We start from the raw sequence: 108,428 nt of genomic DNA on the forward strand, positions 1-108,428 counted from the left end.
ATTTCAAATTCAAAATTTTCGCAATCTCGCTTCAAAATAATCTGGACGATTCCCATACATCTCAAAATCTAGAAAAAAAGCTCTGGAGCTCCAAATCCATTTCTCAATGAGAAAGAATGAAAACCCATAACTCTTCCAGTCACCCTATATTTCTTAGAAAGGAAATGACTATATTGGCCACACAAAAAAATGAGGGAAAATGGGGAGAGAAGAAGAAAAATTGGACGGAAGAATAGAAAAAGAGGGATGAATGAAGATGTGATCGGTGGATAATATGTCCCCCGGGGACAGAGGACACCATCAGATGACAATTTTTGGAATGGAAGAAGTAGAAAAAGAAGATAAGAAGGTGTCCGAAAGAAGGGGGAGGGGGAATAGGAGTTATTCAAATACTTCTAAAGAAATAGAAAACTGATGTGTCGGTTCTGCACTCTATTGGGAAATATGAAAAATAAATAAAAAATGTTTGGTTTCAACTTGTTCAGGTGTTTAAAACGAGTATAATTATGCCTAGATTTGAAATTTTTGAGATTTTTTTTGTCGGATGGCTTCGATAGCTAGAATGACCTCAAAATGCTTGAGATCTGATTTTCACAGTTACAGTATCTGCCAAAAAGGTGTCACATTTTGCCTTTTTCAGTTGAAAATGCCCAACTTTGAGAGTGTGTCATGGTAAAACTATCTGTCCCACATAATATATTTTTATGGGATCGAACAGTCCAAGAGTAGAACTTCATTTCTTTTTCTGTTGACAGCTTTTCGACACTCCCTAAAGAGGTATAGTAATTTTGTGAGAACAGCTCGAAAATCGCACTAATTTGCACTGAAATAGGTCGATTTGTGGGAGAAATTACTTTGTCGATATGTAACTTGCTAGGGAGTGTCCGTACAAAAAAGTTGTCAACTACAGAAACGGAGCTCTACCTTTGATCTGTTGGATCCCATAAAAAGTTATTTTGTGGGACAGTTAGTTTTACCATGACACACTCTCAAAGTGGGGCGTTTTTCAATGAAAAAGACAAATTTTGTCACATTTTTGGCCAGTACTGTAATTTTCATATTTGGTACACAGGTAACTTTGTAATGTGTATGGCTACGCTCTAATAGTTTTAAGACCTCAGAAAATTGAGAACATATCTTTGATATCACGGAGCCCAAAGCTCAAATTATTTTGATCCTGACCGTGGCGTCTCGGACAAGATTTTTTATGTTTTTCCTATTTTTCGTGATATAAAGTTACAAAAAAGGAGGAAACAAGAAATTGAGCAGAAATCTTGTCCGAGAGGACTGCACGGAAAAACTCTTTCACCTTAAAAAAGCAATTTTCAGTATCAATTATTGAAATTTCTCAGAATTGTCTGAAGTATCGGAATCTGTAATTAAAAATTACTTCAGATCTTCTTTGAAACCGAAAATCTACCGTAACCGAGATCTCGTTCATTTTTTTAAACAAAGATTATTATTCCGCCAAGAAGCTCAGGTTCATTGGACACATAATTATAAAGAAATGAAAAAAAAGTTGGGATCGATTATTTTGACAATTTTTTTAACATACTTCTACATCTTTGTAGAATTCTGGCTACTGCTTGTCCCGTTTTGGAAACAATCCTAATTTAAAAAGATAAGCTATGGAATAATCAGTTGACAAAGTTGTAAAGTTACTAAAAGTAAGACAACTGTTGCAACTTTCCTGAGGACCCTCCCTCCTCCATGGTTATTTCCACAACTAAAACAATTTCAAACTCTACTAACTTATTTAACATAATAACAGTTTTGATTGGATTTTAAACTGAAGTCCTACTGTTCTGACATGTTGGTAATCCAGGTCTAGTTCAAATTCACATCTTGAACGACCCAACATCTTAAATTTAAAAAATGAGTACTGTAGATAGATCACTGAAAATCAAAACCCACAGATCAAAAAGTCAAGTCTTATTTAAAACTAAAACATCAGTTCCTTCTAGAAATGAAAAAAAACGAATCGAATCATCAATTTCTTTTTTCTTGCTCCGTTCCGAGCTCCAAAAGAAATGACGAACTATTTCACTAGACAAATCGAATCATCGAATTAGTATACGTTTCTCCAAAACTGACTAACCATCTCAAAAGAAAAAGGGGAAGGGGGGACAATCTCAAAAAATGACATAAAATTTTAGTGTCTCCTTTTTACCCCGCCTCCGACAAGAAGCTTCACCAAAAAGATACATAAAGCAAGGTCGTAAATCTGAAGATAAATGTATGGACAGACAGAAAAGGAAATCTCGTAAATTCTAAACCAAAAATTTATCGAAAAAAGAAAATGCGCAGGGCCCGTTTTACATGAAAAGTAGCACAAAAAAATTTAGAGAAGTTTCAGAAAAAGTAAATGAGTACGGTAACTAGATAAACTACAAAATACAGTAATCCATTGGCCACTGACACCGGGGATCCAGGGAATTGCTCGGGGAAGTGCTCGACGCGCATTTGACCGACACGATTGCGGGCGTAGTCGGCGGAGAAACCGGTTACTCTCTGGAAATAATGGAAGATGAAGTTTAAGAAATATCCATGTTTCTACCACAGCAAGTGTGCTCTATTGGAATTTATTTTACTTGAAAATTGTATCATTAGAAAGCAGAAATGATCAGGATTCTGAATCTGTATTCAAATTCCGTCTAGCTTCTAAATAAATCAAGTTACAAGAATATGTTGTCAGAAAAAGTGTCCGGCTTTTTCTCATGCTGAAAATATATTTATGTAGTCCATTATATCATGTAGAAATTGTGTAATATCCAGTTCCATGATAGTTGGCAGCATTCCGATTTGATTGTTTTGGGACATGATGAACGGAGAGAAGTTGTATTTGTTTTTACTTTTATTCCGAAATTGAATTACTGAAGGTCACGCAATGCCTTTTCAGATTATCCACCCCGTGACCTCTCATTTTAATCATCGTGTCATTCAATCATTTCCTCTGAAAAGTTTTCAGTTCCAACTTTTCAAATGGCATTCAGTGGTTCTGGGAGGCCTCCTCAATCAAAAGACCAGGTTCACAATGAACTTATAAAAATTTTAAAGAGTGGAAGTGAAGAACAAAAGAAGGCCATTAAAGAAGAAGTGGATTATATCTGCAAATATTGTAAGTTGTTGTTTGCAGCTAACATTCTGTGTTTTATCAGTTCAGTATTATTTTGTTTCAGTCCCCCATTCAGAGGATTACAAAAGTGGAGACAAAAACAAGAGCTCATATAAACTGTGTTGTGAAACTGTCGACTATTGTTCGTTTTACCATCAGGTACGTAACACGATGAGGCCAGGGCTACCGAAGCATCCGCGCTCTATTGACAAGAATGATATATTTTTTGCGTCACCGTAAACATTCGAATTTATATAGACGGTATAGTAAGCTCACAAGTTCGAATATTCAGCGTAACGCAAAAAATGTACCCCTCTTGTGAATAGAGCGCGGCTGCATTGGTAGTCCTGGCCTTATCGCAAAAAAGCGTATTCCAATTTTTTCTAACTAAATGTTTTTTCAGAGCTGGTTCTTCATGCTTTGCACCGTAGTCGCATGTTTGATTACCATTACCGTTATGATCGCGACGGTCATTTGTCTCATCAGAAGAAGGAATAAAGATATAGGAATAGGAGGTTATAAAGAAAGAGAGGAGCAGTATGTGGTGGCTGCGCTAGAGGAGTTGGAGAAGGTGGATGGTGGTGCGAAACCAATGAAAACTGGAAAGACTTCTACCGGAGAGGAAGGAAAGAGAACAACTGGAGGACTGTTATCAAGTGGAAATTCATATTTGTGATGGAAATGAGAATTGCTGAATGAAGTGTACTGTACTGATGAATTGAATGAAGCGTTCATTTTTGAAATTAATGGACACAGTGACATTTTACTGAGCATAGTTGCAAGGAGAAAAAATTAAATTCTGAATTTGTCTCCAAGTCTAGTGGAGCGCTTTTAATTTAAGAGCTCAAAAGTTAGAACTGCTACGAAATATAACTGTTACAAAATGGAACAGTGAAAGTTAGAACTGCTACGAAATAGAACTCCACCACTGGTTTTGAGAATGCTTATTAGGCTGATCGAATGTTATTTTATTCGGTTTTTTGTTGACTATTAAATAGACAGAGACTTTATCTCTATGAAACATGTGTTTTAGTCGCCTTTTCTCCTTGAACATCGGTTCTAATTGTTCTGAAAAGTCAAGAAAGCAAACGCGCTCCAATCGAGCTTTGTAGCAATTCTATTTTGTTGCAGTTCCATTTCGTCGCAGTACCATTTTAGTCAGTTCTATATTGTTTTGTCGCAGTTCTATCTTTCCGAGTTTCTCAAATCGAGGCAATTTTTAAATTTAGTCTAAAATAACTAACAACTGAGATACAAGCTAACTTTTGGTGCTCCGTGAGCCCGAAAAATGCTCTAAAATTAAAAATTTCAAATTACAGACATGTTTATAATTTCTGAATCCTAACGACAAACTTTGAGAGCTAAACTGGTCGTGTTAGCTTCAAATTTTTTAAAAACTTTTTTTGAAAATCTATAACTTTCTTTATCAGCCAAAAACGGTGAAAAATTAAACATAAATATTAAACACTTTTGTCTAAAAACGCGTCAAAGGCATACCAGATCGAGTACAACTGGTGAAAAATCGAAAAATCGGAATATTTTTGCTCAAAACGCGGCAAAGGTGCGCCAGTTTGGCGGAAAGCGGTAAAAATAGGTTGAAACAGATGAAAATTGAGAAATGTTTAGCTCAAAACGCGTCAAAGACACACCAGACGCTCTTTGACAAGATAGACAAAGAAATGTTGCCAGATCGGCAGAAAATCGTTAAATTTGGCCCCAAACATAAAATTATCTTGTTTAAAAAAAAATTTCAAATCCGTACTTTTTCATTTTCATAGAATACTCTTCCTCCCCCAACCCCTACTAAAACTTACATGAGAAATCGCATTAATCTGATTGACATCCGTATCGACCCATCTGATATGAGTGGTCATATTCCGCGGTCCACCCGTCGTCGAATTCCTCGATGTCGGCCACAAATCGTGACAACTTGGCTGCGCACTCGAACAGACACACAGACCGACGGCTCCACGCGTATGACACATTAGGTGGTCGTCGTAGGCGCTGGAATTTCTTGCGTGGGTTAGGTTACTGTATACGTACCGTACCGTATACTGTAGTCAGATACATCTTCTGCACATCCGGAAAGGAACATTGAGCGACCATCGGAGAGGAGGTCTGGAGAAAACGAGAGATGAGATTTTGTGATTTTTGGAGTGACGTTACGGGGAAGTAGGATGTCCCCGTGTCCCAAAATTTGATATGTATACCAAATAGGTTACGTGCTACATTTTTGTAGTTGTCAATTTTTTGGTAAGTGCATTCTCTGAAGACTTATGAATGATTAAAATTGTTGTCAGTGTACGTAGCTACACTGACCAAGGTTGGTCATTGTACTTATACTGACAAAAATGTAGCACAAAAACTATTTGTTATACCTAATGACCTAATTTACCAAGTGTGTCGGGTTCTAGGTCTCACACTGTATGATAGTAATTAAATCGACTAAATTTAGAGACAGTTTTTTTCAACAGAAAAATTTCAAAAGTTTGAAGTTTTTGTCAGTGTACAGAGCTACACTGCTTATAGTTTGTCATTGTAATTACACTGACAAAAAGATTTTAATTCCCAAAATTTTGAGACCTGATTTTTTCAGCTTAATTTTTATTTATGAAACGCCAGAAACTTTCAAATGAGTATAGCCACGCCCACCTTCTGAATATGTGATGGTGTGCTCACGGAGCCCAAAACTCAAAAATCTGGTCAATTTTGATATCAAAATGAAGCTCAAGACCCCTCCACTCCCCTAAATCTCCCAAAAAACTCACAAGAATAGCAAAAATCTGAGAAGCAAAACGATGGATTCGCACAGACGAGTTTAGAGTTGATGAATGTGAACACGGAGCAAGAGAAGCATTTCCTGAAATGAAAAACTTTTTGGTAGATCAAAAAAACACGTTTTATTTACCTTAACTCTTCCTTGGGGTGAATTTCGAAAGCCATAGTGAACAGAGGGAGGAGTGATGTGTAGAAAAACGGAGGAAGCCGCATTTTTTGGCTGCAATTTAAAATTTTATTCTTAAAATTTTGTTTTTTAAATTCTCCAAAGAAAACAAATGCACAAACAAAGAAAAGCACATAATAATCCGAAAAACTTCATATCTCAAATTTCCAAAAAAGAAGAATACGCCTTCTCCTCCCCCATTTTCATTTCCTCCTCCTTCTTTTTTCTCAAAAAAAAACCAAAAAGAAATGACTACTAAAAAAAGCAGAAAAACCAACTAAAAAGTTTGTTTTTCAGCAGCAGATGCTCCGTTTTCTGCCAAAAAATAAAAACGGGCGGAGGAGGAGAAGAAAATAAGGAGCAGAAGCAAAAAGGAGCAGAAGTAAAGTGTCAGTGCCAAAGAAAATGGAAGAATATAAATAACCAAATAAACATTTTAGGACCACCCGAATTTGAAAAAAAAAAACATACTTTAAAAAAAAGATTTTAGTAAAAATACAAATTTTGCGAATATGTCACGGTGTCATAATCCGTTTGACGGAAGTTGCAGGCAGGTTAATATTCTGAGAGCCCAAGGCTGAAGTATTGTAATAATTGGTTTCAGACGAAAACGATAACTATTAAAATAAAAAAAAGATTTCCTCAAATTTTGGTCAGTGTAATTACAATGACCAACCCTGGTCAGTGTAGCTCTGTACACTGACAAAAACTGAAAATATACAAAATTTTTAAAGTTTGACCGCCCATATCTCCTCAGAATGCATTTCTATCAAAATGTAAGCTAATTATGAAATTAGAACCTATTTGAATACTCAACAAAGCTAAAAATACTGGAATGGATTTTAAGATATTAGGTTGTCCCAAAAGTTTTCGAACATAGTTTTGTTATTCTGCTTTAGGACAGAGAGCAAGAATCAAACCAAATAGTGCATGTTTTCCATTATATAAGACGTCGGGTGTATTGACAATATCATTCATTTCTTCTGGCTGCCTTCTCTCAATGAACGCGGCACCAATCTTTGTCCCCGACTGACTTCATATTCGTCATGTCATTTTATTTTTGTTTCTATCTAACTCCAAAATCACTGAGATTGAAGAACGTATGGTTGAAGTTTAAAAGGATAATGCCCCCAACGGCAAACAATTAGCCATTGGGTTCATTGTTTCAAAAATAATGATTTTTCTTTGGCCGAAGAAGCACGTTCTGGAAGACCAGTGGAGTTGGACATTGACAAGCTACGGGAGGAAGTGGAAAGTGACCAATTTCAATTCATTCGTGAACTGGCAACAATAATGGGCTCTACTCACTCTGCGGTAGAAAGAGGACTGAGAGCTCTTGGCAAGTTAAAAAAAAGGGAAGATGGATACCACACAAATTGTCTAACTTTGACCTTGAGCGCCAAGTAGACATGTCACTGAAACTTCTAACCCTCCATCCTAATTTCAACTGGCTGGATCATTTGGTTACGTCGGACGAGAAGTGGGTCTTATACGAAAACCACCACAGGAGAGCACAGTGGGTTGATGCTGATAAACAGCCAGAGGATGTCATCAAACAGGAATTTAACCTTAAGAAAATATTGCTCTCCGTCTGGTGGTCTGTTCATGGACTGCTTTATTGGGAACTGCTTCCCGAGGGAAAAACTATCACCGCCGACTACTATTCTTCTCAATTACAGAAAATGAAGTCCAAACTGAAAACCTCCCCTCTACACGGTCACAGAGTCCACTACCTCCATGACAACGCAAAACCACACACCGCAAAGACGATCAAGTCTCTCCTGGCTACATTGCACTGGACAGTCCTTACTCATCCTCCGTACAGCCCTGACCTCGCTCCTTCGGATTACCATCTGTTCAGCGACATGCATCGATCCCTTGTAGGCTAGGACTTCAAAACAAAGTCAGAGGTCGAAAAATGGGTGAAAAAGTATTTTGACTCGAAGCAGCCTGAGTTTTGGCGGAAAGGTATTGAATATCTACCTACTAAATGGCAAACAGTCGTGGATAAAGGTGGTCACTATGTTTGATTTTTGTAATATTCTGGCTTTGAATAATTTTGATTTCAATAATGTTCGAAAACTTATGGGACAGCCTAATAACTTGAATCTTTGTCAGTGTAGCTCTTTACTCTGACAAAAACTTCAATCATCCATAAGTCTTCAGAGAGTCCACCTACCAAAAAGTCGTCAACTACAAAAATGTAGCACGTAGCCTATTTGGTATACCTACCAAATTTTGGGACATCCCACTTCCCCGTAATGAATCAATCTCCCTAGGTTAGCTACTTTCAAGTCGGTGGCCTAGGATTCGACGAGTCTTAAAATCTAGGCCAGGGGAATCTAGGCCAGGATTAAAGCCTCCTAAGGTTTTCTACAGACAAAAACTCATAAGATGACGAATTTTGCATTTTCTCGAGAAAATAAGTTCTTCTTCCGGAAGTGCAAAGAAATGGGTTAAATGTCTGGAGGGGGCGGAGCCTAAATATGAAAAATAACTAACTTTCCAGCAACGTCTCGTAGAAGAAATAGTCAACCGCAAAATTGAAACTTGACTCCTAAGGCTGTCATGAAAACAACCTGTCCCAAAAATCCCAAAATTTACGTCAAGAACAATATCTGTGCTACTGACATTCCAACGAGCATCACCGACACAGGATCAACTTACGATACTATATCGCCCTCGCCGCCCGACCCCCGATAACCAGACTGTTCGTCTGGCGCTCTACCAGTTGAGCTACGTGGTCGGCTGGAATTCATATAGAGAAGGGGACAGCATAAGCAGAAAAGCTAGACACTTAGAAGGGGGACGGCAGGAAGAGGCAGTGGGCAGGAGAGGGAGCGTGTAATATGCATTTTTGCATAATGATAAAAGTTTGCATATCAGTATCAGTGGCTGAGGGAAAGATTGTGACTTTGACAGTGTATTTTGGTGCCACCTGATTGTCGGATATACTCAATTTTATATGGGCTGTACAGAGCAGAAATAGCACATCATTTTTGTAGTTGATCTTTTTTTTGTAGCGACACTATCTTGAAAGTTACAGGTTGTCAAAGCCGACTAATTTCAGTTTATTAAAGTTGAAATTTCAAAAAAATAGGTTTCCGTACTAGCTAATTACAAACCGGAAAAGGCAACAGACAATAGAGGGATTATGCATATGGGTATCACTGAGAGGTGAAAGAGTTTACAGGGATTATGTAACGTTCTAGAGAAATGAAGAACTTTTACAAATAACAGCTTGAGAACATTAGGATCACTGTGACACAATTTGAAAGTTTGAGAAAAAATCCGAAAATGGCAAATTTTTCCAATTTTTTGGCCATTTTTCTGATGGTTTTCAGAATTCCTTCTATTTCTGAATTGTAGTAAAAAAAAAGTTTGACTTTTTCGCGGAAAAATTTGAATTCTGAATTTTGGCGGCAAATATCCGGGATCACCATCGGTCCTGCTTCAAAAAGAAAGTTTCTATTTTTCAACCAAACTTTTCAATTTAAAAAAAATTTGACACCAAAAAATCCAATTTCTTGATGGGTAACTAGCGTTTTGAGTTCTGAAGAATAGTCAAAAATTCAACATTTTCGGAAAAAATTCAAAAAAATTATCTTAAAAATGCCAAAATTACGTTCAAAATTTCTCTCTTTAGGGATCTGGAAACTACAACATTAGTCTACAAAAAAATAATATCATTTTAAAATTACAGTCACATTTTTGATAGTTTCACAGATATATACCTGTGTCAAGGGACCGAATTCATCTCAATTTTCAGCCTACTAAACTATTCTCTTTCTTCCCTTTAAAACCACAAAAACGTAGTAAACCAACAAGAACCAAAACCAAAAACAAAACAAGAAATATGAAGAATGGAAGGGGGGGGGGGGGAGAAATTTTCACACTTTTTATCTTCATCTATCTCTTCAGTGGTCCTTTGGGGGGATGGAGGGGGTCGAGGAGGGGGGGGGACTGCTTACGAGTTTTTCCATAAGTTTCTTTTTTTTTCGAGGGAGGCAGAGATAGAGAGACCGCTGAGAAAAAGCACGGAAATTTTATCTTTTTTCGGATGCTTTATTGCTTTTACGAAAAAAGAAACGAAGAAAACAAAAAACGATGTGTGTGTCTGATGTCTGGGGGATATGGTTCGGCTAGAAAAATCTGGAACTTTAAAGACAAAAAACTTTTTTAAATTTCAAATTTTGACAGTTTCAATATCCAAAAGTTAGTAGAGTAGAGCTTGACCGCCCATACCTTGGTGAGTGTACAGAGCTACACTGACAAAGGTTGGTCATTGTGATTACACTGTCCAAAATACTAGAGTTCTGCTCCTCAGAATGCAGTTTTATCAAAATGTAAGCTAATTACTCACCAAAACTAAAAATACTGGGAATGATTTTAAGAAAACTTTTGCGAAACAAAATTTTACTTAAATTTTGGTCAGTGTAATTACAATGACAAATCTTTGTCAGTGTACCTAATTACACTGACAAAATCTTCAACCATTCATAAGTCTTCAGAGAGTGCACTTACCAAAAAGTTGTCAACTACAAAAATGTAGCACGTAACCTATTGGGTATACATACCAAATTTTGGGACACCTAGGTCAGTTAATTCCAAGTCGGTGGCCTAGTATCCGGCTAGTCTCAAAACCTAGGCCACGGTTTGCTACTAAGCTTTATCTGCAGAAAAAAAACTCATAAGATGACGAATTTTTCATTTTCTCTTGAAAATATGTTCTTCTACCGAAAGTGCGAAAAAATAGGTAAGTGTCTAGAGAGGGTGGAGCCTAAATATGAAAGATTTTTTTGTTCCGGATTAGGAAATAAGAACTTTAAGGGGATGGGAAAATTTTGGGGTTCTGGGGTTTCAAAGGTTAGGATTACGGGTGATCGGCGTGACCTAGTATCCGTCAATTGGGGAAAGTTAGGTCATCAGGGACGGTGGCCAAGGATTCTAGGAATGACAGCTTATTCCGTAAAGATGGTGGCCTAAGATCCGACATCCTATGAAAACTAGGCCACCAGATATTTTAAAACCGATCGTTACTAAAAACCTAGTCTCCAAATGTCGCAAATGTCATCCTGGTTCCCAACATTTCATAAAAAGTGCCAAAAAAGAGTGGAAAAGTGGCAAAACTCCTCGTCGAAAATAAAATTCGCATCAAAAATGAGATGCGAATTGAATTTGGGCCTCCCACCCCCCTTCCCATCCCCTTTTTCACAGAAAGATGAAATTCAGGAATTGTGAGAAAAAGTTTCGTTTTTGGAGGGAAGGGCGGGGAAGGTCTTCAGAAATGGATGGAGGACACCTTTTTCAAAAGAATTCATTGTTTTTTCTATAGAAATGTGGTTTTTGAAGTTTAGAACTTGGGAGTATAAGATCTTAGACGCTTACTGGTGGCCAAATTTCTTTTTCCAGAATCCGGAACAAAAAAAATTAGACAAATCTTTCATATTTAGGCTCCGCCCTCTCCAGACACTTACCCATTTTTTGCACTTTTGGAAGAAGAACTTACCGTAAATACTGTATTATAACGGCATGCCGTTATATTTTTCAACTGCCTCCGAGAGAAATTTTTTGGTTTCAGAAACTCATTAAAATTTAACGAAAAAACTTTTTTGGATGTTCTATTTGCTGATCTAGAAGTGACCAGACACGTTGCTTCTAATCAGAACCGAGAAAAAACCCCCTGATAAACATTTTTATGGATTCTGAGTAGAGGTGGGGTGCCGTTATAATACAGGTGCCGTTCTATTACAGGTGCCGTTATAATACAGTATTTACGGTATTTTCAATAAAAAATGAAAAATTCGTCATCTTATGAGTTTTTGCCTGTAGAAAAGCTTGGATCCCGCCTAGATTTCCCTGGCCTAGATTTGAAGGCTCGTCAAATCCTAGGCCACCGACTTGGAAGTAACTGACCTAGGGAGATTGATTCATTACGGAGGAGTGGGATGTCCCAAAATTTGGTATGTATACCAAATAGGTTACGTGACACATTTTTGTAGTTTACAACTTTTTGGTAAGTGCATTCTCTGAAGACTTATGAATGATGGAAGCTTTTGTTAGTGTACGGAGTTACACTGACAAAGGTTGGTCATTGTAATTACACTGACCAAAATTTAAGCATGTCTCAAAATGGATCTCAGTATTTTTAATTTAGGTAAGTAATTAACATGTTTTAATTCTGTAATTAAGATAGAAATACATCCGGAGGACTCTAAGCCAACTTTTGGATACGGAAACTGTCAAAATTTTGAAAATTCTCAGATTTTTGAGTTCAAAAACCTAAGCCACTGATATTTCTGTCCTATAAAAACGAAACTAGATTAGAAGCACTGCGGAAACTCGATAAAAATTTTGTGGTGCCCCTCGAATGATGACGACAGATGTATGAGAAGATAGAGGAAGACATTTTGTGAGTGTAAAGTTGGGAGGGGGGCTCTGCGGAGCCCGTGTTCCGGAAGAGGGGGAAAGGTAAACAAACATCTCTTTTTTCTTTTTTGAAATGGAACCTTTCTTCTTGAAGAAATGGGACTTTGAAATGAGAGGTTTTTAAAAACAATGGGAAAATGGAAAATGAGGTGGAAATTGCAGGGGCAGGTAAGGGTTTTGAGGGCCCAAGTATTTATTTTGTATTTATTTTTCAGAAGAAAAAGGGAAATTTTACTAAAATGTTGGTCAGTGAAATCACAATGACAAACTTTGGTCAGTGTAACTTTGTACACTGACAAAAACTGAAAATTTTCAAAATTTTCAAAAGTTTGATCGCCTATATGTCCTCAGAATGCATTTCTATCAAGAAGAAAAAGGGAGCTTTAATTCAAATTTTGGTCAGTGTAATAACAACGACCACCCTTGGTCAGTATACCCCTGTACACTGACAAAAACTTCAATCACTCATAAGTCTTCAGAGAGTGAACTTACCAAAAAGTTGTCAACTACAAAAATGTAGCACGTAACCTTTTTGGTATACATACCAAATTTTGGGGCACGGGGGCATCCCACCATTTCTCAATCTCCCTAGGTTAGTAACTTCCAAGTCGGTGACCTAGAATTCGACGAGTATTAAAATCTAGGCCATGTTTCGCGCATACTTGCAAATTTCCGAAAAATAGAAAAAATAAGGATCAAAATGCGTCAAAAGTGCGCCAGAGTCAGATGAGAATGGTGAAAATTTGATTGAAAAAGACGAAAATTTATATAATTCAGGCTGAAACGCGTCATAGGTGCGCCAGATTGGGTTAAAATGTCGAAAAATCGGCAGAAAATCGGAATACTTTAGCTCAAAACGCGAAAAAGGTGCGCCAGGCACTCAAGCCGCATTTTAAGTGGGAAAACGATATGGCCTAGAACCCGACAAAATCCTGTTCTAGGTCATCTACTATTTTTTTTGAAAAACTTTTCCGCGCATATTTTGAACACCCTTGAAACTCGACAAGCAGGAAAAAAAGAAAAGTGAAAAATAGTCGATTAGTCATTAGGACACTCCTCTTCTATTTTTTCCCGTCCTGTCCGTCCGAGTTCCCCTAATCCCCCTCGTTTTTCCCAGTCTTAACCACTTCTTGGTCCCCCTTCTCAAGGAAGACAAGAAAAGAGACCAGGAAACATTCGAGAGGTGGGAAGTAAGACCATGACTAGAAAAAAAATAGTAATAAAAAATTGGAAATGAGAAATGGAGGGAAGGAGAAAAAGGTAACACAAAAATATGCTATTCAATGATTCCTATGGGAGATTTTCAGATGGATAAGCATAATGAAAACAACTTTAAAATTGGGGCCTAGGAACCGACAAAACAAAAATATTATGCCATGATCAGCCATTTTTAATTAAAACTTTGAGTTTTGGTCAGTGTAATTACAGTGACCAACTTTGGTTTTTGTCAGTGTAACTCTGTACACTGACAAAAACTTCAAACATTCATAAGTCTTCAGGGAGTCCACCTACCAAAAAGTTAACAATTACAAAAATGTAGCACGTAACCTGTTTGGTATACATACCAAATTTTGGGACACAAGTTAAAAAAATTATTTTTAAAAATTTAGGCCATGATCAGCCATTTTTATTTAAAACTTTGACTAGTTTTGTCAAGAAAAAAGATGGCCTAGAAACCAATCGAAGTGGAAAACTAGGCCACCAGCTGGAGAATGTTAGTGGCTTTGGGACATTCTAAAATTCCTTCCAAAACCCTGACACTCGGAAACTGAACGAAGAAAATAATTGAAAAATTAGGCAACATTTGCATGGTTTTGAATTTGAATAATTTCTCTGAGTATTATAATTTCAGCGTGGCCTTAGAAACTTTCTTTTTACAAAACATTCTTGTGGCATTCATAAAAATATGCACCTTTAATCTACGTGGCATTCCATTTTTCTCATTCTGTTGATTTTTGATTTTATCAGTCGGAAAGAAAAAATCATTTTTGATTTATCAATCTCGAGCGATGCCGTTTTCTGGTGAGTTTTTTTTAGTGTTGAGAACAGCCCGAAGGTCAATTTGCTTTAAAATGACGATTCCTCATCTCTTACTTAAATTTTGGTCAGTGTACATAATTACAATGACCAACTTTGGTCAGTGTAGCTCTGTACACTGACAAAAACTTCACTTTCAAAATTCGAACCGGTCCTTATTCTCGCAGTTCTTATTAGGGATAGCACTGGGTTTTCAAAACTTTTTTGGGTGTCAAAATTTCCAAAATTTCCCTTTCAGATGAACACCACTCTTACGCTATGAAAGTGATGATGATAACGGGTGTCAGTGGAGTCTTGTCGACGATTGCAGTGGCGACTGCAATTGCTATCAGAATGATTTTTTTGTCGAAGGTACGGTGAGAATAACGAAAAAAGAATTTTGTGAAAAAAAAACTTGTTAGCGTGAAAATTGGCTGAAATTTTGTAATTTTGTGAATGAGCTCTTATTTTTACAACATCTATCTTACTGGTTATATTTTTTGAACAAAAAAAGATTCTGGGCGGCTAAGGAACTGGTCATTTCAAAACCAAAACGTTGCAAAACCAGATTTTTTCCAGAAAAATCCCAAAAAATGGTTTCGGTGGGCGTGGCTAAAAAATTTCAAAAAATCTCAAAAACGACCAATTTTTGACGCCGTTTTTCGGGGTCATCTGAATCTGATGCCCCAAAGATTTTAACAGTAACAGATTCATAATCTTCTCTAAAATTAGAATCCTGATGAAAACCCCCAAAAAACTTCTTTTGGTGGGCGTGGCTTAGCGGCAAAGTCGGAAACTCGATATTTTCAAAAATCTCAAAAATGACCAATTTTTGACGTCACTTTTCGGGGTCATCTGAATCCGATTCCTCAATAATTTTGGTACCACCAAACTTAGAATTTTCTTTAGATTCTGATTCCAAAATAAAAATCTCATAAAAAATCTTTAAGTGGGCGTGGCTAAGCTTCAAAGTCCAGTCTTGTCGAATTCCTATTTTTTCATTTTTTTCATTTTTTTCAGCTCAACAAGTCCCTCCTCTACGCCGTGGAAAACATGCAAAATGCCGGACAAATTCTGAAGAAACGAGTTCTCGAACCCTCTGTTCTCGCCGTGATTGCAAACGAACGGACTGGAATAACTGATAAGGAGGTGCGCACAATTTTTGGATCTTTTCAATCTAGAAATTTCCAATTTTCAGATCTGCGACGAGTACGAGAACTGCATGAAGAAGCCCATCAAGCTGTGTGCCGATCTCTTTGGAATCGATCAGGTCACCACGGATTTTGTGAAAAAATTCGACTCGAAATTATTGTCGGCTGATAAGAAGAGCAAGAAGAAACCGGGCAAACCAGGCAAAAAGTCGAAAAAGTGAAATTTCTTCATTCTCAATAAAATGAGCTACCCGTATTCAACAAATCAATCAATAATTTTCAAGAAATAATTTTTTCAATTTTCCGGAATTAGTGTGCTCTTCGAGACAATATTTGGCGGGAGGTTCGCGTCGGCACGGGTCTGACGACGGCGTCCACTTCGGATCCGTTTGGTTTCCCGGATGCAGCGGATGGTGACCTAGAAAGTGATGGCCTAACTTTCACCAGAATTTTTTTCTAGGCCACTTACCTCCAGGGCGATTGCCCCTGCTACAGTTTCAAACAGTCCATAAATACTAGCATAGAAATACGTTTTGATGAGTGTAGGCGAGAATAGAATGGCGAAGGATACTGTAAGAATGAATTTTGTCGGATCCTAGTCCACCATTTCGGATTCTAGGCTACCCAAACACTTACCAATCGCCAATGTGACTATTCTGAAAGCCTTAAAGACTGCATATGGCAAGAAGTATCCGGGTCGGACATGCCGGAGGGCTACGGTATGTGCCAGGTATAAAGAAATGGTGATGCCGGTACCAGTGATCAGGAAGAAGGCAAAAACAATGCCAGAATAGACTAGGGATTCTGAAAAAAACGGGGGAGTGATATTAGCACGACACGCATCTGACAACCGCGCTCTACCGAAACCGATGAAGCTAAATTGAGAGACGCAGAGAAAAAGAGTCATTTTTCAAGGGCATTTCGGTGGAGCGCAGTTGTAACACCTGTGCCGAGCGAGTAGGAATATAGGCTTACCAACAGAAAATTGGCGGATACAGGCGTGAAGGAAGACGTTGGCACTGATGAGAAGTGGTGCGGATATCCACGCCATTTCCTGAAATTTTTTTTTTCAAAATCTGGAATTTTCAAAATATATACATATTGCTGAAAAATGACTAACTTCTTCCCATTTTGTCAATTTTCGAGTAGAAAAATCGAATTCTGGGGCACCTTTGACTCGTTTCAAACTCAAAAAATGACAAAATTCTATGTCTGGTGTACTTTCTCTGGAGCATTTTCAACAGTCTGGGGCACCTTCGACGCGTTTTTCACACCGTTGATACAGAATTCAAAGTCAGGGTGCTGAATTCGGAGCAATTTCGAAAATCTGGGACACCTTTGGCGCGTTTTCATGACAAAATTGGCGAAATTGCATTTCTAAGGCTGGGGCACCTTCGGCGCGTTTTCATGACAAAATTGACAAAATCCTGTGTCTGACTGACTATTTTGAGCATCTCCAGCAGATTGGAGCACCTTTGACGCGTTTTTGACAGGGTACTGGACAGAGTACTGACAAAATCAGTGCCTGATGCACTAAATGACACATTTTTAACAGTCAGGGGCACCTTTCGCGCGTTTTTGACATGAATTAACAAAATTCGAGGTTTGAAGGCCCGGATAATTGGCTCCAAAACTCAGATTTTTCCGAATATTTTTGAAATTGTTTGAATTTTTTCGCGTAAAAGTCAAATTTTTGACTATCATTAATAATTAGAAGAAGTTCTGAAAAATCGAAAAAAAAGTTCACATTTTCGATGAAAAAGTGAAAAAAGTCAAAAATTTTAAAACTTTTTTTCCACAAACATTTTTATAATCTTAAATAAAACCACTAACCTGCAAATAAACAATAATAAAAAGTGTGTGAAGTGCAGAAATGGCATATTCTTGGTTATTGTCCCTCGAACTCATTTCTCACATTTTGCACTCGGACCAACAGAAAGAATTCTGCAAAAAAAAATATATAGATGAAATGAACACAAATGGAAATACATCACGGAAACAAATAAAAGAAATTGTGACAGGTGTCCGATTACGGGGCGGGAGAAGAATGGCGGCGCGGCGTGTTTTTTCTCCTTTTCTGTCTTTTTTTTCTAGGGAAAACCTATTCATCATCATAATAATATGTATATCTTTTTTATTTTCAGCCTTTTAGGCGGATTTTTTTTTCTGTAGGTGGAGAAAAGGGGAAGAGGAAGTTGTTTTTGAAGCAGAAAAGTTGCAAAATTGCAAATTTAATTCAAAAAATGTGAATTTTCTCAAGCGGGAGGTTCAAACTAGTGAAACATTCATTTAAAATTGTCATTTTCCTACTTGACGGCCTAGAAACCCAAATAGTAGAGAATTCATGGCCACCAATAGACGTTTTTCCAATAGATGTTTCCGAACAGATTCATTTTTAACTGACACGTTTCATCAAAAAAAATTTCAAAAAATTACACACTGGCGTGACACTGCCCTTGTTTTTTATATATAAACTAAAAAATGAGGGCATCTATTTTTTCAATCTACGTGGTTCAATGAGAGAAAAAGTCACCCTAGAATTATTTCGATTTTACAAATCGACAGAAACTTGTCTACGATGAATTTAATTCAATCGCTTCTCGTGTTTCTGTCATTCGTTGCAATCAAAGATGTTTCATCGGAGTCAACAATTGAGAACTTTATTGGCGATTTGAACTCCTTGAGACAAGAGTACGTCGATGATTATAAAGTACCAAATATGCACGAGTTGGTAAGAGAATTTAACGTATAACTCAATGTTAACTATTGTTTTCAGATTTGGAGTGAGGATCTGGTCAATATTCTGACACCTCTCGATTTGAGTGCTAAATTGCCAAAATCCCGTATAAATTGGCGATTCACTTCTCTTAAATCTTATAATACTGCATGGTCTGATATTGAAAAATATGCGAACAATTTTTTGAAAAAAACTCCAAAAGAAGTGACAAAAGCTATTGAAGCCGGTAGATATTATACAATGGATAAGATGGAGTTGTTCAATCCTCTTCAAAGGTTTATTGGATGTACTAGCAAACCAGAAGGTAACAGTAGCATCATAGTGTGTCTGGTAGGAACTGAGTGAGTTGCATTCCGAACAAAAGCAACCAATTGAAATGAAATCGCCTTCAGAGGCAAATTCACAATATTTGATTCAACTGGTCAATCTACAAGCATTCCTGGATCTGAGTGCCATAAGAGATACACGAACAAGGACGGGTTATGTGTTCCAAATAATGAAACAGAGTAGTCATATTATGGACACCCAGAAGATATAATCGAAAGTGTTAACCAGATAAGAGAGGAGTATTCAAAGAAATTCAATGTCCCCAATGTGCATCAATTGGTAAGAGACATTTTCAGTACTGCACGAAATAATTTTTTTCAGATTTGGAGTGAAGATCTTCTGAAAATCCTGAAGGACATGGATAGGGATAATGGATTTAAGGGTGCTTGTGTTACATGGAGATATGTGCATATAGACACTTCTAACAAAGGATCCATCAAAAACGAGTTAAGCACTTTCTTTAAAAAAAGTGATGTAGAGAAACGATTATTCGTCAGAAATAATTCTGACTCAACGCTGGATAGCCTTGAATTTCTGAATCCACTCCAGAAGTTTATTGCATGCAGTCGAAATTCGAATACTCATAGATTTATATGTTTATTAGGGACAGAGTAGGTTAAAAGTATATCTATCAGGTACGACTGAACTTTTTCAGAGGAAAATTCACTATGTTCGATTATTCTCATAAATCAAACGAAATTCCCGGATCAAATTGTCAGAAAAGATACAAAAATGATAGTGGAGTTTGTGTTGCAATTAATTCGGAAGAAGAATCTTATTTTGGACGTCAGTCGGATTTCATGAGTGATATCAATCAGATAAGAAGACGTTATGCGAAAGAGTACAGAGTTCCCAACATGCATGCATTGGTGAGAAATAACTACATAATGTTCTCACAAATAAAATGTTTCAGACTTGGAGTAATGAACTTGCTGAAGTTTTAGAGCCTCTCAGAATGGATGATGTGAAGGCTCAAGCGAAGAAAACTTGGAGATATGGAGCACTAAACACATATGACAATACTATCTATCATATTAAAGCGGATGTTACTCGCTTTTTCGAAATGAATAGAACCGCAAAAAACGATCACATTGTCAAAACTTTATCGGACAAAGACACAATGGACAGATTGGAATTTCTTAATCCTCTGCAAAAAACCATTGCTTGTGGACGGAAAGAGGAGGAAGGAGTAACTTATATTATCTGCTTGTTGGGACCAAAGTTAGTTCAATGACACTCAGAATACTATCTCAGTCATGCATAATTTCAGAGTAAACTTCACAACATTTGATACGAGTTTTCAATCACAGTTGGCAGCTGGATCGAAGTGCCATAAAGGATATTACAATGAAGATGGCCTATGTGTCGTGCAAATGTAAACTTTATACTAAATCACGGATTCTTATAGAGTTAATTTTACAGACCAACTCAAGAACCAATTATTGACTACAGAAAAATGGCTGAGGAAGAAAGAAATAAAGCATTAACTGAGGAGTCAGAGCCGGAACCAATTCTCGAAAATCATGGAAATGGAATATCATTGAGTCATCTATTTGTTTTTCTTCTGGCTAACTTGATTTTCAACATTTAACTGAAATAAATATAGCGATACAAGTTTAATTATATCCTATTTTGTTGAGTTACAAGAGAGTGAATTTGTCTTCAAGTTCTAAAAATCCACGAAAAAGCTCTATTATTTCAATCTACTAAATTAAAGTCTGACTATGAGAAAATGTTTAAAATCAGACTATCACTGCCAAAAAAAGGTCCCGAAAATTCAGTACTGAAAAATTCAAAAAATTTTTTGAACATTTTCCGACTTTTTGGAAAAAACAACTTTTTAAGACTGCCTGTTTGTAGGTTTTTTTGGTTAAAGCATTTCTTGTGACCTACCCCAAAAAAATTAATCACTTTTTAAGACCAACACGAAATATACACGCTCAGGTCACATGCCGTGTAGTACACGCACTACTCACAACCCGTTTCTCAGCCGCCAAAAAATAAAAAATGAATGGAATGGGTTAGTAAGTAGTCCCCCCCCTCCTAGTCGGTTTGAACAAGAAAAAGCAACAAAAAAAGGAATCCTAAATTGGATGAAAAAGAACAATGTACTAATGAACCAACTTTCAACTATATTTTTATTCTAAATGACAAAAAAATTTGGGTTCAAGTTGAAAAACGGAGAAACTGAAAAACGTGTGTACACACATATATGTATGTCTCTATTTCGCTCATAAATAATTTTGGAATTATGAAAAGAAAAAGTGGGGGAGGGAGTGAAAGGGGGGGGGGAGGTTCAATTGAAAAAAAAAATACTTCATTTTGGAAATTTTTTGAAGAGTTTGGAGAAGAAAAGAGATGAGGAATGTTGCAAGGAGACTAAACTAGAGTTTGTTAGTACTAAATTAGAAAAACATCAGGATTTTTGTTACTCAATTTTTGAAAGTTTCAGGAGAAATTACCAGAATTTTTCGGACGGTTTTTTTTTGAAAAACATCCGAAAATCACAGTAATCGCACAACGGTTGGCACGGTGTCAAAAAAGACTTGGCTGAGTGCCAAAAACAAATTTTACGTATATTTTGTCGTATTTTCAGTATAAACCGCAACGCGCACGCAACGCGACTCGGAAAAGCTTTTCGGAAAAACAATTCTCGAAAAAACGACATTTTGACACAAAACGTGATAAGTGCACGGAAAAAAGGCATTTTTAGCAATTTACGTGAAATTCATATTTCAATGATCTGGTTTCTAAACTGGTTTCAAAATTTCAAAGTTGCCAAACGTCCTTGGAGGATTTTGCAAATTTTTATTTCAGATTCGGAATCTGCGGACTGGAAATGGTATGACGGGGAAGTGGGATGTCCCCGTGTCCCAAAATTTGGTATGCATACCAAATAGGTTACGTGCTACATTTTTGTAGTTGACAACTTTTTGGTAACTGCAGTCTCTGAAGACTTATGAATGGCTGAAATTCTTGCTACACTGACCAAGTTGCTTGAAAATCAAAAAAAAAATTTGTTGAAAAAAATTTTTAGGGCATTGATTCCAGGTATACCTTCTAACTCTAAGGAATAAATCATTCGGATATTTATATCTTCAAAAAAAATCCCAATCCAGACTGGCGGGTGAGAATGCAATTTACCCGCTCCCCCTTGTTCTCCGCCGACACAACGGAACCAATTGAGAGTGAAAAATGGCGGGGGGAAGGAAAAAAACAAAAAAAAAGAAACTAAACAACAAGTGATTTCTAATTTCTAACAAGTTGAAGTGACTCGAAATCGAGATTGATGGAAGTTTTGCATGTGTCAAATCAAGTGGGATTAGAAAAAAAATTGGAGGGTTGCTGGCTGGGGAAAACATGAAAATGACATACATATGTGCTTGGAATTCAAAATTTTGAGTTTTCAGAAAAGTGTAATCATGACATGCTCTTGGAGCCCAGGAGCCCGACCCGTAAAATTCTCAGGGAGAAGGATTCATAGGTTTTCAAGAGAGTTCAATGAAAATGCTCGATTTTTAAACTGTTTTTCCTAAAAACTCGATGAAAAAGGAGCTGAAATGAGCTTTTTAAAAAAAAAACCTAAATTTTCCAGCCTAAAAACCCATTTTTAGGTCGAAAATTACTTTTTTTTTCCACTTTTTGTGTATGTCTGAAAAATGGGCGTGGCCTATTTTGTCACCTATTTTCGGTCAAAATTTACTTTTTTCCCAGATAAATTCCTTATAGATATTAACTCTAGTCTGAAAGTGGGCGGAACCTATTTTATTGAAAAAAATGACGTTGACTCAATGAACGGCCAAAATTTGACTGAAAAATGGGCGGAGCCTATTCACCTAACTTTCTTTTTTTTTGAATCATTTATACTGAAAAGGGGCGTGGCCTAAACTACTAAAATCCAAAAGTTTTGTCAAGAATATACTAATTTCAGCCCGATTTTTGACGATTCTCGGACGTAAATCACATCGAACTTTTTCTCAGAACATGTATGTGCACGACACGCTTCGTACAATCGCGCTCTATTGAAACCGAAAAAAATAGTGTGCAAAATTGAGAGACTCAGAGAAAAAAAGACAATTTTAAATGGTATTTCAGTGGAGCGCAGTTGTAAGAACTGAGCCGAGCTAATAGACTAAATTCCAAAAAAAAATTACTTGAAAAGCTCAAAATTTTAAGATTTTCACACGCCACCGTCAAAATGAGTTTTGCCCTTCGAAGCTGAGACACTTGCCCTATAAATATCTCATCTCTACCCTATTATTTAGTGGTGTGTTGTTGACAGGTACACAGAGAGTGAAAGAGAAGAAAAAAGAGCATAACACGAGCTGGAAGGGATTGATGGAGAAAATAGCAATTAGGGCGTGATGAGTGAATGGAGAAAAAATGGAAATAAGAAGGAAAATAGTGAAACCGGAAGTTGGGAAAGTGTGAAGACTAAAATTTTTGGACTGAAAAGTTTGAAATGAAAAATTGGAAGAATTTCAATTTTCAGACAAAACAAGTGAAAAATTCGAAAGAAAACGCGTCAAAGGTGCGCCAGACACCGTTAAAAACGAGCCAAACTGCCCTCAGATAGCAGTCTAAAAAAGCTGTCGAAAAACGCGTCTGCGGCGCCCCAGCCGACTGTTTCCACCTTCGACTGTCACACCTAGATGATTGATGAATGTTTCAGTTTCAAAAAATTTAGTTTCGTATAAAGCAAAAAAGTGAAAACCTAAAAATTTTGATATTGCACCTTTAACCTTTGATTCCTAACTAATTAAACTAATTATAACTGCTAACATATTAAAAAAAACGTTACAAATAAAATCAAACCTGATAAAATTGTACAAGAAACAAAACATACCAACTCGCTACAGTACTCCATTCACCAAAAACGGAAAACAATTGTCTCTCTCTCTCTCTGTCAAATATATATTTGAGTGGGCGTTTTGGTTGGAGGAGGGGGGAGAGGAACATACTAATTACCTCCAAGTAGGCAAACAAGATGCGAAATTTCAGGCAATTAGAAGGGAGTGGCATTCTGAATTTGAGACTCTTTTAAGACTCTTTATGGACAATTTTTTTTGGGATGATGGAGAATGGTTTTGGTCACAAGGGGAATGAGAATGAGGGAAAAATAAGAAAAATAGTACGGCAAAAAGTTCAAGTGTTTACAAAAATATTTGTAGAAGCTAAATTGAACTAGTGGAAACTAGATGATCAGGGCTATCAGGAGAACAGTTTTCCGAATTTTTTTCCGAGAAATCGAAAAAAAAATTATCCGAAAAACCGAAAAAGAGAAAACTGTCTGAAAAAAATAAGTTCACTTTTCAAGGGCCGGGCCGATCCGGGCTATAGGCTCGGCCCAAAGCACCGGATAATTGAGACCAATATTCAAATTTCAAAATTTTAAAATTTACGTCAAGGTACACTGCAATGAGCGACAAATAGCCTCTTAGGAACACAGTCACAGGCAGAGTTATCCAGTAGAACTTACAGTTAAGAACAGCCGGGAGGCCTCCGTCTGTGTCCGCGTCCACAGTCTGAAACCTTGCCGCCCGACCCCCGATAACCAGACTGTTCATCTGGCGCTCTACCAGTTGAGCTACGTGGTCGGTTGGAATTTATATAGAGAGGGGACGGTTATATGCTAGGCACTGAGAAAGGGGCGCTGAGAGAAGAAGGGAACGGCGGAAGAGGCAGCGGGCAGGAGAGGAAGCGTCTATTATGTCTTTTTGCATAATGATGTCGATATCAGTATCAGGGGCTGAGGGAAAGATTGAGACTTTGACAGTGTGTTTCGGTGTCCCATGATAGTCTGATAAACTCAATTTTGTATGGGATGAACAGAGCAAAAATAACACATAATTTTTGTAGTGGGCCATTTTTTTGTATGGACACTACCATGAAATTTACAGGTAAAGAAACCCATTACTCCCTGAAATCGACTAATTTCAATGCAAATCAGCGAAATTTTGGAGATTTTCACTTTGACAACCTATAACTTTCAATATAGTGTTCCTATAAAAAAATGGTCAACTACAAAAATAATGTGCTATTTTTGCTCTGTTAATCCCATACAAAATAAATTTTGTCGAACAAGCAGGTGACACCAAAATTAACTGTCAAAGTTGGTCATTTTTCACTGAAAACCGCGAAAGTTGATAACCTTTTGAGCAATACTGTAATTTTCTCTATTTTGGTTTTTTGTTCGAATTTTTAATTTTTTTTTTACTCCTGTAAAATTAAAATCTACAATAACCAACCATTGCTTTTTTTCAGCTCGTACTAACTATAAATCTACAGTAGTGGACGTAAATCGTACGTGCAGTTTTTAGTTGAAAATAATCAAGTGCGCCACGACTTCACTTTTTATCTCACAGTGCCAAGCTTTTATAGAGTGTGTAGATTGAAAATAGAGCTTCATTTTTGTGACTGACGACTATTTGATAGCTCCGCCCACTTTTGAGATATGTGCTTTTGAAGAAGAACTCACGGACGCGCATATCTCAAAAGAAGGCGGAGCTATCAAAAAGTTGTCAACAGCAAAAGTGGAGGGCTAGGTATGATCTACACAAAAAATACTATTTTTAAGCAGTTACGTCAATTTTTAATACCGTAACGGGCTCTCAAAGTCAACTTATAGAACATAGCAAAAGTGGAGGGCTAAGTTTGGTCTACATTTCTTCCTCGCGTCGGAATTTGAATTATTTTCAAATAAGTTTCCAGTGTACAGTCTGCACTTTACAATACCGAAATTTATTAATCAATCAATTAAAAAACATAAAAAATACAGAGACACAAGAAAACTAGAACAAGTTGAGAGGCATTTGTCCCAGAAGTCTCATCGTCCTCCTCATCTTCTTCTTTTATCTTTGGAAATTTCTCTTGAGACGCTTCAACCCTAAAATCAAACAATTTAGAACAATAACTACTCGAATTTATTAAAAATTTTGGCTCTATTACAGTTTAGATGTCCTTTAAAAACTAAAACGTCCCTTAAAACACTTAAACGTCCCTTGAAACACTTAAACGTCCTTTCAAACTCTAATTTTTTTAAAACGTCCTTTCAAAAGTTTAGACGTCCCAAAAAACGTTTAAACGTCCCATAAAATGTTTAGACGTCCCTTGTAATCCCAAAATATAGTTCTGAAGATTCAAACGTCCCAAAAAACATTTAAACGTCCCAAAAAATATTTAGACGTCCTAAAAAATATTTAGACGTCCCTTGAACACTTTCAGTGGCTTTTAGTGTTGAAGGGACGTCTAAACATTTTTTGGGACGTTTAAATGCTTTTTGGGACGTCTAAATGTTTTTTGGGACGTCTAAGTATTTAAATCCTAATTTTCGGACTACAAGGGACGTCTCAATATTTAATGGGACGTCTAAACATTTTTTGGGACGTCTAAATGTTTTGTGGGACGTTTAAACATTTTTGAACATATTTGGGATCCGAAAGGACGTTTAAATGTTTCAAAGGACGTCTAAGTGTTTTAAAGGACGTCTAAGTGTTTTTGGGACGTTCAAGTTTTCAAAGGACATCTAAACTGTAATAGAGCCAAAATTTTAAAACCCACAATGTTTCTGTAGTCGGAGAGCAGATTCCATCATTCTCCACATATCCATCAAGACATTGAGTGCCAGGAACTGCAGTGGAGTCGCCGGAGTAATCGAAGAACGAAAATTTATTGCTGAAAATGTATTTTTTGGTTTACTTTCAGTTTTCAAGACTTATGTACATACCTCGGTCCTATCAAACATGTCATGGTGGTGTCTTTCGGTGAGCAACCAACGTACAACTGATTTGGCACCAGAAAATCAATTCCCTCGTTTCTTATATCCTTATCAATGATTTGCTTGAAGTTTACTGCTCTGCCTGATTTTCCTTTCTTCTTCAAAAGCCCTTGCACAGAATAAAAAGCGTCTTGATAAGAATTGATCACTTCCACGCGTCCTTTGTCGCTAAACACTTCACTTTCCTTAAGAAACTCCGCGGCTTTCACAAGATCCTCACTCCAAATCTGAACAAAAAAAAACTTTTTTCAGAACAAGCACATCACAAACTGTCTCACCAATTGATGCATATTTGAAACATTAAAATCTCTAGCACACCATCGCCGTAGCTCATTGATCTTCTTCACAAACTGAGTGGGTGTTCCCAAATAGTCCTCTGGGCCTTGAGTAGTATAATAATTAGGACGATGTCTCGCAGATCGGACAACGCCGGTGCCAACGAATGCCAGGAGAGCGATGAAGCCGGTGACAGCGAGGAGAGTGATGAGAGTTGTTTTGGATACCATTGTTTCCAAGTACTGATTGGATTTTGTTGTTGGATTGAAGAGGGGGGGGGGGGGGGGGGTTGGCCTCTGACCCTTGAGGGTACGAAATCAGTATAGTCAGTTCAGGAGGGGGCTGAACGGTCAGTATTTTTTGTTTTTAAAATTCTGAAGTTGGTTTTTAAAAAATGTTTGAAGATTTTTTTCAGACTTGCAAAATATCGGCTCGGCCCGGTCGGCCCGGAGCCAAAAAAATGAGCACGATTTTTACACAAAATGTTTCGAAATTTTTTTAAATTTTCATCAAAAATAGTCAAAAATCCTATGTAAACTTGTATTTTATCGAAATGTAAACAGTTTTTTGCAAAAAATCGAAAAAATGTTCAAAAAAATTCAAATTTTAAATTTTGGGTTTCAGGGCCGCCAAACTCAAAATGCTCAGAAATGGGTCAGTATGGTGCTCAAAATTTTTTGAGAATTTTAAGGAGGATTAAAATTTTTAAGTTGTTTTCTACAATTAGTTTTTGGAAAATCTGAAAATTTCAGACAAATTTTTTTTTCTAAAAATTCAAATTTTTAGATTTTTGTGAATCCATTATCGTATTCAACTTTTCTAAACAATTTAGTAAATTTTGATTCACCTATTTTGAAGCATTTTGAGGCTGGTGACTTAGAAATCCTAAAATTTGACTTTCTAGGCCACCAAACTTAAATCGCTTCAAAATATGTTGATATTGGGCTCAAAATTTAGGAAATTGTTCTAAAAGCTCATTTTTAGCAATTAAAAAAATCCTCTCATTACAAAAAAAAGAATTATGTCAAGAATAGTCGAATGTAACTATTTTCGGCTCAATAGGCAAAGAATGGTCCCACCCGCAAAGACCTCAAAATTGATATGAATTTTAATTAACTAATTGTAAGTGCAAAATCTTGGGACCTCTTTTTGTTTCTATTTTGAGGGACCATTCTTTGCGGTTGGGACCATTCAATTCCTTGGGACCGTTCTTTTATTTTTTGGACCATTCTTTGCCTAATGAGCCATATTTTCTTCTTAATTTTTATTAAATTTAAATTTTTCAAAAAACAATTTCATTGTCTAGACGGATCTTGATCCTTATCCCCATTTTTTTTCTTCTCCTCTCTTTAGTTTTCTCTCCTTCTCCTCCTTTTCCTCCTCCTCTTACTTCGATCTATTCTCCTCGATAGAATTCCTGCGGCATAACTTTTCTGATTCTTTGATTCTCTCCTATTTACACAGTATACCACTCGATTTTTCGATCGGTCATTACTCAAGCCGTCTGGGTCTCCAACCCCATCTTTCTTCCTCTCTTAACAAAGAAAATGTTGCCAAACGTATTTCTCTTTTTGTTTCTTTTCGTTTGTTTTTCTAAATTCGGTTCGTTTTGGTAATTTAGAATTGAAGAAAGTTTTATTTTATTGGTTTTTATTATTTATTTCAATTAAAACTCACTTTTTTGAATGGAACTGTTGATTTTAATATGAAAAATCATATTTTCAATCGCTAAAATAAGGGTTTCATTCATTTTACAGGTGATGTATAGTGTTTTCAGAGCAAAATGTCAATTTTTCTTTTTTCATGGACATTCTCATATTTTTGTCATTTAGAATCAACTTTAAAAACAAAAGCAATTTCATAGCCATGAAATAAGTTCAAATTTGGAACAAAACCTTCAAATTTTTTTCTAACTAGATTTTTATTTGGTTGATTTGATTCTTGATATCTTTTTCTGTTTGTCAATTGTTACTTTTTTTAGGGAGCTCACCTCAACTGTGAGGACCCCCACAGTATGGAGACGGCACTAGTTGTTCCAGAGCAGAAAGAACATGAGTGAGTTTTTTTCTTCTATGTCATATTTGCAACGGACCGAAAAACAAAATTCCCCGCCCGGCCCGGCCCGGTATTCAGTACTGAAAAAAATTCAATTTTTTTTTTCGAAAACTTTCCGGTTTTTTTTTTTGAAAAAACTACTAAAGACTGCCTTTTTTGAAAATTTCGACGGTTTTTAAAGTATATACAGTGCGCGAAATATCTTTAGGACCCCCCTCGAATTTGGGGGTTCTGGAAAACCCAAAAGAGATATCAAAAATCTGTGAATGCCAATCGATTCCCAATCCAAAATAACCCCCGGACACAAATTTTCATAAACCTATCACTTTTCATACGCTCGTACCACCAAAAAGTCACTTTTTTGGCCGCGAAATATCTTTAGGACCACCTCGAAAATCGAATTTCCAGTTGATTTTTAGAAAAATTATTTAGGTGGAAATAGTTTTGGGTAATTCAAAATCACATTTTAATGTGTTTTTACATGTTTTAACATCAATCTCTGTTTGTTTTATCTTCAAAAACAAAACTTCAATATCACGCTAAATCACTTTTTACGCATTTTTGACTTTGATGGCTTATTTCTCCGAAATAGAATTGACTACTATTCTGAAACGTTATCGGTCATTTGACTCATTTATTTGTGAACCTATTGCAAAAAAGATTTCGGAAAAATACCGACTTTGAGCGGAGTTACTTGCAATTTAATCCAAACAGTTATTTTTTCCACGTTTTCAGTAGTAAATAGAGTCATTTTGAATTGAAGACATGTAACTCCGCTCAAAGTCGGTATTTTTCCGAAATCTTTTTTGCAATAGGTTTACAAATAAATGAGTCAAATGACCGATAACGTTTCAGAATAGTAGTCAATTCTATTTCGGAGAAATAAGCCATCAAAGTCAAAAATGCGTAAAAAGTGATTTAGCGTGATATTGAAGTTTTGTTTTTGAAGATAAAACAAACAGAGATTGATGTTAAAACATGTAAAAACACATTAAAATGTGATTTTGTATTACCCAAAACTATTTCCACCTAAATAATTTTTCTAAAAATCAACTGGAAATTCGATTTTCGAGGTGGTCCTAAAGATATTTCGCGGCCAAAAAAGTGACTTTTTGGTGGTACGAGCGTATGAAAAGTGATAGGTTTATGAAAATTTGTGTCCGGGGGTCATTTTGGATTGGGAATCGATTGGCATTCACAGATTTTTGATATCTCTTTTGGGTTTTCCAGAACCCCTAAATTCGAGGGGGGTCCTAAAGATATTTCGCGCACTGTATTAGGTTGATTCATAATTTTCTGCAATTTTTCGATAAAACTTTGCTTCTATTTTTTTTAATCCAGAAAGACTTCTCGAATTCAAGACATTGTTTATCAGCACCAATGGTCTTCTGACAAGATTTTGGTAGCATTCTGATTCTCTCCGCGTAGACCATCCATTCGAGATCATTTGAAAAGGGAACTTGCTTCTATTTGATATCCCTTTTCATTCGGATTTTTTCCGGTTCAAATGACCTTGGAGTCAAGCAAAAAGTTTTTTATCAGAGAAAAAAAGACTGGATAAGGACGTTGAATTAAAAAAAACTGTCCAGCCAGATGATAACAGTTTGTTGTGGGTTACTTTCTCAACACTTGAAAAAGTGTTGTCATACCAAAAATGTCTTTGTGTTATATCTCCCCGTCTTGGAGTCACATGATTTTAAGTTTATTGAAATTTGAAACGTGAACATCTGATGTTACTTCCCTTACATTGTTCAGGAGTTCCTACCACTACTCCCAGAGTACTGAGTGTCAGATTCAAAAAACCACTTTTTCAGGTTTGAGAACACTCAGAGAGCGCAAATCTTAGTCCACACATTGTACTTTCCTCACATCGTTAGAGTAAGAACTCCACTATTTATTGTTAATAAATAAATACCCCAAACACACACGTGTTGGGTGGAAAAGTACTAAGAACCAACTTAGGTCCATGTGAGGTGCCATCTCATATTGATTCAAAACGTGTGGTATGTAACGACGAATTTTCTCATTCCGATATATGGTTTCCATCCATGAACTACAATTACATAAGTCACCCTTAAAAAAATTGACAAAAAACCTGTGTCAAACCACCTACAGGTGGTTTGACACAGATTCGCTTATACGATTCCCTGCTATAACTCCAAATCTAGATCTGACTGCTGAAAGAGAAGAACTTCAAAAGTCAAATCCAAGTTTCTTGTTTCGAATGTTTTGAATCAAAATGTATTCGCGTTAAAACGAGGAGACATTTGTTAACATACATCAACAACTTTCTTTTGAATGACCTAGTTTTCAGACCAAAAATGAATGAAAACAAAATAACGTTTCAAAAACGCAAAAAAATGCTTGTAAATCAAAGCTCCGCTCTCGGCGGGAAAAAAATCCATAAGTAAAACTCTGAAACTGTAACAAGTACTTAAGTTGGTCTACCAAACACAAAAAAAGACCACATCGAAAAACGACTCCTGTGCCGAGAAATCAAAACGACAACCGGCAAGCTCGAAAATTGCAGAAAATTATGAATCAACCTAATACTTGAGAAAAAATGTTGGAAAATTTTATTGAAAAATTGTAGTGAAAAAAGTTTTAAAAAATTCAAATCCGACCCGACATGGAATTTTGCAAGTCTGTTCCGTTTTCCCCTCCTAAAAAACCAAATACCATTCTTTCAGACTACCCTGTATCCGATTCCGACCACCAAAACGTCCAAATTATGGGAGAATCGGAAGAGAAATTATACTTCGAACCAATTACTATCGCATGAAAATAGTAGCAGAGAAAGTGCAACATTATAGTGTAGAGATGTCGACAACAATGTGCTCAAGGAAAACAAATCGGTGAGAATTGGATTTGAAATTTGAAAAAAACGTCTTTAAAATGGAAGAAAAATCCTAAAATATTATAGTTTGCAAAATGTTATATATGTAGGGGACGGCGCTATTTAAAAACATTAGTTTTAACATGAATTGACTTAGATTTCTAAGGGAAAACGCATTCAGGTCAGGGCTGTGCAAAAAAATTTTGGCCGAGAAAAACCGAAAAATTCGCAGAAATATTTCAAGAAAACTGTCTGAAAAATTAGTTCTTCGGAGACAAACATTTTGAGTTCGAATGAAATCTGTAAGTATTTCAAGGAAAAACTCCGGAAACATGTTTTTGAGCATAAAATTAGACAGAAATCAGGGAAATTGGTAAATCACTATTTTAGTGACTTCATTTTTGAATAATTCAACAGAAATTTCAGAAATTTCCAAAAATTTTCGACCGGTTTTTTTGAAAACTCCGGAATTTCAAAAAAAAATTCAGAACTCCCTGAAATAAAACTGGTACAAATCAGAATATTGCCAGAAATAGAAACGCCCGGATGAGAACTGGCACGAAACAGAACCGTCAAATCTAAATCTAATAGCTAGTCGGTTCTGATTCGTACCAGTTTTGATCCGGGCGGCTTCAAGATTTTTGGTACCAGGTGTCGTCGCCATTTTATAATAAAGAACTTACACATTTAAAAATTTCAGAGAAATCTTCACTCGCTTTCTAGCAACCTATCCCGACCATTTCGCTGATATGCATCCGGTATACGACGGAAAAGAAAACATGTACACAAAGAAGCTGCTCCCACTGGACCATCAAAATCTGAGTGTCGTCTTGTTAGTTCCAGTGGAAAGTGGAGGTAGACCCCGCCTAGTGACAGTATCCGTCAAATGGGTTGGCGAGATTTCATTGATGAGTAATGACAACTTGAAATATGAGGCGATTCAAGTGATCGATACGATTCTCCGACATGTTCCGAGTCTTCGATACGCAACTATTGGAAAGTCTTTCTACTACAAACCACTACCAGATCAGGGTTTAAGCCTTGGTGGTGGTCGAGAAATCTGGATGGGATATCATCAATCGACGAAGCTAACTCGGAAGGGTTGCATGCTGAACGTCGATGTTTCCGCTGCAGCGTTTCACACTGCGACGCCAGTTATTGAGTTTTTGGCGAAAGTTCTTGATCTACCGGAGCACCTCCGGATCTCGGTGATGGAGCAAGGCATCACTCACTCCCAACATCACCAATTCTCAAAAGCAATCAAGAATCTCTTCATCGAGCTTTCTCACTTCCCAACCCGAAGTAGAATTCGTAAAGTGATTAATGTAACGGAACAACCTGCTGATGAGTTAATCATTGACAAGAACTTACCCGACGGAAGCACCAAGAGGTGTACTGTAGCTCAACACTTTCTGGAACAACATCGAATAACGCTACAGTATCCCCACTTGCCATGTCTGCAAGTGGGTCTTATTGAGTTTCCAACATACTTTCCGATTGAAGTATGCATCCTCGCTGATTATCAACGATGTGTGAAGAAGCTGACAGAGGGACAGAAGTCTCAGATGATATGGGCCAGTGCGAAACCGGCGCCGGATAGAATGAGAGCGATTAGCAAGCAGAGGGACGCCTTGGAATTTGAACAGGACCCTTGTATAAATGATTTCGGAATTAATGTCAGTTCAAACATGACAGAATTGAATGGACGAGTACTACGCCCACCCAGTCTTATCTACTCAGATCACAAATCTCCTCAAAATGATGCTTCAAAATCTCCTACCGATGGTGCGTGGGACATGAGACCCTACAAATTTTTGGATGGGATCCATATCACTTGTTGGGCAATCGCGTGCTTCGCCGAGCCAAAAGAAGTCCATGAAGATTGTCTGACGAGATATGTGCACCTTCTTAGGAAGATTTCCCAAGAGAGTGGGGTGCCGATTACTGAATATCCGGTCTTTTGCAAGTATGGCCATGGAGTAGAGGAAGTGGAATTGGTGTTGAGGTTTTTGAAGCAGACGTATCCGGATCTCCAGTTGGTTCTTGTGATATTGCCAGGGAAGCATGATTTCTATCGTGAGTGTTCTTTTTTGTGATTTTGTGTGAGGTTCTAGGCTAAAAATTGAGGTTTTTAAAGTTTTTACTGTCATCGAGTGATCGTGGAGTTATAGGACGTGTCCTATATCATTGAATATATGAAATCACGCTGATTTTAAAGATATAAGACAGGCCGAATTTGAAAATTTCAACTTTTGAAGGAGAAGTAGTGGTTATCTCCCTAAAGATGTGAAATTATCACAGATTTTCTTAGCATATCAGAATTTATAGGAAAAATGGAGATAATCGCTAAATTTCCACATGTATTTGCTAAATTTCCACATTTTCGAGAAACCCTGAGTTTCGCGGGAATCAGATTTAAAAAAATCAGGTTAATGCTGAAACTCTAAAACCAGTCATCCCCAAAATAAAAAACAATGTTTACAAAATCAGTTTATTCACGTGAAAAAAAAACATTCAATCACAAAATCACAGATTGGATGCGGGGAGGAAATCTGGGGAAATATAAAAAACACAAAAATTGAAACGTGAGCAAAACAAAACCGTGAACTAATCGTGGATTCCCATTCTGGATGCGAGCATCCAGAATGGGGAAATTGAGAAAAACTAGAAAAGTTATAGGCGTGAATTATGAAATGTGGATTCCCATTCTGGTTTCACGAAATGGATGTGGGGAGTTTTAGAGAAGACCAAGTAGAAAGACGCTGGGAATCATGGAGCTTTTCACAGAAATACTCTTGTAGACTTCTGAATATACTTCCGGCTAGCCAACATTGAATTTTCTATCGTAAGACTTCTGAAATAGAACATTTAGTTACGAGAAAGGTTTTCTAACAACTCACCTTTTGTAAAAAGCCTTTGTCTCTGCCGTGCTTAAATTCAAAAACTGTCAAATATCCATAAATTCACGATTAAATCTGAAAACGTATTGAGAAGATTATACCCGTCACCTGCTTTTTCGAATAGTTTAGGTTATAGAGTCGACAACAATGTATCCAGATAAAAATATTGAGAAGAATAGGCTAGCAACACACGACGATGTGGAAAATTGGTAAAATGATTAAAATACAACAACAGGCGAAGGTCACGAATAATAATGGATAAGCCCGAATCCTCGCTTTTTGCAGTAAAAAATCCACGTGACCTTCGCCTGTTGTTGTATTTTAATCATTTTACCAATTTTCCACATCGTCGTGTGTTGCTAGCCTATTCTTCTCAATATTTTTATCTGGATACATTGTTGTCGACTCTATAACCTAAACTATTCGAAAAAGCAGGTGACGGGTATAATCTTCTCAATACGTTTTCAGATTTAATCGTGAATTTATGGATATTTGACAGTTTTTGAATTTAAGCACGGCAGAGACAAAGGCTTTTTACAAAAGGTGAGTTGTTAGAAAACCTTTCTCGTAACTAAATGTTCTATTTCAGAAGTCTTACGATAGAAAATTCAATGTTGGCTAGCCGGAAGTATATTCAGAAGTCTACAAGAGTATTTCTGTGAAAAGCTCCATGATTCCCAGCGTCTTTCTACTTGGTCTTCTCTAAAACTCCCCACATCCATTTCGTGAAACCAGAATGGGAATCCACATTTCATAATTCACGCCTATAACTTTTCTAGTTTTTCTCAATTTCCCCATTCTGGATGCTCGCATCCAGAATGGGAATCCACGATTAGTTCACGGTTTTGTTTTGCTCACGTTTCAATTTTTGTGTTTTTTATATTTCTCCAGATTTCCTCCCCGCATCCAATCTGTGATTTTGTGATTGAATGTTTTTTTTTCACGTGAATAAACTGATTTTGTAAACATTGTTTTTTATTTTGGGGATGACTGGTTTTAGAGTTTCAGCATTAACCTGATTTTTTTATCTTTTTTTTTTTTTGATTCCCACGAAACTCTTGGTCTCTTTGAAATCTTCAAAGCATGTGGAAATTCAGCAATAATTCTCATATTTATTGAATTTCAATCACCGCCTTGAAATGGTTGGGAATCCACAGATTAATTGAAAAAAATGAGAGTTCTTGTTTAAAAGACAAAATTTTCAAATTCGCCTTGTCTTATATATTCAACTTTTTCCCTTCGAGACCTGGTATTCGAGAAAAACAAGGTCAAACACATCGCCGCACACTAACACCCACGCTACCGATATCTTTACGCTTCGGTGCGTCAGTACGTGACAAGGAAACTCCTTTTAGAAAAACTTTTAGAATTTGCTGAAAATTGGCTCATAAGTAGTTGCGACCGTTCTGAATAGGATGGTAACAAAATTTTTTGACCTTCCTGTTCCGGAGCTCAGAAATGAGCTAGAAACTTGCTTAGGTGCCGAAGCTACGGAAAAATGCTGCCCGGAATGGAGTGACAAGAGTGCTAAAGTTTGCGGAGCAAGTTTCGAGCTCATTTTTTGAGTTCCGGAGAAGGAAGGGACAAAAGATTTTGTTACTATCGTATTCAGAATGATCAAAACTACCTATGAGCCAATTTTCAGCAAATTCTCAAACATTTTCTAGAAGGAGTTCTCTTGTGAGTTGTCATTAGTCTAAACTATGACCTCGTTTTTCTGGTATACCAGGGCTCGAGGGTAAAAACTGAAAATATAACTGAAATCTGGGTGATTTCAGCTTTCCAATGATATAGAACGTCCTATAATTCTACGGTCGCTTGGTGACCATCCCTAATGAATAAGTCAAATTTGTTAACTCTCTGGAAAATGACTTAAAAGTCTCCACTACAAAAGTGTAGCTGATTTACACAATCCCTGCAAAAAAAATTCGTTATAAAATAATCAGAGAGGCAACACCAAAAATTCACTGTTTTCGAAAAAAAATGCGAGTGCGACAGTCATAATGGCCAGTAGTATCTTGACTATTAAAAATTTGTATACCGTAAACATTTAAAACTACTGTAACCGGCATAGCTCTTAGGCCAGGGCTACCAATGCATCCGCGCTCTGTTATAGCCGCTATAGTATGAGTTCGAATATTCACCGTGACGCAAAAAATGTACCATTCTTGTCAATAGAGCGCGGCTGCATTGGTAGCACTGGCCTCATCGTGCTCAACCCTAACTGCATCTAAGCACCATAGTTGTCCGGAATCCGGATTCCGGAAATACCGGATTCCGGAATTCCGGGTTTTTTTGACATTCCGGAAAATGAAAAGTTTCATTCCGGTTCCGGACTCCGGACTCCGGAAAACGAAAATTTTCATTCCGATTCCGGATTCCGGTTTTTTGAATTTTTTTCCGGAATCCTGAAGTTTAAATTTAAATTTTTTTTGAGTTTTAAAGACAACTGCATTACTTCTTTTTCGGTTTTGAACCTCAAAAGTAGTTTTAAACTTTATATATCATTAAAAACACTCGAAAAAATGACTTGACCTTGCAAATTTATCGAATCATTCCGGATTCCGGATTCCGAGAAATTCCGGAATTCCGGGTTTTTTGTCATTCCGGTTCCGGATTCCGGATTCCGCATTACGAAAATTTGATTCCGGTTCCGGATTCCGTATTCCGGAAAATCTAAAATCTCATTCCGGTTCCGGATTCCGGATTCCGGAAATAAAAAAATCTCATTCCGGTTCCGGATTCCGGATTCCAGAAACTGAAAAATCGCATTCCGTACAACTCTGCTAAACACATCTATTTTTCAGCCGAAGTGAAACGAGTCGGAGACACTCTCCTAGGCGTCACCACCCAATGCGTTCAAGCCAAGAACGTCGTCAAAACATTTGCCAAGACAGCTGCCAACATTTGTCTGAAAATAAACGCGAAGCTCGGCGGAGTCAATTGTATTCTCAACCCTCAATATCGTCCACAAATTTTCAACGAATCAGTCATCTTCCTCGGCTGTAATGTCACTAATATAACAGTCACTGACACTGCCATCCAATCTGTTGTCTCTATCGTCGGATCCATGGATGCCCACCCCAGCAAGTACGCCGCGACAGTACGTGTTCAAGATCAGCAAGATTTAATAAAAGACATGGCTGCTATGGTGAAAGAGCTACTTTTGAGATTCCATAGAAACACTGGATTCAAGCCGTCAAGGATAGTAGTCTATCGTGATGCAGCTCTAGAGAGCATGTTTCATGAAGTTCTGCAATATGAGTTGAGAGCTATCCGAGAAGCATGTAAAATGATTGAAAATGGATATGAACCTGGTATCACATTTATCGCTGTCATGAAGAGACATCACACTCGTCTATTCGCAAAATACCCTATGCACCAAACGGGGCAGTCTCGCAACATCCCACCCGGGACTACTGTAGATTGTGTTATCACTCATCCAACCCAGTTTGAATTCTTCCTCTGCTCCCATGCAGGAATCCAAGGAACTTCAAGACCAACTCGCTACTATGTACTATGGGATGACAATAAAATGCCGGCAGATGAGATGCAACAAATGACTTACCAACTGTGTCATACTTATGTGAGATGCAATCGTGCGGTGTCGATCCCTGCTCCAGCGTACTACGCAATTTTGGTGTGTACTCGGGCGAAAATTCATCTGTGGGAGCGGGAGCAAGATCGGGAGAGAGAAGGAGGATCAGAGGATTCTGCAAGATTGGATCTGTCCCATTTGGCACGCGCGGTGCAGGTGAGTACCATAAACTCAAAAATTGTGCACAATTCAAAAAACTTTCGACTTTAAACTGAAACTTAAAAACATAGTCAAAAATTCGACTTTTTTGGAAAAAAATCATAAATTTCACATTTTGTACTGAAATTCGGCCTGTCCCAAGTATGCTAACAGGGTCATATTTAGTCCATATAAACTCAAATTATTTTCCCGCAAAACCGGAAGTCTAGTGAAGCGCGTTTGCACACGACTTGACAGATTGCCGATTGAGTCGCCGCTCAGTCAAATCGGCTGTCTAAAACATGGACGAACGATACGGAGTTAAATTTTTCGAATGAAACTCCCTTTTCTTCCATTTTTCTTGCTATTTTCGATAAAACTTCGCACAAAAATCATCGAATTCATTAATAAAGGGAAAATAAGCATTTTCAACACACACAAACAAAAAATGTTTGGATATATTTTTTGAATTTCGCGCTAATTTTAGGCAAATTTTTTATACCCTGTGATACTTTTTGATTGTCAACTCATATTTTTCAGGTCCACCCAAACACTCGCGAAAAGATGTACTTCATTTAATTATCCAAATTTAATTATCTATACTATGCATTGCTTTTCTGTCATGATTTTCAGATCTTTGTTTTTTTAAATTTAGTTGTTTTTAGTTAGTGTCGATCTCTTTTTTGTAACTACCTCGGTTTTTCATTTTTTCTTCATGTAAACTTAAATTCTAGACATTTCATACATATAAACGACGTGAATAGCAAATCTTAAAAAAAAAAAATAAATGTGCTCCAAAAACTCTAATGAGGGTGTCTGTCCAAGATAGGGCAGATCAGGGACAGACCAGGGAGGACAGGCCGGCCAACCACCACCGCCCGGATGAAAAGAGCCAAGCCACATCAGTTCAAAAAATTCGAAATGCTCAAAACACTATTGTGATCCTTCTGGTTCTCGTCAACACTGCGACCAGTGATATATTTGGAGAGATTAAGCATCAGAATCCTTGGCCCGTTAAGTGGCCGACGCAAGAAGAGCTGTATGGACGACCACAAATTGGTGGACCAGAGTAAGATTTCTTAAAGTATTAGCTTGGCAGAGTTCTTACAACTGCGCTCCACCGAAATGCTCTTGAAAAATGACTATTTTCTCTGAATCTCTCGATTTCGCACACTATTTTCTTCGGTTTCGGTAGAGCGCGATTATAAGAACCGTGTCGTGCTATTACCTATAGTGAGAGAGTTGACCGGAATTCCGCTTTCCGTCTTCCGCTTTTTTAAAGATTTCAACAATTATTCCTCTACTTCAAAAACCGTCCCCTCAACTCTGTATAGTAACTCGAACTTTTTAGAGACAATCACCCACCAGTGGCGTTTGAGCAAAAAGAAAAAGAACCTGAATCCGAATGCCAGGATGGATTGAAAAATGACGATGGATTGTGCATCAAAGGGACATCAACGTAAGTTATTTTATCGCTGAAAATGAGACAAAGACATTTTTCAGGCACTCTACACCGGAGACATCCAGTGCAAATCTTATTGGGTTCCCTGTTGCTGTCGGGATCCTTCAACTCGTGATCACCTTTTATATTTATTGATTGTAATTATTTTTGGCTAATAAATAGAGTGAAACAATAAGAATTAATTATCTGGAGGGCTCCAAAGCAGGGCTGGGCATTGTTTGAGTGGTCAAATAAATTGTTTGACCAAATAATGTTTGAAATTTTTTTCCAAACAATTTATTTGACCAAATAATATTTGAATTTGTTTTTCAAATAATTTATTTGATCAAACATTATTTGAAATTTTTTCTCAAATATTCAAACAATTTCAAATAATTTCAAACAACTCCAAAAAAACTTTTTTCGTCAACGAAAGCAGTAAAAACAACAAAAAGCAGTTAATTAATTTTTAAAACACGTAGAAATCAATGAAAACCCTTATTTTTGCAAAATTTTCAATTCTGAAAGTCTTTCTGAAGTTCGAATTAATTATTTCCCCTAACCTTTTGGCAGTTTGAGAAGAAAAATTGTCATAAATGATACACAGAAATGGGTTTCAAATTATTTGAAAATTTTCAAATAATTTGGTCAAAAAATATTGTTTGATTTAAATTTGTCAAACATTATTTGGCCAAACAATTTATTTGAATAAGAAGTTCAAATAATTGTTTGAAGCAATTTATTTGACTTTTACCCCAAATTTCAAATAATTCAAATAATCAAACAAATAATTTGCCCAGCCCTGCTCCAAAGTTGAAATCAAAATGTGTTCAAAATCAAAAAGTCAAATTTTGTTACAGTACCGCTCAAAAGGTTATCAGCCTGTTTTCAGTGGAAAATTGCCAACTTTTATAGTTTATTTTGGTGTCACCTGATTGTCCGACAAATTGTATTTTGTGTGGGTTGGACAGAGCAAAAATAGCACATGATTTTAGTAGTTGACCAATTTTTGTAGGGGCACTACCATGAAAGTTACAGGTTGTCAAAACTATTTCTCCCTGAAGCCGACGAATTTCAGTGCCTATTTGCGACATTTTGAAGCATTTCACTTTAACAACCTGTAAATTTCAAGATATGGTCGGTCCTTACAAAAAAACAAAAATGATGTGCTATTTTTGCTCTGCCCAACCCATACAAAATTGAGCTTGTCGGACAATCAGATAACTCCGAAATACACTGTCAAAGTAAGTCATTTTCCATTGAAAATAGCCAAAGTTGATAACCTATTGAGCGGTACTGTAACTACTTCAGAAGTTTTTTCGAAAAATACTGATTTTTAATTTCACTAGGTGCTCAAATCAAAGAATTTCAACTTTTTTCATGTGCCTACGAGTGGACGAACGAGTCTCAGCATGTTTTTCAAAATAGTTGAACCGGGCTCTGAATATCTCAACTCTTTACTTCCTTTCACCGACCGAAAACTTTTAAAAATCACACTCATTTTCAATTCATTCTCCTCAAAAAATGTTTAAAAACATCTACTTTTTGGTTTCAGCTACTTTTTTTCTATCTCTATTTATCTTCTCATTCTTTCTTATCCTGCAAATCCAAAAAGTACACCGGATAATCCGAATAATCCTAATCCATCTAACTCCCCCGCCATGAATAGAGAGATGATTTTATTGCTCCGATTCTTTATGTTTTCTAAACTTGATTAGCACTGATTTTTTAGCAATTTTTATTTTGGAAAAGCTCAAAAATCTTTAGTTTTTGTTAACTCTGCAGAGCCCGCCAAAAAAATTCGATCTCCATTGGGGATTACTATTTTTCTGAACACGGATTACTACTAAGGGTGTGAAAAATATATCATTTTGTACGTTTTTTGGTCTGGAATTTTCCAGAATTATTATTTTTTTAAATTTATTTACTTTTTTGTAAAATGGAGTACTTTAGTTTTGATTGGAAATTACTGTAGTTTGCGGAAATCCTGATGGCCTAACTTTTGCAAGATGAGTTTTCTAGGCCCTCTTGAAAAATTCTTAAAAACGTCACATCCTTTTCATTTTTTTTCTTCTCCACGTCCTGTCCGTCCAACAAATTATACCCTAGTTCACTTTGAGCGCGTGACTGAGTGCCGGATGAGAAAAATTATTTTTTCCGCTTTTTTTTTCTTTTTCGAAAAAAATGGAAAACGAAGACACGAAAATTATGGGTGCGGTAATGTGTTGAGGCGTTTGCGGGTTTTTGCGTTTTTTTTTGGATGGGACGCTTTTTTGGAAGGCGCGAAATTCAAAAAAGTGTTTATTTGAAATTTTCGAACATTTTTCTGGTAGAGTTAACCGTAGGAGTGACAAAAAATCGACCAGGCTCAGCTGAAATCAGCGATTTTTTTTGCCGGGAAATTCAAAATAACATTAAAAGTTTTAATCATACTCTAGTAGAGCACAGGAAAGGTCTTCAACAAAAAATGTTGAGCTTTTTCCGAGGCGCGTCGCGGTTTATTTTGAAAGACAAAAACACTTAAAATTAAAATTTGTCACTCTGCCAAGTCTTTTTTGGCACTGTGCCAACCGTTGTGCGACGGAGCGCGGTTCCGCGATCTTACGCCAAAAAGTGGTTGACTAAGCTGCGTATCAAAATGCCACAACGAAGCAGCGAATTGAAAACATTTTGAAATTTTGAATTTCCCTCCAAGTCTAGTAGAGCGCGAACAGCTTGAGTTCCAAATCTCCCAGGTTTAAATTTTCCTTGTTTCGAAATGTCTCCCTCCGTTCTAAAAAAAATCCAAATCCCTCTATTATTTCCGTACCACCCATCCAGCCGTGTTTCTCTTCCAAAAATCGTGCTGAATAATTTATTGGCACGGTTCCAGGGAACACGGAAAAACGACATAAAATGGGAAATTTGAGTGACATTTTTCATTATTCTGTGACACTTTTCTTCTCATTTTTCATTTTGAATGCATTTGGGAGCAAAAATCAGAGCAGAACTTATTAACAGGACGTTTTGAAACTGGTATAATGAAAATTTCTCGGTTTTAAACTAACTGGTTCCCAGACGTCTTCCTATTAGTCAATGTTGATCGATGCACCATATTCTTCCCATCCCCTCAAATCCAATCGGAAATTTGAATTACCGCCGCGGATAGAAAAAAACAGAACCAACATCCTTTTTCCATTTGGCTGAAAACCGATTGAAAATATTGGGGGGACAACATTCCAGAAAATTTTTATGCATCACTGATTTTGTTCGTTTTTTCTTATTACTTGCTCTTTTTTTTTGCTCTTAGCGGGAAAGGAATCTGAAGAAAAAAAAACATAAAGCAAAGAATTAATGGATTTTTCAGATTTCTTTTCTTTTATATTGTTTTATAGTTTTTTGTCTTGAATGCATATTTTTCAGAGAACAGGATGTAATAATTGGAATTTTTAAGCTCTGGACATTCTAAAACCAAGGAGTTTCAAAATGTCCCAGTTTCAACGTGACCGGTTTCAAAACGTCCTGTCAATAAGCTCTGTTTGCTCTGCGCTCATTAAATTCCTCTCTGATTTTTGCTCCCAAATGCATTCAAAACGAAAAATGTCCGAAAATCAAAATTAGAAGAAACATGTCACAAAATAATGAAAAATGTCACTCAAATTTCCCACTTTATGTCTTTTTTTTCGTTTTTAGGTGTCTCGTGTTCACTCACACCGTGACAATAAATTATTCAAGACGATTTTTGAAATCGTTTTTCAATTTAAAAAATTCGAAAAATTTGAAGGCCCGCGTCGGCCCGAAGGCCCACCTTCAAAATAATGAACCAATTTTTTTTTTTAATGTGAATTTTTTTATGGTTTTTCAAAATTTCTTCTAATTCTAAATGATGGTTTAAAATTTGAGTTTTTCGAGAGAAAAAATTCGAAAATTGAAAAAATTTGAATCTTGAATTTTGGCGCCAACTACCCGGGCCTTGACAAGTATGTTTAGTTCCCGATTTTACAGTTTTGAACCGTCCTAGTTTCGAAATGTCTCAGTTCCAATTCTCCAAAACCCAAATCCCTTGTCTCCCTCATCTCAAATCCAAAAGCACCCATCCAACCTTGTCTCCGCATTCTCGTCCAAAAATCGTGCTGAATAATTTATTGGCACGGTGCCAAGGAACACGGAAAAACGACATAAAATGGGCAATTTGAGTGACATTTTTCATTATTCTGTGACACTTTTCTTCGAGTTTTGATTTTTGAAGCCACTTTTTTCATTTTGAATGCATGCAGGGCGCAAAAATCAGAGAGGTCAAAGGGCACGGATTAAATTTTTTTCCTACTTTTCAAGGTACGGGCCGGCACAAAGGCCCGCGGAATTGGCGCGAAAAATCGAAATTCAAATTTTTTCGAAGTCATATTTTCTGGATTTTAGTCGAGTTTTCAACATTTTAAGCCGATCTGGCGCACGTTTGACGCGTTTTCAGCCGACATTTTCCTAATCTGGCGCACGTTTGACGCGTTTTCAGCCGACATTTTCCTTTCGTCTATTTCAACAGATTTTCCACCGTTTCCGTTGAACTGGTGCACCTTTGACGCGTTTTGAGCCAAAAATTTCTGATTTTTCGACTATGATTCAGAATTAGAAGAAATTTTGAAAAATCAAAAAAAAAATTCACATTTTCAATGGATTGAGAAGACGTTTTGAAACTGGTCACTTTGAAACCAGGACGTTTTGAAACTCCCCGGTTTTACAATTTCCAATTCCCCCTCTTCTTCAAAACATTTTTTTTCACTTTTTACCCCTGTTCTCTGAAAAAAAAATGCAAAAAATCACATCACTTCCCTCAGAGCCTGACATCATAATCTTTGCAAAACACAAAAAAATAATTTTCATAAAACGAAAATTCGTAGTAATTCCGGAAAATCCCCGTAGACATCTATGTATAATCCGTTCCTTTTTCCACCTGTTCCTGTTTTATGAATCAAAATTTGAAATTCAGATTTCCAATTCAGATCATTTCAAGTTTTCACCTGTTTAGGTATAGGAGAAGGAACTCATAAATTTTAATTTCCTGATTAATTTCTACATGACTTAATTAATTATATAGTCGAGAGGACTAGAAGGATTGAATAATTTATTAATTTTGTGCACACTTTTTCACGCTTTACGTGAAGTTTATAAGAGCAAAAATGTAGTCGTGAGAGGTGTTTTTGTATAGAGAAGTGACGAGAGGGTATTTTTTGTTTTTAGATGCGATATTTTAGATTCGTCAGGATTTCTAAGAAGACAGGTTCGTCTAGTGGAATAAGTTTTGAGTCTTAGGCAACCAATTAAAAAAATCTGGATTTTCAAAAACGAATTAGTGTTTTAAGATGCTAAGAAACAATAGTCGTTGGAATTCCAGACACTCAAAGTTGTCAACCTTTTTGCAAAAAAAGTGAAAATTGTAACATAGGCGAACATAGGATTTTCGATTATTTTTAATAAAAATTTATTAAATTTCAAAAAAATTCAGAAAATATCGAAAAATTTTGTGAAAAAATTGCGTCCACCTTTAGAGCTTTTCCTGGCCTTGACAACTACGCAGATGCTTGCTAGGTTACTGTAGTTTTTTGGATGACTGTAGCTCTGACTATAAGTTATTGTTTTTCAAAAGGCTAGCGCTTCTACCTGACAGTATTCTAGGCCACTATCTAAAGCCTCTAGGCCATCGCATTTCTCAAAACTGAATAAAAACTGAATATATATTTGAAATCAGCATGATTTCAGCTTTCCAATGATATAGGTCACGTCCAATAACTCCAAGGTCACTCGGCGACCTTCCCTACAGTGAACCAAATCGCGCGATAATGCGTTTCAGGTTTTGAACTCCAGCAGTGCAGATTCTTTGAACCCCAAATGATTTTCATTCCATGATTGCTGTAACTCTGCGATCCCTGTCTGGTACTATTTCAAATCCAGGCTTACTGTAGCTTTCACCAGCTACCATCCGTCTTTTTAACTAAAATCCTCCATCTCATCCTTCCATTTCTTAGCCGCCTACAATTTTTGACTCTTTCCTAAAATCCTCCATTTTTTATCATTTTTTATCATTTTTCAAGCCACCCTCACCACAATTTCTCCCTTCCTTGTACACATTTTTCAAATATTTGTTATGTCTCCCGTCTCCTGAACGATTTATTCGTCATGATAATCTAAATTTCTGGGTGAAATCTTCTTTTGACAATCCGAACATCCGCTTAGTTTTGGAAATCTGAGATGAGTATTTTATATAAGAAGTCTCGAAGTCAGTTGACTACTCATGTCACTTTAGACGTTTTTAATGGGAAAATAAATTTATTTCTTTTTTTTTCTCCAAACAGAAATATTATGACATTCTCAAGATTAGAAGGTTGTGTTTCTGGGAAACCAATAAAAAGTATGATTCCCTTCGTGTTCAGCCTTATGATATTGTGTTTGATCTTATGATATCGCACATCATATGACGACGCTAGAACATTTTTCTAGTATTTTTTTTTGGTTCTAAGCGGAATTTGGCTTCCAGCCTTACGCCATTTAATGATTTTGTTCGCCTACTCGAATTTACTGATATTTTTGAGGTTTTAACCATTTTAAAAGGCTTTCTACGACAAAATAAGACCTTCTGAAAAATTGCATTTTATTTTTCAAATCGTAGCAGCTCCGAAATATTTGAGTTTAAATCTTCGGATCATCACAATTCAAAACTTCTATAACTCTGACCCTTCCCGTTTTCGAAATCCAAGCTTCTGGACTCCCGGATTCAATTTTTCTGGGATTTTAGGTTTTCTAGGATTTGAAAACTCCAGGAATTTTGTAGTCTCAGATTTTCAGAAGGTTCGAGATTTTCAATTTTTTTTTAATGATTGGACTGCGCCAGATCGGCTTAAAATGGTGAAAAATCAACAGGAAATTGAAAATTGTTGTCTCAAAATGCGCCAAAGGTGCGCCAGTTCAGCCTAAAACACAGGAAAACTTGACTAAAATCGAGAAAATATGACTCAAAAACGCGCCCGCTAAAATCTCTAGTCGCGTTTTTTAGCTGAAATTTTCCCTAAAAATACCAAAGCGAACGCGCGTCGAAGACACGCCAAAACGTTGAGAAAACTACAAAAAACTTGTCAAACGCGTTAAGGACACACCAGCTATTTGAATATTGTATCTGATTGAAAACTAACTCGGAAATACAAACTTGAACGCGTCTTCACATTCAGTAATTCTGTGTGTCGATTTGTCCGGATGATCAATATCCGTATGACAGTCTAGATATCTCTGTCTCTCTGTTTGTCTGTTTATCCAGATGTCCGTACCTCTGGAGGAAGTGTCTGGCATTTTCAGCAGGTTCCAGTCATTATCATTTCACTTTCCTCACTATGACTCATCCCACCATATCCATATTATTCTGGTTTCCCCCGGTTCCCATTTTTCAAAAGAGAAACACGACGTCATGAACCCCATACACCCTCTCATCTCATCTCAACCCAAAAACCCATTTCCCATCGACCATAGATCCCAAAAACCCGGGTCAAAAGTTGCCTCGTCTAAAATGCATACGAGACGAATCAGTCATTCATAGACGTTTTTTCGACTGCTCCTTTTTCTTGCCGATTTTTTCTTCGTTTTGCAATGTTTTTGTTTCTAAAAGGTTTTTCTCTTTCTTTTCGCCGCGGAAAGAATAAAAGAGAAAAGAAAAACAACACAATTAATTGCGTTATTTTTTCATTAGTGGCCGATGAGAGGATGGAGATAAACTGAGGAACATTTTCAGCCTAAGATTTTTTTTTCTCAGACGGAAAATCGGTTTTTTTTCTACTCACTTCTAATTATTTCTGAAATTTTTCAAATTGAGTTTGCTGAAATTAGGAAAGACATGCATAAAAACAGACACATAGACAGACGATAGTGTGCACACATCCGGAAGAACAGAATTCTGTATAGACGGACATTCGGACTGACAGACAGACAGACAGATAGATATCTAGACTGTCAAACGGATGTTGGTCATCCGGACAAACCGACACACAGACTTACTGAACATGAAGATCTGGCGTGACTTTGACGCGTTCAGATCCAAGTTTCAAATAGCTGGTGCGCCTTTGACGCGTTTCCAAATAAAGTTTTCCTTAATAAGGAAATAGAATCTGGCGTGCCTTTGGCGACAAGTTTTTTTGTAGTTTTCTCAACGTTCTGGCGTGTCTTCGACGCGTTTTGGCTTTGGTAGTTTTGGGGAAATTTCAGCTAAAAACGCGGCTAGATATTCAGCCTAATCATTCAAAAATGAAAAATTGGAAAGCCTCTGAAAATCTGAAATTTAAAATTCCCAAACATTTAAAACCGAAGAAAACCTGAAATTCCGAAAAAAGAAAAATCCGGGAATCCAAAAGCTTGGATTTTGAAAATCCGAGATTTCAGAATTCCGAAAATCCGGAATTCGCCAAAATTGAAGAAAATTTTAAGTTTTGAATTTTTCAGACCCATTAATCAGAGAAAATAGTGAACATCTGAAAATCTTGAAATCTAAAATTGTAAGATTTCCGGAAACTATAGCCATCCTTTCAGCCCATTTTCAGCCCTTCATCCTTGTCTCCTCTCACATTTCCAGCTTCTCCTATCCAAACTCATATATTTTCCTGTTCTTTTTTCCAAATACTATACACTTTTCACATCCCCCCCCCCCTTTCTCCTCATCACATCGGTACCACCTCGTACTTCCGAAGCCACGCCCATTTTTCCCCCTTCCCCACTTCTTGAAGTCCCGCCCCCTTCTTTATCTTTAGTACTACTACATTCTTGTTTGTAGTCGTTGTCCGTGGCTGTATTACTACTACTAATACATCTTAGGAGAACAGATGGACATGTCTATAAAAATGGACGTCTCTGTTCTTTTTTAATTTTTTTTTCTTTTTTTTTCTTGTCTGAAAGAAAATTTTTGCTTTAAGTGGCTCCTGTCTAAAAGTTACACTAATCATTTCCACTAAAACCGGAAAAACAAAAAAGAAGAAGTACGTCTAGACTTTCCTTCACAAATCGAATTAGATAAAAAATGACGGACGCTTCTTTTTTATTTTTCTATTTTTGAAAAAATGAAATTCTCGGAAAAACAGAATAACGTCTACAAACCATAGCAGACTAATATAAAAATCCGGTTAACCTGTAACAAGGAAGTTTTTTTTTGAAGCATTAACCGTTATTTTCAGACTTGTCACGGGCCGGGCCGGGCCGGGCCGGGCCAAAATCAGGAAAAATCTCGGCCCGGCCCGGCCCGGCCCGGCTCGGCCCGGCCCGCTCGGCCCGTTCTGAAACATTTTTTCAAAACATTTTTTGTTTTTCAACTTTTTGTTGGAAATTTTTGGAAATTTTTTGAAATTTTTTGAACTTTTTTGAAAAAAGTATAGTTTTCGAATAAACATTTAAAATTGAATCAAATTGTGAATATGTATGATAATTTAAGCATTTTTACTCTTTTTTTCGAAAAATTTCAAAAAAAAATTGGTAAAAATGGGTACCCATTTTTGAATCCGGGCCGACCGGGCCGGGCCGGGCCAAGAGAAATTTCGGCCCGGCCCGGCCCGGTCAAGGAAAATCTCGGCCCGGCCCGGGCCGGCCCGGCCCGGCCCGGCCCGATTTTTGACAAGTCTGGTTATTTTGCATATTTGGTACTGGAATTCTGAAAAAAAATTTTTTATCCACCACTTTTTTCTGAACGTTTGAAAATTCGAAATCCTGAAATCTCTGAAGTTTGGACTGACAGACATACAAGACTATACTTCTGCAACATGGGTGGTATGGTTCGATCTGGACTGATACACATACAGACAGACACACAGACACACATATAGCCATTGAGGCATCCTACCACCGGACCAACAGACACACAGATGGATAGGACATCATCTGAATTGACAATATGGCAGACATAGTTATAGATCCAAATTTAAAGAATGAGACATCGGGACCAACAGACACACAGACAGACAGATCCATATCAGTCTGAAAAAATCTTTTAGGATCCGGAGATTTTCAAGAATGAAAATTTTCAAAACTTAAGCATTTATTGGATTTATGGGTTGTACTCAATTTTAGAATTTCAGTTTCGGACATCCGGACCACCAGACACACAGACAGAGAGAACTCGAAAATGAACATACCGTAAAAACTGTATTAGAGCGACACCTTTAATAGAACGACACCTCTAATAGAACGACACCCCATCTATAATCAGAATTCATGAATATGATTATCCCGGTGTATTTTGTTGGTTCTGATTAGAAGCAGCGTCAATAGTAACCTCTAGAACAACAAATAGAACTTTCAAAAAGTGTTTTTCCGTTTAACTTTAGTGAGTTTCTGAAACCACAAAAATTTTCTGAGAGACGGTTGAAAAATAGAGCGACATGTCGCTCAAATACAGTTTTTACGGTATTTGAATTTCAAATTTCTTATCATTTTACAGTCTTCCCTCAGTTTTTTGCATCAATTTCCACCGATTTTCAGAACCCATCCCTCTCCAAAAAAAAAACAAAAGTAACTTTTACTATTTTGCTCAACGATCCTCCCTAAAAGAACACAGAACGGAAGGAAATAAAGGAGGAGGGAATAAAAGTTGTTTTTGAAAAAAGCCCAACTTCCCTCACTCTTTTTCTACCTCCCACTACTTTTTTGTAGTCTGAAAATAGTCTTAATTCAATTTATGTCCTTTTCTTTTATTCTTCAGTAATATATTTTTATTTTTGGAACTTTTCGAACCAAGACTTTTTTGGGAAAATAGAAGACAAAGCGGAATTAAAAATTCATGAAACATGTATGTGGGTGGCCATAAATTTATGTTTTCCGGATGCGCCGAAAAATGTTGGTTAATTATTCATTTTTATGGGAACGGGGGCTTAGACTCCCCCAAAATGGAAGACTATGAAAAGTTTTGGTATATAGAGCACCGAGCAGTTTTGGCTGTTTTCAGTGGAAAATTATCAACTTTGAGAGGGTATTACGGTATTGCTGATTGTTCCACAAAGTAAATTATGTAAAACTTATGTAAAAGGTAAAACTTCATTTTTGTAGTTGACAACTTTATGAAAGTCACAGATTTTCGAAACTTTTCGAAAATCCTACTATCACAATGTTAGTTGTAACTTGGACAATTTTGAAGATAACAAACTAAAACTTATAATTTTAAAATCAGCGCTTCAAAACGGTTCGAATGAGTATAATCACGTGTAGATTCCATTCATTTCAAAAAATTATCTAATTTAATAGCCCACAGCCCAGCAAATCCCAAAATTGAAAAAAAACCCAGAACCATGTCATGAGTAAACTCATTCTAACCGTCTCATCTAGCTAATTTCCAAAATATAAAATATATTCTTTTAGCATCAAAACTGGTCAATTTACAGTACCAATGGTTGTCCTAGTGCAAAATGGAGTGATTTTTGAGCTGATCCCTTAAAATGACCATAACTCTCTAGGGAGTGTCCGTACAAAAAAGTTGTCAACTACAAAAATGAAGCTCTACCTTTGTTCTGTATGGATTATAAACAATTTACTCAATGATACTTTAATACCCTCTCAAAATTGGCCAATTTCATCTGAAAACAGCCAAAGTTTATAACCATTTGATCGGTACTGTATCTGACCCACCGGAACATCCGGGGCCTTGTTTTATCCAAGACTAAGCTGACTAAATAATTGAGATGTGGTGTATAGCCACGGGAATTACTTTGTTTGTTGTTGTTGTTTATCACATTTATATGTTTGTGTTCCACTCTTTTTCGCTCCGACTCATTTTCTCACATTTTTCATTTCTCTAGAGTTTTTTCTTGTTATTTCATTTTTCCGGAAACCTCATTATGTGGGAGGGAAAGTATACGAAAAAAGTGAAAACTGAGAAATTTTTGGTTTTCAAAAAAAACTATATCTTGGACCCGGGTATTTGGCGCCAAAATTCAAAATTCGAATTTTTTCGAATTTCCCAATTTTTTTCTTGAAAAAGTCAAAATTTCGACTATCATTCAGAATTAGAAGAAATTCTGAAGAATTATCAAAAATTGAACAAAATTTCGAAAAAATATTGGTTCATTTTTTGAGCCGGGCCTTCAGGTCTTTCTGGACCTTCGGGCTTTTCTGGGCCTTTTCGGACCTTCTCGGGCCTTTCCGGGCCAGTCCTTGATAAGTATGGAAACGTCTCGGTTACCAAATGTCCTGATTTTCAAACGTCTGGTTTCAAAACGTCCCGGGCCTCTCATATGCCAATACGAAGCTGAAAATTCCTGAAATTTTTACCGAAATTCAAATTTTCCTCCTCGGGATCACCAAGTCCAAAGGCAAAAACTTCCTTCTCTAAAAATCTTCTTCCAAGAAATGGCATCATCTGATCTGATATAACTTCCGGTATGACTGAAATTACCATAAATCTTTTCGTCTTCTTCTCGTATTCTTACACCTTCATTAGCATTTTTTTTCTTCCGATTTTTTTCCGAAAAATTATTATTCAAGTCCCCGAGCGACTCCGCCTACCGTAGTCCGCGATCTGATTTCACTTTTTTTCGAACTTTTTTCCAAAACTCCATTGTTTTTTTCAGGGGGTAACAACCTGAGCAAAGGCAATGGTGGTCACTCAAATTACGGTACCTGTGGAGTTTGTGTACGTCGTCGGAGCCGCGATGCTCTCGGCGTTCGTGGTGGTTGGAGCTGCGATTTATAAGTGGGTTTCTAAAAAAATAATTAGCTAATTAGCTAAGTTTTAGAATGCGCAAGCCGGTTGATATTGACGAGTTGGATTGTGAGCAGACCGCCCGTCTGTTCCGACCAGAAGTGTTGGCGCCCACTTTGCAGGTGGATACGGAGTCGAGGAAGGTTCAACCTTCGTTGAAGGCTAGACTCTCACAGTCCATCAATCCATGGAAGACATCGGTTAGTTCAATTTCTAGAGGACGGGACTCATCTCCACAAACTCAAACAATTTCTTCCAGATCATCGACCAACTCCGTCCAGAAGTGGTCAGTGAGTACCGTGGAAGGATCAACTTCTCGGTGGCGTTCGAGAAGGAATGCTCGACACTCCATGTGCATTTGATGGAGGCCGTCGACCTACCGGTCAAGGATTTTACAGGTTTGTAGGGGCATAGGAGAGAGCAAATTTGGATTTTAATAGTAATGAAATGCACATTGACAGGACAGTTTTTGATTATCTCTAAACTCACTCTTATGATCTCGAGATAAAACTATAAACTGGTGTTATCTTGAAAAGAGCACTTGAATAAGTTTAATCAAGCCCAGATTTGAAAAAAGACGCTTTCTCAAAAATAATCTTAAAACTCCATTTCCAGGCTCCTCGGACCCATATGTCCGCGCCTTCCTTCTCCAGGACCCTGGACAAAGTGAACGGAGCAAGGTTCACAGGAGGAACTTGAACCCCACCTTCAATGAGACGTTGTCATTTAGAGGTTAGTTGTGAAATGGGTTTGTTCAAAACGGGAAAAGTTGAAAAGTGGGAAAAGTTTAGGTGTCATCGTGTTTTGTGTACTTTGGCTCGGCACAGTTGTTACAACTGCGCTCCACCGAAATGGCCTTAAAAATGTTTTTTTCTCTAAATCTCTTAATTTCGCACAAAATTTTATTCCGTTTCGGTAGAGCGCGGTTGTAAGAAGCGTGCCGTGATTTGGAGGATGTCACATTTTCACCTTTTTTCTGTACCGAATTTTTTTTCTCAAAAATTATATGAAATTTGCTACACTTATATGTAAAGCCCAGTTTTTGTACAAACCGGAACAATATTTTTTCAAAAAAGCTCATTTTTGAAGTCAAAATACATTCCATGTTAAACCAAATCTGTTTTTAACTTCTAATTTTCTAAATAGGTCATGAGTTTCCAAATCTTGCGAAACTCATCCATCTTCTATATTAAAAATAGACGTCATAGCATATTGACGTACTTGCATATGCAGAGTAGCACACTCTCAATTAGTTCTTTTTCACTTTTGCAAAAAATTTCGCGTATATGCACATATTTTTGACTATTATTTCTATACTTGTCAAGGCCCGGGTACTTGGCGCCAAAATTCAAAATTCAAATTTTTCCGAATTTTTTGAAATTATTTGAATTTCTTTTGCGAAGAAGTAAAATTTTCGACTTTAATTCAAAATTAAAAGAAATTCTGAAAAGTCATCAAAAATGTTCACATTTTTGATGAAAAATTAAAAGTACCCGGGCCGGGTCTTGACAAGTATGTATAATTATTTCCTAGTTTTCCCACGGAAAATTCTTGACAACCTAAAAATATCTTTTACTCCATATCACTTGACACCAAACAACACATGTTTTCCGTTTTCCTGGTTGCCAGGTTTTTGTCTTTCTCTAAGTCTCTAATCACTTTTACTCTCTCTCTTTCCTATTTTCAAACTCAATTTACTCAATAGACAAATTAGATTTTGAAAAGAAAAGAAAATTTGTATCTGATTTCATATAGGTCAGAAGAACACGGAATTTGTAGTATTTTTCATTTTATTTTATTTTAGAAATTGGATTTTGAATGTAAAAAGATTCAAAATTTTAGAAAAGCTAGATTTAGTAGGGGTTCACAGGGTCATAGAAAGTCCATATGAAGCATCTGCGCTCTAAAAAAATTTTGCGTAAAATTAGCGCGAAATTCAAAATTTTCCATTTTTTGATGAACTTTTTGTTCGAGAAAAATGGAAGAAAAGTGAGCTTCATTAGGAGAAAAGTGAAAATCTTAACTCCCTATCGTTCGTCCACGTTACAAACACGCGATTTGTCTGAGCGGCGACTCAACCTGCCTTGTGGTGCAAACGCGCTCCACTCGACTTCCGGTTTTGCGGGAAGATAATTTGAATTCATATGAATTAACAAGGGAATTGACTTTCCGTACCCGTTCAGATTTTTTTATAAACTTGCACACTGATAGTTTGTAAGACCCTGTGGGGTTTATTTACAATGTTTAAAGACTCGAAAATCTCTAATTACCCCAATTTATTTTCTTGCAATTTACTTCTTCTCAGTATCCTTTGCTCATTTAGCACCTCATTATCCCTTTAACCCTTTCTAACTGAATACATATGACACCTCCCTCTCAACTTTTTCGGGCCGACCCGTAGAGATTTAATAATACAAATATGTATATCAAATTACCTCATTTCCTTCCTCTTGTTTTTTCCTACTCGTTATTTTATATAGGTAACTTTGTTCTTTAGTATTTGTTCAGGATTACTGGTATGTGTACCTGAAAAAAAGTAAAAAACATGTACATACAATACCGAAATTGTGTGCCTTTTTTTAACCTGTCAATTTTTCTCTTTTAATAAATAGGAACAGATCCGGCCATACTAGTCAAGGCCCGGTTAAAAAAAAGAATACTTTTTTTGACATTTTTTCAATTTTTCATCGAAAATGTGAACGTTTTTATGATTTTTTCAAAATCTTTTCTAATTCTGAACCATAGTCGAAAATTTGACTTTTTTGCGCTAATTATTCGGGCTTTTACAAGTAAGGTTCCGGTAAGAGTCAAGTCTGGTCGTATATATTCCCAAAGTAGAACTGTCCGTATCAGAACCGCCCGTTTCAAAACTGGTACGAATTAGAACCGATTAAAAAATGATCAAACATTATATTTAAACTACTAAACCTAGATTTGACTGGTCTGATTCGTACCAGTTTCATACGGGCTGTTCTAATTCGGGTGTAGTTATGATCCGGACGGTTCTAATCCGGGGCGGTTTCATTTTGGAACTATCCAGGACCAGACCCTGGATCATGGACGCCAGAATGCAAAATTCCAAGTTTTCCTAATTTTTCGAATTTTTTTGAATTTTTATCACCCGAAAAATGATGATATTTTTCTGAAAAACACCTTTTTTAAATCAATTTTTCGTAATTTCGATTCCTCTTTTTGTTTTTTTTGCCTGACCACCAAACCACCCCTGAATAAACTCCTAATTGTGAACGTTGGCCATTGAAATAAGTGAGCCATGAATAAATAACTTGTCCTCGTCCTCTAAAAATAAAGAAGCGTCCTCAGTAACGAGAGGAGGAAGGGGAAGACATTTTTACGTTCTTGATCTATAATCATTAGGCGGTCACATACTTAATTAGTATTCTTGTCCTTCATTTTGGGCTTTCTCGATTTTTTCCAGAGATCCAAGTTTTACCCTTGAAATTTCTATAAAGCTGTAGAACATTTAAAAAATTTCGAAATTCCTAGAAAATATGAAAAATTCTGATAGAACACTAACTTTTAGTCTCTCTCATGAAAAAGAAAAATGATGACTTATGTTTAAAAAAAGTTGAAATTTCTAGAAGGTTCTTCTGAAAAATAAATGAGGTATGGGGAGGGGAGACCTCAACTTTTTTCGGCATTTTCTCCACTCTACTTGCTTAATTTTTACATTTTCCAGAAACTTCTAGAAGTTATAAACAATTATATGGTGTCTTAGTTGCCAGCTATATAATCGCATTTCTCTCTTTAACTCAATTGGTTGAAAAAAAATTATTCGGTCTAGAACATATTATGTCTGATATAATTTGGTTTACAATTTTCAGACCTGACTCATTCTATTAGCTCGACAAAGTTCTTACAACTGCGCTCCCCCGAAATCCCTTTGAAAAATGTCTCTTTTTCTCTGAGTCTCTCAATTTCGCACACAATTTTCCTTGGTTTCGGTAGAGCGCGGTTGTAAGAAGCATCCCCCCCCCCCCCATTTTTTCTCCCTCAGGATTTTTGACTTTTGAAACTTTGGAATAACAAATTAAGCCCCCAACTCCTGTCAGTGAAAATGAATATCCCACGAATATTAGATGAGCAAGAGTTCTTCTGTCTCTCTTGTTTTTCTTTTCTTTTCCCCCATTTTCTTTTATTTTTTCAACTTGTCTATCCATCATTTGACATCATTTTATGAGTTTATAGTTCTTCGAACATTTTCAGTGGTTTCGTGGTGATAGAAGGTGCTAAATGACTCATTTTGGTATTGAAAATGAAATTTTTGAGTTTTTGAGACATGTTGTTTCATTTTTGGAGGTATGGCACGTGACTTATATCATTGGAAAGCTGAGAAAACGCTGATTTCAAATATACATTCAGTTCTTGCCCCCGAAGCCTGGTATTTGAGAAAATTGAGGTCAAAGTTTGGTAAAATAAAGAATTATTACCTTTTTAACACCAGAAAGTTGCAGGTGTCGGAAAATTAATAATTCGAAATTTTTTCGAACTTTGACCTTGTTTTTCTCAAATACCAAACACTCAAAGACAAAAACTGAATATATATTTGAAATCAGCGTTTTCTCAGCTTTTCAATGATATAGGTTACGTCTCATAACTCCAAACATACTTATAACAATCTCTAAACTTGTGAATTTCGAAAATCGGATCAAAACTTTTTTTGCTCAGATATGATTTGGACCATTTGGAGCATCAATTACTTACAATAGAGTGCAAAACTGGTCAGAAACTCAAAAACCAAATTTTTCATACTTTTAACGCCCTTTTAGCACATTTTTGCTCATGTTCAAAGACTTAATATTCTGAAAGTCTATTTAGTCAGAATCTAGTCATGTTTATACTTCTGACTAGATTTTGACGTTTTTGATTCGAAAAACGTGCAATATTTAGAAATTAGGTCAAGACCTCTTCTTCGAGCACTTTGAGTTTAAGGCTCCACTGCTAACCAGCACAAAAGTGTCAACTTTGAATTATCAATATGTTTTCATAGTATTTTTGTTCTCCTACCGTTCCATACCTCTTTCTCCCTTTCTCTCTCTCTTTCTCACCTACCGTAACCTCCTCACCTACAGTACCCCAATGGACATCTTCTCTCTCATCTCCCCCACCCGTCGACACCGTAGTGGTATACCCGGCGGTGGTTCCCCGCGAACCTCGCCACGTCATCACCATCATCGTTCTGTGAGCATCGAGCCACATGACGTCACGTACTCGTCAAAACATCTATTGACTCCGCCGATGACTCCGAGTAGTCGAGCTAGTAAGGGATATTATTATGCATTGGGTTTTTCCAGCAAAAAATGCAAAAAAATGGAGACAAGCTTGTTCCAAAAAGTAGAAAATTCTTAAATCTGGCGTGCCTTCGACGCGCTTTCAAAAACAAAATTCAACTTTTTCATTCAAAAGTCCTGAAACTTCAAGAATTTTAAGTTTGAAAATGATTTTAAAAAACGCGCCTGGCGCACCTTTGACGCCTTTTCCATCTGAAATGTGTCAAAACTCGTCAGGCGCGCCTTTGACGCGTTTGTTCTAACTCGAAATTTGATAGAATGAGACTCTCTGGCGCGTCTTTGACGCGTTTTCTCATTTCTGAATTGTCTCGGATTTATCTGGAAGTTGGGCCAAAAATGACAAAAATAGTCGATTTTTTTCCATCAGAGCGGAAAATTTGACTTTTTCGCAAAAAAAATTAAGAAAATTTTGAATTTTGGCGCCAATTCTACGGGCTTATACTTATCTGAAAGCGTCTGATACTGAAGATATTACTCAAAATTTCAATGCTCAAAGTTTGGAGCATCTAAGCTCATAGAAATCAAAAAAAGTTCAACATTTTTCAACTTTTCGAAATCTCTAACTTTTTTTTCCAGGACACTCGATGAAAAAACTGCACGACATGACGCTAGTGCTCCAGGTGATGGACTACGATCGCTTCTCATCAGACGACCCGATTGGAGAGATTCTGCTGCCACTGAAGCACGTGAAGTTTGAGAATAGCCCCGTCTACTGGAAACACTTGCAACGGCCCACTGTTTCGAAAGACGCCTGCGGAGAAATTATGATCTCCTTGTGCTACTTGCCAACATCCGGAAAGATTACTGTATCCATCATCAAGGCTCGCGATCTCCACTCCAAGGATCGTACTCGGCATTATGGTAGGTCAAAACTGAAAAAGATTAAAATGTATTAAAACAATTGGTTAGGACCGCCTAAACTCTGTTAAAATTGACTAAGATTGGCTAAAATCGTGAGAAACATCGTGCATCTACAGTGGACCTGAGATTTTCAGCTCATTTTGATCAAATTAAAAGGATTATAACGTGAACATTTGCTTTTCTGACGTTTCTTTGGATCTAAAAACATGTTTTTTAAGTTTTTCGAAAAGTTGTGCATTTTGTCGTAAGGTATGGTGCATCTACAGCAGACTAGAGTGAAATTTAAAGATTTTTAGCTTAGTTTTATTGATTTTTAACGATTTTAATGTGAAAATCTGGTTTTCTGACGTTTTTTGGGTGTAGAAGCATAATTTCTGAGGTTTTCGAAAAATTGGGCATTTTGTCGTGAGACATGGTGCATCTACAGTCTATAGTGGAATTTTGCGATTTTAGCTCCAAAATTCACTGAAAATTTTTTCAGACACCTACGTAAAAATGTGGATGGTCCAACAAGGCAACAAACTGGAGAAACGCAAGACCTCCGTCAAACCACACACCCCATCCCCCATCTTCAATGAGTCCTTTGCTTTCTCGATCCCCGTCAAAAACGTACTTTTGGCTGAAGTCAACCTGGTACTAACTGCAATGGAATACGATGTCATTGGATCCAACGAAGAGATCGGTCACGTCATCGTCGGTGGCCTAGGATCCGAACACGGCCAGCGGCACTGGAGTGAATGTATCAATCATCCGGAACAACCGGTCGCCATGTGGCACAAGTTGTGTCCGAAGTGGTGATTCTCTTAATTTATAATTATTTTGACTTGTAATTTTATTTGACGTCTGCACCCATTTTAATTGTACAACATATTTTGAATTTCTCCTTATTTTTCAAATGTTCATTCTCTTACAAACTCTTCTTCATTCAATCTGCACACCATGCTAAACTCCCCCAAATTCATTCAATAAATTGCTTTTCTGTTATTTTTATTTTTATTGCTAAAGAAAATAAGCAATAAGCAAAATGATCACACGAAGAAGACCAGATGCTGTTGATTCAGAAGTTTCTCCTTTTCCTTTATCGATTCCAGACGAAACACACAAACCATTATTGTTATTCCTTACGACAAAATGCACTTTTTTTTTCGAACAGCTCACTATCAGAAAACATATTTCTAGACTCAAAAACGTCAAAAAACTAGATTCTCACAATGAAATCGTTGCAAAACAATCAAAATAAACAGAAAATCTCAAAACGCCACTCTACACTCTAGACTACTGTAGATGCACCATACCTTACGACAAAATGCACAATTTTTCGAAAAACTCAGAAAACACGTTTCTAGACCGAAAAAACGGTAGAAAACCAGATTTTTACGTTCAAAACAATCAAAATGAGCAGAAAATCGCAAAATTGCACTGTTATATCGATTTTTATTCCATTTTCATCTATAGAAAATAAGCCATAAGCAAAACGACCACATAAAGAAGATCAGGTGCTGCTGATTCAGAAATTTCTCCTTTTCCGTTTTCTTCATCTGATTTGATTCCAGACGAAACAACACACAGACCATCATTGTTTGTGTATCCTTCTCCGCAATCCGATCCAGGCGGGCCCTCAGTACGAACAGAACCTTCCGGGTACCAGTATGATCCTCTGGAAAAGAAGTGAAAATTATTGTATGAGCACGCCAGGCTTTTTACAACCGCACTCTACCGAAACCTGAGAGACTCAGAGAAGACTCAGATGCATTTCGGTGGAGCGCAGTTGCAACAACTGTCTTACGTTGGACCAAGAAGACAAAGTACTCCTTCGCCTTTCTTCACACATCCAATCTTCGCTTGCATTGGAACCAGCAGCTCCTGAGTGTCCAATGTAAATGTGGTCGCAAATTTCAGTGTCTCCTCTTTTGGCATCATCTTGTGAAAAGCCATCCGGTTACGAATGGTCACGGCAATTCCATAATAACGATCAAGATTACAATAACGCCAGGAGACACGAGCTTCCGGCCAGTTGACCTCCATATCAAGTTTTTCAGCGATTTTAACGAGATCTTCGCTCCAAACCTGGAATGTATCCAATTATTGTCATAATTTTCAAAATTTTCTCACCAGCTGACGCATATTTGGAATATTATTTTCTCTTGCATAATCTCGTCTTGCCTGATTAACTTCGACAAGGAACTCTTCAGGGGTTCCGAACGGAAGTGGTATGGATTCTTCTTGCACATCCCCGACTGCACCTATTATCGCTTTGCCGGCATTTTCTAAGATTTTCGAAGAGGTTCCCAGAAGAAGAAGAGCCAAGAGAAGTGTTTTGATCATCATCGTTTTGAACACTGATTGAGTTTTGAAGTTTCCGCCTTACGTTGAGATCTTATCTTTTCTTATCAAGATGTTCTCATTTTTTTGGTTATAGAAAAAAGTTTGATTCTTATCAGTTTTCTATAAAACATGCGTGAGATCCAATTACGTGTTAGATCTAACCCTAAGATAAGCTGATTATAATCAAACTTTTTCCTATAATCAAAAAAATCAGAGCATCTTGATAAGAAAAGATAAGATCTCAACGTAAGACGACAACTTCAAAACTCAATCAGTGTTCAAAACGATGATGATCAAAACACTTCTCTTGGCTCTTCTTCTTCTGGGAACTTCTCCGAATATCTTCGTCAATTCCCAAGCGGTAATGGATGCAGGCCGGGCCGTCCATACCCAACCAGAAGAATCCATACCACTTCCGTTCGGAACCCCTGAAGAGTTCCTTGTCGAAGTTAATCAGGCAAGAAGAGATTATGCAAGAGAAAAAAATATTCCAAATATGGGTCAGCTGGTAAGAAAGTTTTGAAAATTATGACAATAATAGAATAAATTCCAGGTTTGGAGCGAAGATCTCGTTAAAATCGCCGAAAAACTAGATTTGGACGTCAACTGGCCGGAAGCTCGAGTCACCTGGCGTTATTGTATTCTTAGACGTTATTATGGAATCGCCGTGACTATTCGTAACGAGTTGGCTTCTTTTTCGAGAATGGGAAAAGATGAAGCAGTGAGATTTGCGGACATGAACTCCAAATGGACTATGGACAGACAGGAGTTGCTGGTTCCAATGCAAACAAAGATTGGATGTGTGAGAAAACGCGAAGATAAAGCACTTTGTCTTCTTGGACCACAGTAAGATTCTTTTTTCTTACCTCGGCACAGTTGCTGCAATTGCGCTCGACCGAAATGCACACTATTTTGTTCCGTTTCGGTAGAGCGCGGTTGTGAAAAGCGCGCCGTGCTAATACTATCATTTCCATTTCTTTTTTCAGGGGAGCATTCTGGTATCCGGAAGGTTCTGTTCGTACTGAGGGCCCGCCTGGATCGGATTGCGGAAAAGGATACACAAACAATAATGGGTTGTGTGTTGTTTCGTCTGGAATCGATGAAGGAAAAGGAGAAACTTCTGAATCAGCAGCACCCGGTCTTCTTCATGTGATCGTTTTGCTTATTGCTTATTTTCTATAGCTGAAAAATGAAATATCAAAAAAGCAATTTTTTGAATGAATTTGGGGAACATAATTACAAAATTGCAATGTCTTTGTCAAAAAGTCAAAATAATTATAAATTAATTAAGAATCACCACTTCGGGCACAACTTATGCCACATGGCAAGAGGTTGTTCCGGATGATTGATACATTCACTCCAGTGCCGCTGGCAGTGTTCGGATCCTCGGCCACCGACGATGACGTGACCGATCTCATCGTTGTAGCCAATCACGGCGTAATCTATTGCACAGCTCTACAAAACAAAATCGAATGAAAACCGCCCTGATTAAAACTACCCGAGTCAAAACTGCAGAAATCAAAACTACAGAATTGAAGGAATTGAAAATGACTTTAAAATGCCGATTCCTTATTTCCTAGTAAGTTTTTTCCGAATCAGTTCTTATTCGGGCGACTCTTACTAAAATTGCAAACGTTTATTAGAACAAGTAGTACACAATAACTGAAAGAGTAACCAAAATTGTCTGAAGTCGAGTAGAGCCTGAGCATTCACATTCTTCATCACCCTCTTCCTCATTGGAATACGCCTTTCGAGCAGTGGTCGTGCTCCTGGAAGGCAAGTATTATTTTCATACTTGTCAACAGAGCCAAACTGGGCCGATGGTTTTTCTTGAATAACTTTCTTCACGAAATCGTACCAGAGAAAAACCGTCGGTCCGGTTGACAAGTATGATCATTCTAGAATCATACGCCTAAATATAAGATTTAAACCTACAATACTTTGGTCGCTGTGGTAGTCACCCGGATCATGATGCACAACCCATCATAATTATAGTAACCATCGTCACACAAGGATCCCGGTTCCCCTTCGGAGTAGTACCACCAAATTGGTTCCTTTCTGAAAGTATCAGATCGGCACAGTTTGAATACCCTTGAAAATGTGTCTTTTTCTCTGAGTCTCTGAATTTCGTACACAATTTTCTTCGGTTTCGGTAGAGCGCCGTTGTAAAACGCATGTCGTGATAGTATAATTATTTAGGAATTAATTTCTTAATATAACTTACATTGGCCCCAGTACACATTTCAAACCGCCATCTTCCAGTTTAGAACATCGGATCTGTTTTTGTAGTGGAGAGAGAAGTGTAGCAATTTTGCTAATCAATCCAATTTCGTAATACGTCTTGTTTCGAAAATAAATTATTGAGTCATTAGTTATTCTTTTCAAGCCATCATTCACACGCAAATATCGTATCAATTCCTCATAACTACGAAACTTGAACGAAGAAGCAAAACCTTTGAAGTTAATGTCATATTGTTGGTAGAGGCTGTCATCATAGACCTGAAAAAAACTGCTCTCGTATTTTTCTAACTAAGGCTCAAAATCAAAAACCGCATATCCACATACCAATTCATGCATATACGGAATTCGTAAATCATTGGCAATATCACGTCGCAGATTGTTAACGACGGACAAAAAGTCTTTTCGTCTTTTTTCTTCTATGGGATCCGATGCATTGGACACAACGATGGATAGGAGAACGAAGAAGACTTGAAGTCGAAAATTCATTTGTTTTTTTTTTCAAGAAGAAATGATTTACGGTATGTTGGCACTGGCACATTGACCGTAGCCTGTAGTCTAGAGGGCAAGGGAATGGTGAAAGCGGTCTCCAGTTCAAAAGTATCAAAAGCTCAAAGTAAACAAGATAACAATTTAATTTTAAGTTTTCTGTAATCTAAAAGCTATTCATTCCGCAGACTTCAATCAGAAACAAAATAAAATACCGGCAAGCATAGTGAGGGTTTTACGGTAAACGAAAAACGGGAAGTCAAAGAACACGATCATTGATAACGAATATGTATTTAAGTTCAAAGGAAAGCTTAATTGGAAAGTGGTACATTCTTATCAGTTGAAAAGAAGTATGACAATATTTTAAGACTGAGAGATAAAACTGATAATACTTCGTTTTTCAAAAAGAGTACAAAAGACTACTAAATATAGGTTGTCAACTTTGGCTGTTGAGTGGAAAATCTCCTACTTTGACAGTGTATTTCGGTGGCCACCTGAATGTCCGATAAACTCAATTTTGTATGGGTTGGACAGAATAAAAATAGCCGATTATTACTGCAGTTGACCTTTTTTTGTAGGAACACTACCTTGTACGTTACAGGTTGTCAAAGTGAAAAGCTCAAAATTTCGCTATTATGCTCTGAAAAATTTGTTGATTTCAGGAAAAATGACTTTGATGACCTACAACTTTCATGGTAGAGTCCCTGGATAAACAAATGATATACTACAAAAATTATGTGATACTTTAACTATGTCTGACTCATACAAAATGAAATTCGTCGGACATTCAAGTGACACCGAAATACACTGTCAAAGTTTGTCATTTTCCACTGAAAACAGTCAAAATTGTTAACCTTTTGAGCGGTACTGTATAGTACAAACCTCACGTTTTTATCAATCACTTCAAACAGACTTAAATTTTGTTTAAGACGCTTCTTATCGTTATCAATAATTGCCATTCACCGCGGTATTCACTTTTTTTTCCACATCCTACTAGCCATCCAGCAACTTTTCTTGCGCTTTTCTTTTTTTTTGTTTCAACGTTTTCCTCTCACTTAATCAAGTTTTTTTCAGAAGAATTATATATTTATCCGAATGGATTTCAAATGGAGGCCACTTATCGTCTCTAATGCGAAACACCAGGAGGAAAAGAAGAAGTTTTATGACACTATCAAAAAGATGCACGAAAGAAAAAATAAGGAGGTGAATTACTTTAAAAGACAACAGCTGAAAGAAGACATCGATAACAAAATCGTCAACTGGAATCATCATTGGTATCGCAAATCTTGGAACTACTTCGACCCTGATTTTATGAGTGAAGAAGGGCTCGCCAAGCATGCTGAAGTCGTTTATAACACGATGGGAGTGGGGACTTTTACTTTCAACACCGGTCGTGGAAAGCACTCCTCAAACGGAGTATCCGCCAATCAGATGCGACTCTTGACTATGTTCAAAGGGAGACCCAGATGTGACGTCAGAATCGACGGGAACAACGGAGGACTAGTCATTTTGAAGCGTTGGTAGGCAATGATGGTGTTCGAATTTTTTATTTTTTATCTCAAACTTATACAGTAGTTAGGCCGTAGTAATATTCACTAACCATCAGGGTTGCCTCCGAATTTTTTTGGGTTTTTCGGGTTTTTCGCGGGTATGTAAGTAGACGAACTTTTTTCGGGTTTTTTCGTCTCCCGAAAAAAAACTGTTTTCGTTTTTTCGGGTTTGCGAAAAGAGTCGATTGTTTGGCTGCTTCAATTTTTTCATTTGTTATCATTTTCTGTGTCAAATTTTTTTGCCGGTTTCAATATTTTTTTTCGGGTCAAAATTTTTTGGGTGGCAACCCGGTGGGTCTATTCTGCTAGTAGAAAACCAAGTTTGTGTTTTTTTTCTACCTCCAGAATAGGCTCATAACCTTAACCTTAACTTTTATTTTAAACCTTTTATCTTTTACCGATTTACCTTTTACCTTTAACCTCTAACCTTTAACCTTTAACCTTGCAGCTTTAACCTTTAACCATTAACCATTAAAATGTTTATGACCCGTACCTTGAAATTTTTTCTTTTTGATTTAGTTATTTTAAAGTTATATGACCCCTTTCGAACCCCGCTTCTTTTGTATTGTATCTCTTACGGTTCTGGTTTTTGATTCCGTTTTTAACTGAAAAGATGATTTTCCCCAGAATGAAAAGTTGCGGACAATCACTTTGTTCTATTGTTTCAGAAGAGTCAAGCGGAGCGTCATCGTCGTGCTCATGACTACTGATAAGACAGTATTGGATTCCTAGTAATGCTTACGTGCCATCTCGATTCAAAAGTTTTAGAGGGAAACGGATGTTGTCCAGCGGAAGAGTAAACATTCCAACAAGGGAAGGTCATTGAGTCAGTTTGGGGATATGGGACGTGACCTATATTATTGGAAAGTTGTGAAACGTTGATTCCAAATATATATCTAGTTTTTCCCTTCGAAGTCAAAGATCACGATTATTGATGACTAATATTTAAGTTCAAAGGAAATTTTAATTGGAAAGGTCCACATTCTTATTAGTTAAGAAAAAGTACCGCAACATTTTAAGACTGAGAGATGAAGCTTATAATTATTTGTTCTCCAAAAGAGTTATAGTACAAAGTTAGTCGTTATTAATTGGAACAAGAAAATTTTCTTATTTTTTTGGCTGAAGGAGTGAATTTTGCGTTTTCCTGAAAAATTTACAGTACCGTTGTCACTGTTTTCATTGTTTTTAAAAAATGATAAGCTTTGACCGTTCGTCGCGGTATGACATATTACAGTACCGGACAAAGTGTCATAGTAAAACTAACTGTCTTAGAAAATAACTTTTTATGATATCAAAAAGATCTAGAGTAGAGCTCCATTTTTGTAGTTGACAACTTTTTTGTACGGACACTCCTTGGAGAGTTATAGTAATTTTAAGTGGACAGCTCAAAAATCGGACTAGTTTGCACTGAAATGAAAAGTTGTTAACAACAAAAATGGAGTTCTACTCTTGGTCTGTTTGATACATAAACATTTAATTTATGGGACTGTTAGTTTTACCACGACACCTTCTCAAAGTTGGACATTTTCAACTGAAAAACCAAACGTTGATACCTTTTTGTCCGGTACTGTACCTTATATTATTCACCTTTTTAAGAATTATAGACAATTACCAAAGTGACATACCTACAAAAATTTATCTTTTAAACCGACCCTTTTTAATGCAAAATATTGAGATTTTGGAGCTTTTTTCTGGTTTTACAAGAGAAGTCTTTGGGGACACCGATTTCAAACTATCTATAAATTTGATTATAGGTATTTTCGACTACGGGGGTCCATTTCTGCAGTCAAAACCTGCTAAATATCTCTGCGAGCCGAGTTATGAGCTCTCAAACTTTTCATTTGGATAAGCCTGTTCACATGTAATCCTAAATTGGCCGCATATACGCCACTGCGCGGTTCCATTTGTGTTCCCCAGCGGTTTACCTGTGTTCGTACGTTGCAAAAATGAGAATATCTTGCGTCTACTACTTGTCGATTTGGAATTCCACATGAAAAAGCATATCCATATGGAAAGTTTGAGAGCTCATAACTCGGCAGAGACATTTAGCAGGTTTTGACTGCAGAAATGAATTCCCCATAGTCGAAAGTACCTATAATCAAATTTATAGATAGTTTGAAATCGGCGTCCCCAAAGACTTCCCTTGTTAGTCCGTTTGAAATTTTGCGTCAAATGGCAAAATTGTCGATTGTGAAGTCTCGTAGTCGCGAATTGTCGCGGAACCTTAAAACATAACAACTTTTAATGTTTGCTCTCAAAACGTCCTCCATCTCACTACCCGTTTCAAACTGAAAATGTAGGCGTGGCGTCATTAATGTTCGATTTTATTACTCTTTTTTTTGTTATCAGTATTTGCTATACACCGCGGTATTCATTTCTTGTGCCACATCCTTCCAGCAACACCTTTCTCTTTTTCGTTATACTTCAATTTTTTCCTCTGATTTAATCAAGTTGTTTCAGAGATAAACGAATTTGACGAGAATGGATTTCGAGTCAAGGCCGTTGATTCTCTTCAATTTGGAATGCCACGAAGAACAGAGGAAGTTTTACGACACTATCAAGATGATGCACGAAAGAAGGAATGAAGAAGAAAACCCCGACGAAAGAGAAGAACTAACAGGGCTCATCGATAATGACATCATCAATTGGAATGAGGAATTGTATCCTGAAGCGTGGAACTTCTTCGACACTCATTTCATGAGTGAAGAAGGGTTGGCAATGTATGCTGAAAGCGTTTATGACATGATGACTGATGATGAATATATGGGTGTTGGGAGGTTCACTTTCAACACCGGTCGTGGAATTCATTCGCCCAACGGAGAACCTGCGATTAAGAACCGTCTCTTGAAGATGTTCCAAGGAAGACCCAGATGTGACGTCAGAATCGACGAGTACAACGAAGGACTAGTCATTTTGGAACGTTGGTAGACAGTGATAGTGTTCGTGATCAATAATTTTGAGTACAAACTTCCCGAATACAGTAATTAGGCCCCCCCGTAATATGTCCTAACCTTATATTGTCGAAACAAAAAAGTTCCGACTTTATGTCGCAACTTCTTTGTTTTGATAATATAGATATAAATGTTTTATGACCAACGCGAAATACATGCGTTACCCTAAAGTTTAGGTTTCCCAACATTTGTATAACCCCTTTTGAACCCCCCCCCCCCCCCCCCCCCCCCCCGCTTCTTTTGTATTGTATCTCTTATGGTTCTGGTTTTTGATGCTGTTCTTAAGTGAAAATATGCTTTTTTCCATGAATGAAAAGTTGCGAAGAATCTTTTTTTTAATTGTTTCAGATAGTCAATTGGAATATTCAGATTCCAAATAACAACTTTTTTAAACAGAAATTAAAGATAAGAACTTTTGTCATCAATCATACTTATCAAGGCCCGGACCGGTCAGAAAGATCGGAAAATTGGCATCAATATTCGGATTTTTTGAATTTTTTTCACGAACAAGTCAAATTTTCGGCTATCCTTCAGAATTGGAAGGAATTCTGGAAAATAATTAAAAACATTCACATTTTCGTAAAAAATTGAAAAACAATGTCAACAAAAGTTGTAGCAAATATAGTTCATCGAGTTCAAATATAATAATTAGTTTATCCATTACATTTTTCAACGACAAACTTCATGCACTCTTATCATGAAGAGTCATTGTCGTATATACTTTTACTATCTACTGATAAGAAAGTACTGCACTCCGAGTATTGCTTCCTTCAAAATGTTTTTACAGCCGATTTTATTGACTATGCTATTCTCACGATTGTTCTTATCGCCTTGGCTTCTCGAAGTGCCAATAAATTGAACATTTCTTATTGTCGATATAAAAAAATGTTTTGAAATTTTGAAGCTTCGGGTTCTGAATCTAGGTCATCCTTTATGAGTTCACGTCTCAAATGTTGTGAACTTTTTGAAATCCTTTTCATAAGCACCACGAGACGTTCGAATTCAGATTCTGATGAAGACAAAGAAGAATGTGACTACTCGGTTTCAGCCCGGCTTCAGATATTCATAGTTTTCGCTTTTTGTATTTATTTTTTGGTTTGTATAGTTTTATTTGTAAAATGTAAATCTCCGTGGAAAACTCATCGAGCATCTGAAAATCAATAATTGCACATTATTTGTGATGTTAAGATCTTGTTTCGGCCGTTGCCCACTGGACAAGAGAAACTATGAATAATCTCTGGTTTGAAGAGCACGGCCATCATCAGCAGTGGACTCTTACCAGATTTTTACAGAATATTTTTCAGCGAGAAAGGGAGTTTTTTTCTCGTTGAAATAATAAAAAGTTGAATTCCAGTATCAGATTTGTCATTTTTCGATGGTTAACTTTATGAAAACTTTTGATTTCGACATTTTTCTATAAAGTTTGTTTCCGGTAGTTGACATCGCGAGAGGCGGAAATTCAGTCCAATGATTATTTATTTTTTACAGAAAATTCATCAGTTTCATGAGCGAAACGCAGTTTTGGTTGGAAAAAACACGAATTCTTGGGTTTAGTAGAAACTCTGCTAATTCCCGATTAAGAAAAAGCGCTTTTGAAAATGATTTGCGGTGCTTGACATCAATTTTCCGATTTTGAATATCTTTTCTCGGATTTACGATGTAGGAGTTGATTCTCAAACTGGTTTTGTATGTTTTTGCACCTTTTTAAAGTGAAATTGTATTATTTAAAGCTTTTTCTGATGCTAAACACCGAAAATCCCGTCGAGAACGTCTGTAACGGGCGGAAACTAGCCATGACATAATGTTTTACTCAAAAATTGGAAAATTTTGTTTAAAAAGTAGTTTCTATTTCTCTAATTGCAAAATATAAGTCTTGAAAAAGCTTTTTGGATCACATAACTGTCAATAAACCAGTTGTGAAGTTCTGAAATGCCTGAAATTCGGTCATTACTCATTTGTTATGAAAATCAGTTGAAAATTGATGATTTCTGTAATTTTTTGTAAATATAAACATACTTAGCTTTAATTCTAGCGATTCTGCAACCGAAAATAACACAAAACTTACGGAAATCGCTTGAAAATATGAGTTTTCGATGAAAATAGATGAGAAGAATTACTTGTCGTCAAATAAAATGCATTCTGGTATGCAAACACCGTGACGCGCAACTGCACAGAAGTGGGAGGAGTCATTATTATTTTTCAGCGGGAATTTAGAAAAATGACGCTAAAATGTATATTTTCCGACGATAAAACTTAATTTTTGATGGAAAAATGTCAATTCGTTCCTGAATACCATATTTTTCCTTTTTTTGATGCCCAAAGTTATCGATTTCACACTTCTTTCGCAGATTTTTGTTTTCGCTTCTGTATAAGATTGATTCGATTCATTTTAGATCGTTTCCTGTTATTGTTTGCCGTCAAGATTGATTTTTCTGCTTTTCGTTCACTTCTCCTGCTGTTTTCGCTAGATCTGCTGTTTTTCAACCCGTAACACTCACTTTCATATTAAAAATCTTCAAAACTTCACTTAAAACGTAAATTGTCTCGTTTCAGCTCGATAACATCGAATTCTAGCTCACAACGAGTTGACGAGCGAAGGATTTCCGTAAAAAGGGCCAGAATTATATCGAGTGCGAGTTTTGGTTTGAAAAGTGTTCCAATGGCCCATTTTTCAGCTCGAAGACTTCAAAAGCGAACCCGAATTGATTGGAGCGACACGAAGCAAGGTAGCAAGCCGCCAGTTAACGAGTGAGATCAAATGCTGGTCAGGTTTGTGAAAAATATCGAATTTTTGACTAATAAAGTTGGTTTTCATTACCGGATTTTCAGGAATCAGGAATAAAACGCATTTTTTCGGCATTATCACTCTCTAACGTTGTTTTAAGCCAAATTAGAAAGCTCGTCCGCATTTCTCTAGAGTAGGACTGCGTTTCGCTCATGAAACTGATGGATTTTCTGTAAAAAACCGTTTTCCAACGACAGAAACTTACTTTCTCGCTGAAAAAGAACCTGTTAAAAATATTGTTCCTCATAACTGTTACTTTTCCTTTAAAAGTCCCCATTTTGATACAAAGAAGAGTCCACTGCTGATGATGGCCGTGCTCTTCTTCTAGAAATTTGCTTTTTTTTCTTGTCCAGTGGAAAACGGCCGAAACAAGAATGAAATACTGTAAGTAATGTGTATTTGTTGGTTTTCAGGTGTTCTTTATGATTATTCGGCGGGATTTTCAGCAGTCAGGATTGAAAAATAGTGAAATTTTCAATAATGAGAAAGGAAACCTGAAAACGTTGCGAAGAACGAGTGAAATTCCATTTCGTCTCGAAAATCAATTTTCATTTCAAAGATTCCTCCCGCCAACATGCCGGAAACGTAATCGACAACTTTTGAAACTGTCGGAATATCGACTAACGTAGTATTTTATCCGAAAAATTGCGCAAAATGCGTCAAGTCCTCTCTGTTTTGCAGAGATCGTTTAGTTTTCGACCCGAATTAAAGCTAGTAAGACCAAAAATATGTTTTTTGGGACGAAAATTAATATCTTCCCATCGAAAACTAAGTTTTCTCGCTTGAAATTACACTTTGCCGTCTTTTTTCTAAATTCCCGCTGAAAAATAATTATGACTCACAGCACCCCCAAACGGGATACAGCGCTGAAAAATTTCAAACGTTCGCCGGGGAGCGCGTTTGCTATTTCAGTGCATTTAAAATCATTGATAAGACCCTAAAACCCGTCAAAGCAGTTTTTGATTGAAAAATAAGTGATACACGGCAAAAGTACTAGCGATCTCGACATATTGAGTAATTCAGTATAATAGAAGATGATATAGATTCAAAAAATCACACCTAGAACCTTCATTTCTTCTTTTTGAGAGTGAATGCAAAAATTGGAAAATGACATTTTTGAAAAAAACGGGTTTTTTTTCAATGGGAAGTTGTTGAACTGCTTTGAAAATATTTTATATGTTTCGAGAAATCTAGATCAGCAATAAAATTAAGAAATTTCGGTTATAATACGCAAATATGACATGAATACTCGAATTGTGCAATTTCAGCGTTTTATCCCCCTAGTGTTAATGTTACGCGAATTTTCGGTATGATGTCAGTTATTCATGCCTTTTTTGTTTTTTTCATTCAAAAAAGTTCTGAAAACGTAGGGAATTCGTCCAAAAACAAGCAATTTTGAGTGTTTTTTCGAAAACTCTCGAATGATCTCAGCGATTAGGCCCATAATCCAAGGGTACATCGAAAAAAGGTACATCTATGAAAAATTTGATCATAGGGTACATTTAATCGAAGGGTACAGTGAATCTTAGGGTACATCGAGGAGCTATGATCACGGGGTACATCTATAGGGTTATCGTAGGGTACATCGAGTCAGAATTTTCATAAAATTTCAGAAGACTCAAAGTTTTTATTAATTTTCGAGAAAAGCTTTACAGATGGAGTTCAAGGAATGTGTTTCTGCTGATTTTAGAGGGATGACTTAAAAAGATTTAGCATTAAAGAAGATGCTTGAATCAATTATAGAAACTCCAATATGATCATCTCTCAAATGGTTGTTGGAGTAATTTATATGTATATCATACCTCTGAAAAAAGCAATCAACATGTTTCCGAACTCCATCTGTAAAGCTTTTCCCAAGAATTGGTGAAAACTTTGAGTCTTCTGAAATTTTATGAAAATTCTGACTCGATGTACCCTATGATAACCCTATAGATGTACCCCATGATCATAGGTCCTCGATGTACCCTAAGATTCAATGTACCCGTCGATTCAATGTACCCTTTGATCACGATGTACCCTTTTTCGATGTACCCTTGGATTATGGGCCCAGCGATTAAGCATTTTTAAAAATTTAAAATCATAAAAAATCGATAAAACAGCTTATCGTCTACAATAGTTAGGTCTCAGAATTTATTTTAATTCGCTCTATAAAAAGTTATAGCACTTTGAAAAAAGTGCCTCTGAAAATGCACTGAAATAGCAAACGCGCTCCCCGGCGAACGTTTGAAATTTTTCAGCGCTGTATCCCGTTTGGGGGTGCTGTGTGACTCCTCCCACTTCTGTGCAGTTGCGCGTCGCGGTGTTTGCACACCCGAATGCATTTTATTTGACGACAAGTAATTCTTCTCATTTATTTTCATCGAAATCTCATATTTTCAAGCGATTTCCGTAAGTTTTGTGTTATTTTCGGTTTCAGAATCGCTAGAATTAAAGCTAAGTATGTTTATATTCACAAAAAATTACAGAAATCATCAATTTTCGACTTTTTTTCATAAAAAATGAGTAATGACCGAATTTCAGGATTTTCAGAACTTCACAATTGGCTTCTTGACAGTTATGTGACCCAAAAAGCTTTTTCAAGGTTTCTTTTCTGTAATTAGAGCTATAGAAACTACTTGCTGGACCTTTTTTACCAAAATTTATCGATTTTTCAGGAAAAATTCTGTCATGGCTAGTTTCCGCCCGTTTTTCGACGAGATTTTCGGTGTTTACCATCATCAAAAGCTTTTAATAATACAGTTTCAGTTCAAAAAGCAGCGAAACAGTCAAAACCAGCTCGAGAATCAACTTTTACATCGTAAATCCGAGAAAAGCTAGGAAATTGTCCGAAAATAAGCCTGAAATGTAAAAAAACTAACTTTCGATCAACTTTTGATAGGAAATCATCCAAAGTTTGACTAAAACCGCGTTTTAGATCATTTTTGACAGGAAATTTCAGAGAAAGTTTTAAAAAACGCTACAAATACCGAAAAATACAAAATTTTGACTCTTAAAATAACCAAAAATTTAGTTTTATAAGCGAAATTTCACTTTTAGCCGGTACTGGCATCCAAATCATTATTGTTTTCAGCTAAAAAACTTACTTTTTCGCCGAAAAAGAACCTGGCAAGAGTCCACTGCTGATGATGGCCGTGCTCTTTAAACCAGAAATTATTCATAGTTTCTCTTGTCCAGTGGGAAACGGCCGAAACAAGAATTAATAGTAATTATTAGCTGAAATCTAAGAGAATTCACACAAAACACGAAGAAACTAACGAAAAATTATGGGCCAATACGGTTTGACACCAATTTTTTACTTGAATGCAAACAAATGTATTATAGAATAACTTCAAACAGAGCGATACTTGGAAAAAACAAAAAAATTCTTATCAGTAGAGAATCATAATTCAGAACTATGATTGTTTGTCTTTGTTATCTGAAAAAAAACAAGTTGACCGCAAACTTTTCATTCTGGGAAAAAAGCATATTTTCACTTAAGAACAGCATCAAAAACCGAGAATCGTAAGAGGTACAATACAAAAGAAGCGGGGATCGAATTAGGTTTCATTTATTTTGCAAACCTAAACTTTAAGAAAACGCATGTATTTCGCGTTGGTCATAAAACATTTATATCTATATTATCAAAACAAAAAAGTTTCGACTTAAAGTCGGAACTTTTCAGTTTCGACAATATAAGGTTAGGACATATTACGGCCTAATTACTGTATTCAGGAAGTTTGTATTCAAAATATATTATTGATCACGAACACTATCTCTACCAACATTCCAAAATGACTAGTCCTTCGTTGTACTCATCGATTTTGACGTCACATCTGGGTCTTCCTTGGAACATATTCAAGAGACGGTTCTGAATCGCAGGTTCTCCGTTGGGCGAATGAATTCCACGACCGGTGTTGAACGTGAATTTTCTAACACCCATATATTCATCATCAGTCATCATTTCATAAACGCTTTCAGCATACATTGCCAACCCTTCTTCACTCATGAAATGAGTGTCGAAATAGTTCCAAGACTTGCGATACAAACGATGGTTCCTCTCGATAATGTCATTATGGATGAGCCGTGTTTGTTCTTCTCTTTCGAAGGGGTCTCTTTCATCATTTCTTCGTTCGTGCAATACTCTGATATGGTCATAAAATTGATTCTGAGCTTCTAGAGTTTCCAAGTTGAAAAGTATAAGTGGCTTCAAATCGAAATCCATGTTTTGGATCAATTTAAAGTTTCTGAAATGAGAGTCAATTGAGTATCGAGTTGAAACATTTGAATTGAAAAAAATCATACTTGCAAATTTACGGCCCGGGCTTCAAAGAAAGGTACCTATTTTTTTACCAAATTTTTTGAATTTTTTTGAAATTTTACATTAAAAATTTCAATTTTTTGATGCATAACTATCGTTTGATTGAATTCTGAAGTATATTCAAAAATTCGACATTTTTGGGAAAAAAACTCAAAAAAATTCAAATTTTCGTTCAAATTTTCAGTTCAAATTCTTCAGCCGGGCCTTGGAAATTCTCGTCACGGCCCGTTGCAAGTATGAAAAAAATGAATAAATCAGAGAGAAAAGTTTCGAAAAAAAAGCTGAAAGCGCGAGTAGTGATGCTCGAAGAACTGCCATGAGGTGTATGGCAAACATTGAAAGAAACATGAAGCGTCATAAATTTGAACGTAAACGTATTCCTTATCTATTCAAAACGAAAAAAAAACATTATTCTTTCAACTTCTCTGAAATAAACTGAACTTTGGAACTGATAAGGATGATTCACTTATTGTGAAATACATACAGTACCGCCCAAAAGGTTATCAACTTTGGCCGTTTTCAGTTGAAAATGACCAACTTTGAGAGTGTGCCAACTGATTGTTCCACAAAGTAGATTTTTAATGAACTATACAGAACAAAGGTAGATCTTCTTTTTTGTAGTTGACAACTTTTTTGTACGAGTACTCCCTAGAGAGTTACGGTCATTTGAAGGGGACAGCTCAAAAATCGCACTATTTTGCACTGAAATGGGTCGATTTGAGGGAGAAATTACTTTGACGATATGTAACTTGCTAGGGAGTGCCCGTACAAAAAAGTTGTCAACTACAAAAAAGAAGATCTACCTTTGTTCTGTATAGTTCATTAAAAATCTACTTTGTGGAACAATCAATATTACCATGACACGCTCTCAAAGTTGGCCATTTTCAACTGAAAACAGCAAAAGTTGATAACCTTTTGGGCGGTACTGTAGCTACGGTTGTTTACCATACTTGCAAACCGGGCCAAAACTGGCTGAAACGGGCCGCCACGGGCCGGCTCGTAACTCCTGTCAAACTCAAAATTATTAGCTGAAAAATATACCAAAATGTAGATCTCGACGAGTTCTATGTCCGTGACCTACTACGGGCCGAATGGCTATTCGTTAATGAATCGCGGGCCGGGAAAAAGTGCCGAAAAATGCGACCCATTAACGAATAGCCATTCAGCCCGTAGGTTAGTGGCATAGAACTCGTCGAGATCTACATTTTGGTACATTTTTCAGCTCATAGTTTTGAGTTTGACGCGAGTTACGCGCCGGCCCGTGTCGGCCCGTTTCCCGGTTTGCAAGTATGTTGTTTACTCTTTGACGTCATTTTTTCATTTTACAAAAATTCATTCAAATCAAGAAATAAACACAAAAAGCGAAAATTATGAATATCTGGAGCCGAGTTGAAACCGAGCAGTCACATTCTTCTTTGTCTTCATCAGAATCTGAAGTCGAACGTGTAGTGGTGGTGCTTCTGAAAAGAATTCCAGCCTTCGTTGACGTGGATTCAGAAACCGGAACAATCCTTGAGCACAGCCCAAAATCGTTATAGAATCCCTCATCGCATTTGGATCCCGGTTCTCCATTCGAGTAATACCACCACGCCCTCTCTTTTCTGGAATATGCCTAACTTTTAAATAATAATTCCAGATTATTTTCTGATTTTCTGACTTACATCGGTCCCAAAAAGCATTTCAAACCATTTTCCATCTCGATGCATCTGACTTTTTGCTGAAGTGGAGAAAGATATTGAATGATGTCTTCGGACACTCCGTGTCTAATCGCAGAGCCTCGATATACCCAAGTTTCTGATTTTTCCCAATAGGTTCTAGTATAAGATTTCAAGTTTTTGAAGACTGTTGTGTAGTTTGCAATCTCAAACGATGGAATGTCTTTTTTGTATCGTAGATCAAATTGCTGGTAGAGTGATTCATCGTAAATCTGGAAAAAGTGAGAAAAATGAAATTTTCATACTTATCAAGGTACTGCCCGGAAAAGCTCGAAGGCCCGGCTTCAAAAAATGAAAAAAAAAGTTTTTTTGTAATTTTTCCAATTTTTCATCGAAGATGTAAAAATTTTTGACGATTTTTTAGAATCTCGTCTAATTTAGAATGATAGTCGAAAAATTGACTTTTTTTGTGAAAAAATTCGAACATTTTGAATTTTGGCGCCAATTATCCGGCCTATGGTGAATTGAGGTTTCAGAAACGCGTTAAAGGCACGCCAGATTTGAAACTGAGATTTTTAGACCACAAGAAGTATCACTTTATAGATTTGGTCTTATTTCTGAAAAGTTATGAGACGCGTCGAAGGTACGCCAGACTCAGGTTTTAAAAAAACTTTTTCTGGTTTTTTATCAATTTCAAAATCACAAGAACCCAAAAAAACTCTTGTTCACTTTTTCGCGAAAAATTCAAAAAATTCAAAAAATTTGAACTTTGGCGCCAATTGCCCGTCTCGGGGCTTGACAAGTATGGGAATTTCAAAATACCAGAAACTTTCTTACCAATTCATGCATATAAGCAATTTGCAATTTATTGGCTGTCTGACGTCGGAAATTATTTAGAACGTCGATAAGAATTTTGTGATTCTCGACCTTCTTCTCCAGCTCAGGTGTCTTCTGACTTTGAGAAGCGGCAGCGATAAGGAAAAACGTGAGAATCCATGGAGTGCACACCATTTTTTGGTAATACTTGTTTCGGAAACTTTAGCCTTGGCATGATGACCGTAGCCTTGACTGCCGACGAATATAAGGACTACGGTCAGTATGCCAATTCCAAAATTAATCAAAATTAACCATTCCTTCCAAAATTATCAAGAATGTCGATTCAACTCTTTTGGATCTTTTTTGTTTCTACATTCATCCTCCACTCATCTGAATCGAAACCGATAGACCTGGTAGCTGTGGTTAACGATACTAATAATTTGCGACGTGAGGCAGCTGAAGAGTTTAAAATTCCTTATATGCATGAGTTGGTAAGTGATTTTGTAGTTTTTCAGTTTTAAAATGTTCATTTTTGTTAGATCTACGATGCAACTCTCTACCAACAATTTGATCTGATTGACAATGATGACATCCCCTGGTTCACTCCTATTTCGCGTGATTTCTTTTCAGCACAGTTTGATGTGTTTAAGAACAAACGCGGCGAGATGAAGATATATTCTTATCGAGAAAACCCACTAAGTGAAGTGAAGAATCCCTACACCGCTCAGTACCTTTCCCCACTTCAAAAACGAATCCGATGCTTAACAAGGGAGAATGGTACGCTCAAATGTGTTTTGGGACCAATGTAAGTGTTATCTCGGCACAGTTCTTTCAACTGCGCTCCACCGAAATCCTCTTGTCTCTTTTTCTTTGAGTCGCTCAATTTCGCACACAATTTTCTTCGGTTTCGATAGAGCGCAGTTCTATAAGAGATTAAAATATGAAAATTGTTTTTAGAAGAGAAACAATGTGGTGGTACTACTCAGAAGGATCTCCTGGATCCAGATGTGATGATGATTACTATAACAATGAGGGACTGTGTACCAGATTCCAGACTACAACTACAAGAAAGACCACAGCAACCACTTCTTTGTAAGTTTATAGACCTCTAGCTGAGACCCCTGAACAAAAACTGAAAAATTCTTTAACAGGAACACAGTCACAACTGAGAAACCATATCCAACTATTGATGCAGAGGAGGAAGAAGAATGTGAATGTTCAGTGTCTACTTGTGTCAAAATAACTTTTATTTTTATTACGCTTTTTGTGCATTATTTGGTTTAATAAATGGTTTTGAACAGTCCCATTTCAGTGCAAAATAGAGTGATTTTTGAGCTCTCCCCTTTACATGTCCATAACTCTTATGGAAGTGTTTGTACAAAAAATTGGTCAACTAAAAAAATGAAGCACTATCTTTGTTCTGTATGGTTCTTATATAACTTACTTTGTGCGAAAATCAGTCATACCGTAACACCTTCTCCAAGTTGGTCATTTTCAACTGAAAAAGGCCGAATTGTATATCTTACTGTACGGTACTGTAGATGTCTTTCATTCTAAACGATTCTGGGCTGAAAACCCGAAACCGATTTGAAACCCTGAAATCTCTAATTTCTTCGGTTCCCTAATTCCGAGTGTCGGACACCGCTCCCACGTTCCTTTCCCTCTCGTTTTCAATGGTTTATGGAAAAAGAGACACAGACATCAATAAGGAAAACAACCGCATTAGGATTCAACGGACACGAAATTCATGAAAGAATACTGTACAAATCCTAGAGAGTGCTAGAGAAACAGAAAAGAGATAGGACGGCGCATCTTTTTCGATTCATTCGGTAATGTACCAGTTGGAGTGAGACTGAGTTTGTATCGGTCGAAATTATGTATATAAACTGATTTTTATAAAATTCTAAATATTCATATTTATTCTTCTGATATTGATATGTATATATTATGGTGTGATCTCCGTTGTCAACGAATGAAATAATAAATAACAGTGAGTCTCTAAATGTTTTTCAAACCCGAATGTGTAATAGCAAATAAAATTTTGGCTATTTCAGATTTTTTCGAAACTTCACTCTTGAAAAACCCCTTTCTTCCTGAATTACGTAATTACATATTAAATACTCACATTTTCCAGGTAAACCACAACAACTAAACAATGTCGAAACGCCCGAATTCGGATGACATAATGAGCGACGCAAAGCAAGTCGCAATAGCAATTGCAACCCAACAACTCTTGTCTCAAGCAAGAAGAGCCAACCGCCAGCAACAACCACGCGAATGCTTCTTCTGCTCTTCAAACAATCATAAAGAGGATCAGTGTGACCAGCCGAATACAAAGTTATACAAGTTCCGAAAGATCCATGAGAACAACCGATGTATAATCTGCTTAGGACAAACAACCGGAAATCACACAATTCGTACCTGTAGGAAACTACGTTATCCGGAAAACTTGTGCTCAAACATGGAGTGTAAACAAATGGTTATAATACACAACCACAGTATTTGCCTGAACGATCAACTACCACAAACGGCCCAACCACCACCGAAACAGTCAAAGAAATGAAGGCCATCAGAACAATGAGACAGATTCAAATTTTTTTTGTTTTTGAACAAACTACATCAAATGTTTAAGAATTTTTTAAAATGAATTTTCTCATGAACAATGTTTTATTTTTATATAGCATCCTGCGAAGGAGAAGCCTTTCGGACAATCACAATACAGTGCGCGTCATAAAGATAGGACACCCCCTAAAATTTGTTGTTCTGAAAAATCCTGGATAGTTATCAAAAATCGGCGAGTGCAGTTCGATTCAGCGACCCTAAAAACCTATGAAGACAACTGATCGTTTAGATTGAGCAACTTTAATCAGCTCTGTGCTCAAAAGTCACTTTTGAGGCCGCGTCATAAAGATAGGACACCCCCAAAAAGCAGTACTTTTCGAGTCTTTTTCCTGGAAAATGTGGAATTTTTTAATAGGAAATTGCTTAAAATGCTCTAATTAGTCATATTTTGAATGTTTTCACAAAAATTATTCCTAAAAAACTTGTTCTAAAATATTCGATTTTCAGACTTTTTAGTGATTTTTCACTTTTTCGAGTTTCATCATTGAATTATATGGAAACACCAATAAATTTCCAATATTTAAGTATCCGGAATAACAAATCATACCTTGAAAATTAATATTTTCAACTTTGAAATGTCTTCAAAGTGATTTATATCACTTTTCATGATAGAATTCGAAAAAAGTAAAAAATAATTGGAAAATTGGAAAATCACTTTTTTTTTGAGTTTTTCGAACAAGTTTTCTAGGAATATTTTTTGTGAAAACATTCAAAGTAGGACTAATTGTAGCACTTTAAACAATTTTCGAATAAAATATTCCACATTTTCTAGGAAAAAGAGTCGAAAAGTGCTGTTTTTTGGGGGTGTCCTATCATTATGACGCGACCTCAAAAGTGACTTTTGAGCACAGAGCTGATGAAAGTTGCTCAATCTAAACGATCAGTTGTCTCCATAGGTTTTTAGGGTCGCTGAATCGAACTGCACTCGCCGATTTTTGATAACTATCCAGGATTTTTCAGAACAACAAATTTTAGGGGGTGTCCTATCTTTATGACGCGCTCTGTATTATAACGAGAACAAACAAAATAACAGACCATACTACAAAAAGATAACACAATCAACCCGCATGAAACAACCAATCCACAAACTAAATAAAAGCTATTCTTTTTAAAATCCAGAAGTTCGTTACGAAAGTCAATCAGATTTTTTTCATTATCATCCAATTGATTAGCAGAAAGAGAAGGATCGACCATACAACTACGAAGCCCAAATTGATGATATTCTTCCTCCATATCACCACGACACTCGTCGACAAACTCCGCCGATAACCTAACACGAATATGGCATGGAACATCATACTCATCTTGGATACAAAAATGAGGCGATGAGTAGCTACAAAAGTAAAGAAAATATTATTTCAAAAAAAATATAAATTACCCCTTCAACATCAAACAATATTTACATTCAGCACAATTGGCGATTACAACCCAATCCGGAATCACTGAAGAATTCCCACCGCATACCACAGAAATAGAGCAATAAAAAACAAATATCAAGAAGAACATGCTGACAAGAAAACAGTTTATCGTCAAGTTTCTTTTATATGAGCTTGCTGCGGGGGTGCTGGAATGTCGCCATTCCAAGCATATCATTTATTATTATGCTCCCTCTTCATCCTGCCTCCCGTTCATCTTCCTGGCTGCCACCCTATTCACTGCAGGAGGATAATGGAATTTCTGCCATGCGCTACCAAGAGTCAGATCATCAAGGCACAATACGGGACAATTCGCGGTTCACGATCACTTCCTGGCTCAATCAAATTTTTGGCACTGCACAACGAGCACTTCACAACACATTGTCATGCGCGGGAGTGTAGAGATCAAACAATCTTTACCGACGATCTTTGCTGCCGACTCCCTCGTGACCTCAAAGTCTAACGCGGAATGGAATTCACTAATTAGATCACCGATTATACCTATTCTCAATTTCTCTCTCTTTCTCTCCCTCTCTCTCAAGGGCCAAGAAGCCAATCAGGGCCAAGACGCCAAAAACGGTCAGTAGAACTCAAGAGCCAAATCGCTGCATCGTTTGCTTAGGCCCGAAGAGCGGTACTTATACTACCTTGCAGCAAAAGGACCGACCCATCAAATATTCAATTGCAATAAGCTCAGATACTCTTCAAACCTGTGTGACAACCGCCAATGTGACAACATGGGAATAATTCATAATCACCACATCTGCCCAAGTGAAAATCAGAAGAAGGTATGCAAAAAATTGTAGCAAAACCAATAAAAATGTTATTTTTTTCAGTAAACCAACAACAAGAAGGAAATCCCAACTTTTTTTATTTTTAAGCAAAAAAAATAACATCGCAATTGTTTGAAACTTTTTTAAAAGGAATGTTTCTCCAAAAAAAGTATAATTATTTATTTTGACAAATGCAACAATTCAGGTACAGTGGTTAGGATTATAATTAGTATTATAGATTAAAAAATATAAGCATATATATCTGGAACGCGGCTCTAAACTGAGTTGCGATCAGGCAAAAGGTGGTTCAGATTAATACAAGTTTATTGAGTAGAATATATGCAGAAATAACAATATATGGGAGTAATAGAGACGGGAAAAAGGGGTAATAGGGAATAAGGAACGGGGAAATAGGGACAGGAAAAATAATAAAGAAAAGCTACAAAAAAATAAAGAAGCTACAAACCTAAGGTTCAGAATTTGTGGGGTCCCATAAATTTGTCGTTCGGTGTGAGTCAGGGTGACTCTTCTGGAGCCCAAATAGGATAACCTCACAAGGGAAGTCTTTGGAGACGCCACTTTCAAACGAGCTATAAATTTGGTCATAGGTATTTTCGACCACGGGGAGTCCATTTCTGCAGTCAAAACCTGCTAAATGTCTCTGTGAGCCGAGTTATGAGCTCTTAAACTTTTCATATGGGCAAGCTTTTTCACATGGAATTCCAAATCGGACGTATATACGCCACCGCTCAGTTGAATTTGTGTTCCCCAGCGGTTTACCTGTGTTTGTAAGTTGCGAAAAAGAGAAAATCTAGCGTATACTACTTGTCGATTTGGAATTCCATGTGAAAAAGCTTTCCCATATGAAAAGTTTAAAAGCTCATAACTCGGCTCAGAGAGACATTTAACAGGTTTTGATTGCAGAAATGGACTCCCCGTAGTTGAAAATACCTATGACCAAATTTATAGCTCGTTTGAAAGTGGCGTCTCCAAAGACTTCCCTTGTCAGATTGAGGTTACCCACGTTTCCGTCCAGAACGGCTCCCCTCCACCCCGGATACACAAATCTCAGAAACTCGAAGAGAAATGACTATAAGAAGTGCTCGTACAAATAAGTTGTCAACTACAAAAATGAAGCTCTACTTTTGTTCTGTATGATTCATGAAAAAACTACTTGATGGGACAATCAGTATCACCATGACACAGTCTCAAAGTTGCTCAATTTCAATTAAAACGGTCAACGTTTACAACCGGGACTCTATACCAGATGGAAATCCTTTATGATCTCGACTCTAAACAATGAGACCCCTTTTCAACTTCAAATTTTGAAAATCATTACTGTACTGTTGTTGTTTCCAATACCACAAAGTAATCCTAAAACTAAATGCATTTCAGCAAATTACAAACACCCAAACTATGTCGAAACGCCCAGGAAAATCACTCGCCTCAGAAATCAACGAGGAAGACAAGCGGATGGCAATCTTTTTCCAACTCCGCGGCATCACGGATCAAGCAAACCGTGCTCTCCATTGCCCAGTTCGCGATCCAGTCCCATGCAAATTCTGTAAGCGATTCGGCCACGAAATGCATCAATGCGGAAGAGTTGAACAAGCCGAAAAACTGCTACATGCTGCTTCCAGAATTATCTGCGTCATTTGCACTCACCACGCAGCCAACTTATCAATGCAAAGAGCTGCTCAACGCAGCAAAACACCACCAACAACAGGAGAAAATCCAAGCCAGCAAGCCACCGCCTAAGTGCAACATTTGTCGACAAAATCATTATGCTTCGGAATGCAAACTTCCAATAGACGAAAAGATGAAAATCATCAAGCAACGACACCTCTGCCAAATTTGTCTCACCAGAGACAAACATACTCCAATCAATTGCAAAACACTTCGGTTCCCGAAATATCTGTGCGACAACAAAAAATGCGGAAAAAATTACTCTTCCCATCATGTTTCAATTTGCCCCTTCATGGCGTCAACAACTCCAAACATGTCACCTCTTGCGGAATCAATGGGACACGACGAAAGTTTGGATTAAAATCTAAAGATATGACATCTGTTACCTCTATATATATATATATATTTCATTTTTTGTAATCTGATATCAAATATACGAAAATTTTTCTTTCTAAATAACCAATTTATTCTCTAAAATAAATATTGCAAAATGATTATCAGTAAAAAGTTAAACAAAAGAATAATCGAGATTCATGTGATCCGCGACTCTACTCTCGATCCGCACGACTTCAAGGGGATACAATTCACGGGGCGCTTCTCGAATATAAAATACACATGTAGCTTCCTGTGGAAGCCGGATCCCGTAGCGGACCTCAAAATAGGCCCGCACCGAGATCCAGCGTCCAAAAAAGGCACTCCAGAAAACTGCGTCACATGTCCTGGAAAAATCAAAGTTAAAATCTCAAAAAAAAAATATAAAAAATATAAAAAATAAAGAAAGCTACAAACCTAAGGTTCAGAATTTGGGGGGTCCCATAAATTCGTCGTCCGGTGTGAGTCAAGGTGACTCTTCTGGAGCCCAAATAGGACAACCTCAGATTGAGGTTGTCCACGTTTCATTTTCAAATGAAAAAAGCCGAATTGTATAACTTACTGCAAGGTACTGTATCAATATCAGAAGGATAAATAGAAATATTTAGAACTTTATAAAAATCAGTTAATATACAATATAATTGACCGATACATATTCAGTCTCCACTCCAACTGGTACATTACGGAATGACTTGGAAAGATAGGCGATGGCCTATTTATTTTTCTGTTTCTCTATCACTCTCTAGGATTTGTACAGTACTCTTTCACGTTCGGCGCATCGGAATGTCGGTCAACGCTCCCATTCTCTTTTCGTTCTCGCTTTTAATGGTATATAGAGGAAGAGACACAGACATCAATGAGGAAAACACCGCAGAAGGATTCGGCGGACATGAAGTTCATGAAAGAATAGTGCCGATCCTAGAGAGTGCTAGAGAAACGAAAAAATAAATAGGCCGGCGCCACTCTTCCCAGTCATTTTGTAATGTTCCTGTTGGAGTAAGACTGAATATGTATCGGTCAATTGTATGATTTTTATAAAATTCTAAATATTCATATTTATCCTTCTGATATTGCTATGTATATATTATTGTGTGATCTCTGTTGTCTACAAGTATTGGATACTTTCGGGTAAAATAACAGTGAGTTTCTAAATTTTGAAACGGTGGGAATGGATAACATTTAAAATTTTTAACAGGCAGTGTTTTCTCTAAAAGTTCATATTTATCCACCTGATATTGATATGTAAAATTTGGGATTTTTCATTTGAAAATGACCACGGTATCACTGATTGTCCCACAAAGTAAATTATGTATAAACCACACAGATCAAAAGTAGAGCTTCATTTTTGTAGTTGACAACTTTTTTGTACGAGCACTCCCTGGAGAGTTATGGTCATTTTTAGCCGACTGCTCAAAAATCATTCCATTTTGCACTGAAATGGGAGGATTTGAGTTAGAAATTACTTTGTAGAACAAAAAAGTTGTCAATTACAAAAATGAAGGTCTACCTTTGCTAGGTATGGTTTTTACATAATTTACTTTGTGGGGCAATCAGTGATATCGTAACACCCTCTGGCCATTTTCAACTAAAAATGACCAAATTGTATGTCTTACTGCACGGTACTGTACATTGCAGAGCATGAAGTATTTTTTACTACTGAATAAGAAAAATTTCAGAAACTACACAAAGCATACAATGCAACGCTGTGTTGACCAAACTCCACGAGACTCCAATAGGAAATTTATTGGCTGAAACTGCAAAAACAACTATCGAACAAGCCCATTCAAAGAACGCAGACATCAGAAAGAAGGTAACTAAACTCGAAGATAAAATGAAAGTTGAATTTATAACCGCTAATCTCGTTGCAGGAGAAGAAAACGTGACCGTAAGATCAACTTCGAAATTGCCGTCAAAAAGCAACCGAATCTGATTGATCCTTCCGACCTCATTAGACCATACGACACAGATGGATCCCAGTTTGAAGATGCCATGGATAGACTTTTAGCTATGTACGGATCGAAAGAATTGTGGGATCAAACCTCCAGCAAAATGTTGTTTGTGCAGAGGGCGACTGCAAGACCACATCGCAGGATCAAAAAATTCAAAAATGCCTGGACCAACGACTATGTCTCCTGTGCCTTAACAATACATTCCACCACCCAACAAATTGCCGTGTGATCAAGAAAACTTGGCTTTTATGCAAAACCTACCATTGTGGAAAGGAATTGGCAATTCACCACGCGTCAATCTGCGACAAATGCCAGTAGCCGAGATGAAGACATCTGGTCTCATTGGAACTCATAGAGGAACTATATGCAGAAGATAAAGAGGTAAGAAATGACATCAAAACATTAGTGAAGAAAATAACGGAAAGGCACGATTCATTAAATAATTTTACAGAAGATGAAACAGACACTCTAAAGGCGATGCCTTAAGCCAAACAAAGCTACAAAATAATGCCAAGCCTGGCACAACAACAGCTCCAATCCACACTTCTAGTGAACCCACATGGAACGATTCAGCAACCAGCAAATCAAAATGGAACCATATTGTTATCCGTTGGACCTCGTTACTCAACTCATATTCTTTTGCTTTAAAAAATTTGTAAATAAACTCATTTCACAAAAAAATTAGTTCACATCAAAAAGTTTTCAGATTTATTTTCCGCTTGCCGGTTATCAGTCACTTGGCGCATTGAGATAGAAACACTGATAAGAAGATAAGAAAAATAGCACGGGGAAGCTTCAGGAACAAAAATAGTGTACAATTCCTAGAGAGTGCTAGAGAAACAGAAAAGAGATAGGAGCAGCGTCTCTCTTCCAATTCATTCCGTAATGTACCTGTTGGAGTTAGACTGAATTTGTATCGGTCGATTTTATGTATATAAACTGATTTTTATAAAATACTAAATATTCATATTTATTCTTCTGTTATTGTTAATTTGATGTGAACTCTGTTGTCATCGGATATTGGATATTTTTGGGAGGAATACCAGTGAGTTTCTAAATTTCAAAACTGTGGGAATCCATAACTGTAGCAAAAAAATTGTGGATATTTCAGGCAGCTGGAATTCTCGAAAATTGGTATATAGAAGTAAATTATCAAAGATTTGGGCATATAGACAAATCATGATCGCAGAAATTATTGAAACAATTGGAAGACTGTTTTCCATCCGGTACAATCGTTTTTTTGGAAGAAAATGTAAGTTTTTTTTCTTATTTTTAAAATATATATTCGAAAATTTCAGGAACAAGCTGAACGAGATTGCACTTTTTATTTCACTGTACTTGCAAACTTCAACTTTGATTTTATAATTTCGGTGAGTTTTAAACTTGTACATCTGTAAAAAAATGATTTGAATTACATATTTCAGATCTCCAGATAAAAAGGGTCGTGGTTTGATTGGTTGCTGATAAATGGATTCAAGAGATCGTCAGAAGAGGATTGTGAGTTTTTGATTCCATGAGCATACTGTAGCTGGGGTTACTGTAGTCTGATCTATATGAAAATGTTTCAGGATAATACGATCCATATGACTTCACCAAGGATGGGATCGCTCAGGATATCCATTGCTTTGGTATGTTTTGGAATTTTAAAAATAATAAAAATAAATTTTAAATATTTCAGATCTTAAAAGAAGAGGAAATCACCGCAACACCTTTATTCGATCGACAGTCATTCCATATCTTTTATTTTATTTTTATATTTTATCCTAAATAAATATTTAATCCAAACCACTGTGTTATTCTGCTTTGAAGAAGAAAACAAATTTCACAAAAAATAGTTCAAATCTATTTTTAGAATTGTTTCCGCTCCCCGGTTATCAGTCACTTGGCACATTAAGAAGGAAACACTGATAAAAAAATAGCACGGGGTAGCTTCAGGAACAAAAATAGTGTAAACTTCCTAGAGAGTTCCAGAGAAACAGAAAAGAGATAGGAGCGGCGTCTCTCTTCCCATTCATTCCGTAATGTACCTATTGGAGTAAGACTGAATTTGTATCGGTCGATATTATGTATTTAAACTGATTTTTATAAAATTCTAAATATTCATATTTATCCTACTAATATTGGTATTCACGCTTACTCGCTCATCTCCAAAGGAATTTCCATGGACACTCCGGAAGTCGAAGAAAATGTCGACAATTCAACGGAAACGGTATTCATCACAATCCAGCAGTCTTACATGCCTTGACCAGTTACAGAATTCGTCAAAATTGGAGCACGTGGGAAGTAATTCTGCTCAATTCCTGATAGTGGAGCCCGGTCACAACTTCGCCTACAGTACGTCTCTTGAGCTTCGCGTAGGCGCCGAAATTGCAATCGACGCAATCATTCAGTCGAGGTTCCTTATTGTCATTTATAACCACAATAGACGCTTATTTAGATTTGACACATACATCCATTCTAATGGAACAGGGAATCGAGAGGAAATTCATTTTTTAATGTCTATCCCTGAAGAATTTGGCGTAAGTGGTACATAAGTGTTACTTCAACATTTTTTTTCCAGAGCATCGTTTTCAATTCTTTTTTTCGAAGAACTTGAGACACTGAAGAGAGACGAATTTATCCGGCCCTCCCGAATAATTTCATCTCGATTCGCATCCAAGTGCTTCAAGCAGGATTTCAGGTAATTTCATCGCTTGAAACACACACACACACACGTACACTTTCAGTGCTCCATCAACAACAGTTGGTTCAAGTTCTTCGAGAAACATTTGGAAGACTGTTTTCCATCCCGTGCAATAGTTTTTTTTTGAAAAAATGTGAGTTTTTTCTAATTTTTTAAATATATATGCAAAAATTTCAGCAAAAACTGAACGAGAATGCACTTTTTATTTCACAGCACTTGTAAACTTCAACTTTGATTTTATAATTTCGGTAAGTTTTAGACTTTAGCATCTGGTCATATCATCATTCGAATTGCATATTTCAGATCTCTGATGCCCCGTAACGTTCTTTGAGTTCCTCTGACGTAAACATTATTCTAGCACCTTCCATATAGTGACCAGCTCCCGGTACTAACTGATAAGGCATTTGTATTTAACCCCTGCCACCGACCAGTCTTGGTCGGTTCTCTTATCTATGTTTATTGGACATAATGATGTCTAACTGACACTGAATAAAGATGATGATACCGCTACACTAAAGGCATAAGAATCTCTATATAACAGGGTAGCGGCTTGAATGATTGTTGATAAATGGATTCAAGAGATCATCAGAAGAGGAATGTGAGTTTTTTGTTTGTATACTGTAGCTAGGGTTACTGTAGTCTGATCTATATTCAATTGTTTCAGGATAATACGATTCATATCACTTCACCAGGATGGGATCACTCAGGATATCCATTGCTTTGGTATGTTTAAGGATTTTAAAAATGATCAAAATTAATTTTAAGTATTTCAGATCTTAAAAGAAGAGAAAATCACCTCAACACCATTATTCGATCAACAGTCATTCCATATATTTTATTTTTTTTTGTATTTTATCCTAAATAAATATTTAATCCGAACCACTGTTGTTCAAAACTTCACAAAAAATAGTTCCCATCTATTTTTAGAATTGTTTCCGCTCCTCGGTTATCAGTCACTTGGCACATTGAGAAGGAAACACTGATAAGAAAAGAGCATGGGGTAGCTTCAGGAACTAAAATACTGTGCACATCCTAGAGAGTGCTAGAGAAACAGAAAAGAGATAGGAGCAGCGCCTCTCTTCCAATTCATTCCGTAATGTACCTGTTGGAGTGAGACTGAGTTTGTATCGGTCGATTTTATTGTATATAAACTGATTTTTATAAAGTTCTGAGTATTCGTATTTATTCTTCTGCTATTGAAATGTATAAATTTTCGAGTGATCTCTGTTATCAACTGGTATTGAATATTTTCTGGTGAAATTGAAGTGAGTTTTTAATGTAAAAACTGTATTAGAAGGAAATGTTCTTCTATTGTTCAAAAACACTCGTCCTTCTATTAAAGGGACCTTTCTAATACAGGTTTTACAGTATACATGTACTAATAATTTTGACTCTTTCAGAATCTCAATCACGTTCGTCAACAAAGCATTTTGTATTTTTGGACACATGCTCGAATTAAATGGGGTGTGAGTTTTAAAAAATGTATGTTTGACTTCACTAATTTTTGTTATTTTTCACAAGGTCAATTTATAGAAAAAGTTCAATTCTCGTCAACTTTCTATGCCAGTTAAGGAAAAATGGAACATTTCATGCAAAGTAAGTTATTGATTTAATTTTAAAATGCCGAACTACAAATTTTAAGATCGAACATAAGAACAGCACGATATGTGTTAGATGGTGCAATTTTTTAAATGTGAGTCAAAGTTTACAAAGATTTTTAGTGCTACAGTAGTCCACATCTTTTTTTCAGAAAAACAACCGATATAACCCACAGCTGTGGAACTTTGGACGAATGTGGGTCAAACATTGATGTCATATCGTACTAATGGAAAATAACTTTATTCTGTTCTTTTTTCTAAATAAATGAATATATGAGTACCTTTCAAATTTTCAACTTTCATATTGCCTGTCTGTTTGTCCAATCAACTTTTTTAATCGCAGATTGATTCCTTTGAACTTCAGAGGTATCTGGAGAGGGGTGGCAGCTGTCTTTCTGGCGGATGAGAGAAAAAAAGACCGAGTCGATTATTGGCAGCTGCTCTGTCCATAATTGCAAACCGGGCCGAAACGGGGCGACACGGGCCGGCACGTAACTCGCTTCAAACTGAGTTTTATGAGCTGAAAAATATACCAAAATGTAGATCTCAGCGAGTTCTATATCCGTGACCTACTACGGGCCGGATGGCTATTCGTTAATGTGCCGCGGGCCGGGCTAGAATGACTTTTTTGGGCATGTTCGCGTTTTTTGGCACTTTTTCCCGGCCCGCGGCACAATAACAAATAGCCATCCGGCCCGTAGTGGGTCACGGATATAGAACTCGTCGAGATCTACATTTTAGTCTATTTTTCAGCTCATAATATTCATTTAGACGCGAGTTACGGGCCGGCCCGGTTTGCAAGTATGGCTCTGTCCCGGGTGAAAAGACATTCCAGGAGGAAGGGGACCAAAAATCAGATAATTTTAGATTCCAGGATTCTGGATTCCAGGATTCTGGATTCTGGATTCTGGATCAGGGTTCTCGGTATCCTACTCCTCCAAGTTACACAAGAGATTCCTGAAGTGCAAATTCTTACTGTAGCTTAAAAGTGCATAGAAAAAGTCAGAGGGGGCTGCTGGATTCACCATGCTAAATACTGGGACTCTGAATTCTACAATTTCTAAAACTGGCTTATTTCGAAAACAGGTTTACAAAGTTTTATTGAAAAAATCATTATTAGTGCAATATTTAAAAAAAAACTCCGATCGATTGCAGAGACACCGGATAGAGAAGAAGAGTGATCCCGAACGGTATATCACTGAAAAAATTATATTTATGAACTGATTTCTAATTTTTTAACTATTAACTCACTATTTTCCTCCAATCACTCTCTATTGAGCAGTTGTGTGCACTCTTCAGAACATTCCATCTGAAAGAAATAAATTATAATTATTAGCTAATTAAATTTTTATTAACTTACAAAAATACTCATCATCTGGATTCGTACCACACCTCTTTTTCACATAGCTCAAATTTTCCGTACAATTCGGAAATACCAGTAACAGAATATTATATCACATTAATCACAATAAATAAAAATAAATTAGGATTTCAAAAAAAGCATAATATATACAGGGGCCGGCTCACAACACAAGAAGCCTCAGAACTCCAAGAACAGATAAATTTCTAAATGACTCAGGACTCGGGAGAGTCCCGGAGCAGGAGGCAGCTGCTCCGCTCCGTTCCTCCTGGTGCCAGGAAAAGTGCACGAGGAGTTTTTGAAGGGATTCTATCTTCTTTTCTCCAGTTTTCCTGCGTCTCTAAGTTTTTCTTAGCCCGTTCGACCGACAGCACAAAATCCGAGAACTTTTCAGTTGTTTCATCAAAGTTTCTTATTCTCGGTTTGTACAGGCCAGTCGTTTTCAAAACTTTAACATAAGCATCCACCGTAATTTCGTTTTTATCCCGCAAATATGCTTTCAATTCAGACCGTTCGATGATATCGAAACCACCCGAGTCCTTGATACCGAACTTTTTAAGAACACGGTGAATTCTGGGGTCAACGTTGTCCTTGGTATAAGGCACCAATATTGAAATCTCAAAGTTTTTAGGACGTAATGTTTACGAAACATGTTTTCAAAAAAAACTTTTATATACACTTATACACAAACAAGGGATCACAACATTACACAATAGAATGCAGGGAATGGGAACAAGAACAAGATTGTTTATCGGAAATCGCCTTTTTCAGAAGTGTCGAGATGATTGACGGCTCCAAATCATCGACCTCTTCTTCCCAGGCTATTTCTCTGATATCAGAAATTGTTTTGACATCGGCGAGAATTTTCGTCTGAAATTATCTTCTTTTTTTTTCAAAAATTTGCCTATAACTAACCTTCAACTTTTCCAAATTGTACCTGATGGCCATTTGAAACTTTTTCTTCAGCGTCTTCTTGGACACATCCAGAAGAAAATCTTCGCATTGCCGGATGGCAACTGGAGTGTTGTACATGTCGGCAATGAGAAGAATCCCTTCGACAGTTATCTCTGGAAAATGGTAACTATGCTTGCGAAGTACTCTTTGAGAATTACCATCAAGAACTTTTTCTCCGTAGAGAAGTACCAGGAAGTGCTGGAAATCGTCAGCATCGATTCCTTCCAATTTGATCTCGGGCATGCTCGATTCGGAGTAGCCTCTTAAAAACAACGCTCGGAAATAATCCGATTGAGAGGACAGGTACTGAAATTTAGATAATTAAGAGATAAAAATGTTAATTCAATTAATTAATGAACTCACAAATTTTGAGACATAGAACTTCTCTCCGTTGACAACGAGAATGAGATCCGACACTTCTTTAGTTGTTTCATCGAAATTTCTTAGTCTCGGACCAAAGAGACCAGTTGATTCGAGAACTTCCGCATTGAGCTCTACTTTAAGTTTGCCATCCTCGACGAAATCCGATTCCAATTTGGACCATTTCATTTGGAATCCATTACTATCACTCCCATTGTTATTTCTGAATGTGGCTATAAATTTTTTGCTCGTTGTGTCTCCGGTATTAGCCCCAAATTTGAATTCAAAGTATTCTTTAATCGTCGATTCTCCTATACTCTTAGGCCATGAACAGTATAGCACGATTAAAAAATCTTCCGGTGCGTGTTCAATACAAAAATACCTGGAATAAACACATAAGAATTATATTCAGTTGTAATATTTACCATTGAACTCCAAAGTGCTCTTCTTTTTTGCTATACACATTTTTGCCTACTTCCAGACCCAGAATATTTTTGAAAGTGTGTTTCAGCAAAAACCGTTTTCCAGTTTTGCGGATTTTTTTGTTCTCAGTCTGAAATTTACGTTTTATGAACGAACACAAAACAAAGATCTAGAAAACTCTTTTTCAACTCACCTTGTCAACTTCGACGACATCTGTGTTCGGTTTATGCCGTTTAGATTCAGGGCTGCCAGGCATATCGTTGTTTTGTGACATGTCGCTGAAATAATAGACATTGGTGGAGGTAACTTTTTAAAAGTAAAGAAGAACGAAAGAATAATTAATAAGCTAAATGAACGTGGAGTGGAAAAAACAGGAACTAAGAATTATAAGGTAAATTTAGAATTAATGGGTGAATTAAAGGAATGAATGGAACAGATAGGATAGCCAGTTGATAGGCGAGAGAGTTGAGCTAGTTAACAGGAGAAGATAGAGAAAAAAAGACATGCTGAATTTTGTGAACGCATTGTACGAGAAAAGTATAATTGACATTTTTATGCTTACTTTTAGGGTCCGCCCCCAAAATACGAAAATGGCTGGTAGAGACTTTCCGATAGGTTCAATTTCAAGAATATGGAGAGACACTCTAGTCAGGATTAGCAAATTCGGGGCCGTCTCTGCCCGGCCCGCAACAAATGTGCACAATTTTTTCGAAATTTTTGGTAATTTTCACTTTAAAAAATAATCATAATTGTCTCCTACGTTTCAGTTTTCATCGTTATTCAAAAAAATAGCCGAAAAATCGACTCTTACTAGATAAATTCACAGAAATCTCGCATTTTTTATGAAATTAAAAAAAAAATTCTACATGAGTCGGCCGATCGGGCCAGACCGGCCAAGGAAAATTGTTCAGTCGGCCCGGCCAGACCCGGAATTTCACAACCCTGGGCCTAGAGACTTCTGTTTTAGGAGCGGGGCCTAAGATTCTAATTGAAATTACCAGTTCATATTATTTAAAAATGTCTACTTGGCGTCATTCGAAGGACCCTGGCGTCGTCTGAACCAGGACTGTGCGAAAAATATAAGTTTCAGAACTGAATTCTTGTTTCGGCCGTTGCCCACTGGACAAGAAAAACTATGAATAATTTCTGGTTTAAAGAGCACGGCCATCATCAGCAGTGGACTCTTACCAGTATGGGAATGTTTGATTCAATGAAAAATACAGATAATCGAAAGCGGAAGGTGTTCAAAAATAAGTTTACTAGTCAAATGGAGCTTTTACAGAGATTAAATAATTGGAGATGTTTGCTACAGTATAAGCTGAAATTTAGGGGTGAAAAATGACATAAGCCTTAAATCTGGGTCCAAATCGATATAATCTTGAGATAAATAGAATTGATTCAGACGAATATAAGCAAAAAATAGATGAAGATTGATATTATGAAAATTCGCGAATCGCCAAAAATCTGTTCATTTTTTTAAATTCAGAATAGTCGATTTGAGATTATTCACCCTGGCCCGGTCGGTCCGGGTTTCAGTTTACAAAAGTTGAAAATTTGAACTTTTCAATCTTCTTTACTTGAAAAAATCAAATTTTCTACTAAGTTTGCTATTAAATATCGGTAAAAACTCGAGTGTACGAGAGATTTTCGACTATTTTTGATAAAAATTTTAAAAATTTGGTGAAAAGTTGGCACATATTCTGAATCCGAGCCAGGCAGAGGTTCTGCAAGTCTGTTTGATTCTGTGTCGTAATCGAAATAATCTTGAGAAAAATAGAACTGATTTAGGCGAATATGAACAAAAATAGATCAAGATTGATATTATGAAAATTAGTTTTTTATTTCCTTGATTCAAAAAACTGGTTCTCAATAAATTTTCACTAATTTTAGACATTTTCGCATGTTTTCCTGCCTAACTACGACTATCATTTCTATATTGGATTTAAAAAAGAGGTTTTTTCACTTTTTTGTGAAATTTTTGGTAATTTTATAGGTTTTTTCATTTGAAATTCTAGAATTTTGCGTTAAATTATTTCTCCTTCACGAAGAATGTATATGAGCTGTAAAAGGCTAACAAAAACGCGTTTATTCAGATAAAAACCAGAGAAAAAACCCAGAAATTCGATTTAAAAAAAAAGAAATCCTGCAACGACACTCCGAAATGACGCACCGCGTGTTGTTTAGCGCCACGATTATTTATTGGATTTTTGTCGATTTTCAGCGTTTGTGCTCGATTTTCAGTCAAAAATTAGTGTTTTCGTGTGTTTTTGGTACGAAAATCATAATTTTCATCACTGGAGCTTCATTTTAAGTGTAAAAAACACGAATTTTGAACGTAAATACTCCGATTGTGCGAAAAAATTATTTTTGCCCGTTTTTTAGCTTTATTTTTGTTGATTTCTGACTTTCGGAGCTGATTCTCTGCGTTCATTCACTGTTTTTTGTCGTTTCTCAACATTTTTCTCTATTCCAAAGCTGAATTCGTTATCATTTTGTCTTCGCCAAATTTTTTTTTCAAAAAATATTTTTTTGTTTCAGTGGTGGCTCGATAAGGATGATGGGACAGCGACGAATCTTCATCAAATTGGTCGGAGTTTTCAGAAAATAAAGAAAATGAATCCAGAGTGAGTTTTTATTTAAAAAAAAAAGAAAATCTTGGAAAAATAATGTTAGAAACGCAAAAAATTGATAATAAAGTGTCGTTTAGGTAGTTTTAGTGATAGAAATCATGCGAGATAAGGGAATTTTGGGTAATCTGATTGTTTGAAGTCAGAAGAAACCATTTTGAAAACACATCCATCGGAATGGTTATAAGTTTTCAATATGATATGTTTCGAAGGGTTTCTTGTTTTTATGCGAAGTATAGTGTCAGTTTTATCCAGTCTAAAATATCGTGGAGTTACAGTAATTCTAGTGGTGATTCTTACATTAGATCTTGTCCAAACTCGGCTATAAAATCGTCCATCGGTTTGCCCCCACAACTGGAAATTTTATGAGTTGACCCAATTTTGACATCTCTTTCTATCCATTTCCGAATGATAGCAACACCAAGATCATGGCTGAAACTCACATCGATCCGCCAGAATTCGATAGAGTTCACCTGGAAATTATGAGTTTTTTAGATTCGGAGGATTTTGATTGACTTCCGATCGCATTGTGTGTGATTAAGATCGATCGGCTTTTGAAAGCGTTAAAAGGCAACCACCCATAATTTCCGGTACGTAGACCTGAATTTCCGAAAGTTCTGAAATCGATTTTCTGCAAATTTAGCCGGAAAAGTAGTTTTTCAGTTTCCGAAGCTTGTCTTCATAGAATCCTCAACTTTTGATTCGGAATCACTTTTTCTTCACCGGATTTGTGAAAATCCGAAAATCCTTTTTCTTCCCCAAATTTTCAAAATTCGGAGAAGAAAAAAGAAGATTGAGAAAAAGAGATTTTTCGATGTATCCTTTTTTATATGACTGTCCTCATCCATAATCCTCAACTTTTCATTCAGAATCTCTTTTTCTTCCCCGGATTTTCGAAAATCCGAAAATCCTTTTTCTTCCCCAAATTTTCAAAAACCGAAAAAAGACGAACGAAAAGAAGAGATTTTTTGCTTATATTTCCTGTGAGAGTTCACCATAGAGAATATCTGCTAGTGAATGTTTGAAAGCTGTCAAATTAATTGTCAGCCTGAATCATCAGAAACCTTAAAAGATGTGTTCTTGTTGCTCCAGACGGTTTCTGGTGACTGTAGAAGACGTCCGCCCAAATCTGATGACTTCTGGAAAATGTAAAGTCCTCCAAGATTCCGAGAAGACCCTCCAGCTAGACTGATGAATTCAGATTCTGAATTTCAGAAGTCGTTGCACAAAATCAAGTTGACTTTTGTTGAGAAAAAGTACACGATTGCAATAAAATATATCATCTTTATTAGTTTCGAAGAATAAAATCAGTTATTTGGGATTCTGGAAAATAGGAAGATACTATTTTGATAAAACATTTCTTATCCCATTTGTATGTCACATACAACACCATATGCTTTTCTTTGTCCTTCATCTCCATACGGACTAAACTTGGCGATTTTTGAACGCTGAAAATGATCGGCTGAATTTCGATAGAGCGCACTTTCTCCATCTCTCAAGTTGAGAATCTCAACTTACACTGTATAGTCTTCCATTCCTGATATGAAGTCGTCAGTCGTCCGATTCTCGTAATAGTTGAAAAACATTACCGAGCCCACGTCTACATCGATTTCCATCCATTTCCGAGCGATCCTCTCGTAATCTGGAATTGTCTCAACAGTCAGATTCCAGAGTTTGATAGAGTTGATCTGTAATTTCATGTTTCAGCTGGAAATGCTGCTAACATTGGCTCACCATTGGGTAAAGTACGAACTGATTGATCGGAAACCGTCCTTCATGACCTAATGGTTCATATTCCAGTTCGAGATGTTTGATTGAATTAGGTGCAAAGTTATTCAAAAATCGGAGAGTTTGGAAAGTAAAGGTGCCGGAAACGGAATCGATCTGATAAGGGGAAGAAGCGACGAAATGTTGAAGATGTTGATAAAAATCATCCGAAATCAATTATTCACATCATTGAAACTAAAGGAAAAAACTCACAATCGGCCCAGGAAAAGTCGAATTTCCCGAGTTTAACAGTGTTGAAAATGAATGAAAGAAGTGGAACAATCATTGACTCGATCTGATTCTCTTGATAATAAATGGAGGTTTTAGGTCTGAATCCAAAATTCAGACGAATCACTTTTCTTCTGCACCAGCTCCTCATTTTAACAGATTCCCAGCTGAACTTTTGAGCTTCAGCTAGACGACGTTCTGTGTGAGACGTGGCACGAAGACGGTATCTGAAAACGAAGTTTCAGTTTACATTGATATGTAGGTATCAGATATACTTACCGTGTCTTGAAATCCATGAATCGAATACACGACAGTTTCATTTCCTCCGGTAGAAAGTTCCAGTTCTCGAATTTCGACTGTTAGTCATCTGGAATAACAGTTCACTTCATTCACAAGAAACTGTCTGTTCAGTTGAGAAAATAGTGTATTTGAACGGTTGTTCCAAATGGCGGGAAATCAATAGTGTGTTCCGATAGAGCGCGTTTGCCCTCTCTCTCTCTTTCTCTGTGCTCCCCTCACTCTTGTTCCACCTTCTTGGTTCAATTGTAAAATGCTACATTACCGCTCAAAAGTATATTAATTTTCGATTTTTTTCTGTTGAAAAGGTCCGACTTTGAGAGTGTGTCATGGTTATACTGACTGTCCCATCGAATAGATTTTTAATGGATCTTATAGATCAAAAATAGACCTCCAATTTTGTAGTTGGCAACTTTTTTATACGGACATTCCCTAGAGAGCTATGGTCATTTTAAGACGACAGCTCAAAAATCGCACTATTTTACACTGAAATTGGTCGATTTGAGGGAGAAATTACTTTGACGATATGTAACTTGCTAGGGAGTGTCCGTACAAAAAAGTTGCCAACTACAAAATTGGATCTCTACCTTTGATCTGTATGATCCATTAAAAATCTACTTGATGGGGCAATATGTATAACCATGACACAATCTCAAAGTCGGACCTTTTCAACTGAAAAAAACCAAAACTTAATATACTTTTGAGCGGTACTGTATATCGATCTCGACCCTGACTTGAGGCTATGTCACTTTTCTTCAGTTTTAGTTTTGACTTATCCACAGTGCTTGAAACGTGACGGAGTTTGGAACGAGACGCCAACTTCCCAGTTTCTCGCTGTCGGTGAAGACGGTTTGGACTGCAGTGACCATCTCCAATAATTCACTCTGAGTTCCGTTTGACCAGTAAATATTCCGTTTTTCTCGTTTATAACAACTTCCCGCTTTCGATTATTGTAATCTGTATTTTTCATTGAATCAAACATCCAAATACTGGTAAGAGTCCACTGCTGATGAAGGCCGTGCTCTTTAAACCAGAAATTATTCTTAGCTTTTCTTGTCCAGTGGATAACGGCCGAAACAAGAATTCAGTGCTGAAAATTGTATTTAATGATTGAATTTCAGGTTTACCAGCATTGAAACATTTTCTGCAGACTGCGAAAAGATCTGAGAATTCAAAAAAGTGTAGTTTCAGAATGGAACAAACAAGTATTTTCTGAACAAAAGATTTGCTTCCAACAACTATAAAAGAGCGGAATGGGCAGCCAACAATATAAGAACTGATTAAAAGCGAAGATTTATTGGAATCGTGTGATGAAAAGACATGTTACGATGGCCCATTCCATACTTTTCATCACACAAATCTTCGCTTAAAGGCGCATACGCTCTTCAATTTTGACGTTTTGTTAGATAGAAAATGAAGTTTTACACAATTTCACCAAATATTGGTCGAGTAATTGCCGAGAACGAGTCGCTGCGAGAAATTCGGTGCTGATTATCGAATTTTTGACAGATTTCCAAGCCACAAGCTGATGTTCTTGAATGCGAACAATAAAAAGAAGTCAACCTTTCGTGGTTTCAGGACGACGAATTTCGAGATAAAAGATATTTTCAGCAATGGAGACAATTCACAAACTATTAGAAAAAAACAGTAAAAAGAACAAGAACCGCGAGACAAGAGTTAGCAAAATAATGAACACTGATTCTTTATTTGAACATAAATGCTTAGGAAATTGAGTTTATAGTCATATCTCGACCGTTTTTAGTATTTTTTAGATTCAAAATGAAGCTTAAGTCATGGAAATTATGAATTTTGAGTGAAAAATCGTCAATTTCAAATAAATAATATTCTAAACTCCATTTCCTTCTCGTTTTCAGCTCTCAAATATTGCAAAAAAGGTGTGCAAATTGAGGGGAAACTTTTCAGAACAAAGACGAGATGAAAATTGCGAGGCGACATTTCTGACTACATAAAAACTGTATTAGCTGGAACAAAATATTTATTAGAAGATTAATTTTTAGCTGATTTCTGGCTCAAAACTTCTTTTTCGAGAATTGCCGCAACAATTTACTAGTTTTCAAAATAAAAACCTGTAAAATTCCTTTCCCGCTATTCAAGCAATCGAATTCTGAAGCCGACGATGTTGTCACTGTGACAAGTCAATGTTGAAAGAAGAATATGAAACCCGAAATAAAAATTAGACCATTCGGAAAGTGAACAAATCATTGGAATTTAACGAAAATTCGCAATAAACATTTTGAAATTAATATATTTCCGTTCATTTATAGGTGATTTCAATGGTTTTTTGCTTCAAAAAACTTGCAAATAACATGAAATTGACTGAAAAAAGATAAATAATTCAAAACTGAAAGTGATTAAACAACACGCAGAGCGGAATTTCGGAATGTCGTTTGGATGATGATTTAACTTTTTTGGTGGCAAGAAACAAGTGTAACAAAGCAAGAAAAGAAGGATTACGAGTTCAACGCACGGTATTTTCAAATGGAATTTAGAAAGTGAGTAATTGTCAAGAATTTATCGAAAAAATTGTATTCGAAAATAATTAAATGTCTTTTTTTCAGACAAAAACGACGAGTACCGTGCGATGAACCCGCCTTCTTCGAGAATGAAGGTAATTTTAGCATTCTAAATGTGTCAGCGAGATTTTTTCCTGAAAAAACACATTTTCGGTTATAAATTCTGAAATTTATGTTTTTGTAGTAGAAAATTTCATTGACTTTCTACCATCACAACGGCCACTTGCACAAATAATATATTTTCAGAACTACTCGACATCTGGACAAACTGACACACAACGACAGACAAGCGCAACAACAAAAACAATCGAAAATTTGGTGAATTTGGGCGGCTGAGTTCCGAAAAATGAGGAAAATTCGACAGTTTTGAGAGAAAAAATGTCGGGCGACGATTGATGAATTTTTAATGTGGAGAATTCGAATTTTGAAGTATAATGAGCGAAAATTTCTAGTTGTTTAAACGAAAAACGTTCTGAAACATAAGTTCCTATAGTTAAAGTCAGATTTCTATCCGAAAAATAACTTTTGAAACACATGGTATGCAAATTCGCTCTATTGAAAAAAGCTGAATAATTATCGGCACGACACGCTTCTTACAACTGCGCTCTACCGAAACCGAAGAAAATAGTGTGCAAAATTGAGAGAATCGGAGAAAAACAGGCATTTTTCAAGGGAATTTCGGTAGAGCGCGGTTGTAATAAGCGTGTCTTGCTAATATTTATTAATAAATTGAGAAAATTTTGAACAAATTCGCATATTCTTCGAAAAAAACTGAATTGTAAAATCAAAATTTTGCAGCAAGACACATTTAAAACCATACTTGTCAAGGCACGGTACGAAGTGTTTTGGCGCCAAAGTTCAAATGTGAAATTTTTGAATTTTTTCGCGAAAAAAGTCAAATTTTCGACTATCATTCAGAATTAGAGGAAAATCTGAAAAATCATCAAAAATTGTCATATTTTTGATGAAAATTATTTTTGGAATTTAGAAAAAAAATTGGAAAAAAAGGGCGGGGCCTTGACAAGTATGTAAAAAACCAAAGAAATTGAAGAGTTTTGCATTTAAATATTGCCTTTTCCGTATTTTTTCGAATCTCCAATCATTCTCGCGGATCTATTTCGAAAAATTGTGCTCAAAACACAAATTTGGTGTTAGAAATTGAAAATGAACTTGCAAGAATTTATACTTTGTATTGCACAATATACCGAAACTTCCGAAACTCCACATGAAAATTCACAAAAATCGCCGATGTTTACCTCGAAATAACAGAATTTTCCAGTGATTACAAACCCCTTCATTCGATGGTATTTACCTTGGTTTTACCACTGAAGGAATTCCCCCCAAAACCAAAAAATAATTGATACTTGCATAGAAAAACGGAGGAAAATAGCTGAAAGAGTTGGGGTTGCTGAAACTAAATGTCAGGGACCTTCTTTTTTCTTCGGAAATTGAAAAAAAAAACTTCACGTCATCGGATGCTTCTTTTCTATAAATCATTGTTTCCCTTTGTCTTCTACCTCAATTATTTTTCGTCCATTCATCTATTCTGAATGGAAATTGTTCAGAAATAAAAATATTTTAACAAAAATAAAGAGCATGAAGAATGAAACAATATTTTCAGGAATTCCGAATATCATACAGCTAGGCAACAAGAAAACACTTACAAGAATACGTTAAGTATGCCAACTTAATGTAGGAAAAGCTGCTGGAATAGAGAAAAAAGGAGTTTTCGTGAAATTTCAGATTTTTTGAAAAATAGATTACTACATACAAGAACTTTTAAGTTAAGTCATTTTCAGACAAAATTGCAATATTTTTGTTTCTTTGAAATCTTATCAGCAATAGAAGTACCATGAGAATTTCGCATTATTCAAAACAGATTAAAAATTGTGTCTTATGATTGTTTTCGCACCGAACGAACTTCGAAAATCTTATGACACACGTGTATAGACTACGAATTGCTTCAAGCCATTTTTATGGGAAACTCCAGAATTCTATAACAAGTTCTCAAGATGGTTCAGAAGTCTCTACGTTTTGATGACCTGGAGTAGTAGGTTCCGAATACTTACAAATAATTGGTATAACTGATGTTCTGACTCAAGATCAAACTAGTTTTTTGCCTTGTTTTGAACTGTTTGAATCCGAAGTGTCATAGTTTTCGAGCGAGAGTGTAGTTATCTAGAGGACTAAAATTGTAATGAGGAAGAATGATAAGATTGACACATACACAACATTTTGAGGATAATACTATTACCCTCTCGTAGAACATTCTTTCGAAAACATCATTTCCAGGCCAGTAGGATAACGGAAACGGGTTGGGTTCGGCCAAGTGGGTCCTATCAGTTTTCGATTATCAGTCAGGAAATTATATGATGAAAGAAGAAAATCCGCTACCTGGATAGAAAATTTTAGTTTGTGAAGAATGAGGAAGCTTTTGCAAGTTTATATTCCCATAAGGTCAAAAGATTCTAACTTTGGCCGTTTTCAGTGGAAATCGTCCAACTTTGAGACTGCGTCATGGTAACTCTGATTGTCCCATCAAATAGATTGTTAATGAATTATACTGATCATTTTGTATTCTTTGGTTTCTAGTTTGCAACGACTCATTAGTTACTATAGAAACGTCAGACTAATTGTGAAGAATGTTGAAACCGGAAAGTCTGAAAATGAATTATTTGCTCATTGAGAAAATTTGACATGAGGGAATTCCAAATGTCAGAAACCTGAGGATTTTCAGTTTCTAAATAGTTGAGATCTCAATTTCCAAACGTTTGGAATCGAAAATACGTTTGAAACAGAGAGTTTTAAAAGTTTCTAAACAACAAAAAAACTTGGGAAACCCAAAACAAGTATAATTTCTGGAATTTGGGGAAGAAAAAGGATTTTCAGATTTTCAAAAATCCGGGGAAGAAAAAAAGATTCTGAATCAAGTATTGAGAATTCTGAATGAGGAGGACAGTTATATAAAACAGAATACAGCGAAAAATCTCTTTTTTGGTCTTCTTTTTTCTTCTCTGGATTTTGAGAATTTGGGGAAGGAAAAGGATTTTCAGATTTTCAAAAATCCGGAGAAGAAAAAAGAGATTCTGAATTGAAATTTGAGAATTCTGGATGAGAACAGTTATATAGAACAGAATACAGCGAAAAATCTCTTTTTTGGTCTTCTTTTTTCTTCTCTGGATTTTGAGAATTTGGGGAAGGAAAAGGATTTTCAGATTTTCAAAAATCCGGAGAAGAAAAAAGAGATTCTGAATTGAAATTTGAGAATTCTGGATGAGAACAGTTATATAGAACAGAATACAGCGAAAAATCTCTTTTTTGGTCTTCTTTTTTCTTCTCTGGATTTTGAGAATTTGGGGAAGGAAAAGGATTTTCAGATTTTCAAAAATCCGGAGAAGAAAAAAGAGATTCTGAATTGAAATTTGAGAATTCTGGATGAGAACAGTTATATAGAACAGAATACAGCGAAAAATCTCTTTTTGGTCTTCTTTTTTCTTCTCTGGATTTTGAGAATTTGGGGAAGGAAAAGGATTTTCAGATTTTCAAAAATCCGGAGAAGAAAAAAGAGATTCTGAATTGAAATTTGAGAATTCTGGATGAGAACAGTTATATAGAACAGAATACAGCGAAAAATCTCTTTTTTGGTCTTCTTTTTTCTTCTCTGGATTTTGAGAATTTGGGGAAGGAAAAGGATTTTCAGATTTTCAAAAATCCGGAGAAGAAAAAAGAGATTCTGAATTGAAATTTGAGAATTCTGGATGAGAACAGTTATATAGAACAGAATACAGCGAAAAATCTCTTTTTTGGTCTTCTTTTTTCTTCTCTGGATTTTGAGAATTTGGGGAAGGAAAAGGATTTTCAGATTTTCAAAAATCCGGAGAAGAAAAAAGAGATTCTGAATTGAAATTTGAGAATTCTGGATGAGAACAGTTATATAAAACAGAATACAGCGAAAAATCTCTTTTTTGGTCTTCTTTTTTCTTCTCTGGATTTTGAGAATTTGGGGAAGAAGAAGGATTTTCGGGTTTTCAACACAAAAAAGTTGACCACTACAAAAATGAAGCTTTATTTTCCATTTGTATAATTCATTAAAAATCTACTGGGTGTAACAAACAGAATTACCATGCCGCACTCTCAATCTTGGACAATTTCAGCTGAATACGGCTAAAATCCATAAGCTTTTGAATTCTCTTCATGTTCCGTTCACTTTTCGGCCATGTTCAGGGCAATATTCAGAAATCTCAAAGCTTCAGATCCTAGACTACTGTAGATTTTAGATAGAAAAATTCAATCAATCTGTGTATATGTATGATTGCCCAACTTACATCAGCAAAAATTAGTGTAAGTTGAATAAGCAACAACTACAGTAACCTCATAATTCATACCATTCAGTTGAAGAGCGGAATGGGCAGCCAACAATATGAGAATTGATTAAAAGCAAAGATTCTCTGGAATCGTGTGATGAAAAGACATGTTACGATGGCCCATTCCATACTTTTTGATCACACAAATCTTCGCTTAAAGGCACATACACTCTGATATATCAATTTGGTCGGGTGCTCTGAAAATTTCGCAAGCCTACAACCCAGTAAATACGGAGAGTCGGCTCTTAACCCTTTTAAAAACCGGTACTTTGGGGAGTGATGGTCATATATAATATAGAGAAAGCCGGTCGAATACCTTCTCTCCAATGAGAAAAGGCTTGGAATTGGAACATATAAATTGAATTATTTCAGGTTTCCCAACATTCCTTACAGCAATCAACACGTTCATGAGCATCTTCTGTGATCGTTTCAAGCTACAGCAATTGCCAACTTTTTTACTTCAATTTTTAAATGTTTCATTTATTGGATTTCGTCCATTCATTTCGTTTTTACCAAATGAAACTTTTACTAAAAATACTTTGAACATGACTGGAAATAACTGAAAATTATTTTTGAAATCGAAAGTATCGTGAACAGTTTTTGGATTCAAGAAAACTTGAATTCCTTAAAATTGCAGAATCATGAAGTTCGATAAACTTCCGTTGCTTGTCTTCGACTGCATTCTGCCGCAATTCGATGGAATTTCACTGTATGACGCTAGAATAAAATTGTTTGAATTTTTAATTAATTTCAGATTTTCATTGATGCAAACCAATCGGAGGTACAACGCCTTCGTCAGAAGTCACTTCCCGGCTCTCCAGATCCCAGAATTCCAGTACGATGTTCTGGTCCAAGAGAATAAGATCACGGTGTCAATTACTGACGAAGAACGCCAAGTCTGGGGAATACCCCTTCTTCCAGCCACCAGTGACGCTGACCTGGATCTTATCCAAGATCACCACGTCATCGAAAATGTCGTGGTGGACGGGAACACCCAAGGTTTGTTGAATAATAATAATTTGTTAGTTTCGATAACTTAACTATCACTCTTCTAGACGACGGAAAATGGTTGGAAACTGTTCGACTTGGAAATGGTGAAGCCACCAAAGCTCGTCGTCTGGAGTTTCGAGGAGACATCAAAGCGGAGTACCAAGCCAACTTCTTGAGTGGAATGGACTTTCAAGTGGTGAAAAAAGTCAAGATGCCACATTTGGCACCTTTCTTCCTTCTCGACGATGAGAAGGTAACCGGCAATCACATTTTCCGCTGTATAGTTTCCGCTGTATAGCTCCTCTTTTTGATTATCAATTTAATGAGTCAAAACCATAGAGAAAACTTTGAAACGCTATGAGTTTCAGAAAACTGCTCCGATCAGATGGATCGTTCTGAAGCGAGAGGAGGAAGACAAGCTCCACGAGGTTACCTTGGGTCTCTTCGTTCTTCGCACCAAACAACAACTTCGTCCAGGACTCGAAATTCAATTCAACACAAAGGACCCATTGCCTCTCTTCAACTGGAGCCTTGGAGACGACATCATCAAGAAGAACCCCACCGAAAATGTCAGCATCGTCCGTGTTCCAGGACTTCGTGTTTCTCTCACGAGAGACTTCATGCGACCGGACTTCTGGCTCTTTCAGGTGGACAGACGTCGTTTTTCTCGTCGTCACTGGTGATTCGCTCGCATCTCTTCCCTTCCTGATCCACCATCCTACCTCTCCACTTGATAACCCCACTTTTTATCTCTCAATTCAAAAAGTAATTTAAAATCATTAATTTTAATTTTTATCTCTCTAATTGTAACTCTCCCAGGAATACATTTTTTCGACCATCACGGTCTCCCAGTCTCCGAAAAAAGAGCTGCAATTTGCTCATCCGTTTCTGAGAAAGTAACAAAAAAATCTGAAAATGTTCGAAATTATTTTGATTTCTAGAAAACTATTGAGCCAAATGTGAAATCAGAAATGTGTAAATATCTCTAGCTCATGTTATTTGTTGGATAACGTTAATAACTAAAAATTTTAGTAGAAATTCACGAAATCAAAAAGAAAAATTACCATATCGATCTGAAATAATATCTAAAACCAGAATTTTCGTATTTTTATTTTCGTGTACTGAGAGACCCTGAGCATTTTAATATTGTCGAAATAAAAAATTCCGACCTTTTTTCTCCCTTCAGCATGCAAACTCAGTAGTAATTTTGCACTGAGTCGGCATTTTGTCGTGAGAAAAAATGTCAGAACTTTTTATTTCGACAATACACTCCCAATCAAATTTTCGTACTTCTCACACTTATCACCTAATTTCCCCTTCTATTATCCTAATAATCACCTTCTATTATCCTAATAATCCCCTTCTATTATCTTAATAATCCCCTTCTATTATCCTTATTTATATATTCCACCCTTTTCAAAAAGCTCATTAGTTTTTCAAAATCTTGACATGTGTGCTGTCTTCTGAACATTATCACTAGAACACATTTCTCAAGACTTTGCACTACTAATGAGCTTTTCACACTTTCTTCTCTTACCCAATAATCCTGATTCTTTCTCCCATCCTACTTTTATCCACTCCCATCTCCCTATCAAGTGAATTAGCAATTCATCATCTTGGGAAGTGCGCTGTCGTGTTATAATCATCACAAGAGCTCTTTTCTCATGATTGCATTACTAATACACAGATTGACTATACTAAAATCATCCATCCTAATAT

General features: G+C 36.6%; 23 protein-coding genes across 23 annotated transcripts; 14 read left to right on the top strand and 9 right to left on the bottom strand.

The window, feature by feature from the left end:
* Window positions 1-2,352: 2,352 nt before the first annotated feature.
* GCK72_007589 (uncharacterized protein) lies at window positions 2,353-6,106 on the bottom strand (the record flags this gene model as incomplete). Its single annotated transcript, XM_003107195.2, has 5 exons — window positions 2,353-2,511; window positions 4,930-5,119; window positions 5,164-5,233; window positions 5,884-5,975; window positions 6,024-6,106. The coding sequence occupies 5 exons, from the start codon at window positions 6,104-6,106 to the stop codon at window positions 2,353-2,355; spliced, it is 594 nt and encodes a 197-aa protein (XP_003107243.2).
* GCK72_007590 (uncharacterized protein) lies at window positions 2,983-3,791 on the top strand (the record flags this gene model as incomplete). Its single annotated transcript, XM_053726317.1, has 3 exons — window positions 2,983-3,118; window positions 3,180-3,274; window positions 3,519-3,791. 3 exons carry the CDS (start codon window positions 2,983-2,985, stop codon window positions 3,789-3,791), a joined length of 504 nt encoding a protein of 167 aa, XP_053590511.1.
* Window positions 6,107-14,783: 8,677 nt separating the features above from the next.
* GCK72_007591 (uncharacterized protein) lies at window positions 14,784-15,876 on the top strand (the record flags this gene model as incomplete). Its single annotated transcript, XM_003107262.2, has 3 exons — window positions 14,784-14,876; window positions 15,525-15,653; window positions 15,703-15,876. The coding sequence occupies 3 exons, from the start codon at window positions 14,784-14,786 to the stop codon at window positions 15,874-15,876; spliced, it is 396 nt and encodes a 131-aa protein (XP_003107310.2).
* Window positions 15,877-15,950: 74 nt separating this feature from the next.
* Window positions 15,951-16,706, bottom strand: GCK72_007592 (uncharacterized protein; the record flags this gene model as incomplete). The annotated part of the gene is made up of 4 exons (XM_003107084.2): window positions 15,951-16,073; window positions 16,125-16,225; window positions 16,292-16,459; window positions 16,631-16,706. 4 exons carry the CDS (start codon window positions 16,704-16,706, stop codon window positions 15,951-15,953), a joined length of 468 nt encoding a protein of 155 aa, XP_003107132.2.
* Window positions 16,707-18,233: 1,527 nt separating this feature from the next.
* On the top strand, window positions 18,234-20,310 carry GCK72_007593 (uncharacterized protein; the record flags this gene model as incomplete). The annotated part of the gene is made up of 8 exons (XM_053726318.1): window positions 18,234-18,386; window positions 18,432-18,696; window positions 18,922-18,998; window positions 19,041-19,330; window positions 19,375-19,588; window positions 19,633-19,940; window positions 19,990-20,094; window positions 20,142-20,310. 8 exons carry the CDS (start codon window positions 18,234-18,236, stop codon window positions 20,308-20,310), a joined length of 1,581 nt encoding a protein of 526 aa, XP_053590512.1.
* Window positions 20,311-25,475: 5,165 nt separating this feature from the next.
* On the bottom strand, window positions 25,476-27,002 carry GCK72_007594 (uncharacterized protein; the record flags this gene model as incomplete). Its single annotated transcript, XM_003107286.2, has 4 exons — window positions 25,476-25,605; window positions 26,280-26,393; window positions 26,446-26,723; window positions 26,775-27,002. The coding sequence occupies 4 exons, from the start codon at window positions 27,000-27,002 to the stop codon at window positions 25,476-25,478; spliced, it is 750 nt and encodes a 249-aa protein (XP_003107334.2).
* Window positions 27,003-28,786: 1,784 nt separating this feature from the next.
* Window positions 28,787-38,371, top strand: GCK72_007595 (uncharacterized protein; the record flags this gene model as incomplete). The annotated part of the gene is made up of 4 exons (XM_003107282.2): window positions 28,787-28,827; window positions 31,518-31,682; window positions 32,364-33,739; window positions 37,371-38,371. 4 exons carry the CDS (start codon window positions 28,787-28,789, stop codon window positions 38,369-38,371), a joined length of 2,583 nt encoding a protein of 860 aa, XP_003107330.2.
* Window positions 38,372-39,105: 734 nt separating this feature from the next.
* On the top strand, window positions 39,106-39,896 carry GCK72_007596 (uncharacterized protein; the record flags this gene model as incomplete). The annotated part of the gene is made up of 3 exons (XM_003107094.2): window positions 39,106-39,368; window positions 39,651-39,758; window positions 39,803-39,896. The coding sequence occupies 3 exons, from the start codon at window positions 39,106-39,108 to the stop codon at window positions 39,894-39,896; spliced, it is 465 nt and encodes a 154-aa protein (XP_003107142.2).
* Window positions 39,897-52,324: 12,428 nt separating this feature from the next.
* GCK72_007597 (uncharacterized protein) lies at window positions 52,325-59,399 on the top strand (the record flags this gene model as incomplete). The annotated part of the gene is made up of 6 exons (XM_003107216.2): window positions 52,325-52,422; window positions 52,466-52,631; window positions 52,691-52,829; window positions 53,047-53,163; window positions 58,317-58,601; window positions 59,083-59,399. The coding sequence occupies 6 exons, from the start codon at window positions 52,325-52,327 to the stop codon at window positions 59,397-59,399; spliced, it is 1,122 nt and encodes a 373-aa protein (XP_003107264.2).
* Window positions 59,400-60,050: 651 nt separating this feature from the next.
* On the bottom strand, window positions 60,051-60,929 carry GCK72_007598 (uncharacterized protein; the record flags this gene model as incomplete). The annotated part of the gene is made up of 3 exons (XM_003107132.2): window positions 60,051-60,258; window positions 60,388-60,668; window positions 60,714-60,929. 3 exons carry the CDS (start codon window positions 60,927-60,929, stop codon window positions 60,051-60,053), a joined length of 705 nt encoding a protein of 234 aa, XP_003107180.2.
* A 283-nt stretch (window positions 60,930-61,212) lies between these two features.
* Window positions 61,213-62,108, top strand: GCK72_007599 (uncharacterized protein; the record flags this gene model as incomplete). The annotated part of the gene is made up of 3 exons (XM_003107293.2): window positions 61,213-61,434; window positions 61,480-61,772; window positions 61,913-62,108. 3 exons carry the CDS (start codon window positions 61,213-61,215, stop codon window positions 62,106-62,108), a joined length of 711 nt encoding a protein of 236 aa, XP_003107341.2.
* Window positions 62,109-62,565: 457 nt separating this feature from the next.
* GCK72_007600 (uncharacterized protein) lies at window positions 62,566-63,653 on the bottom strand (the record flags this gene model as incomplete). The annotated part of the gene is made up of 4 exons (XM_003107050.2): window positions 62,566-62,695; window positions 62,862-62,984; window positions 63,151-63,425; window positions 63,492-63,653. 4 exons carry the CDS (start codon window positions 63,651-63,653, stop codon window positions 62,566-62,568), a joined length of 690 nt encoding a protein of 229 aa, XP_003107098.2.
* Window positions 63,654-64,748: 1,095 nt separating this feature from the next.
* On the top strand, window positions 64,749-65,177 carry GCK72_007601 (uncharacterized protein; the record flags this gene model as incomplete). Its single annotated transcript, XM_053726319.1, has 1 exon — window positions 64,749-65,177. The coding sequence occupies one exon, from the start codon at window positions 64,749-64,751 to the stop codon at window positions 65,175-65,177; it is 429 nt and encodes a 142-aa protein (XP_053590513.1).
* Window positions 65,178-67,684: 2,507 nt separating this feature from the next.
* On the top strand, window positions 67,685-68,131 carry GCK72_007602 (uncharacterized protein; the record flags this gene model as incomplete). The annotated part of the gene is made up of 1 exon (XM_053726320.1): window positions 67,685-68,131. One exon carries the CDS (start codon window positions 67,685-67,687, stop codon window positions 68,129-68,131), a length of 447 nt encoding a protein of 148 aa, XP_053590514.1.
* Window positions 68,132-74,693: 6,562 nt separating this feature from the next.
* Window positions 74,694-75,140, bottom strand: GCK72_007603 (uncharacterized protein; the record flags this gene model as incomplete). Its single annotated transcript, XM_053726321.1, has 1 exon — window positions 74,694-75,140. One exon carries the CDS (start codon window positions 75,138-75,140, stop codon window positions 74,694-74,696), a length of 447 nt encoding a protein of 148 aa, XP_053590515.1.
* A 1,432-nt stretch (window positions 75,141-76,572) lies between these two features.
* GCK72_007604 (uncharacterized protein) lies at window positions 76,573-77,902 on the bottom strand (the record flags this gene model as incomplete). Its single annotated transcript, XM_053726322.1, has 3 exons — window positions 76,573-76,837; window positions 76,898-77,163; window positions 77,729-77,902. 3 exons carry the CDS (start codon window positions 77,900-77,902, stop codon window positions 76,573-76,575), a joined length of 705 nt encoding a protein of 234 aa, XP_053590516.1.
* Window positions 77,903-78,042: 140 nt separating this feature from the next.
* Window positions 78,043-78,991, top strand: GCK72_007605 (uncharacterized protein; the record flags this gene model as incomplete). The annotated part of the gene is made up of 4 exons (XM_003107113.2): window positions 78,043-78,198; window positions 78,247-78,512; window positions 78,665-78,799; window positions 78,859-78,991. The coding sequence occupies 4 exons, from the start codon at window positions 78,043-78,045 to the stop codon at window positions 78,989-78,991; spliced, it is 690 nt and encodes a 229-aa protein (XP_003107161.2).
* An 871-nt stretch (window positions 78,992-79,862) lies between these two features.
* On the top strand, window positions 79,863-80,270 carry GCK72_007606 (uncharacterized protein; the record flags this gene model as incomplete). Its single annotated transcript, XM_003107182.2, has 1 exon — window positions 79,863-80,270. One exon carries the CDS (start codon window positions 79,863-79,865, stop codon window positions 80,268-80,270), a length of 408 nt encoding a protein of 135 aa, XP_003107230.2.
* Window positions 80,271-81,930: 1,660 nt separating this feature from the next.
* Window positions 81,931-82,146, top strand: GCK72_007607 (uncharacterized protein; the record flags this gene model as incomplete). Its single annotated transcript, XM_053726323.1, has 1 exon — window positions 81,931-82,146. One exon carries the CDS (start codon window positions 81,931-81,933, stop codon window positions 82,144-82,146), a length of 216 nt encoding a protein of 71 aa, XP_053590517.1.
* A 1,787-nt stretch (window positions 82,147-83,933) lies between these two features.
* On the top strand, window positions 83,934-84,275 carry GCK72_007608 (uncharacterized protein; the record flags this gene model as incomplete). Its single annotated transcript, XM_053726324.1, has 1 exon — window positions 83,934-84,275. One exon carries the CDS (start codon window positions 83,934-83,936, stop codon window positions 84,273-84,275), a length of 342 nt encoding a protein of 113 aa, XP_053590518.1.
* Window positions 84,276-92,870: 8,595 nt separating this feature from the next.
* On the bottom strand, window positions 92,871-94,176 carry GCK72_007609 (uncharacterized protein; the record flags this gene model as incomplete). Its single annotated transcript, XM_053726325.1, has 6 exons — window positions 92,871-93,035; window positions 93,081-93,232; window positions 93,278-93,425; window positions 93,483-93,861; window positions 93,905-94,032; window positions 94,096-94,176. The coding sequence occupies 6 exons, from the start codon at window positions 94,174-94,176 to the stop codon at window positions 92,871-92,873; spliced, it is 1,053 nt and encodes a 350-aa protein (XP_053590519.1).
* A 3,641-nt stretch (window positions 94,177-97,817) lies between these two features.
* Window positions 97,818-98,844, bottom strand: GCK72_007610 (uncharacterized protein; the record flags this gene model as incomplete). The annotated part of the gene is made up of 5 exons (XM_053726326.1): window positions 97,818-97,977; window positions 98,048-98,217; window positions 98,264-98,310; window positions 98,510-98,751; window positions 98,804-98,844. 5 exons carry the CDS (start codon window positions 98,842-98,844, stop codon window positions 97,818-97,820), a joined length of 660 nt encoding a protein of 219 aa, XP_053590520.1.
* Window positions 98,845-106,360: 7,516 nt separating this feature from the next.
* GCK72_007611 (uncharacterized protein) lies at window positions 106,361-107,392 on the top strand (the record flags this gene model as incomplete). The annotated part of the gene is made up of 4 exons (XM_003107305.2): window positions 106,361-106,428; window positions 106,474-106,718; window positions 106,775-106,962; window positions 107,078-107,392. 4 exons carry the CDS (start codon window positions 106,361-106,363, stop codon window positions 107,390-107,392), a joined length of 816 nt encoding a protein of 271 aa, XP_003107353.2.
* Between the last annotated feature and the right edge of the window lie 1,036 nt (window positions 107,393-108,428).

The sequence above is a fragment of the Caenorhabditis remanei genome, chromosome II, assembly GCF_010183535.1.
Source record: "Caenorhabditis remanei strain PX506 chromosome II, whole genome shotgun sequence".
Taxonomy (NCBI): domain Eukaryota; kingdom Metazoa; phylum Nematoda; class Chromadorea; order Rhabditida; family Rhabditidae; genus Caenorhabditis; species Caenorhabditis remanei.